The sequence below is a fragment of the Tenrec ecaudatus genome, chromosome 8 (assembly GCF_050624435.1).
Source record: "Tenrec ecaudatus isolate mTenEca1 chromosome 8, mTenEca1.hap1, whole genome shotgun sequence".
In the NCBI taxonomy this organism is placed as follows: domain Eukaryota; kingdom Metazoa; phylum Chordata; class Mammalia; order Afrosoricida; family Tenrecidae; genus Tenrec; species Tenrec ecaudatus.
The window spans coordinates 144777485-144916110 of record NC_134537.1 but is presented as its reverse complement, the minus strand read 5'-3'; the positions used below and the strand labels follow the sequence as shown (position 1 = coordinate 144916110).

Sequence of the window (138626 nt, the reverse complement as noted above, 5' to 3'; positions counted from 1 at the left end):
CATCAGGGAGAACATCACGCAGGGCCATGTCATAAGAACCATTCTTTCTTAGATTGGGGCTAGAAGTAAGTGGGAACCCAAGATCCACTCATAGAGCTATGGTTATATCTATCTCTGGTTCACTTTAGAGCTATCATTGTCATTTTATGTTAGAGAACATTATCAATCATCTCCCTGGGGCCTAAGGTGATTCTCCTAATTGTGCCATTAATTTAGCCAATGATTTAACCTTTCTAGCACAGTTGAGAAGAAATTTTTTTATTAATAACAAGTTAGAGATGAAAAGGCTATCTAAAACTGAAATGATTTGTTGTAACATGTGTTTTCTGATTATTAAATGATCTATTATGACAATACTTTCATTTACTCACTTGTAATTTTTCAATTTACTAAAAGAAAAGTATGAGCTATTTAAAGCAAAATTGGTGAAAGTCAATTTTTCGTTGAGGGCCATCAACAGAATTTTACATTTATTGTTGAAGGAACTAAATTTACTGACTCATTTCCTTTGTGGCAGAAAAATGGACTATTCCTTCTGTAGACAATGGGCTCTGTAGTAAAGATCTTAGTACCTCTTATCCACTAAAAATGTATAATCCAGCTCATCTCATTCCACTAAAATGGCATATGACACTTTGGGGTTCGATTGCTGATATTATATTTATATATATTTTAAAACATTCCAAAACTCACCACTATTGAGCCAAGGCTGACTCAGAAACCTTATGGGCAGGGTCGAACTACCCGGTGGAATGGGAATTTGTGAGCCAGCGGAGGAAGAGTACTACAAAGGACCAGTGTTTAGGGGCCTCACTCTGGCTGTGATGGCAATGAATGCGATCTGGCTGTTTGACCTGAGTGATGCAGGGGCTCTACACGGTGCTAGTTATCCACGGCCGATTGAGTTGCTTAAATGGATTTTATGGCCAGCCTGGTTAGAATAACCACCATAGAGACCTTTAGGGTTTTACATTGATCCATAATCTCTCCAGCAAGCTCTGGTTCTCTCTGCAAGAGAGACTTCTTCATCTTCCAAAGAGCCTTGGCAGAGAGCCTTGAACCTGTGACCACGGAGCACCAGGAGACAGAGTTTGAACTTACTATGTTCTGAGCCCAAATGCCATAAAGTTGAGTGAGGGTAGCAGCAAGCTAGAAGGCAGTTTTTTGAGAATCAAGCCAAAGAGTTCAATTGCTGGAGAAGTTTATTCTCACTTCAAGTATGCCAGTTTCTGCCCCTGACTCAATCCATTATTTTATATTCACTTTCCCCCAAACGTTTGGAGCGCCCTTGTATATAGCCTCATATAAAGTTCCCTACCAGCCAGACTGCTACCATTTTGCTGTGAAGAAGAAATAGCCTGAAGTCAGCATTTACAATGACACACGGGCAGTGTTTTTCAAAAGGTGTAGTTACAATAGCTTCTGGTTCAGAAATGATATTGTGACTTTGGAGTAAGATGTATGTGACTGATTGCAATGGGCCTCATCATTCAGTTAAGGAGATAATGCATTCTATAGATGCAATTCAGCTTCCTCCCCAAGACATCCCAAAGTTGGCAAATGGGATCGTGAATGGAGGAACCATGGTTGCCGGAGAGAGAATGTGCATTAACCCAGCTATAGGGAACTACACCCCCCCCCCACACACACACACAGTCCAACCTCAGCTTGTCTTTCCTGCCTCAGTGTGCACAGGGAGTTCTAGGATTCGGTGGCTGGTCTCAAGAAAAGAGACGTGACCAATATCCTTGAACAATGACCTCTTTATGAAGCCTACACACTAACAAAGCAGCCCTGGTGAAGGACTCAGCTGCCAATCAAGATGTCTGTAGTTTTCTTGATATAGTATTCACTTATTCCATACATCCATGATTAAGCCGCTTTTAAAATGAGTTGTATAATCACAATCAGCACTAGCGCTCCCTTGCTTTGGTTATTGTCTCTATGCGTCCGTCTACTCCTTCTGTGCTTCACAAATGGGGAAACCCAACAGAAACTAGGAAAAACAAAAACAAAACAAAGGGGCAAGGACAGAATTATAATAATATAAATATAAAAATGCAAGCAGCGAGTAAGAAAGAAAAGACCCCCCATCGATATTGAAAATGCTAGGGAAGAAATTGTTTTGTCTTGGAACAAGCAAGAAATACTTGAGCCTAGACCAAATTCAGATTGTGTCCAGAGGGTGTTCTACTGACCAAGTATCCAGTTTGATCCAGTATCATCAAGTCAAAAATAATTTTCAGGAGAACATTTAAAAGGCTCTAACAGGACGCGGAGGAGACAAAGACAAAGCCACACCATCCTGACAAGGGAGATCATTAGCACAAGCCACAATGGCATCCCAGAGAGCCTGAGACTGAAATAAGGCACCGAGCACAAAGGACACTGTCACAACTTCATGATGGGCGGCAGACCCACACATCACAAGTTAGAGGCGAGACTACAGAAGTGGGAATGGGACCATGATTGGGAAACCTACATTATGTTAGATAAATGAGTTTATGAGATCGGTCCTGGGCTTTCAGACCAAGACAGTCAGGGCATGATTATGTGGCCCCCCAATCTGGGATCTACATCAAGGACACACCCAGGGAAGGCCCTAAGGAAGTCTTCCCCTCCCTGGACTGGCTGGAGTTGGGGAGGTGATCACTTTGAATTCACTCTCTCTGAGGGCAAGACTGTTCACATCCCTGGCCCATAATCAGAAGGAATTCAATGAAGGCTTAATCTGTACGGGGACTCTGCAAATGGATTTGGGGCTTCACTGGTCTGCTTGCCCTTCTGCAAATGGAATTTAAACTCTAATAGTCCCAAATAACACAGGTCTTCCAGAGACACAGGGGCCACTGGAAGGAGGGGAGAGCATGAATAACCCAGGGGCCGAGATAGGGACTTGCAACTTACCTGAGGTTCTGCTGCTGCAAGGAGGGGAGCCTTGGGTCAGAGAACTCCAACATCAGCAGCGTCTTAAACTCCTTGTAACCACAGGCACTGCCACTCTCACCACTGGTCCTGCAGGAGTCATCTGTCCTGCATTCCCTGTGTTTCCAGCTCTTATCTGTACCAGTGTACATGCTCTGGTCTAGTCAGATTTGTAAGATAGAATTGGGGTCATAGTAGTGGGGAGAGAAAGCATTAAAGAACTAGAGGAAAGTTGTATGCTTCATCGGTGCTACATTGCACCCTGACTGGCTCATCGCTTGTCAGTTTTTCATGTTATCCGTGTCCTTACAATCAATCCCCTTTTCTGCTTTGGTATAGAACTCTGGCTGGTATAAAATGATTTTCTTCAATGCTGAAAGTGTGTGTGTTTTCCCAGTACATCCAAAAGCCTCCCTGTGGTCAGAGAGGACCACATGGCCGGCTCCACTATGAGACATGATGTCCCTCACTGACCCATAGCCCTACAGGGGACAACACCAGAGACACAGTGTGGGATTTGTGCCTGATCCGATCCCATCACACCGAGGCAAAATACTAAGGGGTTGCAACAGAACAGCAAGGGAATGGAGCGGCGAAATCCCCAGGGAATGCTGAAGGTGGACTTTGGGGCCAGGGCATGGTGCCCCAACAAAACTGGACTGGAAAACACTCCTAAAGGCCAACAAACAGTCCTTGAACTAACTACAAGCTTTTCCGTCTTGTTGTGTTTTGTTTTGTTGTCATTGGTTTGTTGGTGTTGTTGTTTTGTTGTATATTGTTTCTTGGTTTTGCTCTGTCTTGTTTTTGTACATGTTATTATCTCTGCAGGTCTGTCTAAATAAGATAAGGTGGATGAACAATCTAGAGGAGAAAACAATGGGACCAACAGTTCCTGGGGGACATGGGGAGGTGGGGGGAAAGGGAGTGGTGTTAACAAACCCAGGGACAAGGGAACAACGAGTGATCCAAATCGGCGGTGTAGGAGGCCTGGCAGGGTGTGATCAAGGGTAATGTAACCAAGAGGAATTACTGAAAACCAAATGAAGACTGAGCATGATAGTGGGACTAGAGGAAAGTAAAAGGAAATAGAGGAAAGAGCTAGGAGGAAAAGGGCATTTATAAAGGTCTAAATAAAGGCATGTACATATGTAAATATATATATTTATTTATTTAGTATTAAGGTAGCAGAAGGACATTGGGCCTCCACTCAAGTACTCCCTCAATGCAAGAACACTTTCTTCTATTAAATTGGTTTTCTATGATGCTCACCTTCCCAACACAACCACTGAAGACAAAGCAGGTGGATACGTAAATGTGGTGAAGAAACTGATGGTGCCCAGCTGTCAAAAGATATAGCATGTGGGGTCTTAAAAGCTTGAAAGTAAACAAGCGGCCATCTGGCTCAGAAGCAACAAAGCCCACATGGAAGAAGCACACCAGCCTGTGTGATCACGAGGTGCCGAAGGGATCAGTTATCAAAGAACAAAAAATCATATAATTGTGTGCTCACCTCCCTCATACAATCGCTGAAGACAAATAGGTGCATAAGCAAATGTGGTGAAGAAAGCTGATGGTACCCGGCTATCAAAAGATATAGCATCTGGGGTCTTAAAGGCTTGAAGGTAAACAAGAGGCCATCTAGCTCACAAGCAACAAAGTGCACATAGAAGAAGCACACCAGGCTGTGTGATCATGTGGTGTCAAAGGGATCAGGTATCAGGCATCATGAGAACAAAAAATCTTACCATAGTGAATGAGTGGGGGAGTGCGGAGTGGAGACCCAAAGCCCATTTGTGGGTCACTGGAGGCCCCCTTACAGAAAGGTCTAGGGGAGGAGATGAGTCAGACAGGGTGCGATGTAGCAATGATGAAATATACAACTTACCTCTAGTTCCTAAACGCTTCCTCCTCCCCCACTATCATGATCCCAATTCTCCCTTACAAATGTGGCTAGACCAGAGGATGTACACTGGTACAGATAGGAAATGGAAACACAGGGAGGATGATTCCTTCAGGACCAGTGGTGTGAGTGACGATACCGGGAGGGTGGAAGGAGGATGGGTTGGAAAGGGGGAACAGATTACAAAGATGTACATATGACCTCCTTCCTGGGGGATGGACAACAGAAAAGTGGGTGAAGGGAGATGTCGGACAGGGCAAGATATGACAAAATAATAATTTATAACTTATCAAGTGTTCATGAGGGAAGGGAGAGCAGGGAGGGAGGGGAAAATGAGCTGATGGCAGGGGCTTAGGGGCAATGAATGTACACATGTGCTTTACACAATTGGTGTATGTATGCATAGTGAAAAGAGCTGTATGAGCCCCTAATAAAATGATTTTTTTAAAAAGAAAGAAAGCAAGCCTCCCTGTGGTCATGGCGTCATGGTTAAGTAGCTGGGGCTCCAGACTGTCTCACCATAGCCATTGAGTTTTTCACGTTTTGATACTTGCTTTCCTGAAATTTAGTGTAGTAGTTGCCTTTGCTATTCCCTTTCTTGGTGGCTACAAACCCTCCCCCGGTACTATCTCTCCAGTGTTTCTAGGATGTCCACAGTTACAACAAGCTCTTGGTTGGTGTGGTACTTACCTAAGCTGTTGTCAATTTGAGACTTAGAAGTGAAGGGGTGGAGTTTTACCAGTCAGTCATGACACAGTTTGATGATCTCATTTGGAGGTGCTAAGGAGATCAATAGCTCACTGGATCAATAGCTCACTCTCTGGGAGAAATTGCAGCTAACAAGACACATGGAACTATGCCAGTGCCCTGAGCTGGAGGAGCCACATAGAGACCCCTGCCAGCATTGATATGCTTCCACTGCCACTGGATCCACAAGATTTCCCACCCACTGGTCTGTGACCATCCTGCATCTGGCATCATTGCATGTGATTCGTGAGTCTGAAGAGGATTTTATAGATTGGTATCAGACATATGGGCTAATAGCGGACTTATGGACTTGATCTGGACTGGGCAGGATGCTCTCGCATGTGAAGCTCTTTCTTCTATACATATGTATGGGTGTCTGAATTTGTTTCTCTGGTCTACCCAGACTGACACAGTTGGTATTTTCCAAGATGGCATTCCTTTACCTCTTCTACCTTTTGAAGAAATGAAATTGTTAAGGAGACAAGAGAATTATGCATGGGGGTTTCAGGAGACCATCTAGTGCCCTTGTAGTCTCTGCTTCATCGGAGAGAGGAGCCAGAGGCAGTGTAAGTGGAGTGGAATGTTTAAAAGGCTGTCTGGCTCCAGCCGGCAGGCCTCACAAAGTCAGCAACGGCAGAAGTGGCCAGAGGCTTGGTGTGTGTCAGTCTAAACAGCTTCATAAGAACCAGGTGTTTCTGAGTCTGCTTGCAGCCCTCGTGGTGTAGTGGTTACACCTTGGACTGCTAACTGTAAGGTCATCAGTTCAAAACCACTAGCTGCTCTGGGGAAGAATGATGAGGCTCTTATGCCCGTAAAGAGTTACACTCTCGGAAACCCATAGGGGCAGTTCTACCCTGTGCTATAGAAGCACGAAGAGTTGGAATTGACTCCGTGACAGTGAGTCTGGATTTTGTGGGGAGTGCACATGTATGGTTAGAAACCTAAGTGCAGCAGGCTGGCATGTTCAGATGGACTAGTTAGCCACAGAGGGATGGCAGACAGAACCAGGCCATGGTGGTAAGTCTGAGGTAAGAACAAGGGAATTGGCAGCATGACGTAAGGATTTCCAGCTGAGATAGCCGGATGCACCCACCTTCTCTATGAAGCATCCCTACCCATGGGACTGGAACACCTGGGGTTGGGAGCCCTTAGGTGGTGCAAAAGGTGAACATACTTGGTTGCTCACTGAAACGTCGGAGGTTTGAGTCCATCCCAAGGTGCCTTGGAAGAAAGGCCTGGTGACCAGGTTCAGAAAAATCAGCCATTGAAAACCCTTTGGAGCATAGAGCCACCCTGACAGATGGCATCTCAACAGATGACTCTGTGCCACCTGGTTGGTTGGTTGGTTGGTTGGTTGGTTGATTTAGCTGATCAAGGTTACCCTCCCCCGGAGAGCTGCTGTTTCAGGGTCACTGCCCAACTTGGGATCCCTGGCCACTCCTGACCCAGGATCCAGTCTGGCCACCCTTCCGTTTCCATGCACGTTTTCTGTAAGTGTAGGCACAGGTAGTAGGCTTTCAATCCCTGGCACTGGTTCAATTCTGTCCATAAGGTTTTCTGTGGCTAATCCCCACTAAGTGCACTGCTGATTCCTTCTTTGTTCTCAGGCCGGGAGCTCCCCTGAGACCTTTTCCTTGTGGGTCACCCTGCTGGCATTTGAGATACCAGTGGCATAGCGTCCAGAATCACAGCAACCCACAAGCCACCACAGTGTGACAAACTGACAGACTCGTGGAAGGGCACTGGACCGGGCAGTGTTTCTTCCTGTTGCATGTAAGCTCGCTTTGAGTGGGAACCACCTGGGAGACATCTAACGGCAGTTGAGGGAAGAGCTTGAGGTACGCTAATTCAGCCCTGTCACCCCTGTCCGCCACACTCCTCAATGCCTGAGGCACCCGCTGTGAGAAGACTCCCCTCAGTGGCCATGTCTGTTGGAGGTGGGAATAGCTTCCCTCTGAACCACATATCCACCCCCACTGTCTGGAGCGGTAGTGCGAATGCTCCTCTCTTGTTTAGGCTCCTGTCCTACTGTCATTTCTGTTCCTCTTTCCTCCCAGCCCCCACCAGCTCTACAATAAAAGCTCATCACTGTCCTTCTGTGGCTGCCCCCCTGCCCCTTCACCACCCCGGCTCCATGGCCTGCTTTACCTTCTCCCACTAGAGTCCAGCAGTGCCCCTCTGTCTAACTCAGTCCTTCCTCTTTGGGTTTGGGGTAGGGCTCAGGTTCAGCTGCCCCTGAACAAGCTCTCTGGGGTGCGAGGGGAGCGGTACACATTGCCAGTTGAAGGGGAAGCCCATGTGTAAGCCCCTCTTAATTCTTGTGCCAGCTGCTTAGAAGCAGAACAGTGGCCATCCTCACCCGCTGCCTTGGTTATCAAGTCGCCAATGTGACTGACTGGCTGGCAGTCTGGTGAGGACAGCACTTGGAAGGAGGTGGACTTTGGTTAGTCTGCACGCCTGCTTCTACTAGAGTTTACTAGAGACTCTGAAAATGTCTCTTTACAAAACGAGTCTCCTTGTTTCAGTCTCGGTCTTGGATGGGGGTGTTGGGTCTGGTAAAACACTGCCGCTGACAAACACGTGCTGGGCACTAGCTATGTGCCAGGCTAGGTGGGTGCTGAGGCCCAGACGTTATTTGATGAGTGCGGTCTCCTTTCTCCTGCCCCTCCCCCCATGGACTGGCTACCCCTAAATATCACCATTTTCCCTCTCCTTTCCTCCGGCTGGCCTCGAACCTCCTCCAGCAGCCTCCCGCCACCCTCGACTTCCTGAGAGATGACATAAGACACATTCCAGATGAAACCCTCTGCTCAATTCCTCCAATCTCAAGACAGGATAAGGGAGGCAACAGGGACTCCTGTGAGGCAGACAGGCAGAGGCAGCACTGGGTAACTAGTTTTCTGTCCCCCGGCCCCTCCGAATCCAGAGGAACCTCCCACGTAGAGGGTACCTACCCAGGGCCTATTTCTTGCCATCCTTCATAAGGGAAATAGAAAGAGAATGCATAGGAATACAAGTGGGGGGTCACAATCCTCCTCTCTCTCTCTCTCTCTCTCTCCCTCTCTCTCTCTCTCTCTCTCTCTCTCTCTCTCTCTCTCTCTCTCTTTCTCTTTTCTGGGCAAGAGGAAGGGGAGGTTGGGGAGACTGCTCTGTGCATCCCTGAAAGTGACTGCAATTCTCTTCCTGCCACGGGCTGTGTTTCTGAGGGAGGACTTCATGAGCCAGGAGGGTGCATCTGCCCCACTGTCACCAAAGAGCCCCCACCACCTTGCCACCCCCAGCAGTCCGGTAGTGCCCATCCTCCTGGAGCTAGTCTGCGGCACTTCACACTGTCCACGCCCCCATTCAACGGCAGGGCTCCAGAATAACCAGACCCACTAAATTAAGACCAAACTCCTTATCTGGTCCTTGGGGCTTCCTGACTCAACTCGAGCCTGCCTTTCCTTTAGCGTTTCGCATCATGTCCCTTCCGGGGCCATCTGCTCCAAGTGCAAGACCCATGGACTTGTCGCCATCCATGCCCCTGGCTTCCCACCTCCTTTGTTTGCTCATCTCCTGTTTCTCTCCAGAACTTCCTCCCCCCTCACTATGTCCAGTTCCCTCCTGAAGTCTTCCCTGAACATTCTCCCCATTGAGATAGAACCGAACGCTCTGGTTTCTTCTAGAAGTCTGTCTTTATTTCTCTTCTGACACATCATTTGTCTTCCTTGACTTACCTTAGTCACTGAACTGTGAGCTTCCTGGAGGACAGGCACATCCTTGTTTCTCTCTCCCACCGTGGCTCAGAGCCTCGGGCTGTTAATAAACACATGTCCCATGCACGAGAGCCTGAGTGAGTCCTAACCCACCAGGTGTCAGGCATTTCGAAGTTCAAAGGGACTTTCTCTGCTACATACACTCCTTTGGGGACACCTCAACGTCCAGGCTTCTCCAATATTGTCACTTGAAAATTACTGAATATCCTTCGCCCTGGACTGTATGGGTGGGACTGACGTGGGATGCCAGCCCCAAGTCAGAAAAGTGAAGAGCTAGCTAGTTGAGAGAGTTGGAAGCTGAGCGTGAAAAAGGAGTCCTGCGTCTGAGCAAAGGGCAGGGTGAAGGAAGTAGGCCTGGCTATGGATTCATAACTTCAGAGCTGCCCGAGACAGAACAGAACAAAAAAAAATTCATCACCACCCATTTGAGGCTGACTCACAGGGACCCCACAGGACAGGGTAGAAATGCCCCTGTGGATTGTCCAGACAGTAACTCTTGGCAGGAGTAGAAAGCCCCGTCTTTCTCCCTCGGAGAAGCTGAGCAGTGGGTGTAAATGGTCCTTTGGGGAGAGGGACGCCAACAGAAGGGAGTAACGCGATCACACCTGGGAGCTGGGCCCTGGCCCAGACAGCTCAGGCTCGCTTCCTTGAAGAGTTTGCACTTTGACCCCGGGAAGTCCCAGGGTTCTCACTCCAGCAGCAGTCTTTTCTCTGATCTTGAAGATTCAGGCCTTGGGGTCCGGCACCTCACAGGTTCTTTCTGTTTTCCTCTCGAGTATCCAGGCTTATAGCAGCCCCCAGGCAGCCCAGATGGTCTGCACACTCAGCTGAGAAGACACACGGCCTGGGGAGCAGTTCTAGGCTGCCAGGAGCCGGGGTCTCTCCACAGCAACTCACCGCAGAAATGGTTTTGTGCCACGATTGGCCGCCTCGGGGCAAGCCCGTTCCTTCTGGCTGGGATGAGATGCAGGTGTCCTTCGCTGTGGCTCTGAGAGCCAAGTCTCCTTTCTGAGGTCATCTCTCTGACCAGCTGTTCACTCTCCATGATTTCTTTCCCAAGTTCGGCCTGGTGATGGAAGGAAGGGAGAGAAGGACACCACGCCCTTTGAGGATGGGTGGGCACGGGCCTGCTACGGAGAACAAGGATTGTACAGGCTGGGGATGGAGGTAATGGGGGTGGGGGGGGGCACAGGAACTGCCTGACAGCTGGGAGCAAGCACAGAGTGAAAAGGCTGGATTTATTTGATCTGGACTAGAATCCAGGCAAGAGGCATGACAAGGCCTGAGCTTTTAATCAGAAGCAAGTGAGTGTGGACCTGGGGTCCAGATGGGAACATGTCTCTTCTTCAGAATAGCTAGCCGTAAAGAAGGTAACCTGACCCTAGATTGTGATGATGTTGTCGTTGATCTCATATGTGCAGAGTCAAACTGCTTCAAGATTGTGGCCTAATGGAAGCAGATCACCAGGTGTGCAAGGCCGGGTTGACTAGAAACAAATCCAGTGACACTCATATATGTGTAAGAAAGAGCTTTATATCAAGAAGTCATTATATATCAAGAAAATAGCCCAGCCTAGTCCAACCAAACTCCATAAGTCTGCTACTAGCCCATAAGTTCCTCTTCAGACCCATCAGCCACATGCAATGATGCAGGAAGATCACAGGCTGGTGGGTGCAAAGTCATATGGATCCAGTGGTGGTGGTAACATCGTAGGGCTCTGGTAGCAATTGGGTCTGCCAGCAGCAAGTTGAAGCAGAAAGAGAATGGGGAGGTCCCCAGGGCCCTCCTTATGAGAAAGCCACGCCCCCAAGGAGGCACCATCAGGCTGTGACCTGATTGACAGGTTGAATACCACCGGACACATTTATATAGCTTCAAGTTGATATGAAATTGTGTAATGACCACAGGTCTGTCTCCCAAGGGGCCTCTGAGTAGGTTTGAGCTACCAACCTTTTGGCTAGTTGAATACTTAATCATTGGCATCACCCCGAGACTGGAGGGTCAACACAAGGAAAGTCAAACCAGGGAGGAAGATATGACTGGGAGAGTGCTTGTTGTTGTTAGGTGCTATCGAGTCAGTTCTACTTACAGTGACCCATTGTGTTAGTCTGGGTAGATTAGAGAAACAAATTCATAGACACTCGTATGTATATAAGAAATAGCTTTATATACAAGAGCAATTATACATCAAGAAAGCACCCCAGCCCAGTCCAGTCAAAGCCCATAAGTCCACTATTATCCCACATGTCCAGTACCAGTCTATAAATTCCTCTTCAGACTCATGCAGTACAGGCAACGACACCAAAACCAGGAAGATCACAGGCCAGTGGGTGAAAAATCTTGTGGATCCAGTGGCAGTAGAGATATCTCAGCACTGGCAGGGGTCTCCATGTGGTTCCTCCAGCTCAGGGCACTAGTGTAGTCCTATGTGTCTTGTCAGCCGCAATGTCTCCCAGGGAGTGAGCTCAGAGAGAGACAGAGAGTGACCTGCCTTTAAGGGGGAATACCAGAGTTCTCAGAATCCTCAGAAGGCCATGCCCACATGGAGACCTCATTGACTAGGCACCACCCCATCACTCTTCATCCTCTCAAACTGACAAAAGATTACATAACTCCCCAGCCATCCTCACTACTGTTTGAGCCCATCGGTGCAGCCATTTGTGCCAATCCATCATATCCAGAATCTTCCTCTTTTTTTTTTTTGTTTGTTGCCCTGCTTCTTTACCAAGCATGATGTCTTTCTCCAGGGACAACATGTCTAAAATGTGTGACATGAAGCCTCCCCATCTCTGGCCTCTAAGGAGCACTCTGGCTGCACTCTTCGAGGACAGCCGGGCTTGCTTTTATGGCCGTCCATGGTCCCTGCAATACACTTGCCACCCAGAAACACCACCACACGAGGGCATAAACTCTCCTTCGGTCCTTCGTTGTGCAGTGGCCAGCTCTCACAGGCACAGCTCACCCTTAAGATGACATCATTGCTTTTCAACACTTTAAAGAAGCCTGTGCAGCAGACTGACCCAATGCCGTGTGTCATTCGATCTCCTGACTGCTGCTTCCCTGAATACCATCTCCACTGAATCTACACCTCAAGCTTCACTCCAACGATGGCAAAAGCCAGTTTGAAGGAGATAAGGCCTGCTGAGGGGCAGCCTTTGCCATGCCACCCATTCCAAAAACTCAGGCCTTGACCTTCTGCCGGCAGGCAGCTCTGCCCCCACATTCACCCCCCTACCCTGGTTCACCCAGAGCCTGGCACTGGTGATGCTTGCTGTGTGGTGGAGATGCATTCTTCCTGCTCTTGGATAATACCCACCTGCCCTGATACTTGTTTTTATAGGTTGTCCTTTCCCGGTGGTTTCTGAGAAGTAGGTCAAGGTAGTTAACCTGCTTTCAAGGAGAGGTGCCAGCGACTCAAGTCAGCCGGCCCACAGTCCGGAATCCTGAGTCCTATTTCTGGCTTCCCAGCTCACCAGCTCCGTGACAGTCCTTAGCGGCTCATGTCTCCCAGGTTCTCCCTGAGTCCTTCTCTAAGCCGTGTGACTTCCTCTTTCGCTCGCTCTGCCCTGAAGCAATGTCCCCTGGAGCTGCGATCTTCTTCACTCGTTCCTCCGCAGGAAGCTCCTGAAAGCTGCTCGAGGCTGGTGCCTGCAGCACCCTCGCTGCTCTGAGCCCGTGGACGTGACTGGTCAGGAAATGAGAGCCTTTGGCTGGCGCTGCAGGAGGCTGGAGGCTGGAGAAGTCAGGTCCCTGAAATGGAAGGACAGGCCCTGGAAGTGGGACGTGGATACTAAAGCCCAGACACCACAGGAGGTTCTTGGGCTTTATGGGATGGAGGAGGGCGTCTCCTGTTTCTGAACTCCACTCTCTCCACACGGTACTTTCCTGGTGGTTGTTGTTGTTGGTGGTGGTGGTGGTGGTGACTCATGACCCTGCGTACAAATGTCCTGGAGCTGCTGTCCGAGTACCAAGCTGGTGCCTAAAAATAACAGAAATGTTACTCCCTTGCAGTTCTAGACGCTGCAAGTCTAAAGACAAGGTGTCTGCAGGGCATGCATCCTCTGAAGACTGCAGAAAAGAACTCTTTTGTTGCCTCTGAAGGTTGCCAGCCCTTCTTGTCTCTATGTGTCTACCTCTCTCTGTGTCTTCTCCTATTCTTACAAGGACACCTGTCACCGACTGTAAGGCTCGCCTTATTTCAACTATCTCTAGGACACTGGTCACTGGCTATAAGACTCGCCTTATTTTAACTATCTCTTGCAAAGTTCCTCTTCCCATATAGGTTACAGTCTGGGGTTCCAGGTGGCTGTGTATTGGGGGCAATACACTCAGAGACTCCGGGGTAGTCAGGCTCTGTGGTTCATGAGCTATTTAGAAACCTTGAACCTTACTGTGGGGCCTGAGGACATTCATTGAGTCTCAGTGGCAAAGGACATTGCTTTTGGTGACTGTGTTTCTCAGGGCACATTTAGCCAGGAAATAGTAACATTTTCTAAGGGACAAATCTCTCTTGGAAAGTACAATAAAAATGTTCCCCAGCGGTAAAGAGAGGTAGATTCTGTTTCCTGTACTCTGGACGAGTTCCCAGGAGAGCGCAGTCCCTGGACAAGGACATCAGCCTTGATAAAGACCAAGGCTCTCCAGGAGACTAATCATCAGTGGTCGCCACAATGGCTTCGAACAGAACCAGGATTGGGATGGGGAGGGGCCTCACAGCGCTTCATTCTGTGGAACAGGGCGCACTGTGAATTGGAATTGACTCCCCGGGCCCAGCAAAGACAGAGTTCCTCTGACCTGACCAAGCCAGTCCCTGGAGGTCAGCCATCGTCAAAGGAACCCACCACCGGGGCAAGGTTACTGGGCCAGGCATGGGGTGGTTTGGGAGCCTTTGGAGGTGCTTTGTGGTAAACAACAACACTCAAGGTGGGCCTTGAAAAGTTGGAGGGATTTCTCCGTGTGGGGTGGAAATTGGAGGACCTGGTTTGCTCTGGATGCTGCTAGTCCCCCCAGTCACTCCTTCCTAGTAGTGGAGGAAGTGAGCTGCAGTTGAGGAAGGAGAGCAAATGCAGATAAAGGGAGGGAAGGGGACACGGGGTTCTTGGACGACCCACCAGAAGAGCTACTCGATTTATGTGTCCATCTGGGCATCCTGCCAGCCGTCATGGTGTGCTGGTGGAGGCAGTGGGGAGGGCAATGTCTTGACCTGAAATCCTTGCTGTGCTATTTGCTAGTCAGAGAGTCTCTGACTTTCTCAGTCTCTGTTTCCCTGCCATAAAATGGGGACACTAATAGTCACCTGGCAAGTCTGCACAGATGGCCTCGCACGGAATCTACGGTGGGGCGTAGATTTCTGAACCCCTTTTCTTTCTGTAGGAGCCCTGTGGTGTAGTGGTTCCCTAGTGGGTGCGGCCCACAAGGTCAGCAGTTTGAATCCACCAGCTGCTCTGCGGGAGAAACACAGGGCTTTCTACTCCCATAAAGAGTTACTGTCTTGGAAACTCCCAGGGGTCTATCTACCCTGTCCTAGAGGGTCTCTATGAGTCGGCGCTGATGCTGTGGGAGTGAGTTTGGTTTGGGGATGTCTGCAGAGCAAGAACCTATCAGAACAGGATCCCAGAGCGATGTTCCTTCCTTTCATGTCACCCTCCATTGCTGGTGCTGCCTGGCTGCGACTGTCTCTCCTGACAACACGTCCAAAGTGCGGGAGACAAAGTCCTGCCGCTCTTGCCTCTAAGGGCCATTCTGGCTGTAATTCTTCCAAGACACATCTGTCTGTTCTTTTGGAAGCCCATGGTACTTTCAGGATTCTTTTGACAGCACAGTCATTCCAATGCAATGATTTTCCTTCGGTCTTCCAAACTCTGGATAACCTCGAGAAGAATGGGAATCCCTGAACACTACACTGGGCTCACTCGGGACTAGTACTTGGGTCAAGAGGCAGTGGTGCGAACAGAGCAAGGGCATGTGGCATGATTGAAAGTCAGGAAAGGATCCACATATAACCTCCTCCCTGGGGGATGTACAACAGAAAAGTGAGTGAATTTAGACATAAGATATGATAAAATAATAATAATTTATAAATTATGAAGGGTTCATGAGGGTGGGGGTGGGGAGGGAGGGGAAAATTGAGGAGCCAATACCAAGGGCTCAAGCAGAAAGCAAATGTTTTGAGAATGATGATGGCAACAAATGGACAAATGTGCTTGACACAACGGATGTATGTATGGATTGTGATAAGAGTTATATGAGCCCCAGTAAAATGATTTTTTTAAAAAGTCAAGAAACGTGTGCATCAGAGTGGTGTCCTCTCACTATATTTTTCCATCTGTATATTTTAAAATATAACTACGCACGATTGGGGGCATCTTTATGCTAAAACTATCCATTTTATCTGAAATTCATATTTAACTGGACAGCCTGCATTTTTACTGGCTAAATTCGGTGCTGTTGGGTAAGCGTTGGACCGCTAACCCCAAAGTTGGCAAGTTGAACCTACCAGCCACCCCTCAGGAGGGAGATGAGGCTGTCTATTCCTATAGAGATTTACAAAGCCTCGGAAAACCTGCTTATGAGCCAGTCTCAATGCTGCAGCAAGGGCGTTGCTTTTATGGGCTTTAAAGGGAACCCAGCCTTGTGCTGTGGGCAGCTAATGGCGAGATCAGCGACTCAAGCCCACCAGTCCCTCTGTGGGAGAAAGACGAGGCTGTCTGCTGCACTAAAGACCTCCAGTCTCAGAATCCGTCCACAGAAGATGGCTGTGGGGTTTGATCGCTCATACCGAGGCCTGTGGGTTGGGCACTCCCAGCTACTTCTCTCTCTTCCCACCTCTGCTCCAGCCAGACAAGGTTCCAAACTGAGTCCCCCAGACCCTCCCTCCCTCCTCTACCATCTCTGACCGCTGAAATGTTCGTCCTTCAGCCTGGAGTGATTTACATTTGCTCAGATGATTCAAACGATTCCATTATTTACATTATCTCTACACTTAGAAATCCTGCCATTCTTCAGTGTTCCTCCTGGGTGTTGTTTTTAATTCATGAAGTGGTTTCCTTTGATTATTAAAATGTATTAGAACTTTTCCATGTCTCCTCTGAAGCACCTTCCACGGGGCCTGGAACAAATGTGGGTCTGACTAATCAATATTTGATAAAAAGGATGAGTCAGCCGATCAGCCCTTGCATTCCTAACTGGACGGTGTGTGCCGGGATGAATTGACCAGATGCTCCCTTGTCCTCAGCACTGGTGGTGTCGTGGTGACACGTGAGCTGCTAATCGTCAGGCCAGCAGTTAGAAACCAGGAGGAGATGGTTTCAGCCACTCCTTGGGAGAAAGAGGGGGCTCTCTTCTCCTGCAAAGAGTTACAGTTTCATAAACTCGCAGGGCAGTTCTGCCCCGGTGCTGTAGGGTCACTCTGAGTCAGAAACGACTGTCTGGCAGGGAGTTTGATGTTGAGCTTTCCTTGTCGGCTCTGTCAGGATGTGTGCTCCAGTGTGACATTTCTTTCCTTGAGAACGACACTGTTTCTGACTGTGTCTTGTAGCCAGGGGATTACTATTTTGTATTGAACTGAAATGTGGGGTGGATCGATCTCTGGGAAACCAGGCCAGGCTAGATTTCCAGTTGTGCCCTGCTTCTTGCTTCAGGTTTGTCTCTCAGTGGACCTCAGGCTGCTCTGCCTGCTCCCTGGCCTGGAGGGCAGAGCTGGAGCTCATTGGGGAATCCCCTGAGGGTCAAGACTGAATGTGATGGCTGCCAGAAGGGCACCCCCCATGTGCCTCCTGATCTCCTCTGTGGTGCCAGGAGACAGGTCCAGAGGTAAAGGAACAAGAACAAAATCTGGAGAGGGAGGGAGAGAGGGAGGGAGGGCTGCCAGAGAGCAATAGAAAACTTGGATTTGAGAGCCTTGTTGCAGGAGTCAGGTGACCTGGTTTCTCTCCTGTATCTGTATCATCTGCCTTGGGTGAGGACGGAGGAGAGAAAAGAAAACTAAACTAAGTGTCCATTGTATACTCTCACGCAGGCTTTCACATTTTTGCTATTGTCATTAAAAGAAAATAAAACACTTTACTACACTAAGTTAAGCGTCAGAGGACACTTCAGGACTACAGGAATCGACCGTCTCTGCTATTATCACGGTTTTCAGATAGAGATCAGGAGGGACTAGTTGAAATGACTGTTTCCTTTATCCAAGAAACAGTTTGGATGAGTTTGGTAGGGGGTCATCATTTGCATTGATCGTAGGAGCCTCGATGACACAGTGGTTACACGTTGGGCTGCTAACTGCAAGGTCAGCAGTTTGAAACCACCAGCCACTCTGTGGGAGAAAGGGGAGGCTTTCTACTCCCATAAAGAGTGACAGTCTCAGAAGCCCACAGGGGCACTTCTCCCCTGTCCTACAGGGTCGCTGGGAGTCAACTTACTGGCAGGGGGTGTTTGCCATAGTAGCAAGGAGGTCTGGTGGATCTGTGGGTTAGGCGCTGGACTGCTGACTGTAAGGTCAGCCAGCATCCCACTCTACAGGAGAGAGATGAGGCTGTCTGCTCCCATAGAGATTTACCCTCTCTGAAACCCCATAAAGGGTTACTGTGAGTCACCATGAACCTGGTGGCAGTGGGCTGGGGTTCGGCACAGCAGAAAGAACCTCTGGGTTCCCCAGTCTTAAGAAAACGGTAGTCGTTTGTTGCCATTCAGGGGGCTCCTGATTTAGAACCAAGCATTGCTTGCTCCTGCGCCCTCATTCGGGTTTCATTAAATTCCCCAACAGTCCTGCAGAAAGCCCCAGACTGCAAATGAACCACCATCAGCCTCCGCGTTGTCTTCTGCCAAAGTCCTGTTGGTTCTGACTTCTGCAGGTAGAATCTTCTGAGACTACAAGCACACTGGCTATGTGATCAAGACAGGCACTATGGGATAGATCCTGAAAACCCGGGATGGGGTGTGTGTGTGTGTGGGATGTGTAGTCAAAAGCAGCAGAGGCTAGAGGTCCAGGGAAGCCCAGACGCTGGACGAGGCATGGACAGGAGTCTTGGCCCTTCTGTGCCTCTTCTCTCGGGTTCACTGGGTGCGGGGCGATGTTAGTCCAGTCGGCCCAGGGGATCCCGGCAGGAATGCTTGCTAAAGACACACGCGAGTCTAAATGTGGGAGCGGAGACACCCGCTGGCTTCCTGCAGCGCTTGCGGAATCGGCTGGGCCGGGGGAGGCGTTTCCTGCGTACCTGGTCCAGGAAGGACGCTCTTCCGTGGCCGTGGAAGCTCGGTTAGAGAATGGGGTTTAGCTAAGCCAGGCCGAAAGGGGAGGTGGAAGGTCATCCCTCCAGCCCTCTCCTTTTGCGCCGCCCAGGTTCAACCGACGCTCGGCCGACTTCTCTGGGAAGGGGGATAAACCTGCCGCTTTGGGGTACCGACAGCTTCCCGCGCCCTGGCCCTCAGGTTGGGGGAGATCTTAGCTGTCTGCTCTAGCACTCCGACAGGAGCTGCGAGTTGGGGTGCGTGGCCCTTCCAGGTCCACGCTGCTGCCCAGGCCCAGGGGTGCGATCGTCTGCGAAAGGGCGCGCCTCGGGCTTGGGGGTTCTCGGAGGATTCCCGGGAAGAGGCCGCCGGAGGAGGGGATTTGCCTGGGGCGGGCCGGGAGCGCGGGAGGCGCCGGCAGTGGCCGCGGCAGCAGGGTGGGCGGCGCGTATTAGCATAGCCGCCGCCCCTCGCCTCCCCGCCGGGCCCAGACTCCGCAGCCCGCAGGCCCGGCCTCCAGACTCAGCGCCGGGAGCCGCACGAGCTCGCCGCTGCCAGCTCGCAGCGCCCCGAGTCCGGCCCTCGCCCCGGCCGGCGCGGCCCCTCCCCGGCGGCCGCCAGCCCGCGCCTTGGCTGTGAATGAGAGGCGGGCGCCGCCGGGGGCCGGGTGCCAGCGACGCCGCGACGCCGGCCTCCCGGGAGGCGCCTGCGGAGCGGAGATGTACGGTAAGGAGGCTGCTGCCTCCCGGCTCCGGCCCGCGGCGGGCGCACTCGGCAAACTTGCAGGACGGGGACCATTGTCCCGCTGCGTGGCCCTGGCGCCGGGCGAGGGCGCGGACGCGGCGCCGGGCTGCGCTCGGGCTCCGGGGCTCCGTGCGCGCGCGGCGGTGCGGGCGAGACAAAGCTGCGGAGGGGAAGGGGAGCCGGCCCGGGGGTCCTGGGCGGCCCCGGGGGCCGGCGCCTCGGTGGGGGGGTGGGTGGGCGTTGGTCCGTCCGGGGGCCGAAGGTGGGGCGCGGCTGGCCGCCGGCTGAAGCGAGTGGCGCTTGGAGCCGAGCGGAGGGGAAGTGTTGGTGGAGGTGGTGGGCTGGCTGCATTTGCCGAATGAACAAAAGCGGGCTGTGTCCAGGGAGTTTTGTGCGTGGACGCCGGGGCGGGGAGGGGGGTGCTGCCTAGCTGCCAGGCGCCGAGGCGGTGGGGAGGCGGCGCGGTGGTGTAGGGTGCCGGGGAGGGGCCCCACTTCTGGTCGCCTGGTCTCGCCACCCCCGGGTGGACTTGGCCTCCACCCGCCCCTGCCACCCCGCGGGACCCCGCTTCCCTAACTTCCAGATTTGCCTGCCCAGGGTGGAGGGCCGGGGGCGCTGCCTGGAAGGTGCGCCACAGCTCTGGGAGGCAGCCTTCTGGCTGCCCTCTGTAAGCCCGCTTCGCCCCCTTCCACACATCTCCCTTCAATGGAGTGCAACAGATAGTCCGCCCTCCTGGTGCGCACTGCCTTGGCCTTGGCGTTTGTTACCAATATGGGCGGACCTATGTGGCCCGCATTGCACTGGAGACCAGTCTCTGCCTGGACCCCCTTACAGAGCTGCCCGCCAGGTACTCTGAACGGCTGGGGGCTGGAAATGGTCCCCAAGAAACGGAAAAAGATAAAATGAAATCTCAGAGTCTAAGTCCCCCGGAGTTCTTCTAGGGCCAGCAAAACAATTAGACACAGGCTCATCTCCCGCCTCCGCTGCCATGCAGGGGTTCCTGAGGGGTGAGGACATGGAGGAGGACGGGTTTCCATTCACCCCAGCACCAGGCTGCTCACCGGCTTTGCAGAGTCAGCACAACTTGAGTCAGTCACAAAGTTTGTTGGAGACCAGAAGACTCTTGGCACACAGCCATGGTGGGAAGGCCAGCTAGAGTCCACAGAGATCACTGTCTTTGAAAGAGGGACAGAGAGAGAGAGAGAGAGACCCAGCCTTTTGCTTCATCTCCTTTCCTCCCACTTGGTTATCTATCTGCATTTTTGATCCGGCTCTGGACACCGGCAGGCCCCCCCCTCACCCACCCCCCTCAGCAAATGTGGCTGCTCTTAGGTGAACCAAGTTGGGGTGAGGGGTGACCTCAGAGGCCTTGCTGCTGGCCAGTGGGGACTCTGGGGGAAGACAGCCAGGCAGTTGTGCTTTATCAGCAGCGAGGCGGTGGGGTTCCCAGGAGAGAGCAGCATTTTCCCACTCCCTGTCCCCTACCTCCCTTCTTTTCTGCAGCGTGAGCAGCAGAAACTGCAGCGCATTTGACACACGCATGTGACTGCAGGTACCTTGCAGTGAGTGGGGAAGGAGTTAGGCAAGGGCTCATCAGGATCGGCCAGGCTTGGAAATCCTGCTGCTGGGTCACTCATTGCATTGAGAGAGCGATGGATGGGGGCTGCTGAGAGCTGGGGGTCCCAGTGGGGCTCTGGTGTATGCAGCAACTTCAAGGAAGAGTCTCACTGCGCTGCAAGGTGGCCTGGGAAGCCAGGGCATGTGGGTGCTATTTTCAGACACATCACACATTTTCATTTCTCTCTGAGAATCATCTCTATCCCCAGCTGCAAACAGAGATGGTACTTAGCCCGGACTGATTCAGAGGAAGAGGATAATGAGGGGGTCTTCCGGGCAAAGGAAAGTCACCCCAGCGCCGGTGGGAGGTTAGCACAGATGCTGGGCGTCAGAGGTGTGAGAGGGAGTCCGTTCCCCAAGGGAAAGGCTGGTGGCTTGGAACTCACTTTCTCTTGTTCTCCTGACTTTTGTGACCAGAAAAAAGACCCATGTGACTACTGTCATCCTTCTCGCCTCGGAAATCAAGAGGGATGAATTCTTTTTAAGGGAGAAACAGGAAGTTGGGGAGGACTGTAGAGCAGGCACAGATGTGGCCCCTCCTCTTTCAGACGATTTGTCTAAGGCGTCACGGTTTAATGGAAAAGAGCAAAATGTAAACCGGGGTCTCCTGACTCAAAGCTGTCAAGCCGTTTCCCTCTCCTCCCCATGTCTTGGGTGAAGTACTTACTAGGAAGATGCTACATGCCAAGCCCTTCTCCAAGTGGCTCCAGCTCACGGTGACTCCCGTGTTATGGAGCAGAACTCAGCACCACAGGGTTTCTGGGCAGTACGATCTGTGGAAGCGGATCTTTCTTCAGAGGCACTGGGTGGCCTCAAACTACCAATAACCTTTTGGTTCGTAGCCAAGTGCAAACTGTTGGCACCACGCAGGGGCCTTAGGAAAATGCCACCTGAGCGTGTGTGTCCTGATGGACAGTGAGGCCATCCTGTGGAACGCAAAGTTGCCTGCGCGCTTTAGTTAATGCTGCCCCTTTACCACTGACGGAGCCCTGGTGGCGGAATGGCTACACACTGGGCTGCTGACAGTAAGGTCAGCAGTTCCAAACCCCCAGCCTCTCTACGGGAGAGGCTTGCTACTCCCATAAAGAATTAAAGTCTGGGAAGCCCACAGGGGCAGTTCTATCTGAAAAGACTTGATAGCATTGGGTTTGTTGGTTGCTTTGACCACCACTGATCTTACTGACCCCATCCATGATGAAGCCCCAAAGTCTAACTCCAGTTGTCACCTCCCGGTATCTTGGCAGTCCCGCCTTCCCATTGGGTTACCTCTTGTTCGATTTTCTTCATCCCTCTTCTTCTCCCCTGCTCACCCTCCCTCTGCCTCCAGAACAGACTCACTCCTCCGGTGTCTGCAGTCTCCGTCGTCTCTTCTTTCTGTCCATGGGACAACTAGGGTCTCTTGCCCTGGTGATGCTATTGCTTAAGCACTGGATTACTCACTGCAAGGTTAGCAGTTCAAACCCACCAGCGGCTCCTTGTGGGAGGAAGTTGAGGCTGTCTACACCTGTCAAGATTTATATCTTAGGGCTCCCTTGAGAGGGTTGACTGACATCAAGTCAATAGCAGGGTGTGTGTCTTTCCTAAAGGGCACAGCTCTGTGGGGGACAGAAAGAATCCAAGCCCTGGGGTCAGCCCATCTCAGTGCCAGTGCCTGTTGACAGCTCGGTGACCTTGGGCAAATCGGGTTGGCTCTCGGCATTCTATCTCTGTATAAAACGGTGAAGTGCCCATCTATCAGGCAGGCCTGCTGTGAACATCAGAGCGGACACAACAGTACCCAGCCTTCTCTTCCGACCTGCGAGAGGGAGCCTGCTCCCCACAGGAAGGACATCTTGTATTTTCTTGATGAGAAGAGCTGTCAAGAGACTGTCCCTTTCAGTCCACTTGGGCCTTGACCCTTCTCTGTCCCTCGCCGCCGGGTCTTGCAGATCTACTTGTCACCGTATTGGGCTGCCAAGTGCAAGGTCAGCAGTTGGAAATCAGCAACTGCTCCCCAGGAGAAAGACTAGCCTTCGACTCCCAGGAAGATTTACAGTCGTGGGCCAGTTCTACACTGCCCTATAGGGCTGTGATGAGCCAGAAGTGGCCGGATGGCAGTGAGTTTGGATTTTTGGGTTTTTCTTGGTTTTTAATAATTTCCCCTGGGTGCTACAGATGACAAATAGTTAATGTACTTGGCTGCTAACCAAAAGATTAGAGTCTCAAGTCCACCTGCAAGTGCCTCAGAAGAAAGGCCTGGTGTTCCACTTCCCCCAAATCAGGCCCTGAAAACCTGACTGAGCACAGTTTCGCTCCGATTGACGTGGGGTGGCCAGGGGTGAGAATCCGCTTCTCACGTGTTCCCAAACCCCAGTGACAGCTTCCTGGAAATGGCTCTCTCAAGGGACACCAGTGATTTTCCACAGTCTTGTTTGTACCTATGTGTGCAGATTGACAAGGGACATGGACATACAAAAGCCCTCTTCTGCTGAGGAGGAACCCTGGTAGCATGTGGGTAACAAGTTGGGCTGCCAACCATAAGGTCTGCAGTTCGAAGCTACCGGACACTTTTCGGGAGAAAGTCGGTGCTTTCTGCTCCTGTAAAGAGTCACGGTCTCAGAAACCCACAGGGGCAGTTCCCACCTGCCCTACAGGGTTGCTAGTGAGTTGGGGAGGGACTGACTCAATGCCAGTGAGTGTGCTTGGGGTTCTTCACTTGAGAGATTGTGGGCAAATTGGTGGCAGCAATGGATTTCCATTCAATTTTCATTTTGTGAACATGAGATAACCAGTATGTCCATATACTTCACCCCTGGGGTCGTGGGAGGACTGGCTGGGAGCATCCCACTTAGTGCAAGGCTGTGTTCCACTGTGGGCAGGCTGAGGGCAGCCGGGTGCTAGGATTTCCATGGGGCAGAATTTCCCGAGCCAGCCTGTGCCCCAGTCCCACCAAAACCAGCACAGCATGTTTCTCTGCATCTTGAAATGCTACCTCATCCTCCTCCTGTGTCTCTTTTCTTACTTTGTGACTGGGAATGCTGGCCATAAGAGAAATGGCAAGGCTGGGCAACTTCTTGAAAAGGTGCCTCACAGAGCACATCTCTTGGCAGGTGTGGCTGCGTGCGGGAAGCAAGCAGGCTCACCTTCCCAGACATCCCTCATAGATCCTGCTGCTCCTCATCCTCCTGGGTACTGGCTCCATGTAGTAGTTACATCATCTGTTGTCAATTTGAGACTGAAGAGTGAAGGGGTGGAGTTTAGCCTGTCAGTCGGGTTGCAACTTAGTTACCTCATCTGGAGGCGCTAAGGAGATAAATAGCTCACTGGAGACGGGACACTCGCTCACTCCCTGCAAGAAATTACTGAGGACAAGCTTGATGGAGCTATGCTGTGCAGGCAGAGCTGGAGTAGCCATGTGGAGACCCCTGCCAGTGATGAGATGCTTCCACCACCACTGGATCCACAAGACTTTCTACCCACCGGCCTGTGATCTTCCTGCATTTGGTGTCATTGCATAGCTGAATGAGTATGAAGAGGACTTTATAGATGGGGATCGGACATATGGGCTAATATCGGACTGATGGACTTGATCTGGACTGGGTTGGGATGTTTTCTCAATATTCAATTGCTCTAGATATCAGAGCTCTTTATTATACACATTTGAGTGTCTATGAATTTGTTTCTCTAGTCTACCCAGATTAACACAGTCCAGGTCCAGCAAACAGACAACCTGTACCACCTAGCACTCACCACACACAGGGTAAGAGCCCCACTTGCCCATGCGTGCAGGTGCATCCATGCACACAGGTGTTTCTGGACAAAAGGCACCTATGTGCATATACACATGCACACACATCCTGGGGCTTCCAAAGCCTCATATTTTCTAGGGCTGTATTGTCTGCCCCCTCTGTCCACCACCCAACCCACCTCCCGCTCTCCTCTTAGGAGGGGAGCGTGGCCTATTTTCTCTCTTTCGCTGTTCATAGTTCAGTGAAGCGAAACGGTCTTCTCCTTGTACATAAACAAAAACAAAAAGTTCATGTCACTTTCTAGGAAATCTGGGAACAGAGAGAGAGGAAAACTTATCAACCATGAACTCACCAACGAAAACCAATCTTTTCTCGACTATAAATTTCCACGGTGGCTTTGTGATGCCCTTCTTTTGACCTTTCCTTTCCCTCTCGTCCCATCTGGCTATGTTGTCAGGTGTGGTGGTAACGCCTCCCCAGCCTGAGACCGAATCTGTCCTCATGCGCAGGTCAGCATGGACCTGAGCCTTTCCAAATATCTCGCTCCTGTCTTTTAAAAGATGCTAGCCACAGCCACTCAGAGGTTGCTTTAGACCAGGTTCTTTAGGGAAGCAAAGCCAGTGTATATCAACCTTGAAAATGGCTCACCCCACTGTAGAAACGGGCACGTTCTAAGTCAAAGGTTAAGCTGGAGGCTTCTCCTAGCTTGAGGAGCTACTGGGGCTGATAAACTTAAGATAGGCCGGGAGTCAATAGGTTTGTGTTTGAAGAGTGGATGACTCCAAGACCTGCAGGGAGGACTGCAGCTCACTGGTGACTCTCGGAGAGGCAGGCAATACTGTGAGCCACGGACTCAAATCCAAAGGGCTGGAGGTTGGAGGATGAGTCAGATGCTAGGGCCAGAGCCAGCAAAAAGCAAGCAAGCTTTTCCATAGGAAAAGCTTATATAGGAAGCAGGTGTACCTGCAAAGAAACTTCCTTTGAATTGAATGGGTCCGGGTGGAGACGTGAGTAGGAGTACGGCAGTCCCACCCTAATCTTACAATTGGTTGGCTGGTCATAGCAGATCCAATTAGAGAGGCAATTAGGTTGTGTTACGCCACTCATGGGGGACAAATCGGTCTTCACTGCCAAACCATTGAGAATCCTGGTCCAGCCAAGTGGACCCAAAACCTTAACTATTGCAGTGGTTTATTAGGATAAGCAAACTGTGCCCGACTTTCCCCTCCCCTTTCTTCTCTTCCTTTCTTTAACTCTCTCCTCTGGGTGTTGTCTGAGTTGCCTTTGAGAGTGAGCACTGTATCTGAGAAAACTGCCAGGTGGCCTGTCCTGTGCTTTGTGCCTGGTGTGTGGTTGAGAACTAGATACAAACTAGCAAGTGCTTGGGGACTGCAGGCTATGTAGGGTACAACATGGCCAGGGAGGTGGGGGGGACACATGAAAGTGCTTTGCATCAAGAGAATTGTAATTGTAGTGAGTCAATGAGCCATAAAACATGCAGAAAATGAAATGATACCATGCGAAGCTCCGTAAAATTACAGTTTGCAACATGGAATGCGACTGCTCATCAAATGAGCAGTAAGCCATGTCTTGAAATGGGAGAGACCAGGGGAGGGCGGGGGTCCCCAGCGAGCAGACTTTGTGCTGCGATCTGAGGGCCAGGTGGAGAGTCAGCCGGAAGGCCAGGTGGAAGGAGGGAGGGAGGACGAGAGGGGGGCTTCGGGGACAGTGAAGGCATCACTCACTGCTATTGAGCTGATGCCGACTCATAGCGACCCTATAGGACAGGGCAGAACTGCCCCTGTGAGTTTACAAGACTGGAACTCTTTGTGGGAGTAGAAAGCCCTGACTTTGGCCTTGCAGACCAGATCACAGCCCCGAGCCTAACTACTATGCCACCAGGCCTCTTTGACTCAACAAATGGAGGGGGAGGAGGAGGAGCAACTGGCCCAGGGAGAGGTAGGGCGCTGATGGGGTTGGGGGAGAGTTAAGGTATTTTGTGATGGAGAAGGAGATCGTCTGGAGAAGGAGTTCTCATGGGTCCTTGGGAGCAGTAGGAGCCACTGTAGGCTTTGAACCATCCAAAGACGGATTTGCTCAATTGATGTTTCGGAAATGCAGCTGGGTGCACTTTGCAGGGTGGGGGAGGAGTAGTGAAACGTGGAGAATCAGAGGGAGACCATCATCATCGTGCAGTAACCTCAGGCTGCCACGGAGGCAGAGAGCTCCAGGATGTGCGGTGGAAGTGTGTGTTCACAGCAGGGAGGGAGGGGTCGGGTGAGTGGAAAGGTTTGGGGTTCTCTTGTCCAACACTTCCATATGGTGCCATGGGATAAGTATCGAACTGCAAGGTCAGCTGTTCCAACCCACCGGCTACTCCACGGGAGAAAGATGAGGCAGTCTGTTCTCATAAAGCGTTTCAGCATCGGAACACCTAGGTGGGAGTGCTATGATGTGGCATCAGCTTAATGTCTTGGAAGGAGTACAGCCAGAAGGCTTCTTAGCAGCGAGGCTGGGGAGACTTTATCTCCTATGCTGTGAACATCGTCATTCAGGGCCCAGTTCTGGAGAAAGACTTCGTGGGTGCTGGGTAAAGGGGAGGGTCTGAGGTAGATCGGCACAGTGGTTGTGACTGCAAGTTCAAACAAAGCGAGGACTGGGAGGGTAGTGCTGGACAGGGCCATGAGGCATTCTCTTGTCCATCGGGCCACCGTGAGTCACAACAGACTGGACAGCACTTGAGGACCAACACAACAGCTGCATGCCGTGGGAGGGAGCCCATAGTTAAGTGCACGGCTACAAGGCAAAAGGTTAGAGGCATAACCCCACCCAGAATCGCCTTGGAAGATGAGCCTGGACAATGCCCTTGACCTTCCACTCCGACACACGTGTTGCACTTGACTGGGTGGCTGTTGTGCTTCTGTTTTTTATTCCCTGTCGGGCGCCAGGCCAAGCTCTTTTCCACGTTCGAGCTGCTTTCACCTTCATAGAAGATGACTTGTCCTTAGGTGCCATTGAGTCGCTTCCGACTCCTCGTGACTGTTCACGGCAGCCCAGGCCCCTGCCCCATCCCAAGCCCTCCTCAACTGTTCTCGTGGCCCATGGTTGTGCCAATCTGTCTCGTTGGTGGCCTTCTTTCTCACAAGCACGATAGTTTCTCCAGGGACCGGTCTCTCTTCACAACATGTGCAAATACGTGAGATGAAGTCTCCGCCTTCTTACCTCCCAGGAGCAGGTGTGTTGGTTCTGTTTGGCAGACCACGGTACTTTCAGTACTCACCAGCGCCATACTGCAAACGCACCGATTTTTCGGTGGTCTTCCTTATTCAGTGTCCGTCTCTCACACATGTATGAGGCGACTGAAAACACTCTGGTTTGGGTCAGGTGCACCTCAGTCCTCAAAGTAACCTCCTTGCTTTCCAACACGTTAAAGAGGTCTTGTGCAGCCAATTTACCCAACATGTGCATTGTTGGATCTCTTGACTCTATGACTTAGAGAGTATTACTATTCCCGCAATAGAAATGAGAAAACAGGGGCATAGAGGGATTTAGGAACTTGCCCTTAGGCTGTACTTGGATTTGAACCCAGATGGTGGAGCTGCGGGGGTGAGGCGGGGTGGGGGTGGCTATGTCCTCCCACTGACCTCGGTGTGCTCCGAATTGGCCCCCACCGCCCCCCATAGGAGCGTGCAGAGGACGTGCACGTAGGAGCGTGCAGAGGACGTGGCTCACTTTGGGTGCCAGCCAGCCAAGTAAGATTGAGAGTTCTCACTTCAGGTTGAGCCTTGGCTTGTTGGCAACTTTCTCACCTCCCTTACCATGATTTTGCTATGAGAGAGAGAGAGAGATATCTAGAAAGTGTCTTCCAAAAAAAGAAAACAAACTCACAGCCATCAAGTTGGTTCTGATTCATAATGACCATGAAGGACAGAACAGAACTGCCCCCATGGGTTTCTGAGCCTCTACATCCTTATGAGAAGTAGAAAGCCCATCTTTCCCTCGTAGAATGGCTGGTGGTTCCAACCAGCTGATCTTGTGGCTCATGGACTATGGGTAACCCACTATGCCACCAGGTAAATCAAGTGAGAGAGAAGCCAGGAAAGCCAGAAGGCTAGACCTGGTGCTGGCATGAAACATGGGAGGCAGCGGACATGCACATCAGAGAGAGACACACAGACTGGGGCACACACGCGTCTGCGCTGCCAACCCAGAACCCAACTCACTGTCAGAGTCGGTTCTTAAGACGTGTTGCCTGGCCAGGCTTGGCCTGGAGGGGTGGGTGTTAGGGTGTTGATGGTGGCGAGGCACCTCCTCTACTAGGGACCTCTGCTTCTCGGAGTGTTGGGCTGTGAATAGAAACTCCCCACCTATTTTCAGGTCCAGCCCGTCCAGGCTCTGCCATGGCTGCCACCTTGGAGGTAGAGTTCAGATTGGGTATGTGGTGCAGGTCCTGATCCTGACCAGATGGCTCGTGTTACGCAACAATGCCGGGGGTGGGGGGAGCTCGGGGCCAGCCTAGAATCAGGGGAGGGAGGCAGTGCTTCAAGTCCCAGATGGCCACTTTCTCGCCATAGGCCACTGGATGGGTAAGTTCATCTCGTGCCATGCTCATCCTCTCCCCCTGTAAACTGGGGGGTTGTTACCTCGCGTCAGGGGTTCAGATGAGATGGTGTCTGTGTACGTGTGCTGACCCTGCAGCACACCACAAGCCCAGCCCTCCGAGGGATAGGCACGTCCTTCCAGCAGGTGACCAGCTCTGTGTATGAGGGTGGGCATGTCACACGTGTAATGGAAAGTCCTTGGGCAGAAGACCTGGGCATAAGAATTCAAAACAGGGGGCCAATCCAATGTTGGTGACCAGGGTGCCTTTCTCCGTGTACTTGCCCCTCAGATGATGCCCTGACTGGAGACCGGGGGGCCTTGAGCACAGCTTTGTACCTGGTGCCTGGTTTGAGTATAGCTTGTGTCTCCAGAGGACCTCGCAGCCTAGTGGGTGTGGCAGTCCAGGTGGACTAGAGAAACAAATCCATAATCACGCCTATGTGTATGAGCAGGAGCTTTATGCACAAGAGAAATTGAATATTGAGAAAACATTCCAGCCCAGTCCAGATCAAGTCCATCAGTTCAATATTAGCCCATATGTTTGATACCAATCTAGGAAGTCCTCTTCAGACTCATGCAACCCATGCAAAGGTGCTGAATGCAGGAATATCACAGACCAGTGGGTGGAAGGTCTTGTTGCTCCAGTGGTGATGTAGGCATCTCAGCACTGACATGGGTCTCCAGGTGGCTTTTCCAGCTTCATATCTCTAACATAGCTCAATGCGTCTTGTCATAGGAACGTCTTGCAGGGAGTGAGCGAGTGTCCCACCTCCAAGCGAGCTATTTATCTCCTTAGTGCCTCCAAATGAGGTCATCAAGCTGCGATCTGATTGACAGGCTAAACTCCACCCCTTCGCTCTTAAGTCTTAAATTGAGAGTAGATTATGTAACTTGCACAGTGGCCCATGACCATGATCCTGCTCATCCTGCCCCTGAAAGACACACAGGTCCCATGGTCTGCAAAGAGGACAGAGGGTGGCATCTTCATCTCATTCCTTACGCTGTTTAAATCGCTGTCCATCACTAACCCTTAGCAATGCCGAGCCCGCGCCGTTCAGTTCACTCCCTCACTTAGCTCCGACCAGTCCTCTGGAGGTGTCTGTGGCAGAGTCACAGTTCGAGACCTTTTGCCCAAGGTCGGACACCTGGCACAGGTGTGCTCACCACAGTGCCTCCTAGGAAGCACTCGCCGCGTGCTGTGAGGGTAATTCCAAGTGCCTGATGCTACACGGCAGATTTCAACAGCAGACGAACGAGTGAAGGATCCTGAATCGAACATTTCAGTAGAATTCAGTTTGGTTGTGACGTGCCCTCTAGGGCTTAGATTATGGGAGAGCCTCATCCGGTGCTGTGGTGCAGTGATCCCCTGGGTCCGGTTCTTCTCGACATCGTCTTTGTAACTCCCACCAGGTGACTGGATGGGCCCGTGGCGATTGGGAGCGCTGCCTCCTTTCCCCATGAGTCTGCATCAGAGAAGGAGGGAAGATGCTGATGGCGTTCTGTGATTCCGTGTGAGGGATGATTAACAGTGTTGATTGCAATGGCAAAAACCCTAACTTGGAAATTGGTCAGTTTTGTCATTCTGCTGGCTATAAGAAAAATCATCTCAGAAGCAGGGGAATGGGGCGGGTGCGGGGGGGGGGGAGATTTTATGACCATTAAGAAAGATGAAGCAGGAGTAGACTGTATCTTCTGAAGAGTCTTGTGCACTAAACCTCCTCATTCCGGGAGACAGGGGTCTGTGAGTCAGACATGGTGGAGAAGAGACGTCGGCATCAATAGCATGGATGGAGAAATCGGAGTGCCCTCAGGCCGGAGGGTCTCTTGCTCCATGGCTTGCCTCCAAGCATTTAATGAGGGGTGCCTAGGTTTGCTGATCCATAGAACTAAAAGAGTTTTCTAACACTTGCCCAGGCAGGGGCTGCTTGACATAGAGGCTGAGGGCTAGAGAGGGGCTTTCCTGAAGGCACAGCCAAGAAGAGGCCTGTGTGTCCGGAAGAGCTGTATCTTGAGCATTTCTGATCTTGAATGATAGCCTATTAACTCTCAAATAAATCCCTTAATTTGAGTGCTGTCTTTTGAGTTCTGTGTGGTCATTATCTAACCTACCTGAAAAGTAAAAAGTGCTATGGGAGGGACAATTACTGTAATAATTCAGAATGGGTGCATAAGCAAATGTGGTGAAGAAAGTTGTTGGTACCCAGCTATCAAAATATATAGGATGTGGGATCTTAAAGGTTTGAAGTTAAACAAGTGGCCATCTAGCAGAGAAGCAACAAGCCCACATGGAAAAAGCACACCAGAATGTGTAATAATTAGGTGTCAACAGGATCAGGTAACAGTCATCAAAAGACCCCAAACAAATAAACAAACAAAAAACATATTGTTGAGAATGAGGGGGGTTGGAACAGAGACCCAAAACCCATCTGTAGACAATGGGACATCCCCTCACAGAAGGGTCACAAGGAAGGAATGAGTCAACCAGGGTGCAGTATAGCACCAATGAAACACACAATATTCCTCTGGTTCCATGAGGCTTCCTCATCCCCCACTATCATGGCCCCAGTCCTGCCTTTCACTGCGGACTAGACTGGATCATGTGCACAGGTACGGATAAGAGACAAGAGCTCACATCACACTGAATCCAGGAACAGGAATGGGAATAGTGATACCAGGAGGATAGGGGGAAGTGGGGAGAGAAAGGGAGGAAGAGGGAACAGATCGCAATGATCGACACATCATCACTACCACGACCACTACCACCACCACCACCACCACCACCACCACCACCACCACCACCACCACCACCACCACCACCACCGAACCCTCCCCCTCCCCCAGGGGAATGAACAACAAATCATGGGGGAAGGGAGACAGCAGTTGGTGTAAGATATGAAAATAATAATTTATAATTTATCAAGGGGTCATGAGGGTGGGGAGGGAGGGAGGGAGGGGGGGAAAAAAGAGGAGCTGACCCCAAGGGCTCAATAGAAAGTACATGTTTAGAAAATAATGATGGCAACATATGTGCAAATATGCTTGATACAATTGATGTATGGAAATGTTATAAGAGCTGTAAGAGCCTCCAATAAAATGATGTTTTAGTGGAAAAAAAAACAAAACACAGTTGAAAGGTGGAAGTGGGTCTCACCTCCATTTAATAGGAATTGACCTTGGGCTGGCAAGTTTGACTCTCCCTCCCCATTAATAAGTCAGAGGAGGTCAGATGCTGCCCCATGCACCTCTTATCACGTGCCCTTTAGCCAGGCTGCGCCATCAGGCTGTAATCTGAGGATTGGGACTCCTGGGTTCCTAGATTCACTTCTCATTGCCCTATAGAAAACTCCCCAACCCACTGCCACTGAGCTGATCCTACGCATAGCAGCCCCGTGTAGGGTTACTGTCAATGGTTTGAACCATTATCAACCTTGCAGTTCATGACCCAGGAGCTCCACCAGGGCGCCTGAGAAGCACCTAGATGCATTCAAGCATCCAGAGACCAGAGGTCTTAGAATCTTATTTTGGCAGTGTTCCAGTGGGCCTCATAACTGTTCTGAAAGACTTCTCTCCACGTCCCCACTTGCTTTTTAGGCTGACAACACTGGAGAGAGCAGTTAGAGAGCACGTGAACAGTCATCGCCAAGCGACAATAGCGTGTACGAGGACCTTGTCTGAAGGTGGTGGGGGAAAGAGCTACTTGCACTAACAGGCTGCAGAGGTAGCACCTCTGTGCTTCCCGGTCTGTGCAGGGGGAGTGCTTGCAGAGCAGGAGCACGCAGGACGGAGGCTGGGAAAATCCTGAGCTCTGGAGCCTCCCACCCAGCCGTCTTCCTGCTCCGACTGCTTCTTATCCTTTCCTGTTCCTTGGGAACCTGCCGTGGTGCTGGCGGAGTGCCCTGTCTGGTGCATATTTCTTCACACCCCAGACCTGTGAGCATCCTGAGCACACAACCGCTTCTCGGTTGTCTTTGTTTCCCTAATGTCTAGCAGGGATACTTCGTAGGTAGTAGGAGTTCAGAGGCTTGCATTAAATGTGTCATTCAGATCTACCTACATCGATATGTGTGTCTTTCCATAGGTACAGACAGAAAGCAAATAAGAATACATACATGTCGTTGTTGCTGGGAGATCCTGTGCAGTCAACTCTGAGGCGTCCAGCTACACGATAGAGTTTTCTAGGTTGTGATTTTTTGGGAAGAACCCTGGTGGTGCGATGGGTTACACAATGGGCTGTTCACCTCGAGGCCAGCAGTTCAAACTCAACCACTCTGTGGGAGGCAAAGACGAGGCTGTCTGTTCCGGTACAGGTCTACAGCCTCAGAAACTCTACCCTGTGGAGTGACGATGAGTTAGACTCAACACAATGGGAATTGGTTTGGGTTAATAATCTTTTTTTTCTCCCCAAAACAGTTTCATTGGCGTTGAAGGCGCATATCACACAATTCCATCGTTCAATCATATCAAGAAGAGTTGTCCAATCATCACCACAATCAATGTTAGCACGTTTTCTTCCCCTCCCCGCCCCCCATGGTTAAATCTCTTTTAAAGTGAATTGTGTAATCACTCTCCCTTCCAGGGCTCCCTCCTCCCTTCCACACACATTGTTTGCTCTCCCAACTCCTTCAGCCTCCCCATGTCCCACCCCACCCCCACCTCCCCTATAAACCCTTCCACCAGTTCTTATCTCTATGCATCCACTCCTGCGCTTCACAAACTTGGAAACCCAATTGAAACAATAAGTGAATGAACAAAGGATGAATGAAAGAATAAATAAAGTGGTAAAGACAAAATAATGGTTAATAATTTTTATGGAAACAGATCAGTAGGTCTTTCCTCCCATAGAGCCACTGGTGGGTTTGAACTGCCAACCTACTCATTCGAAGCCAAGCACTGAACCAGGGCAGGGCATAATTCCAGGGTACCAATGAGGAGCTCTCTGAGGTCAGAGATAATTCTGCAGTGATGACAGCGGTATTTCATCTTCTTATGGGGCCGTTCACATTCACCGTGGTCCCGCACGAAGGCAGGAGCATACCAGAATGTCACCACTTGACTCTTGCCCTGGACTGGAGTGATATCCGCCAAGAGAGCCAGCCTCCTGACCCGCCCACTGCGACGAGGACGACGAAGGCCGCTAGGGAGGCGATCTCACGCATTTCCGCCTGGGTTTGCAGAGCCCGGAAGAAATGGCCGAGCGCTTCCTTCAAAACAGGAAGGGCCTTCTGTGATATAATTAGGGGTAAATCTTTATTTTGATTTCCACTCCCGTCCTTTGTGCATTCATCGGTCACGGCACAAGAGACATGGAAGGCCTTTTGGGGCAGCGTCTGGCTCACAGCCTGGTGCCGCCTTCCCTCTCAGAGCTGCAGGGCGCAGGGGCGCTGCTCTTGCTGCACGTCATGCACGGCTGCAGACAACGTAGAAGGAGAACACGTCAGGGTCTTCCCATCAGTCCCCTCAGATGCCTCTTGTTTGTGGATCTGGCCTAACAGTTGGTACCAGTGGTGGGTGGAGGTGATTCCGGCTCAGGGTGCTCCCACGTGTTTGTCACAGAGGAGAACTGCACCGTGGGGTTTGCTTCGCCCTGTTAGTGAGTCTGAGGTGGGCTACTGACCACAAGGACAGGATCTTGAGCCCCCCAGTCGCTCCAACGGAGAAAGATGAGGCTTTCTGGTCCTGTAACGATTTACCTTCTTGGAAACCCCCCAAGGGCAGTTTGCTCTGTCCTATACGGTTGCTGCTATTCGTCAGGATTGATGCAAGGACGGTGAGTTTGGTTTGGGGTTTGGGAATCTTGATGGAAGCAGATCAGCAGTCCTTTCTTCCACGGGGCTGCTGGACAAACCACCAGTCTTTCATTGGCGGCCCATGGCAAGCTGCTTGGGCCGCTCCCCAGAGAAGTTCTGTCAGTCACAACCCAAAGCTTCTCCCCAGCATTGTTAGAAAGTCCTCTTTCTTCCTCCGGTAGGCCAATAATTCTAATGTTGTTCCGCTTCATAGCATCAGACATAACTCTTAGGTTTTCTTCGGCTTCTCTGATGCTCTTATTAGATTTTTGTTCACGTTTATTAAAGTCTGCTTGGCTGTCCTCCACGAGAAAGTCCTCTTTCCACCCCCCACTCCCCAGACCATCGGAGGATAAAGGGCTGAGGCATGGTGATACTGGGCAGGGCCTGGGGCTTCCTTCTGCTTTTTCAAGTACCCCCTGGACTGCAGAGCAGGCCACCAGGGCAGATTCCGGCTCTGCTAGTGCGGCTATGGGCCAGAGGCCCCACCCTCTATGCCCTGGGCTCCCTGGTCTTTAAGGGTGTGCCTGTCCGTCCTTGCGGTCTGTGAAGGCTGAAGCCGTTGGTCTGTTCCTGTGGGTAAGGCAGCGGGCCCTGGGGGTTTACCCCCCACACACACACACAGGCATGTGCAAAATGTCCAGGTGGAAATCTCGGTGCTGCGATCTCTTTATGTGACCTATCTGTGCATCTGTGTCCTCATCACTCAGCCAGAGGTAATGCTGTCTTTGTTACTTCAGACATGCCCGTCCCGGGTCCTTCGAGTGAGCCGATGCACACTGGCAGATCGGCAGGGTAAGAGTCACGTGCCTGCTCAGTGCCGGGGCCTGCCTGCCTGGTGTCGCTATATTCATGTTCCACAACGACCCTGCAGGGGTGGGTGCGTTCCCCCTTTCCTGTCCTCTTTCAGGGGAGACGCTAACATGCGTTGTGCACGCTCGCCCGACTCTAGCGGCCGCTCTCAGGGGAGAGCCAGGTCTGTTCTATCCCGCCCCTCACTCTTCTATTGCACGCAGCCTTCATGACAGTGCCTTCTGCAGAGTAGCCCGTACCCTTCCCCGGTGGCCTCGGGCAGCCTGAGTGACGGCCGGGTGCTGCCGCTTGTTGGTGGGACCATCTATCAACGGGCTGGAAAGGGACATGGTCATACTCTGTGCACCCGGGACACTCCTCTAGCCCAGATGAAGAATGCCATCCACGCAGTATTTGTCAAAGCATGAGAAATTAGGTTAAATTACATTCATACACTTAATTAACTGACTCCCTATAAAAAGCATTACTGCATTTTGTGAAAGTGACCGGGCTGGGGGGTGCGGGGGTGGAGGCTCATTCCATCTGGAAGATGGATCAGGATGGTCCGAGCTCCCAGAAGGTGCGTTAGTCGCTCGGTGGGGGGTGGGGAGGGGGGTGTCCCAAGGCGGTGGCTGCTGTCCCCTGAGCAGTGAGACTCGGGTGCTGCGCGAGGTCCGTGAGACTGCCAGGTGACACAGGTCTGGGCCACTGAGGAAAGTGAACGGTGGGGTCAAACGTGGCCCTCAGGAGTCACTAGGCATCATGGGCTGATTTTTCTCTTCTCTGGTGCTAGTTCTTGCTTTGGTTTTGTCTTTTAATCTGTGGCAAAATACACAGGATGAAACCTCCACCCGTTCCACAGTTTCCCCATGCACAATCGAGCGTGCTGACAGCCTTCCTCACGCCCCACAACCTCTGCCTCTGACCTTTTCCAAACGCCACCCACACGGAGCAGCAACTCGGTGCTGCCTAAGCAAGAACCGCTCCCTCTCCCGTCGCCCAACCACCCATCCTTTTTAGTTCCCCATCTTATACGGGGGCATCCAGTATGTGCCCCTTTGTGGCAGACTCCTTCCACTCGCCATCACACTTTCTAGGTTTGCCCCGGCCCTGCCATGGCCCGGATCAGAACCTCAGTGCTCCTTATCCAAGGATGCATCCAACAGTTTGCAGTCTGTTCGTCTGTCCAGCCACATACAGGTTGTTTATTTTCCCTTTGCTTTATTTATTTTGCTGTTGAGCCCTGACACTGGAAAATGTGCCAATTCAACGGGTTCCCTGGGGGGCAATTCCATGACCCTGAATGACATGCTTTCAGTTGTGGCAGATGGATTGTTTTTAATTCTTCTGTTTCACACACCCCCAAGGCTAGATGCCCGCTCTGAGGTGAGTGGCAGGCAGCTTTCTTTATTAAAAACGAAGCTAAACAGCATCATGCCACGGCGGGGAGCCAGCTTACCACCACGTCATGGGAGGCAGACATGAAAAAGACCCCTGGAGCAGCGGTTCTCAACCTGGGGGTCTCGACCTTTTAGGGTTGGAATGACCCTTTCACAGGGATTGCTCGATTCATCACAGTAGCAAAATGACAGTGATGAAGTAGCAACGAAAATACTGTTATGGTTGGGGGTCACCACATATGAGGAACTGTCTGAAAAGGTGGCAGCATGAGGAAGGTGGAGAACCACTGTCCTGGGGCACTGCATTAGGTGGCATCGAATCTAAAGTAGACCTGCCCCATCGGGTTCCTGGGCTGTCATCTCCCCCCACCACACCCCCTCAGGCATCTTTCTTTAAACAAAATTGTAATTTGGGTAAAACCTTAGAGAGAAAATTGGTTTCCCATTCGAGAGTTCATACATGTTTCGTTTCGTGGCACTGATAACAATCCCCACCATGTAATTGCACCCTTCCCCCATGGGTACCATCGTTCATTCCACTTTTCCATGCCTCGCTGCCTTGTGAGTGGTGATTTCTCCCTGGGCAGGGGCTGCACCTCTGGTCTTGTATGGTTGACGGTGCACATTTGCTTCCCGTCCAATGTATTTCTTTCCAGGACGCTCCTTTCCGTTTTCGCCATGAAACAGGATTTTCCCACTCCCCCTGGACACCCCACCCACACCCCGTTTTGATTCTTTCCTCCTGCATCCCTGCCCCTTCCTGCCTTCCGAGCTAGGCCGGACTCTTCATGGAAGCAGCTCGACAGGCCCTCGTTCTGCAGAGCCTTGGTGTAGATGTCAGCCTTTCCGTTCGCAGCCGGATGCTTCCCTGTCGGTGCCACCGGGATCCCACTAGAACCCTAACTCACACCGGCTCTTTGGGAGGGGGGAGCGCAATCGGATGGCAGCGAATTTAATTTCCTTTTCTTTGAAGGAAGTTTGTATTTCTCACACTTTATCTAGTGAGCACGTAGCTGAATACGAAACCAACAGTTAAAAGATGTGCTGTCATCGTCCAAAGCGCTGGGAACAGTCATCTACAGCTCAGGTTAAGTTTTAGCAGTGATTTGGGGAGGAGAGGTACAAAAAAACATGTAATGATTACAGTAATCCGAAAGTGGCTGGGCAGGGGGCAGGGGAACTTTCTGAGGGGGCTGGAAACGCCCCCTGTCTTGTCTGGGTGTCAGCACTGGTGGAGACCCCGGGAACAGAGCACTGAGGATCGGCGGAGCTTGTTTGGTCATCGTATCGCCATAGAGCCGTCTGAGCACACAAGAAAAGGAAGCGACTTAGGCATACCGTCGGGGCTGTTTAGCAGTGCTGGCAGAGAGCATGCTCAAGCCGGTGAGAGTCCTGTGCCAGCCCGCACCAGGGAGCACCCCCATGAAAGCATCCATTGAAAGCGGGCTCAGAGGCATTTGCTACATGCAAGGGCCATGCTGAGCGGCGGCAAAGAAGAGACTGTCCCGGCAAGTCCAGTGCGCCGGTGGTGGCTGGGGGACAGACAGTGCGGGCAGGGCTGCGGGCAGAGGGCCCATAAAGCAAGGGCCATGTGGTGGAACGCTGGGATGGGGGCCTCCTTTTCAGGCCCTGACCTTGGCATCACTGGCTCTCACGGGCTGTTCCATGACAAACAAAGCCCAGTTTTGCCTCTGGCATGGTCTCGGCACCAGCACAGACGCGGTTAGTCAGAACTGGGCATGAGTAAAGGATTATTGCTTTTTCCATTTCCTCCATTCGGGGCTTCATGACCTCGCAGTCCACAGCGATGCTGTTCTCCGAAGAATGCCTAGCCTCTCGTGACCTGATTATTCTCCTGTTCCTTAATCATAGGCTGGTGTGAGCCATCCCTGCACAAAGACGTCTATCTCCCTGGGTGAAAAATGAACCCTGCTGTTTTCTTCCCCCGCTAATGACACAGTTAGGGTATTCATCTGGGGGTCTTCTTTGCAGGTGAGGGGAGAAGTGTCGAGACTCTGGAGTCTGACAGACCAGGCCTCGAAGCCCACCTACCCTGTGTTTATCAGTAGCATGACCTCAGAAAAATTGCCTCATTTCTCTCATCTGTAAAATCAGGACGACAGAGGCACCACGTCAAGGTCATGGTTGGGAGCACTAAATGAGATCATGCACTCAGAGCTCTTGACAGTCCCTGGCCCATGGTGAGGGCCGAATAAAGGTTAGCCGATGTGGACATCGGAGTGTCTCGCAGAGCCACAAACAGTTAATATCGACGGGAAGGCCGGCCGGTCGTCTGAGCCCAGCAGCGCCTTGGGGAAAGGCCTGGTGAGCTAGTATTATTATGACTTGTAAAATCAGCCACTGACAACCCTGTTGGTGCCGTTGGGTGAGTGTGTGTGTTTATGAGTGAGTGTGAGGGTGTGAGTATGAGTGAGTGTGTGTGTGAATGAGTGTGTGTGTTTATGAGTGAGTGTGAGGGTGTGAGTATGAGTGTGTGTGTGTGTGTGTGTGTGTGTGTGTGCTGATGTTGATATCCATAGGACAGGTCATAATAAGTATCTCACCAGAACTGCTCTTTTTTAGTGACGGCATAGCAGCCACAGAGGCTCCACCCTCATTGAGAGCTGTCCCCTTCCTGCTGGGTTTCTGCTTTGAGACACCAGCTCCTGTCAGCTGCCTTCCCTTTCCACCTGCTTTCTGCCTCTTACAATGTGCAGAATCTGCTCGCGGGACCTTCTTTGGGCAGCCGACCTCAGAGAAGCCCATCACGCTTTGTTACAAATGAGTCTTGGCTGTGCTTGGGTGCTTATTTTGCATTTTATTTTATTTTTTAAGTGGGGCTTAACCTCGTACGTGTTTTTGCAGTGGAGCGAAATTCTGGTGCTTGCCCCTGATTCTGTTCCGCATTGCAAAAGTGTTGATGCTGAGATTTCCTACTGGCACCTCCATCACTCTGGGCCCGGCTTTGCATCCTTGCAGCTCTGGGCTAGGCGCCCGTTTTATGTGCTGGCACCGTTGCTTGTACTGGGGCAGACTCTCTGATGACAGATTTGGACTCTTGAGTGATTGGTCGTGGATCCTCAGCCTGTAAGCATCGCAGCTTGCATCTGTTGGTTGGCTTGTGTATTAAAGCCCTGACACTCTTCCAGGCCCATTCACTTTGGCTCGGTAACAATGAAGCTTCCTCTTGGTTCGTTATTTGATCCTGCGAGTTCCTTGGGAAAATAAGATGTGAGTGAGTGACCCTGCTTTTTATAGGAAGCCTAGCGATCACAATAGGAATTCAGACATCCATCTGGTGGGGTGGGGTGTTCGTCTGGGTACTGTAGAGAAACAAATCCACAGAAACTCATACGTATAAGAGAGAGTTTTATATAAAGGGTAAGTGCACTTCAAGAAAACATCCCAACCCAGTGCTGCCCAAGCCCACAAGTCCAACATTAACCCATATGTCCAACACCAATCCACAAAGTCCTCCTCCGTCTCACAAAACACACACTATGATGCTGACTGCAGGAGGAAAGCCCAATCAGTGAATGTGTAAACATCTCAGCGCTGGCAGGGGTCTCCACAAGGCTGCTCCAGCACCCAGGACTGCATCAGGGTAGGTGCATGTGGCTTCTCCTCAGGAATGTCTTGCAGGAAGCGAGCCTTGCCAGCTAAAGCAGGGAACTGGCTAAGGCAGCTGCACCCTGGTCCGACCATCAGAAAGCAAGAGACCCGAGAACTAGAAAGGTTAGGCTCACCAAGCCATTTGTCCCTCTGCCCTTCAATTAATCCCACATGTGTTTATCGGCCAGGTTGGCACAATAAACTTTAACTGCCTCAGATGGGGAAATCATATGTGCGTTGTAAACCCCAAGTCCTGATTTCCAGTTCTTTGCTCCAAACCTAAACCTGAATCATATCACCAATGAAATTTCGAACTCTTTCCCTCTTTCATGTGATGGATTGTACTTGCAGTACTTCAAGCTCTTTGAAGGCAGGCATTGCTTATTGGAATGCTTCTGATCCCCCATCATTCATATGCAGGAGGGTGGGGGTGAGGGTACTTCTTCATACTTTGTAATGGAATTCAGAGAAGAAGACCTGTCATGGAGCTCCGAACACCTCCCAGGGAGCTGTGGGCACAACACTGCCCTTATTTATTTGTTAAACAAATTATGGGTGTCTTATTTCATGATGGGTCTTTAACCAGCAGTCAAGGAAGCCAAGATCACGCCTCTTCTTCCTGAATCGTCATTCCCTGCTTAACCCAACTCTGTTTGCAAGCCCACTGCCCACCCTTTACTGGAAACCTCGCCAGCAGGGCACCGGTCTGGAAGCCTGGCTCCTCAGCCTGTGTGTTCTCAGTTTTCACTGTGGTTGTGCCCTCCCTTACTCCCCGCCCCTCCCCCCACTGTTACCACTTTCCCTTGTTAAAGCCCCGTCTTGCCCCCATAGCCTAGTGCCCCCTGAGTCCCTGGCTCCCTCTGTGTTCCTGGCCCCCTCTGTGTTCCTGGCCTCTGCTCCATGGGTGCCATCTGGCTTCCTGCCGTGCAAAAGCTGGAGACTCTGTGTGCCGCCTTCTGCTAGTCACTGGCTCTTTGTGTCTCCCTGGAAACATTCCCCTACTTGCCCTTTAGCCTTTAACTGTTGGAGCTACTTAGTGCCCCTGTCGTGTAAAGGGAGGTGGGGGTGGGCGGAAGGTAGTCCACATTTAGGCCTTCTTATCTAGGGCCCTCTATTCTGATCCCAAATGTCATCAGTTGGCTAAGAGGCAGGGGGGTTGTCAATCCAGACTTATGTCCTCCTGACTTTTTTTCAGCCTACATGTGACATGGCATATCACCCCAGCCTAGAGGTGGAGAATGCCCCCTCCTCAAGATCACACACTAATTCAGCGTGACACCCAAGTTTGTCACACCTCCAGCCACAGATACGTCCGTTCCAGGGCCTTGTCTCCGGCCTCTTACAGGGAGGTCACATTCTTAGTCCAAGGGGACAGGGAGGTCACATTCTTAATCCAAGGGGATCTGGACCTCCTCCATTCATTTAGCCACGGGAAAGGTACATAGTAACAGTACAATGCAGGGTGACAACGATTGCTACTTAGTAGCGATGACAGATCTCCCCTCTCACCCTGGCATTTGAGGGCTTGCCACTATCTGGACCCCTTGGACACCCTTCTCACTGCAATTAATAAACCACTCTGGGCTGACTTGCCCGTTGACTTCTCTCAGTGTATCCCCCTTTACTCGGCTCCTCCACACTTAGCTCTTGCTGACCCCACTGCCTGGAATGCCTGTCTATTCTTTGCCAACACATGATTGATAGCCTACCTCTATCCGAACCGAAATGACTTGTCTACCCTCCGAAGCCCCAGCACACTGTCACCTGAGTGCCTCTTGCTGTGCAGGCTGTGTCTATATGCTTCCCTGCCAAGAGGAAGCCTGGCGTCTGGGCCAGGGACCTGTGTGTTCCATGTCTTTCCATCTACCACCACGGCCAGTGCACCCGCTGCATCGGTGTGGCCCGTGGGCGTGGATAAGTAAATGCAGTACCGTTGGTGCCTCGGCTCTGCTCCTGTGGCAGCAACATTGCAGCAGGGACAGAGCTGAGCAAGTACAGACAATGCCTGCGTGTGGTTTTGTAAGTTTTTAAATTTTGGATTCGAAATCTTGGAACAGAAAATGATCCCCCCATCAGATGGTATGAGAAAATTAAGAGACATTCTACCTTAAAGGAGTCGTGCATTTCAGAGGGAGACCAAAGCGTTACATCAGAGGTTCTCAACCTGTGGGTTGAGACCCCTTTGGGGGGTCAAACGACCTTTTCACGGGGTCGCCGACTTATGACAGTAACAAAATGACAGCGATGAAGTAGGAAAGCAAATAGTGTTATGGTTGGGGGGGTCACCAAAACATGAGGAACTGTGTGAAAGGGTCTCGGCATGAGGAAGGTCAAGGACCACTCCCCTACATGCTGTCGAAGAGCGGGGGAAGCCTTCTGCCCGGCTTATCCAGATGGTGGCGACGGCACGCACAATGTGCCAGGGAATTTTAAGTTTTATTTAAATTTAAGCAACCTCAAGTCACTAATATATATATTATGTGTGTGTGTGTGTGTGTGTGTGTGTGTGTGTATAATCACTGCCATCAAGTGTGCTGACTTGAGCGGTAGAACTGCTGCTGTGGGTTTCCGAGACTGTAACTCTTTACGGGAGTAGAAAGCCCTGTCTTTCTCCTGGGGAGCGGCTGATGGTTTCAAACTGCTGACCCTGCAGTTAGCAGTCCAATGCATAACCGCTAAGCCACCAGGGCTCCTAGTGCTGACCATATGGACCCCTGCAGCCAAAGTCCCCCGATCACATTCCTCCCTGCTGGAGGTGACCACGGCGGACCATGTGCCCTCTGTATTGGCACGTAGTTTACCCACAGTTACAGAAAGGCCAAATCGATTGGCCTTCCTGTGCTGCCCACAAAGGGTGTCATGCCCATATGCTCCACACGCTGCTTTCTAATTAACACGGCGAAGGAGGCCTGGTGGCACAAGGGTTAAGCACTCAGCTGCCAAGCAGAAGGCCCATCCATGGGGAAAAAGAACCGCACGAGTTCCTAAGTCTGCCAAGGCGACAGCCTACAAAGCCTCCTGTGTCACCGGAGGTCGCCATCAGTGGAGATCCACTTGATGGCGCCGGCAGCCACGCCCTGAGAGCTCTCTGGGGGGTGCGGGAGCTCCGCATCTCAGGTCCAGCAGCTGCAGGCTGTCCATTGCACGGATGCTCCTGCTTTATGTAGCCTGGCCCTTAAGATGAACATGTAGATCATTGTCCTCTTTTCAGAACCACCGAATCCATCTTTCACCTGCTTCCCTGTCAGGTGGCCAGCTACAGGTCACGAGAAGGGGACTTTCTGAACTGAAACGAAATTTATTCACACTCCACCTGCAGGGCCTCCTGTTCCTGGTCCCCCCAGCCTCCCATGCTGGGGGCTTGCGAGGCGGGGTCAGGATGGCAGGCCCAGCTAGTCTGTGTCCTGGATGCTGCCTGGGAGCTGGGAGCTTTTATCAGAAGCTCAGCAGGCTCTCTGCTCTCATCTCTGTTTTCACTCCACATGGTGAGAGGGCAGAAGCCTAGATTTTATCAAGCAGCCTCTGAAGCTGCTGATAGCAATTGGAAGGTGACAGACACAGGCTGCTTCAGCTGCTAGCAGAGCCGTGTCAAACAAAGGCAGAATGAAAACCCTGGAAGCCTGGTGCTCACTTGTAGCTACATTTCTCTGACTATTCTCGTTATGTCTATCTCAGGGCACAAGAATAGCAACAAAGTAACTGAGTTTGCTAGCCTGCGCAATGGATAAAACCAGACCCTTTGTTTTTGTTTTTAATTCTTTTAACTTTTTCTTGTGAACTGAAACTTATTACTTAACTAAAGTTATTACTTCAACTGTTTGCTGGGTGGAGGTGTACCGTGCAGATTGATTTCCCACTCAGCCATGCATAAATGTTTTTTTTTTCATGTCCTGGCCCATTAGTCCCACAATCCCGTTTCCTCCCTGTGTTTCTGGTTTCCATTTCTCCTTTCCTGGCCTGCCGAACTCCCTTGGATCAATGCTGCCCTTTGCATCTTAGCTTGTGGATTCTTCTAACTTGGAGGTACGTTCAGTTCCAGGCCTGAAGAGTGAGGCCCACAGTCTTGGGGGTCCCACTGGTCTCTGTCTGACCAGTAAGCCTGGCCTCTTCTATGATTCTGAGTTCTGTTCCTTGTTTTCTTCCCTTTCTATCCAGGACCTTCTAATGTTTTCCCTTTCAGAGTAGTTGGTAGTGATAACACTAGTGATGGTGGGCACCATCTAGTTCTGGCCTCTGAGTAATGGAGGCTGGCGCGGGAGGGAATGGTCCACTAGAATTGTTTGCATGTCTCTTATGATTTTTGCCCCTCTTATTTCCTCTAAATGGGCAGAGGCCAATTTGTGCATGTTAAAGGGCCACACATAAGGTTCTGGGACTCCGGTCACCAAAGCAGGATGCAGAACATCGTCTTTGTGGACTGTGATGACAGTTGATTCTGGTGTCTCCCGAGTCCCAGGGCCATGACGCATTCCCTCGTGCCTAAGAATGTTTCATAACTTTGACTCCCATGCGCTCCAAGACATCCATGGATACATCTGCAGCAAAGATAAATACCCGTGTACAGAGATCTTCTGTCAATCCTATATATATTTGTCAGGTTTCTCAGGTGGGAAATACCTCGGTTCTTGGCTTCGCATGAGAAGGAATTCACACCGAAGGCTGGTTTGCGATCCAAATGAGTTTTTATAAAGGACAGAAGAAGTTTCAGGTTTTACAGCCACTGAATACAGGCAACCTCGTGGGACTGCGCACCCACACGTGGTGGCCCGAGGCCACAGATACCACGGAACAGGCGAGCAGAAGGGCGAAGAAGAAGGGGGGGGTGGTCTTTGTCCAGGTATTTGAGGCCTCTGGCTGAAAGGCATGGTCAAAGGTATTGGTTGGCCCCATTGGCTGAACTAAGCCCACCTGGGCCTGGTTTTGGATGCACAGGTGTGCCACCCACCTGGCTCGGGGGTTTAACTTTGGAGCATGCCCAGAGAGTCTTTATGGCTGGCTAAGGGCTCTTCTAATTTTCCTCCAGCCTCCTATAGGGGGCCTTCAGGCATGGAGAGGGACAACCCCCTGTCCCTGTTCTGCTTCCTAACATCTTCATGGGTGCACCTGTTTAGTCTGCGTGTCAACCTGACCCTGCTCATAGAGCCCCATTGCTGCAGGCGTATGTCTGTCTACAGGGCTCACCTCTGTGGTCTAAGTCATGCACCTCTCCCACCGTCTTGCCCTGCCTCCGCCACTTTTGTGCTGGCCTCTCTCTTCCTGTATATTGGCTTCCCCTTCCCCCAAGTCAACCCCCAAGTTGCATCAGAATCACCATCTAAGCCAGCGGTTCTCAATCTGTGGGTCGTGACCCCTGTAGGGGTCAAAGGACCTTTTCACAGGGGTTGTCTAAGTCTAAGACCATTGGAGAACACCTATTTCTGATGGCTGGACGTCACCACAGCATGAGGAACCGTGTTAAAGGTCACGGCATTGCGAAGGTTCAGAACCACTGGGCTAAGCCGAGGCAGGGGAGGCCCAGGCCTCAGGAGGGAAAAGAAGGCCACGCAAGTCAGAGACGAAGCACCTGGTAGAGAAAACGCTCTCCGTCTCAGGTGGTCACAGCGTCTCGTAGCCAAAGAGTTATGTTTTTCTTGACCCTAAACACACTGACATCACAAGTGTGAACGGGTGAGTGCTGGCTGGCCTGGGATCAGATAAAAGATGGAGGGGACAGTGGGTTGTTGCCAGCTCTGGCCCATGGACGCCTTACGGATGAAAGGACAGAACATTTCCCGGCCCATCTTCACAAGCGCTGGTATTATCTCCAGTTGTCGAGTCAATAGCCACTCACGATGAGCCTGTGGGTGTCAGAGCACTGTGTTCCACGGGCTATTCAAGGGCTGATTTTTTAAAAAGGATTTACCAGGTGTTTCTTTCCAGGCACCTCCAGGGTGGACTTGAACCTCCAACCTTTCGGTTAATAGCTGAGCAGGGAAACGGTTGGGCCGCTCAGGGATGCTGAAAGACAGATCTGGAAAACCAAGTCGAATCCCCCTGCTAGTGAAACCATCCCAGCTCTTCCCTCCCCACCCCACCCTGCCTGGGCGAAGGTGAAGTGCCTCTGAGGTTAATGGAAGCTGTCTGCCACCTCTTTTCCCTCCCGCAGATTGACTGGTGGATTCGAACCACTAACCTGTGGGTTTGCAGCTGAACGTGTCACCTTTGTGCCACCAGAGCTCCTTCGACAGCAGGGAACAATCTTTCAATGGGAACTATTGCTCCAGGAACCAAGAGTGGGAGATGCTGGGCTGGGCTGAGCCCTCACTCGCCTGACCAAGAACTGAGGAAAGGAGGGAGTAGCAACTGATAAGGGCGCAGAGGCTCTGAGGGGGTGAGCCCTGCCAATCAGGCGCCCTGAGAAGCTGTTAAAGCAGATTTGAATATTCATTTCAAAATAATTGCCACTATTTCTAGAAGGTCTGTGGAAAACAAAGGAGGAAATCCACCGTGCCTGACGCCGCCACCAACAAATCCAAGCTCTTTTCTCCACGGCTCCGGTTCTAATTTGATTGGGATTTTCCTTGTTTCGGCCCTATTATGGTTACAGCGCCCTATGTGTTTTTCCCATTAAGCTCTAGGGACTCTCCCATGCGGGCACCTAGTCGCTCAGATGGCTTACTCAAGGCCATTGTAGACAGCTGGCACCGCTTTGTTCAGGGTTCCTTATTTACAGAGTGTGGGGAGGGCAGTGGGGCTTGTGCCTATGATTAGCCGAAAGCTGGACAACGGGTTTCTATTTCTTTCTCCCCGCTGTTGTCTCCTCGGCGTTTCTAAGCAGCTGTGCAAAGCACTGGCCACTTCCAGGCTCGGCTTCCAACCTCCCACATCCCTGTGGGCATATCGTCTGGGAATGGTCCCTCCATGCTAGCGGCTGCCCGTCCCTCGGGAAGGTTCCAGGAGCATGGTACGGTATGACGGCCACAACATGGCCGAGGTGGGAATCCCCACTAGTCCCAGGTGCGGGCCGTCTTCACCCCTTGCCCTGCCACCAGGCGGGGGTGGGTGGCCGAGTCGGGTTGGACCTGTGAGCTTGTCCCTTCTGTTCTCTTTGTCACGGCTCTGGCGCTGGCCCATAGGTCCTTGTGCCTCAGTTCCTGCTCTTCTGCTCTCCCTCTCCAGACCCAAATTCAACCAACTTGGGGGGGGGGCGGGGGCGGGGAGGAAGCCCTGTTGCAGGAAGCAAGGTAGCTTACTTGCGCTTACTGACTAATTGGCAGTCAACAGCTTCGCTTGCCGTTCACCCTATGTGAAACTGCTCACTACAGTGGATAGGCACAAGTCAGCCCAGGCTTGCTGGTGACACTGACCCTGCCAGAGGTCCGACATTTGAAAAGAGCCTTTGATTCTGTGGGAATGTACGAGGGGTTCGGGGAGAGATGGGTGCCAGCCAGACCTAGGAGCAGAATCCTTTCTGTTGTCTTAGGGAAGCAAAAGCAGTTTTATATTCATGTCTTTCTAACGGGAGACATCTCCTGACTGGTAGCTTCGCGGGTTGATGACCCCATATTGACAGGAGCACCCAGGGGCTACAAAAGAGGAAGGATCCATCAGCAGGCTAGATGGCAGGGCCACTGAGGCTCCTGCGATCAGCGAGCACCACGGGAGGCTGATGGTTCAAGTCCAAAGAATCAGAGGTCAGTGAGTCAGATGCAGGATCTTTACCCTGCAGAAAAGCAAACAAGCCTTCCCATAGCGTCCACTTACATAGGAAGTAGCCCGTATCCCCAAGGAAACGTCCTTTCAATGGTACCAGGGATGTGACTTGAGTAAGGAGATTGTGTTAGGGTTCTCGGGTGGGAAATACCTCGGTTCTTGGCTTCGCATGAGAAAGAAATTCACACCACAGGCCTGGTTTGTGATCCAAGTGGGTTTTATAAATGACAGAAGATGTTTCGGGTTTTACAGCTAACTGAACACAAGCACCCCCATGGAACTGCACACCCACATGTGGAAGGGAGGGGGAGAGAGAGAGACAGAGACAGACAGCAGCACAGCCGAGCAGAAAGCGGAGGAGCAGCTGAAGGGAAGGGGCCGTGGTCTCCAGGTTCCGGCCTTTAGGACTTTCTGCTGGGAGGTGTGGCCCACAGTACTGGTTGACCCCATTGGCTGAATTAAGCCCACCTGGCTCCAAGGCCTGACTTGTTGCATGCCCTTTAGCTGCATCGGCTTCCAACCTTCTGTAGGGGACCCCTCCGCATGGAGAGGAACAAACCCCTAGCCCGCTACCTAACTGTGGTATCTACACTAATCTTAACAGCAGATCCCATTATGGAGTCGATATATGTTGTGTTAAGTCACGTCATGGGGGGATTCCTAGGCCTTCACTGCCAAACCACTGAGAATCTTGGTCCAGCCAAGTTGATCTTTTACAAAATCTGACTGTCACAGATGTGGGAGAAGGAAAAATGTGAAAGTGCTCAGTACAGGTGAGTAAGTACAGATAGACCTCCTCTTTCTCCCACAGAGCGACTGGTGAACCAATGTCCTTATGGTTAGCAGCCCAATGCTTAACTCACTGCACCCCCCAGGGCTCCTTTGTATCCCCAGCCCACTGCCATGGTGACAATTCTCACCTACAGAGACTCTGGACAACATCAGTTCCCAAGCTTCTCCGACTTCCCAAACTCCCTGCTATTGAGTTGCTGCTGACTCATAGCAACCCTACAGGACAGGGTAGAACTGCCCCCTGCCAGTTTCTGAGACCCTTACACGAGTGGAAGGCCCCATGGAACTGCCCAGTGGGGTTTCCAAGGTGGTAATCTTTATGAAGTTGATGCCATATTGTTCTCCCGAGGCCCCGAGGGTGGGTTTGAACCACTGGCCTGTCCCCTTAGCAGCGGAACCCTTTAATGTGTGCCACCAGTGGGGACCAGTAGGTCCCTCTCAACATGCCAAACTTGACACTGTGATAATCCATAGAGCCAGGTGTGGATTTCACCAACTGTCAATACTTTTCTAAGATTCTCCATCCTAGAAGCTGCCTTTTTCTAGCTGAGGGTATTCTCCTGCTCCGGGCCGGTCTGCCACATTCACGCTGACAGATGGCCTCCTTCCTCGGTTCCTGGCTCTCTGCAAATTAACTGGCCTCTCAGCTCAGGGTTTTCATCGGAAAAAAATGAGAATGCCAACCTCCTGGGATTTTGTTGTTGTTACTTAACTGTAAAGTGCTTACATTAGTGTTTAATAGTCAGTCGGGGCATGTCAGTGTTTTCTCTCCACCCTCTCCCCTTTCTTTCACAAAACAATGGAGCCCTCTTTTAAGTAAGGTTCAAAATTAGTCTCCTCTGACATTCCCCTAGCCCATCCCCATTGCCTCGGTAACCCTGCCCTCTGTGCCGGTGTGACATTTAATTAGTGTGATCCCGATGATGTGTGCCGTGCTTCTGGTGGGAATATATCGTCTTTTCTATTTTTAGCTATCAAAATTACAAGGTCTCGCAGAAGCCCTGGTGATGGGATGGTTAAGGGCTCAGCTGCTGATCGAAAGGTCAGCAGTTTGAAGCCACCTGCAGCTTCCAGGGGGGAAAGGCCTGGCTTTCTGCTCCCAGAAAGATTGTTGTTGGCAGGGCCTTCTAGTTGGTTCTGACTCATACGGACCCTAGGTCCAGAAGAACGAAGCACTGCCCGGTCTTACGTCACCCTCGCGGCTGCAGTCATTGGGCTCATGCATCTTGTTGGGGCTCTTCCTCTGTTCCATGACCCTCTACCTCCCTGAGCAGCATGCCTCCTCCAGGCACCGGCCCTCAGGAAAACCTGGCCAAAGCATGTGGACCAAGTCTTCTCAGCCTCGCCTCTCAGGGACACTCTGGCTATCCAAACCAGCGTCACTGCCGTTGAGTCTATGCCAACTCACAGCGAACCTATAAGGACAGGGTGGAACTGCCCCTGTGGGTTTCTGAGACTGTAAATCTTCAGGGAAGCAGAAGGCCTTGTCTTTCTGCCATGATGCAGCTGGCATCCCGACCCAGTCCAGCCTAAGCCCATAAGTCCGACATTAGCCCATATGTCCAACACCGGACATTAGCCCATATGTTCGACACCAATCTACAAAGTCCTCCTCAAACTCACAAAACACACACAATGACACGGAATGCAGGAGGAAAGCCAAATCAGTGAGCGTGTAAGCATCTCAGTGCTGGCAGGGGTCTCCACGCGGCTTCTCCAGCACCCAGGGCTGCATCAGGAACCCTGTGGCTTCTCCTCAGGGATGTTTCCCAGAAAGTGAGCCTTGCCAGCTGAGGCAGAGAACGAAATAAGGCAGCCGCACCCTGATCCGACCATCAGAGAGCGAGAGACAAGAATGGCGAGGTTCACTAAACCATTTGTCTCAACTGCCCTTCAATTAATCCCACATGTGTTCATCGGCCAGGTTGGCACAATAACCCTCTTACACAGCCCAACATGTAACCACTAGGCTACCAGGGCCGCTGTCATTCTGGCCAGTCTTCTAAAATAATTTTGTTTGTTCTGACAGTCTGAAGCACATGCCAGATGTCTTGCCAACACCTTCATGCAAAGTCATCCATTCATCTTCAACCTTCCACGTTCCTTGTCCGCTTTTCATGTGTATCTGAAGCACTGTGACTTGGGCCAGGTCCTTGGTCCTAAAATGACACCTTTGTTTTTGAACATATATTTGTTTGTTTTCTTTAACGCTTTAAAGAGACCTTTTGCAACAAATTTTCTCAATCCAATCCGTCTTTTGATTTCTTGACTGCTGTTCCTGTGAAAGTCCATCACGGACCCAAGTCAAACGGAGTCCTTGACAACATCCATCTTCTCTCTGTGTGTTACGATGTTGCTTATTGGTCTAGTATTGAGGATTTTTTTATTTCTTACATTGAGACGAGGAGCCCTGATGGTGTAGTGGTTATGCATTGGGCTGTTAACTGTGAGGTGAGCAGTTCGAGACCACCGACCTCTCCGAGGGAGAAGGTCATAGAAACATACAGGGGCAGGTCTACCCCGCCCTACAGGGTCGCTGTGAGTTGGCCTTGACTCCATGGCAGTAAGTTTAGCTATTTTTTTTTTTTTTTGGTTATACTGAGTTGTGAACTGTGCTGAAGGTGGTGGTCTTTGGTGTTCAAGTGCGGCCAGCCCTCTTGGCTTTCAGTAGGGTGTGTCATCTGCACATCACAGGTTGTTCGTGAAACTTCCTCCAATCCTGATGCCTTGTTCTACTTCATATATCCAGCTTCTCATATTATTGGCTCAACAATCTACATCAGTCCACCTATTGGTTAAGGGTTAAAGGTTAGGATTGCATATCAGCTGTACATAAAGGGTGAGTATATCAACCTCACAGGCTTGTTGTAAAGGTTAAATGAAATCATCGGTTAACACGTAGGAGAGTGCCTGGCCTGGATCAGATGTTTTAAAATGTAAGCTGTGGTTAGTGGCCATGGTGATAGCACTTAGGCTGGGTTTCCACAGGGAGGTTGGCCCTTGGGCCTTCAAGCAATCATGGTACGTGTGTGTATGTTTTAAGTTTTTCTCCGCCCCCCCACCCCGAGTTCATCTGTGTTTCCCACTCACCTATGTGACCAGCCATTGGCGCTGATTATATCCATCATATTATACTGCCAACACCACTCGCCATTTCCAAATGATTCCACCACCATGAGCAGAATCTCATTGTCCCCTAAGCAATGACTCTCTGCTTCCCCCGCCTTTCCCTCCTGGTAACCACTAATTGGATTTAGATTTCTTAACAGCTTGTGCTTCATGCTCCAAGAATAAAATAAACATGAAAGGCTTTAAGGGCCATTTCTCTTTTTGTTTCCCCTTGTGATTTTAACTGGGGGGAGAAGATGGATCTGCCTGCATTATCTGGGACCTTGTGGTCCCAGTGGTGGGTGGATGCAGTCATTGATGAAGGAACACCGCATTACAGATTTAAAGAGACGCACTCAGATGAAAATCGACACTTTCAAGTCATCTTTCGTTCATCTCTCCCCCTTCCAAATTATGTTAGTTATTTTCTTTGGCACTGCCCCTCAAAAACAGATCGGCATTCGGCTCATCAAGTACTTTTCCTGAAGTGGTTTGGTTCACCCTAACACTGCATGAAACCCTGGTGTCGTAGTGGTTATAAATCGGGCTGCAGTCCGAAAGGTCAGCAGTTTGAAACCGCTGGTGGCTCCTGGGGAGAAAGACGGGGTCCAGTGAACAGTTACAGTCTTGGAACGCACAGGGGCAGTTCTACCCTATCTTATAGGGTCCCCATGAGTTAGTATCAACTGGACGGCAGTGAGGGAGTTAACATGGTGTAAAGCTTTAGGAAATTATATATTGAAACTATGCATAAAATAGCAAGAACCTAAGATAGACTAGTATTTTTTAAGTCATTTTATTGAGGGCTCATACAACTCTTATCACAATCCATACATCCATCCATTTGTAAAGCATATTTGTACATTCGTTGCCCTGATCATTCAAAAAACATTTGCTCTCCACTTAAGCCCTTGGCATCAGTTCCTATTTACTTCCTCCCTCCCCACTCCTCCTTCCCTCATAAACCCTTAATAAGTTATAAATTATTATTATTTTGTCATGTCTTACACTGTCCAATGTCTCCCTTCACCCACTTTTCTGTTGTCTGTCCCCCAGGGAGGGGGGTATATGTAGATTCTTATCATCGATTTCCCTTTTCCACCCCACCCTCCCTACACCTTCCCCATATTGCCTCTCTTACCACTGGTCTTGAAGGGATCATCTGTCCTGGATTCCCTGTGTTTCCAGTTCCTATCTGTACCAGTGTACATCCTGTGGCCTAGCCAGATTTGTAAGGGAGAATTGGGATCATGATAGTGGGGGTGAGGAAGCATTAAAGAACTAGAGGAAAGTTGTATGTTTCATCATTGCTACACTGCACCCTGACTGGCTTGTCTCCTTCCCATGACCTTTCCGTAAGGGGATGGATAGACTAGATTTTATAGGTTATTGAGGCCATTCTTTTAAAAAAACTATTAAAAGGTAATTATATTGAGGGCTCTAAAAACTTTTTAAACAACTCTTATAACAATCCATACATCAATTGTATCATATGTTGCCATCATCATTTTCTAAACACTTACTTTCTATTTGAGCCCTTGATATCAACTCCCTCCTCCCACCCTTGTGATCCCTTGATAAATTATAAATAATTATTTTCATATCTTACACCAAACACTATCTCCCTTCCCCCATGGGTTCTACTGTTCGTCCCCCTGGAGGGTGTGTATGTGTGGTTTTGTGTCCATCATTGCAATCGGTTCCCCCTCCTCCCCTCCTCTCCCCACCTTCCCCTACCCTTCTGGCATTGCTACTCCCATTCCTGTTCCCTGATTCTGTGTATGGTGAGCTCTTATCTCCTCTCTGTACCTGTGTACATGCTCCGGCCAGCCGGCAGTGACAGGCAGGACTGGGGTCATGAGAGCCTGGAGGAGCCAGAGGAGGATTGTGTGTCTCGTCGGAGGTGCTGTACTGATTCCGTGTATCCTGAGCTTGGCGCTGTGCTGCGCCCTGGTTGACTCCTCCCTTTCTGGGCACCCCTGAGGCCATTCTTTTTCTGACTAATAGCTTCATCCCACCCTGCCTTCTTTCTCCCAAGTGGAGAGAGAAATTTTAATACCATCTATCATAAGAACACTGATGATTAAGTTAGCTAACAGTCATTGTGCCAGTCTGACCTGAGCACGTGAAGCCTATCCTGTTCTTGGTGGTCCTAAGTGTGGGGAAAGGTTCTGTTGATGTATTTTGAAGGAAGGCTTCACTTGAAGTGTGCCCCCCAAAGCTTAGGGAACCCTACATGGAGAGAAGCGTAGAAATGCTGGCATTAGATCAATGGAACACATTTCTCTTACTCTGAATCCCCAGCTCCAATCAGATTATCCAAGGCTGGTCAGACAGCATGGGAGGGGCTCTCAGAGGTCAGGGTGGGGAAGCTGTGGTTTGTCTGTGAATTCAGACAAGGTCTTGCCCAAAGCATCTCCCTATGGAGAACCTGGCAGCTGTTTACTTCCACTTCAAGCAAGAGCTGTCTGGAAACACAGAATCAGGCCCCTTCCCCAGACTCATTTTCTTTTTTTTTTCTTTATTATTATTATTATAATCATTTTATTGGGGGTTGTACAACTCTTATCACAATCCATCCATTGTGTCAAGCACATTTGTTCATTTGTTGCCATCATCATTCTCAAAACATTTGCTTTCTGCTTGAGCCCTTGGTATCAGCTCCTTATTTTCCCTCTCCCCCCTCCCTCATGAACCTTGGTAATTTATAAATTATTATTATTTTGTGATATCTTACACTGTCTGATTTCTCCCTTCACCCACGTTTCTGTTGTCCATCCCGCAGGGAGCAGGTTATATGTAGATCCTGGTCATTGGTTCTCCCTCTCCACCCCCCCTCCCTCCCCCAGACTCATTTTCATCAGCACCCCTGTTAGTCTCTTCCGATCCGCGTCTGGCCACGCCACACGAGACAGGTCTCGCCCCAGCTTCTGCCAACACTCTTCTCGGCTGCTCTCAGAGCCCTGAGCCTCAAGGTGCAGTTTGATTTCCTTATCGCCAATCAAACAAAGCTCGTGCTCCCTGTCAGACTCCTGGCCTTAATTAAACCAGACGACAGAGGGTAAATTGCTGCATCACTCTGAATAATGAAAAATTGGAAACCCCAGGAGACAATGATTAAAGAGATCAAGGTCTGGCCAAAAGCTAGAATGGTAAGAAGCCATTAAAAAGGGATTGTAAAGGCTATAGATGACGGTGAAGGTGCATAATCCCTATGCAGAGCCCCCCACCTGAATTAAGCCTCCTTTGAGCTCCCTCAGCCCGGGGACCAGGGATGTGCAAGTCTTGCTGGCAGACCGAGCACACTGGAAAGTGGATCACTGCAGATGCACTTAGGTCAGCATTTAATGTCTTACTGTTTCTTTTCCCTTTTGACCCATTTTAACTTGTTCTGGTTTTTAATATTTTCTGCTTTCTTCTGAATCGAGGTTTTCCTGTGTTTTATTTTGGTGGTGCTGTTGCTTTTTATGATGTCCTTTACCGGAACTTCAGGATCTGTAAGTCTATAGAGACAGTCACTAGATTAATCGCTTCTTAGGGTTCTGTCGAGGGAACTTGGGGGTGGGGAGTAGACAGCTAATAATCATGCCTATAAGGATGAAGAAAATGTTTTAAAGCTTATTCTAGTGAGGATTACACAGCTCGTTGGAACAGATTTAAGCCACTGAATTATATGGTCTTTGAATTCTGTGTCCATAAAACTGAGAATCCTAAAACCTTCTAGACAGCAGGTAAGTGCTCACCGCAGAATAGCATGATGCTGGATGTGTTGGTGAAGGTTCTATGTGAGCTCGGCTGGGCCATGGTGTTCAGTGGCGTGATAGGTCCTAACGCTGCCATCGCCCTCGTGATGTGATCAGTTGTCACGGCAGTTTCCTCAGGGTTGTGGCCTACATCCAATATAGATGAGGGGGCTTCAAAACGTTTTTGAAAAATCTATTAAAAGAGAAATTTTCTGCAAACTTCTTGAAGCCCCTTGTAGATAGACTTTGCAGCAAAGCATGGTCCCTTGCTCCTGACCCTGCATCTAGAACCTGCTGCTCTTGTGCTTCATCAGCCTCTTCAGCCTTTGAGCCAGCAGCCTACCATCTTACTACCAGTCTTAGGACTTAACCAACCTCTGTCATCTGGCGTCAGACCTGCTGATCCTGGATTCACCAGCCCCTGGAGTGATGATGTAAGTTAGAAGAAACCTCCAGCCTAACATCTCACTCACGGACTTGGGATTTGCCAGCCTCTAAAGCTGCATGTGCCGTTTCTTTGAGATAATTTACCTCAATCTATCTATCTTAATCTAACCAAAAAATAACAAGCTCACTGCCACAGAGTCGGTGACAATTCCTAGCCACCCTATAGGACAGGGTAGAACTGCCCCTGTGGACTTCCAAGACTGTAATTTTTGACGGGAATAGAAAGCTTCATCGTGCTCCCAAGGAGTGGCTGGTGGTTTCAAACTACTGAACCTGCTGTCAGCAGCCCAATCTGTAACCACTCTGCCACTATATATATATATATATATATATATATATATATATATATATATATATATGGTTTTCCTTTCTTTCTCTGGAGAACATGTAGGACCCCAATTTTATGCCTGTATTTTTAAAGCTGTTTTTATTGGTCTGTATTCATGAGCAAAGAAACAGACACTAAAATCAAAGATCTTGCGATTCTAATAGGACTGAGTAGTGTGATTCTGTGTAATAGCTGTGTTCATTTTTATTTTGGAGGTTTTACAAGCTGTATACATGTGAGCATATGTGCTGTTTGAGGGACCTTTTTAAGGGTTTTTAAAGGGTCCCATCTGAAGGGCGCTGGGTGCTTTCTTTGGTACACTCCCCCATACGTGCCATTTTTCCTCATCATGAATGACCCCGTGCAGATCTCGCCTCTTCCAGGAAAGCCATCCTGATGGATTCAGCTTGGCAATTTCTTCCCGTTAATGGATTCCCTCGTCTCCGCGTAAGGCACCCTGGTGGTGTAGTGGTTACACGTCGGGCTGCTTAGCTGCAAGGTCAGCAGTTTAAAAATCACCAACCATCTCTCAGGAGAAACAGGAGGCCTTCCACTCCTGGAAAGAGCGCAGTCACTGAAACCCACAGGCGCAGTTCCACCCTGTCCTGTAGGGTCGCGCATGGCAGGGAGTTTGTTTGAAGCTCACGGTGGTACATCATCACCTTTAAATGTAGGTGGGTGTCAGTTGCCAACGAAGGAGTAAGTTCCTTGACGGCAGAGCCCGTTTATGTGAACCCCCCTCCTCTGCTTCAACCCACCACCCAGCAAGTGCTCCACTCACGGCTCAGGTTCAATCACCCTTGGGTGCACCTCTCTCTGAACTCTGTACAGTTTCCTGCCATTCATTTGACTGGGTTTGTGGTGCCGCTTGCCCTGGATTTGGTTGTATTGTAAATTGTTTAAAGACAATCCCATTTGCTTCCGTGAAAGGAATGGCCCGAGTCCAGCCCTCCCTCTCCAAGGGGATTGCAAGGCTAAGAAAATAAAGACTATTTTAAACAAACAAGAAAGGCGGGTTTTGTCCTTGGTGAATGGGGATAATGGTGTTGATGTTTGCTCACGGGAAATTGATGGCTAAGAAGGGGAGGGGACCAAAGGCAGGTGAAGTAAAGTAGCCCTGGGTGTTTGCAGTCTCTGCGGGCCTCGCAGTCACTGGGCTAACTCACCTGCACAGCAGCGGTAGGAGAGGAATCAGAGACTGCTGCAGAGATTGGTCCAGGCTGCTGGGACAGTGTGTGCGGTGATGGCTGGGTGGGACACCATGGCATTTTCAACAAAGCTCCTGGGGGTGCTCAGTGGGTGGTGGCATCTGCCAGCCCTGCCCCCTGCATGCTCATCTCACCACCCCCAGACCGGTGGCTCTTACTGGCCGTCCTGCTCTGTTACCAACCCCGCTTCTACACCAGAGCACCCCAACCCACAGTAGATGGAACCTCAGGCGACTCCTGGAGCATCAGTGGCAACACGCCCAGTATCAGGGGCCTCCCTCGCTGCAGATGACGGTCCACAGATCCTGGAGTGAGCGGCCACTCTCAATGCATGCCTTGGAGAAAGACTTAAGAAAGCAATGCTTTGCCGTGAAAGCACACGGAGAATGACCCAGGAGCAAAGAGACTGGCATGCTGGTGTTTACAAGAGCAGGGTGTTGGGTGTGGAGGCAGGGCTCCAGCCTGGTGGCTGTGGGGTGGACTTGAAAATTCAGCGAAGAGACTTTTGAGTTTTTGCCAAGTGATGGAGACTGAGGGGAAACTGAATGACAGAGTGGAAGCAGATGCACGCTGTGTCACCTTGGGCACGACACATCCCCTCTCCGATCCTGCTCTTTCTGTAAAATGATCAAACGGCGTAGACCTCCTGGTGTGCTACATATGAGCAGGATGTGAAATATTTGGCAAGTGCCGGGCGCAGTGCTTAGCCCTGCGTGGGTGAGAACCACGGGTAGGCGTTGGCTACTAGTAATCAGTTCCAGGAAGCCAGGCCATGATGAAGGAGAGGAGAGAGCTCACTGCATTGAGCCTCACCGGGCCTGACTCGGGATACAGGGGTAACTGGTTGCCGGGGGGTTGACTCCAGCTCATGGGACATCATGTGTGTCAGAGAACTGTGTTCTATTGGATGGTTGTTGGTGGGTTTCCCAGAAGTAAGTGCCCGGTGAGTACCTCTGGGTGGACTTGAACCAGCAAACTGAAGGTTTGCGACCAAGGACCTTAATCATTTCTACCACTCCGAGACCCCGATGCTAGGTTAGTAATGAAGGTGCTGGGGAACGGGTCGTCTCAATAATCCAGTGCTGCTGTAACAGAAATATCACAAGTGGTGACTTTCACAAACAGAAATCTATTCTCTCACAGTTCTGGAGGCTAGGAGTCTGAATCCAGGGGCTAGCTCTAGAGGCGCGGTGGGTTGCGACCCCTTTGGGGGTCGAACGACCCTTTCACAGGGGTCACCCGATTCTTCACAGTAGCAAAATGACAGTGATGAAATAGCAATGAAAATAGTGCTATGGTTGGGGGTCACCACCCCATGCAGCACTGTCTGAAAGGGTGGTGGCATTAGCAAGGTTGAGAACCAGGTGTTCTCTCTGTGTTGTCACATAGTTTAGGAAAGGAAGATCTGGGGCGTTTCAGCACTTGTGGGGCTGGCATTCCTTGATGATCCCCTTGTGCATTGGGATCAGTCTCCCCTGGGGTCTAGGAGGTTCCCAGCTCCAGGCCCCTGAGTCTAAAGAAATGCTCCAGTCCAGTTTTTCTTTCTTAATGGTAACAGGTCTCTCATTTTAGTTAGCTTGTTTAATCTTTTCTTTTTTTAATCTCAAAACTCAAGACACAACCTAATCCTGTAGATTGTATCCTGCCTCGTTAACATAACAATGTCTGATCCTGCTTCATTCACCTTGCAGAGATGAGGATTTACGACATAGAGGATTATCACATCAGATCACAGACGAGAGGCTCATACGGAGAATAATGGCCAGTCAAGTTGGCACATATTTAGGGAGGACACAATTCAATCCATGACATGTTAAAAAGCATGCTTAGTTTTTGAGACGTGTTATTTTAAATCATCCATCATTCTGAGTAATGGGTAGCTCTGATCAAGGGGTTCCATGAATCGAGTAAATAGAACTGGGGGAGCAAACAAAGGAAAATGAGGCCCTGGGATGCAGGGGTCATGGGGATCAAGATACTGACCACAGAGCAGCTGGGGTTGCAGCCGCTGGATGCAGGTCTGCTATCAGATCGTGCTGGCCTGGAAGCTCTGCTGAAACCTCTTTAACATCGTAGCCACATGCCACTCAACTGACACTGGAGTGCTGGCTGCATCTGAGGTCCATTGATTGGAACTGAAGCAGGGTCCCGTTCCCCCCAATGGATGGCAAGAACTCTCCCACTGCCTCACTAATAAAGGCCTTCCAGACCCCGCTCCAGGCTCCAGGGTGCAGCAGAGATAAGAGACACAGACCTCAAGAATCTCATCTGTAAGTGGGGGTGAACAAATATTAAAGGTGTCAGCTGGTAAAAGTGCTGCGAAAAGGACTACATCGGGGATAGACAATGACAGAGTAACAGTGGCCAGGGAAGAGAGCCTTGGAGCACCATGGTTAAGCACTTGGGGGCTCACTCACAGGTCAGTGGTTTGAATGCACCCACTGTTCTGAGGGAGAGAGAGGTGGCAAGAGTAAGAGCAGCTCTATCTACGGTGTCGATATTGGCCATGAACATCAAAGATACATGAAAACAGTGAGGGTTGTGTTTTCTGTACGCTGCACAGTAATCCATCTTGAAGGCTGCAACCCTTGACCTTCCTCAGCCAGTGCTTCAAGTCCTCACTTTCAGCGGGCAAGGTTGCGTCACCTGCGCATGACAGGTTCTTAATAAGACTTCCTCCCATCTGGATGCTGACTTCGGATCCTGATGTATGGAGCTGTAAGGCCGGAAGCTATGTCACCAGTATTTCTAATATCAACAGGGGTCACCCAAAGTGAACCCACTTCAAACTAAGGTCAGACCATGAAGGAGAAATAGGCCGTGCATTTCTGAGGAGGTAACAATGGAAAAGCCTGATGTGTAGTGGTGGAATATTGTCAGATATATGAGCTCCTCAGGTCAGAAGACACTGAAAACATGACTCAGGAAGAGCTGCTCTCTCCAAGAAGAGTTGAGAAAAATTATATCGATGGAATAAAGCTTTGGGACCTGTATCTTCTGACAGGGCACCACTCAAAATTAGGAGTAACAGCTGTACACATCTATTAATAATTGGAACCTGGAATGTACAAAGTATGAATCTGGGAACATTGGAAGTTGTCAAAAATGAAATGGAACACACTGTGAGCTGAGGTAGACTTTTGTTGACCTTGTTGAATCAGGCATTCATGTGATTTGCAATGCTGAGGATGAACAATGGGGATGAGGAAGGGCAGCACACTCATCATCAAACTGGATTGAAAGATCTATCTTGAAGTGCCATTCTGTCTGTGACAGAATAATACCTACACACACCCAAGGAGACGCAGTGCATACAGCGATGACTGAGATTTACACACCCCACCACTGAAGCTAATGATGAAGAAAGTCAAGAACCCAACCAACTCCTTCAGTCTGAAATCGATCAAACACACACTCAAGAGGCATCGCTAAACATTGCCGATTGGAATGGGAAAGTTTGGAGCGAAGAGGAAGGAACGTTATTTGGAAAATATGACTTTCGGTGATAGAACGGAAGCTGGAGAGCACATAGACAAGATCAGTGGCTTCTTCATCACGAGGACCTTCTTTCAAAACCACAAACCCGCACGCATCTCCAAATCAAACCGACCTCAGGTGTGGGACGCGACGAGGGAGACGCTCAGTGTCAGCTGCCAAAGCAAGGTCAGGGGCCGACCGGGGACAGACCGCCGATTTCTCATATGTACGTTCAGGTTGACACTGAGGCAAATGAAAACAAGCCCACGATCTCCAAAGTGCAACCGTGCGGATATCCTACTAGAATCTCCAGACCATCTCAAGCACGGGTGTGATGGAATGAACTTGAGGGATGAGACCCGGAGAGCTGGGGGAGGGCGTCGAGAAACGCACACACAAAGAAAGAGACGACCAAAGCAGATGTCAGAAGAGACTCTGGAACTTGCTCTCCGTCACGGAGTAGCAAAGCCGATGGAAGAAATGAAGACGTCAAAGAGCCTGACAGGAAATGTCAAAGGGCAGCTCAAGAAGACGAAGTAAACCATTGCGATAAAATGTTCCAAGTTCCTGGAGTTAGTAAGCCCAAAATGGAGAATATACTCAGCGTGCCTCACATGGAAAGAATTTAAGAAAAAAATTCAAGCTTTGAATTTCAATATTAAAAGATTATATAGGCAAACGTGAAAAGGAATACACAGAGTCCCTGTACCAAAAGAAACGAGTCGACTAGTGGCCCAGCAGATTGCTCAAATTATAGAACAATTATCATTAATATCGCCAGGTGGTGCCTTTAAACAAACAAAAAAACCTGTCAACTTCGATACTCTTCCACCACCACCCCAAAATAAAGCTGTTTATTTTATTTCTCTGGCTTCGTTTCCTCAAAACGAGGTTTGCAAAGAGCTCTTTGTTTTCAGCATTGTCAGAGTCCAGCGTGGCAGAACAATGCGCAGAACAATTTGTGTTCTGCTTTCTTATGTAAACATCCTGCCCTTCAAGCATGGCCCTGGATTCTGCTGTTAGAAGTGATTGCCTTTGGTTCTGAGTCTTTTTAAAACTGTGTATACCCTCTGGAAGATTTTATCAGCTGCTCTCTTTTTGTGAGTCAAACATCCCAGTGCAGGGGACACTACTGAAGGCGTGTTTGGAGGTCAGGGTGAGGAGTTTGAAGGTTCCAAATGCCTGAGCCTCTGGGACAAGACCACGGTGGCTCTGCCTTTTACAACGAGATCCATCTTCGCGTGAAGCTTCAGGGGCCACGCCCAAGAGGGTGGCCCTCTGAGGTTCAGCTTTGGGCTCTCAAAGCTTTGGGCTTTCAAAGCTTCAGCTTTGGGCTCCTAAAACTGATCATCCCCACCCCGCCTTCACCTACCTCTAGGGCAGTAGTTCTCAACCTTCCTAAGGCCTCGACCCTTGAATACAGTTCCTCATGTGGTGGTGACCCCCCAACCATAAAATTATTTTCGTGGCTACTTCCTAACTGTAATCTGTGACCCCTGTGTAAGGGTCATTCGACCCCAAAGGGGCTGCCACCCACAGGTGGAGGAGCACTGCTCTAGGTCTCCAGTTTTGTCTAGGGTACTGCTCTTCTTCCATCCTTTTTGCTGTGGTTCCCAAGTGTCCCCAGTGATGCTGCCCTACCCCCAGCCACTCAACTTTCTGATGGGTTCGTGGTAAATAGATACGTAACGACGCATTTGCCATCCCGACGTTCTCCACATGGATAATTCAGGGACAATTGTGCTTGTGTTGAACAACCATCGCTGTTACCTGTTTCTAATCCTACACCCCACCCCCTGCGCCCCACCTGCTTAAAGATGTGCAGTGGCTCCAATCAAGTCGCTCAGAATACCTGCAGCCTCACTCTGGTCCAGGTATCCCCCCCACTGCCTTAAATCAAATCCTGACCAATCCCGTCTTTCCCATGGTCCCAGAATGACAATCGCTGTCATCCGTGGCTCAGGGGGCGCCCACACGTCTCTGTCTAAGGAAGTTAGACTTGAACTCCACCCAGGATGCTCACGGCTGCCCTAATCTGCCCCAGCTCGACCTTCTGTGTCTCTCCTTCAAGGGGCTGGAGAGGGAAGTAAGAGGCACCTCCCGAAATGACAGGATGCACAGTTCTATTTAACCCTCACCCCCACCCTGTGGGAAGGAGTGATTATCATCTTCAATTTTCAAATGAAGGACCTTGCATGGCAGGGCTGGTGAAGAATAATGAACACATCACGGATGGCCAGAAGGAGGATAATGAGCAATTCTGAATAATTCCGAATGACTAATTCTTGATGTACTTTGGACATTTATCTGGAGGGATTTGTCACTGGAGAAGGACATTAAATTTCAAAAAATCAAACTCATTGGCATTGAGTAGATGCCAACGCATGGCTACCCTGTGGGACAGGGTAGATCTGTCCCTGTGCGTTGGCGACCCTGTGTCTCTTTACAGGAGTAGAAAGCCTCATCATTCTCCCTCTGAGCGGCTATGGTTTCGAACTGCTGACCTTGTGGTTAGCAGCCCAGTGAGTAACCACCAGGCCTCCAGGTCTCCAGACTTGAACCCACTACTTTTAAATTGTCTGGAGCAATAGCACCCAAGGTGTTCCTTAGAATGACATTGGCATTACAGTAGTAAAAATGGGGAGATGTTGGTCTAAATAAATGTCAGTTTCTCTACCTTAGGAAGAGGGGATTTGATAGACCTGGTTTCATGTAGTTATTTGCCTCCAAAAACCTTTTTCTAGAGAATAACTAATAATGTCATCATTTGGGGAGGACAGTGTGACTCTATTCCCCACAATCTCCATTCTCTTACTTCTGGACACCTTCCACCCATTGCCCCTGTAGCCACGGTTGTAACCTGCGCGCGCACGCGCGCATACACACACACACAGGCATAGCCTGCGCGCACACACACACACACACACACACAGGCATAGCCTGCGCACACACTGGCACACATGTTTGTGCAAGCCCTCTGTATTCTCTCCCCCTCTCGTCTTGCTTCATCTCTCAGCAGCATTCAGTTCTGGTCTGTGTGTTACCTCTGTGTTGCGTCACATAGGGACTGGGGTGCTCAGAGTTGATGCTGAGGCAGGCAGGTTGGGAGATTCTGGATTTGGGAAGGTGGCCTGCAGGGATGGAGGCCTAGGCCAGTCCTTGTTCTTTGCCAGCGCGTCCCGTTGCCCGAGGAAATGGCCCACGCTGCAGACACGCGGGGCCCAGGAGGTGGGAGTGACCATCTGAAGGCATGCTCAGCGCTTGCAGCTTCTTAGATCTCTGGGCTTCCGTCAGCCTTGGTCAGCGTTGCTGAGCAAGTGGGCCCTGGGGACAGTCCCACTAATCTTTCAAGGGAATGTCCGGCTTACATTTCTGGAAAGACATTTCTGGAATGGCTCCACTGAGGGAATGCAGAGGTGGGAAAGACGACTACAAGCCAGCCTTTCCTGAGACTCTGCCTGGCCCCGCCCTGTGCCGTGGTGTGTGTGTGTGTGTGTGTGTGTGTGAGATAATGTTCTCTGCCCGTGAGAGCTGAGGACACCCATGACGAGAGGATGCCCAGGTCACAGTTGGGAAGCAGCAGGGCAACTGGAAGCTCTCACCGCTGGCCACTCTGCCCCCAGCCCTGGCCTCTGGGGATCAGAGAAGGGGGGGCAGTCAGGCTAGACTACAACTAAATGGCCAGGAGTAAGTCAGGATGGCCCCTGCCCCAAGCTGCCATCAAGTCCATCCTGAGTCATGGGAACCCCATGTACGTCCTGGGGAACTGTGCTCCAGGGTGCTGTCACAGATTGGTCTCCAGGCCTTTCCTCCACAGCCCAGACTTTTGGGTTAGCAGTCCAGTGCATCCAGGTGGTAGCCCTGGATTTGTATCCCTCATCAAGCCTGGCTGGAGCTGCGGGTCACGGAGCTACCCCAATTGCGGGTGGGGTGGGCGTGGGGGTGCCAGTATTGCCTCATGTCCAAACCTTCCATTCCTTAACACCCAGACCACCTCCTAGAGCCCACAATCTGCCCCTCTTAGCTCCCATCACCCCACCCCCAATCAAGAGCCCAGAGAACTGCTTTTCTCCACCCTGTGGAAAGATCTTTGTGCACGACTGAAGTCAGTACCACTGAAGCAAGTCATTGTTTTCTGAATGACCCGTGAGCTCAATCTTCCCCTGGCAGGCACATTTGCATTTTAAGTAGAGCGCTTGGACAAACAAAATTCATCTTTAATTGGTAGAATAAGGGGGCAATTGTTTTAGGGGAAGTGGGGTAGACTTTCCCAGGCTCTAGCCTGCCCACCAGGCCCTCCCTTACTGCCCTGCTCCCCGCCCCTCCACTCATCTGGGTGGAGCTGGGATGCCCAAGGGGCAGTGTGCGCTGCGGGGGAGGGAGAAGATGAGCTGGATGGCCCCTAAGGTTCCCCCAACTTCCAAATGCTGCCGTTCTCAAATACCACAATCACACTGCATTACTGATGCATTTTCAAATGTTAATAATTAATGGTAATGTTAATTTATCATATTTCGCATGACATTCTATAATGGAAATGGCCCCCGGAGAAAGGATGGTAGAGGGCGATTGAGGAGCAAACCGGAGGGGAAACTGGGAACAATGAAAGGTGGGCTAGGAGAGCAGGGCCCGTAGTCCCAGGAGCCTTGGGCCTCCAGAGAGTTGTAGTTCGCTCTCAGAAGAGGGCATGTAAGTATGTGGATGAGATTCTGTATGTGCATGAGTGTGCAAAGAGCAAAACAAATTCAGGGCCATAGAGTTGATTCCAACTGGCAGCCATCCTATATGACAGGATAGAATGGCCTCTGTGGGCTTCGGAGGCTGTAAATCTTGATGGGAGCAGAAAGCCTCAGCTTTCTTCCTTGGAGCAGCTGTTAGTTGGAGTTTATTTGGTGCAAAACAGTTTTTGGAAATCTATAAATAGTTTTAAAAAAAATACACGTTTTCCATGACGTTTCTGACGATTTCGTGTGTGTGTGTGTGTGTGTGAACACATACAACAGTAGTAATGTGGCACACCTTTAGGTAAACTCTCACTTGTGGAAGACTTACTCCTCAATGTTCCTCTATGTCAGGGCACCCCAAAAACATGCCAGTTTGCTACCTGCCGTGTGCATCTACCGCCACGCCTGATCCCCAAGTAAAAGCCATGAAATGGGAAGGGGAAATGTCTTGGAAGTTGACAGCAGGGAAGCAGTGGGAGAGGGCTCTTCCAGGGAAGACTACGCCCCTGGCACCCTAGGGGAGGGACCACCCTCAATTTGTTCCAAGTGCATGCTGGGCTGCTGCCCCGGCTCTGGCCCCGGGTCTCCCCGGGTGGAGCGAGCAGATTTGCTCACAGCGTTTTCCCGTTCCCGTTCCAGGCGTGTGTAGCTGCTGCGGTGCACTACGCCCCAGGTACAAGAGGCTGGTTGACAACATATTCCCCGAAGACCCAGAGGTAGGTAACACGCGACTTCTGCCCGATGCCGCTGGCACCACAGTCACCACCACCCAGGCTGGGCGCCTCTGGCCTGACACACTGTCACCTTGGCCACAGTCCCATCCAGGGTGAGGGGCTCTTGGGGCTGGGACGATGAGACCGTTTGGATCGCCCTGAAGTCAGACTGCAGAGGGCAGCTGGAAATGTGCCGTGGCAGGCCTTGAGCCAGCACAGAACAATCAGGGCCTCTTTCTCATTTATATCTCTCTGGGCGATAGTTTCTTCAAGTTGCTGACTCTTGATGGCAATATTTCCCTGCTGTTTAGTGTGAGCACTCTCCTGTCTCGGAGATGAGCTCAAGCTCCATGACTTTGTCTGGCTGCCCTGTGGTGGCTGCCAGCTGTCGGGTGTGTGCTTACAGAACATCTGTTTTCGCGGCTGCCAAGCTAGTCCCTCCACCAGCCAGGGCGCCACTCAACCGCCAGGCTGCATTGATTGATTAATTGATTCATCATATATTAAAATGAAAATATATTTTTCCTTCCCACCCCACTTTTCCTTCCTCCGTTTCTTGGCCTCCACATAGCCTTCAGAGTCTGTTTAATTTGGTGTGAAATTGTTTTTCTTATGTGTTTTTCTTTTCTTTTATGGTGTCATGCGGTATTTGTCTTTATGAGATCGAGCAAATGTGTCCATACCATGAGGTCTTCGACAGTTTTGTTATGTTTCTTTAGAGATGCAGAACATTCCATTGTATTATGTACATTCCAGAATTAATTTAGCTATTCCTCCACACATGGGCATCTTAGTTGTTTGCACCTTTTTGGTAATAACCATGGGTGTGACTATATGGGTTTGTGTTTTATTCTTTGGGATGTACCAAGCTGAGAGATTACTGGATCATAAAGACTTTCTGTTTAAGGGTACTCCATACTCTTTTTCCATAGTGGCTGTACAATTCTGCATCCCCACTAGCAGTGTCTGAATGGTCCCGTTTCTCCACATCCTCACCAGCATTTGCTGTTTTCTGTTTTTGGAAGTGTTTTTAATTTTGCTCTCAGCATTCGTGTGAGTTGATTCCATTTGGATTTCCCTTATAGCTAATGCTTGAGAGCATTTCTTCATATGTTTGTTGGCTGCCTGGCTGTCATCTTTGGGGAATTGCCTATTTATGTCTTCTGTCCATTTGTTAATTGGATTATTTGTGCTTTCCATATTAAAGTGTTGCTGTGTTCTACAGAATTTTGAGATTAGTCCTTTATCTGATATATCATTGCCAAAATGTTTTTTTCCCAAATTGTGGGTTCTGTATTTTCTGTTTGATGAAGATTTTTTTGATGTACATAAGTGTTTTCTTAAGAAGACTATGTTGTCTTCTGTGGTGTGAGTGTTTTTCATTGTATTTGGTAGTGAGTTTATGCTTTATACGAGGGCCTTTGTAGGGCTTGTGTTTAAGTCGTTAATCCATCTTGAGTTTGTTTTTTCATATGGTGTGAGGTATGGGTCCTGTTGCATTCTTTTACAGATAGAGATTCAGTTTTCCCAGCACCATCTGTTGAAAAGACTATCGTTTAATGTGTATTAGTCCTTTATATTTAGAAATCGGTTGTCTGTAGGTGGTTGGCATTAATTCTAGATTCTCTGTTCTGATCCATTGATCTATATTTCTATTATTGTACCAGTGCTAATCTGTTTTGATTATTGTGGCTACTTAATAAGTTTCTTTATTGGGGAGTGGGAGGCTTCCACTTTGTTTTTGTTTTTCATTAGTATTTTGCTTAACCTGAGTTTCTTTTCTTTCTGTATGTGTTAGTCCGGTTGACTTGAGAAACAAATCCAGAGACACGCATATGTATATAAGAAAGAGCTTTATATAAGAGAGCAATTGTATATTGGGAAAACATTCCAGCCTGGTACAGATCAAGTCCCTAAGTCCAATATTAGCCCATATGTCTGATACTAGCCTATAAATTCCCCTTTAGACTCACACAGCACATGCAATGATGTCAAAAGCAGGAAGATCACAGGCCAGTGGATAGAAAATCTTGCGAATCAGTGGCAGTGGGAGCATCTCAACACTGGTGTGGGTGTCCACGTGTCTCCTCCAGCTCTCTGAGTGTCTCAATAGCAGGAAAGGGAAGGCAGAGCGACGCATCTGGCCTACAGTGAGCTATTTATCTCCACTGCGCCTCCACATGAAGTCATCAAGCTGTGACCTGATTGACAGGCTGGACTTCACCCCCTCACTCAAGTTGACAGGAGATTATATAACTGCCACACCATATAAAGTTGACTGTTAGTTTTTCCATTTCTTTGAAGAATTGTGTTAGAATTTGGGTCACGATTGTATTTACATATTGTTTTTGGTAATGTTGATGTTTTCACTATATTAAATCTTCTTATCCATGAACATGGGATATTCTTCCATTTATGTAATCTTCTTTTGTTTTTTATAGTATTTTAAACTTTTCTTTATATAAGTCTTCTGTTTCTCTTTTAAGTCTTGTTCCTACATATTTCATCATTTGGGTGGTTATTATAAATTGTAGTTCTTAAATTTTCCTTTCCAGAGTTCTCTTCCTGAATATACCAGAATCCTATTGACTTATCTATGTTGACCTTATAGCCTACCATGTTGCCAAATTTTTTCATTAGTTCTGGCAATTTTTAAATAAGATCTTTGGGGTTTTCTAAGAGCCCTGGTGGCATAGTGGTTATGTGTTGGCCACTAACAGCAATGTTAGCAGCTTGAGACCATCAGTTAATCTGCAGGAGAAGACAGGGCTTCCTATTCCTGTAAAGAGCCACAGTCTTGGAAACCCACAGGGACAGATCTACTCCAACCTGCTGGGTTGCTATGAGCCCGTGTTGGCTCCATGGTGTGGTGGTGCAGACACTTTTGTATTTTTACAATCATATCATTGCACACAGAGAGAATTTTACGTCTTCTCTGCCATTTGGATTTGCCATTTTGATTTGTTTTTCATGTATACTATCTCTGTTAAAGACTCCCAGTTCTATATTAAATAAGAGTGTTGATAACAAGCAATCCTGTTTGGTTCCCATCCAGAAGAGGGATGGTGCCCGTTTCTCTTCATCCAGTGAAATGCTGACTGTTTGTTTTGCATACATGGCTTTTGTTATGTTGAGGAATTTTCCTTCTATTCTTAATTTTTTTAAAGTATTTTTCATAAAAAAATGCATGTTAGATTTTGTCTAATGCCTTTTCTGCCCCAGTCGGTACAATCATACGATTCTTTTGTTTTATTCATATAGTGTATTATGTTGGTTGTTTCTCTTATATTGAACTATTGTTAGATACCTGGCATAAATCCCACTTGATCATGATGTATTATTATTTTCAATGTTTTGTTGAATTCTATTAGAGTTTTGGTGTTTTGCATCTGTGTTCGGGAGGGACATAGAGCTGTCACTTTCTGTTTTGGTGATGTGTTTGTCTGGTGTGCATGTCAGGGTAATACTTGCTTCATAAAGTGAGTTTGTGAGTGTGTTACCCTTCCCTTATTCTGGAATATTTTGTGGAGAATTAGTGTTAACTCTTCTCTAAATAATAGGAGCATTGGTGGCATAGTGCTTACGTGTAGGGCTGCAATTGGAAAGTTCGGCAGTTTGAAACCACTAGCTGCTTCTCAGGAGAAAGATGGGGCTTTCTACTCCTGTAAACAGTTACCATCTCAGAAACTTACCAGGCAGTTCTACCCCATCCTGTAGGGTTATTATGAGTCACCTTCGACTTGATGGCAATGAATTTATTTTGTTTTGTTTTCACTTTCTAAATTCTTGGTAGAATTTCCCAGTAAAACCATCTCATCTTGGACTTTTTCATTGTTGGAAATTTTTTAATGATTTGATATATTTCTTCATGGTTTATAGGTCTGTTAAGGTTTTTTTTACATCGAATGGTGTTGATTTAGGTAGGTAGTGTGTTTCTAGAAATTAATCTATTCTAAGTTTTCAAATTTCTTGGAGTATAAACTTTCATAATTATCTTTATTTTGGTTGATTTTGTTATGATGTTGTTCATTTCTTATTCATAATATTTGTTTCTTCTTCTTTTCCTTTGTTAAATTTGCCAGTGATTTATTAATTTTTTAATCCTTTAAAAAAATTTTGTTTAGTTGATCTTTTGTTTTTCTGTTTTCTAATTTATTTATTTATGCTCTAATGTTTAGTATTTCTTTTCCTCTGGTGGCTAAAGGTTTGCTTTCTGCTCTTATTCTGATTTTGGTAGGTGCTGAGTAAAGGTATTCATTTTTGTTCTTAATTGTTGGGGGTGCACTTATTGCTATAAATTGCCCTCTGTGAACTGTTTTTGCTGTGTCACAAAGGTTTTGGTGTGTAGTATTTTTGTTCTCATCCATTTCAAGGAATTTGTAAATTACATGTTTTTTATTTCTTCAACAGTTTCCATGTAGTTTTTTGGTTTGATCTTTCTGTTACTGGTTTCTAATTTCATAGCATTGTGATCTGAAAAGATAGTTTGTAGTAGTTCTGTGTTTTCAAATCTGTTGATGCTTGCTTTATGGCCTGACATATGATCTATTCTGGAGTACACTCTGTCTGTCCTGGAGAAGAATGTATACGATGTTGTTGTCAGGTGAAGTGTTCTGTATATATCTAAGAGATCAAGTTGATTGATTATTCGTGTTATTTAGTTCTGTATCTTTTAAAAATTTCTTTTCCAATTGATCTTTCTTTTCTTGCAAATGGTGTATTGAAGCCTCCTACGATTATTATAGCTTGTCTGGTTGTTTCTTCAACTCTCCAAGTTAGGCTAGTGAATTTTAAGGATCTTTTATTGGGTGCATAGATGTTAATTATGATTATATCTCCTGAGTCAATCATGGCTCTCATCATTATATAATGGTCTTCTTTGTATTCTCATGGTAGCCTTTACTTTCATATCTATCCTATCAGAAATCAATGTTGCTACTCCAGCTTTTTAAAAAAACTACCATTAACTTGATATATTTTTTCCATCCTTAGATTAATAGTCTGTTTTTTCTTATAAGCAACACATTGATGAGTCATGATTTCTTATTCATTCTATTAGTTCTGTCTCTTAATCGATGTTAGACGTTTGACTATGATGTGTTGTGGTGATTTTGTTTGGGTATAAATTCTATTCGGGGTTCCTTAGGCTTCTTGAATTGTTATTTTCTGTTCTGTCATGTTAGGAAATTTTTCTTCCAGAACTTCTTGGATTATTTTCTGTCTTTATATTTTCTTCTTTCTGTTCTGCTGTTTATCAAATGTAAGTTCTTCTTTTTGTTGGTGTCGCATAGAACATTTAGGTTTTCATCAGCTATTTTTTAAAAATTGTTAATTCTTGTAGTTTGGACTCAAGATACTGATCTTCAAGCTCACTAATTCGTGTTGCTCTTTTCCTCTTTTGTTCCTTCAGAGGGCTATCCCGTGCTAATAGCGTAGAGTTTGTTTTCTGGATTTCTATTTGAAGTTGTTGAATTACTTCTGATTTTACGTTTGTTTTGTCAAATTGTTCTTGAAGTGTTTTCCTCATCATCTGTCTTCTCTGTTGTTTGTTTTCCGTAGCTCTTTAGAATGCTCCTCGTCAATTTCTAACAGCTTGACGTCAATCTTCTGAACTCCCTCGTGGGAGATCTAATGCCCGTTTTCATGGGAAAGTCCTCTGGATTAGTGCAGAGGCCCCTCTGTGTGGCCCCTTTCCCTTGTTTAACTCATGTGTGCTGAAATTGTCCATCCTTTCCAAGATGTGATACTGTCTGTATATTTGCCTCTGCTTGTTGGTCAGATGGTTTTAGAATGAATAATATTCTCTGTGTACTGGGTGTACCTGTATACAGTCGTGGGTTCAAGAGTGGCTGGCAATAGCCTATTTTGAGCAGGGATTGATGCTCCATAAAATTGATTAGTACGTCTTGTCAATGTTCTAGTCTTGAGTTCAGTCTTTGTGCTTGCCAGGGCGTGTAGATTAATGATCGAAGCGGCTGCCAGAGAGGGTGTGAAAAACAATATCCAAGAAACCCTGTCCATCTTATAAACTTGTCTTTGCTAGAGTTGAATAACAAAACAGGCCCAGGGACAATTTAAATGATTCCTATCTGACAGGAATCCAGTATGGGGCTGTGTCTCTTTCAACCCCAGGGCGGTGGGACCTAATGAATTTTCCTTTGTATGAGTTCAATCACATCTGCATCCCCCTCATCTCCCCAGTCTGGGCTCACTGTCCATCCCCCTAGGTGTGATGGGAGAGGTGCCACTGTCCTCTGTGGGATTAGATTAAGTCTTGGTGCCAGGGTTGGTGTAGGGAAAAGGGAGTCAGTTCACCTTTTCCCTTCTCCCTCTGCTGCGGTCTGGAGTACTGTGGGGAGGTGGCTACTGGGTGACATCATGCCAGGGCAGCCAAGAATCAGTGGCTTTTCAGGACTTCTTGCACCTGATTCCTTCCTCTGAATTGTCGGGGTATATTTGATGGTTTGGTTTTTTGTTTGGTTTTGCAGGAAGGGGTGTTACAGAGTTTCTGGCTACTCAACCACGTTTTTGTTTGTTTGTTTTTCAATCTTCCAGGCTACATTTCTAGTCTGAGAAATATCAGGAGCTGCTGTTCTGGATTTCACACTGTGAATCGGGGATTTTTTTTGGTGGGGGATAGGTAGTTAGAGGACCATTTGCAGAAACCTCTGGAGAATTCCCTAATTACTACAGAGCTGTGTTGTCCTTCCTGTTCATGTCCTCATGTTGGATACCCAACTAATTTTATTTCTGAGTCACTTTCGTGATTTTCTGGGACTTATACTAGACAAGTTGTGGGTTGATATCAAGAACATCCTAAATGAAGAAGGTAATGTTGGTCATTAAAAAGACCCTTCCCCTCAGAAGAATGTATTTCAAAGGACGGCATTGAATCTGCAGCTCCAGGAGAGGGACATATCTGGTTGGAGAACATGGGTGCAGTTAAAGAGGGAGGAGGAGAGAGTGGGGCACATCCTGGTCCACCAGGCCATGAGGTCGATGTTCCCAATTAGAGCAGCCAGTCCACAGAGAGGACCACATGGCCGGCCCCACTATGAGACTGACCCATAGCCCTACAGGGGACAACACAGGAGACACAGCGTGGGAATTGCACCCGATCTGATCCCGCCACACCGATGCAAACACTAAGGGGTGCAACAGAACAGCAAGGGAATGGAGTGGCAAGGTTTCCCAGGGAATGCTGAAGGTAGACTTTAGGGCGAGGACATGGTGTCCCAACAGACTGGACTGGAAAACACTCCCAAAGGCCAAAACAATCCTTGAACTAACTACAAGCTTTTCTGTGTGTTTTGTTTTTTGTCATTGTTTTGTTGTATATTATTGCTTGGTTTTGCTCTGTCTTGTTTTCATGCATGTTATTATCTCCGCAGGTCTGTCTAAATAAGATAGGCTGGATGAACAATCTGGAGGAGAAAACAATGGACCAACAGTTCTGGGGGGACATAGGAGAGGAGGAAGTGGGGGAAAGGGAGTGGCGATAAAAAACCCAGGGACAAGGGAACAACAAGTGATCCAAATTGGTGGTGAGGAGGGTGTGGGAATCCTGGTAGGGCGTGATCAAGGGTAATGTAACCAAGAGGAATTACTGAAACCCTGGCGGGGACTGAGCATGATAGTGGAACAGGAGGAAAGACAAAGGAAATAGAGGAAAGAGCTGGGAGGCAAAGGACATTTATATAGGTCTAGATAAAAACATATATGTATGCAGATATATTTATATATGAGGATGGGGAAATAGATCTATGTGCATATATTTATAGGTTTAGTATTAAGGTACTAGATGGACATTGGACCTCCACTCAAGCACTCCCTCAATGCAAGAATACTTTCTTCTATTAAATTGGCATTCTGTGGTGCTTACCTTCCCGACACAACTGCTAAAGACAAAGTGGGTGAATAAGCAAATGTGGTGAAGAAAGCTGCTGGTGCCCGGCTATTAAAAGATATAGCATCTAGGGTCTTAAAGGCTTGAAGGTAAACAAGCAGCCATCTAGCTCAGAAGCAACAAAGCCCACATGGAAGAAACACACCAGCCTGTGTGATCACCAGGTGCCAAAGGGATCAGGCATCAGAGAACAAAAAATCATATCATTGTGTGCACACCTCCATGATATGATCGCTGAAGATGAATGGGTGCATAAGCAAATGTGGCGAAGAAAGCTGATAGTGCCCGGCTATCAAAAGATATTGCTTTTGTGCTCTTAAAGGCTTGAAGGTAAACAAACGGCCATCTAGCTCAGAAGCAACAAAGCCCACATGGAAAAAGCACACCAGCCTGTGCAATCATGAGGTGTTGAAGGGATCAGGTATCAGGCATCATCAGAACAAAAAAAATCTTACCATAGTGGATGAGGTGGGTAGTGCAGGGTGAAGAACCAAAGCCCATTTGTGGGTCACTGGAGATCCCCTTACAGAAGGGTTTTTGGGAAGGAGATGAGCCAGTCAGGGTGCGATGTATCAACAATGAAAAATACAACTTTCCTCTAGTTCCTAAATGCTTCCTCCCCACCCACTATCATGATCCCAATTTTCCCTTACAAATATGGATAGACCAGAGGATGTACACTGGTACAGATAGGAACTGGAAACACAGGGAATCCAGGGCGGATGATCCCTTCAGGACCAGTGGTGTGAGTGGCGATACTGGGAAGGTAGAGGGAGGGTTGGGTGGAAAGGGGGAACCAATTACAAGGATCTACATGTGACCTCCTCTCTGGGGGACAGACAACAGAAAAGTGGGTGAAGGGAGACATCGGACAGGGCAAGATATGACAAAATAATAATTTATAAATAATCAAGGATTCACGAGGGAGAGGGAGCAAGGAGAGAGGGGGAAAATGGGGACCTGATTCCAGGGGCTTAAGTGGAGAGAAAATATTTTGAGAATGATAGGGCAATGAATGTACAAATATGCTTTACACAATTAATGTATGTATGTTGTGATAAGAGTTGTATGAGCCCCTAATAAAACAATTTTTTTGAAAAGACAAGAAAATGAGAAAAGACCTACATGGATATCAGGAGAGACTCTGAAATTTGCTTTTGAACGTAGTACATGAAAAATTGATGAGGCGAAAGTGTCTGGATCATCTGGGATCTCCTTGGGAATGGGATTGCACTTCTAGTCCAAATTTTTGTGAGAATTGTCTATACAATTTTTTTCTTCGTGTCTTGTGGTAATGTCTTACTGCTTTCCGAATGATCATTTGGGTTCATGTATTCAAGGAATGGAGACCCCTAATTTAGTTTAGGGGAAAAAACTTAGCTACTCCTTTCACTGTAACATTTTTTACAACTTCTTTTTCCTCTTCCTCATTTTTTTTCTTGTTAAGCGCATCTTTCCTTTCCCAAATCCACTAAGTCCCGATCTGTCTATTCCTCTTCTTCCTGATCTATTAATTGTACTACATCGGTGATACCACACTCTAAACTCCGCCTTCTTCCCAAACGAGCCATTTTCCCACCAATCTCTTTTGTTTCATTATCCTGATTAAATGCTTGGAGCATGTTCACACAACTGAGCAATTTTTTTCCATATCCCCTGAAGGCATTGTCTAGTAACTTCCTCCCAGGAAGATGTAATGTTTCACATGCACTGAATAGCTGAGAATGATAACATCAGCAAATCATATTCTGCAAATATGATTTGGTGCATGTTGTTAATGATAAGATATATAAAGAAAAAAACCAAAAATGGATGGTTATAAGTGTGGTGTATTGTAACTTAAATACCCTACAGATCAGGAATGACCTATAAATATGTTTATAGCACTCACTCACTCCTCTTATTTACAGTTAGTACACTGTAGGCTAGACTCTGCTAGAACATATAGGAGCTGTGTGTTCATCTTCATGTGTTCCTAATAGGTATTCTGTACATTATGATTTAATTGGATTGTGATTTCCATCAAGACGTCAACACTTCTAACCACAGACTGGCTACAACGATGGTGAACTCTTTGTGTTTTACAGGATGGCCTGGTGAAGACCAACATGGAGAAGTTGACCTTCTATGCCCTCTCAGCTCCAGAGAAGCTAGATCGCATTGGCGCCTACCTCTCTGAGAGGCTCATCCGTGATGTAGGTCGCCACCGATATGGGTGAGTAGTATGGAAAGGTGGGAAAGATTTTTCAATCCATGTAGGTCCTTCAAAAAAGAGAGTAGGCTATATTACTGACCACACTGAGAAAACGGGAGGTGGATTCCTTCTACTTTTCCAAATGTGAGACTATTGCCAAGATTTGAGAAGAGGGTATTGTATCTGTTTACCTCTCAGATACCTGAGGACCCAGAAGTCCACAGGTACAGCCTAAGTGTTAAAAATGAGTGTAGCCGAATTTACCTCAATTCCGCCCTACCTTATTCAATGGAGTGTCTTCAAAAGTAAGGAGGCCTCCACTACCTCCTAGTGAGAAGGCAAGGTAACAGGCAATTTGTCCATTAAAAAGCAAAACACTTAAGTGAAATATTTATCAACCTTCTGGGAGGGAAGGACTTTCTATATTTAGGAGAGAGAAGAAATCTTAAGAAAATGTCTAATCAATAGATGAAGCTGTTTAAAAATTTAAATATGTTGATGTCCATAAAAGAAACCATTTGTAAAAACTTAAAATACAAAGGACAGTACAAAGTGTTTGTTTTCAAATAAGAGAAAGGATCCAAACTCACCTATTAGTGACTCATAACAAATAATGAGGGCAGAATAGGGGAACTGAGATGGTCAAAGGGTTGAGAGGACCATGAAGAAGCAATTTTCAAAAGAGGAGATCCAGCGGGTTACAAATGCGAGGTATTAGTCAACAAACCTACTGAAAAACAAAACAAATGTACCAAATATGTCAATTGATGACTAGGATACTGTCTTCACATATCAACTAAATAGAAGAGTAAATACCTTTCAAGACGAAGTCAAGGATGACCAAATGAAAGCCAGGTTCATGCTTTTCTAGAAGTGGAAACTGGTTAAAAAAAAAAACCGTTCTAAGAAGTCATTTTAGGGATCGGTCAAGAACCTCAAAAACATTTGGACCCAGTAAATCTATTTTTATTAAACTATTGCAAGGGATCAAGATGACCCAGAAATAATAGCTTTATACACAACGATGTAACTTATGTTTTTTATAATAATGAAAACTAGAAATAACTATCTAGCAAGAGGAGGATAACTCTGTAAATGTTGGTGAATAACACTAGTTATCTGTCAGCTGGTCAGTAGAAAACAGAGCTTAACACGTTGCTCCCAATAGAGTGTGGGACACGCCTTGTTGTTCGGTGCCTGCCAGTCAGTTCCTGTTCATCTCTACCTTACGGCCAACCTTATGAATAAAACACGGAAAATGCCTTACATGAGGGAAAAATGGAATCATGCATAATTATGCCCTATGTTTGAAATCTAGTTAAAAAATAAATGATGGCAGCAACCTATTTCAATGCCTAGAAAATATGAGTAAAACTATATCAGAAGACTAGGGACTCCTTGTGTGACAGAGTGACTATAGAGTTTTGTCTGTTTCCTACCTACCTACGTGTGTGTGTGTGTGTTCAAAGTATTTTCTATTGAGCCTGTGTTACTTTCATGGTGAGGAAAGTGAGAGGTGGTGTTGGCTGACCAACCATCACCCCACGATTCAGAGGCTGAATGTAGAGAACTCTGCGGTATTCAGGTGGCGTTGTGGGTGGGACAGGGGGCCGGGCCGATTGAGGGTGTTTGCTACGGTTAGGTACCTTGGAATCAGCTCTGCCTCAGGGCAGCTTTAGTGAAGGGCGGCCTGGTCCTGTGCCATCTTGATCATGGTTGGGAGGGTGCGCCTGTTGCTGTGGCGATTGTGTCTGTCCCCTCACTGAGAAGGTCTCTCCTTTTTCCTGACCCTCTGGCCTCGGGCCTTGTCTAGCAGTTGCTCTTTCTTGACCATGTGTGAGAAGGTTCCCCCCTCCTTTGGCTGTCATCCAGCACATAAAGGGTGATGATTCTTGGGTCCCATTGGTTCCTTTCTTCACCACATCCTGTCCCTCCACCCTCTGCTCTCTTCTGCTCCTGCTTTCTCCTGGTTCATCCTCTCGTTCCCCAGGTTACGGAAAGATATTGACTCCCTGCTTCCCACCTTTGCTTGTCTGGTCCTTCCAGATTAACCCTGTTAGAGCGGACCCTCCCCAAACATAGACCTGAGCCTACACTTTCCTGATCCCTTGAGAGTAAAATCGAAGCCCTTTTGCTTACTGTCCTGGGTCTTCCACAACCTGCCCTCACTCACCACTCTCCTCGCCAGGTCTGGCATGTCCACCACCTCGCCACACCTACAACTAGACCCTCTCCAGACAGACTGGCTGATGATCACCCCAACACCCAGGCCCCCTCTCAAGTCTGCTGCTGTGCTCTCGCTCCCCACCTCGCCCATCTCCGCCCATCAGTCTCCCCCCGCCACCCCAGCCTTCTCCTCCTGCTTGGGATGGCTGGGTCAGATCTTGAATTATAAGGAGAAGCCTTGCATTCTGCTGACAGAATGTGAAGGCACAGACGGTCTGAGACCCACCAGCAAAAACTAATTGAACCACCACTATTTCTGCACCAAACCCACCACTGTCAAGTCCACGCTGACTCATAGAACCTTGTGGGATAGAGTAGAACTGCTCCCGGGGTTCCCCATAGCCCATGGATCGTTACAAAAGCAGACTGTCTCATCTTTCTCCCATGAAACGCCTCCAGGCTTTCAACTTTCGGCTGCAGCTCAGTGCTTAATGCACGGTGCCACCAAGGCTCCTATTGTAAAAGCAGGACCCCAAACAATCCGTTGCTCAATTGATGTTAGAATCACGTTGCCTGCTCATTAAAGAGGGCATGACTGCACTGTGCCTGCTGATTACATAAAGGGCCTGGACCTATTATAAAATAGACTCAAGCAAGTAAAAATAACGCTCTCCTGGATTGAACCTAAAACTAATATCTTGGCTACAGCATTAAACATTTAATATTAATTTGCCTGCCCTCTCGGCAACGGTGGCTGTCTCGGTAAAGCTGTCCTGCAGCCAGCAGAGGCGCTCGGAATCATTCCCCTGGATGCAGAGCTGCGACTCCACATTGGCGTCATTCTGTTAAAAATAGACTTTGCAGCATTGGAGTTTTGAAGGCCTTGAAGACCTCACCGAGGGTTTTCATCAGAATCCTTTGGAGAAAGGAGCGTCTGTTCGATCTAATCTGATCTCCTGGCCTCTCTCCACACCCTTCCCATCTGTCCCCACGTAACTTCCACACCGTTGATGGTGGTTTGGGAAGAGCAACATGTTGGCGTACCGAGACTGTGTCTCTTCTCATGTAAGTGTCAGTATTTGTGGTTTGACCACATGGACATGACCTTGGATGTTGGACCCAGAGACAGAGCCACCTTCTCCCACCTTCTCTGTCTCCCCTCTCCTCACCCCATGCCCGTTGTGTGTGGACTCTGTTATCAGATGGGGTTGACATCAGGGAGGAAAAATCACGTGTGGGCAGAGAGAGGACGAGAGGTGAATTTTGAGGTGGTGGTGTGCAGAACAGCAAAAAGCCAGGATTCCTTAATATTGTCTCCTTCCTGTTGGTGCCTTGCCCTTCAGTGGCTAGAGGGTGAGGTGAGGGAGGTCCTGGCCGTGCCAAGTGAGACCTAGGGTCAGATGCAATGATTGCTGAGAGCTAACAGCATGTTGAATGAGTGCTAGGCAGTCTCAGGATCTCCGCACCTAGCTTCGGGGCCCAGCTTCTCTGAGCCCTGGAGGATGGAGAAACTCCTGTGTAAGAGAATTGGGCTGCTCCCCTCGTGAGCCTCGTCCCAGGAGCTGACCTGGTGGAGGTTCCTAAGAAATTCAAATTTCCCAGAAGGACCTGGTTGGAGGACAGGGTTAAACCTGGCCTTAGTTGCAGCCCATTCCAGATGCCTTAGATTCTGCCCTCCCCATCTGCTGGGAAGCCTTCCCAGGACACCTCAGATCCTTGGATGTCCACCACAACCGGGGTTTTGCTCTTGTCTTTCGCCCAAGGGCTCCTGCAGTGGGCAGTCCTCCCAGCAACATCCTTCCTGCTGCAAGCACCCACAAGTTCAAGTTCTCAGACCTCAAGGCAGGTCTCTGTTAACCTTAATCCTGTTGAGCGCACATCACTCTGCGAATCCCATGCTGTCGTCCTTGGGAGAATGTGAGCCTAAAGGCTCAGGCTGAATTCCTAGAAGGATAACTGTGAATGAGGACAGATGCAGAGAACATGGACCAGGGGGCTCGAAGGTCCGCCTACCACTCCCACCAAGTTCAGTGCTGTAGGAGAGGTCTGTCTCCTTTGTGGGGAGACTTCCAGTGGTGGAGCCAGAGATGGGCCACGGAGGGTGGTGGTTCACAGAATGAGGCCTTAAATGCCTTTATTAGCGCTTCCACTTTCTACCAAATGTGCCCTCCTAGCCAATAGCCAAGCTCTTTCACAGAAAACAATGGGAATTTTTTTTTTTCACTTTTTTTGCAGAAGAAGGAAATCTGAGTTCTTGGGTCTCCTTCCAAAATCTAAGCTCTCGTGTGGCCTTCTAACATCTTCTGTTGTTGTAACCCACCTGCCTCTTCTTTTCTCTAATTAGCCTCTATGAAATAATGGGGACATGCCTGTGAAGGTGGGGATACTTCATTCCAAGAAGCAGGAGTCGATTCCACCCACCCTTATTTCCCCCCAGCCCTGCTCAGCTGCCAGATGTGTCTGGGTTTCCCTGCAGGGAGGCCTGTCCCATTGGACCCTGGGCTCCAGCCCAGGCTGCTCCCCAGCCCTGCGGGATTCCATCTGTGCTTCACTGGCTCCCACTGGTGGACCCCAAGCATACTGGGCTGTGGTTGAGAAGGGTGGGCCCCTGGAGCAGGGAGGAAGGGTGGGCTGGGGCTGTGGGTTAGCAAAGTTTAAGGACCCAGGCTGCCCTTGTCTTTAAAGCACACCCTGTGGGTAAGCACGTGCCGTGTTCTGTTGGCGAGTGTGGCTCCCTCAGTCACAGGAGCAGGAAGAAGCTTTTCCCAGAACAGGGGCTGTTTCTCTTGGGGTCGCATGGTGCAGAAGCAGCTCAAAGCTGCCTAAGAAATCATAGCTGATGTTTTTATGAACAAAAAAAATTTAATTAGCGGACATGGCGACAGCTAGACCTTCCTACAGTTTGGGTTTGCAACGCTGGCTCGTGTCCGGGCCAGTTTGGACCCATCGTGCCTGAAATCGGGCAGCCGCTACAGGAAGCCCCAGGGAACTTCAAAAGTTCCTGGTGGATCCGAATGAAAACATCGGGTCATTTTCCCGTCAGCGGCCCCTTCGTGTCCCACGCAGCTCTTCCTGGTGGCCCCGGGACCGTCTCTAGGAGGAAGTGTCCTAGAGTGACGCTGCTTGTACGAGTGCTGGCCACATGTCACCCAGGATTGCTTTGGTTTCCGGGGGACGTGGACTAATGGAGAGGGCGGCGGGCTGGCGTGTGGCCCACCCTGGCCACGGCGCTGCTGTCCGCAGGTACGTGTGCATCGCCATGGAGGCACTGGACCAGCTGCTCATGGCCTGCCACTGCCAGAGCATCAACCTCTTCGTGGAGAGCTTCCTCAAGATGGTGGCCAAGCTGCTCGAGTCCGAGAAGCCCAACCTCCAGATCCTGGGCACCAACTCGGTGAGAAGCAGCCCCTGGGGCTGGGAGGGGGCCGGGGAGTCGGGCGGGGGCGGGGGGGTCCAAGAGGGCTGAGGGTGGAGGGGGTGGCGCCCGGAGGGTCGTGGCCAACTTACTCTGATTCCTGATACTTGGATACAACATACTATCTCAGTAACACGCCCCCCACCCCAAACCCGTGTGAACATAGGGGCATTGATCTTTTTTAATGAAATTGGAACACATCCCACCTGCCATCAGGTAGACCAGCAGTTCTCAACCTGTGGGTCGTGACCCCTTTGGGGATCACCTGATTCATAACAGCAGCAAAAAGACAGTGATGCAGTAGGAACGAAACTAATTGCATGGTTGGGGGGCTCACCACCACATGAGGAACTGTCTGACGGTCGCGGCAGGAGGGAGGTGGAGAACCACTGGACTGTTGGAAAGCACATGGCTCAGCAGCGTGTAGTCTGTTCAGCTCAGGTCGTAGAGCTCTCGGCACTAACGGGCGCATTTCTCTTTAGACTGATGATTTCCAAACTTCTCAATAGTAGCTTTCCCCCTGAACTCACCTTCACCAGGACGCTGAGACGTAGAATAATAGAAGTGGCATTCCACCCATGGAGGCAGGCAGGGATGCTCTTGGCTCAGCACCTGTGGCGAAAAGAGGAAGTGCCCCGCCCCCTCCGAGCTGGTAGAACAAACTGGTGCCCACAGGTAGAGGCACCAGGTCAGCGGGAAGGGCGCAGGGAAGCAGGCCTTCTCATTTAGTTCTGCCCCACCCAGCTGTGGCGCCTTCGGGTGGGTCCCCTCTCTCTTGCAGGCTTCAGCCACCACCTTGATCCCATGAGTGGGTTTGGACTTGACCTCTGTGCGTCCTCTCAGCTAAGCTCTGTGGTGCTGGTCTCAGAGTCAATGGCCATCATCTTGAGTGGGTAGGGTCCCATGAAGGCCAAGGGCAGCTAGCACCTCATGTGTCCATCCACCCTCGCGGATCCTGGCTGCTCAGTTGGATTCTGTGCTCTCTGAGTCTGGTCCTTCCCCTTCAGGGCCCACTCTCAGCTCCTTAACGATGGTGCATGCCACTGCCTTTTTCCAGGTCTCAGGTGAAGCCTTTGTCAGACGACAGATACTGCAGACGAAAATGGCAAGCTTTGCCCCTTAGCATTGCCCACCTGCAGGGGTCCCGGGTGTTTACTTCCTAGGTCAGAGCTGCTTTTCCTACACTATAGGAGTTGATGTAACCAGAAAACAAGTCTTCATATTTTACTTTCAACAACCAAGATGAACAACTCAATCCACCCCCACCGCTTCTCTCTCTGAGCCAGCTGCCTTCGACAAATTACATATACAGTAGCTGAGGGTAAAGGGATGTGTCAGGTTGCCCTAGCAACAGATGCAGATACTGTCTCGGCTGTCCTGTTTAAGAGAACTACCGTCTGGAAGAAAACATCTGAATGGAGAAGAGCCCAGTCACCAGGCATCGTGAGGACGTCTCCCCCTCCGGGACACAGAAGCAGGTGCCTGCCGGCTCTAGCTTTCTTCACGGGCATCCCTTGCCTAGGGCAGGCGTTGTTAGCTGCACCCTTGAAAATTCAAGGCTCTGCAAATCTCTGTCACAGTGAACCACCGCAGCAGTAAGAGTTGACTGATAATTACTGCGCTACAGACGGTGAACATTATATAAGAACAGATGATGATGAGTAAGTGGAGTCAAATGTTAGCAATAAGTTCAGAGTCTAACCTCGAGGCAGCCTGTCGCTCACCTAGATGCCCTTGCCAGCTCTCTGAGGCTAGGACCGTCACATGGCTTCTGGACGAGAGGGCTTGTCCTGCTCCTTCTCATTGGAGAACTTCCAGCGTGCTGGGGAGATCTTTCTTGATGGAATCAGAGGGAATCTAGACCTGGAGTTTCTATGGGGAGTCGGGGCTCTGCAGGGACCAAAGGGGGACAGGGAGAGGAGGAAAAGAGGGGTGCAGGACCCTTGATGCCTGCTCACCAGCAACCTGCTCCATTTTGACCAGGTACACGGAAGCTTGCAACATTGTATTTGGATAGAGGGTTTTGCTGCCAGGAAATTAAATGTAAGGGAGGCTGACGGCTCATTGTTTATTCACTGGTGAACACCCAAACTCCAAACTCCCTGCCATCAAGTCCACGCTGCTTCATAGCAACCCCTGTGGGTTTCTGGGATTGTGACTGTTGATGGGAGTAGAGAGCCCAGTCTTTCTCCCTCAGAGCTGCTCTTTGGTGGTTTTGAACTGTCGGCCATGCGGATCGCCACAGCCCAACTCCTAACCACTACCCTACAAGAGCTCCATGAATTGACAAATAGAAACAAAGTGGCACACGCACACACCCTTCCAGTGGAATTATTTTTCAGCCATAAATAGGAATGAGTACTGAGACCTGCTGCAATATGGATGAATCTTGAAAACATTATGCTAGGTGAAAAGGTATCAGGCACAACATAGCATCCATTATATAATTCCAGATAGACATTACAACCAGAACTGCCAGATTCATAGAGACAGAAAGTAAATTAGGGATTGCTTCAGAATAATAGGTAATAAGATATAAAACCAAATCCAACCCACTGCCATCGAGGCGATTCCAACTCATGGTTCCCAAGACTGAACTTTTTAGAAGCAGTTCGTTTTAGTCCCTCTTAGTGGCTGCTGTATTTGAACCACAGACCTAGTGGTTAGCAGCCCAGGGCAACCGAGGACGCCACCAGAGGGATAACCAGAGAGCACAGAGAGGTGACGATCGGACAGATCTTTGTCCTACAAACCACTGAACTGCACACTGCCACGGAGAATAGGGAGAGGGTGGGAAAATGGAAAGGAGAGGAAGAAAACCATTGACTACATCCCCATCCTCATTTTTCTGGCTTTTTCTGCCTGGCAATGGAGGTCCCGGGAAGTCAAATAATGTGTCTGTGGCCCCACAGCTGGAGCGCCAGCTTTGCTGCTGTGGTGACATGCTGTCAGGTTGGTTCTGACTCAGCAACCTGTGGACAACCACGGGACACCGCTGGCCCTGCCCCGGCCTCACCACGGTTGTGCTCGAGCCCATTGCTGCAGCCAGTCTGGCAGTCCTCCCTTTTCCTGTTGACACTCTCCTCTATGGAGCATGGCGTCCTTCTCCAGGAACTGGCCCCTCCTGCTAACACGCCCAAAGCATGTGAGACAAAGTCTTGTTGTCCTGGCTTCAGAGGAGCATTTTCTGGCTGTACCTCCTCCAAGATGGATTTATTTGTTCTTCTGGCAGTTCCCGGTCCTTTCACTATTCTTTACCAACATCATAATTCAAATGCATAATTCTCCTTATATCGTTCTTATTCACTTTCCCCTACGAATGAGCCATGAGGAATAGCAGGCATTGGGTGAGGCACACCTTCATCCTCAAAGCCCATTGTGCAATCCACGACAACACCACGACAAGGCACCTGAATTCTTGCTGGGTTCATTTCCTACCCTTCAGCAAGCGGATATTTTACCAGTAAGTCTAAAGTCATTGATACTTCATCCTTGCTACTTCAATTAGCATAATGTCATCAATGTAAAGGACTAATGTGATGTCTTGTGGAAGGGAAAGGGAATTGAGGTTCCTGGTGACTAACTTATAACACAGTGGGGGAGAGTTGCTATCCTTGAGGTATGATGGTGTAGGTATATTGTTGGCCTTGCCACAGAAGGCAAACTGCTTTTGGTAATCCTTTGAAACTGGAATTGAGAAAAAGGCATTGACCAGATCCATAGCTGCATGCCAGATATAAAGAAACATATTAAGTTTCCCAGGAAATGAAACCACATTTGGAATTGCAGTTGCAATGAGAGTCACCTCCTGGTTAAGTTGACAAAATTCCACTGTCATTCTCCAAGACCCTATGTTATTTGCACTGGCTAAATAGACAAGTTAAGTGAACATGTGGTACAAATTTCCACACTGCATTCTCATGCCCTTGATGGTGCCACTACCTTCTTCATTCCCTCCAGGAATGCAATATTGCTTTCAGTTTACTATTCTCCTAGGAAGAAGCAGTTCTAATGATTTCCATTTAGTTTTTCCTACCATAATAGCTCTTATTCCTCATGTCAGGGATCGAGTATAGGGGTTCTGCCAATTACAAGTTTGTCTATTCCAATTATGCATCCTGGAACTGGGAGATTCCCTACAGGATAGGCTTGGGGACTCACTGTGAGATTGACCGTCATAGGTGCCCACTCTGATGAGTGGGCCATAGCTCCCTCTGGATGTCCTGGAATTATGGTCAACTCAGAGTCAGTGTCTCGTAATCTCTGAAAAGTCAGATTATTTCTTTTTTCCAAATGAATAGTCACTCTTGTAAAACTCCATAGATCCCTTTGGAGAAGGCTGGGAGAAATAGGACAATATATATTTTGGGTGGTATAGTGGGGTTCTTCTTCAAGGGAATTTGGCCTCCCTTTCACGCAAGGGGTTATGAATCTATGAACTGGCTCACACATCTTGGAATTGATGGAAGGGCTATGACTCTGTGTTTGGCTGGATTGACTAGAGAAACAAAACCGGTGACACACATGTATGTATAAGAAAGAATTTCACAGCAAGAAAGAGTCTTATAGCAAGAAGGCACCCCATCCCAGTCCAACTCAAGTCTATGAGCCCAATACTAGCCAGAGCCTTCTTCAGACTCCTGTAGCTCCCGGCCGATGATGCAGAAAGGCACAGTAAGGAGCAGGGAGATCATAGGCCAGTAGGTGCAGAGTCATAAATCCAAGGTCGGTGGAAACAAGGCAGGGCACCAACAGCTCTCCATGTCAGCAGTGGGTATGGCTTCCCCTGGATGTAGAGTCCCAGTGAGGAGGAAGTGACGGACTAGAGGAAGGAGAAGGAGCACTCCCCAGGGTGTGTTATCAAAAGGCCACACCCCAAGGAGGCATCAGTGAGGCTGTGACCTGATTGACAGTTTGGACCCCGCACCTATATTTTCACACAGGTGCAAGTTGACATAAAAGCTAACTGCTCCACTCTATTCAGGCAATTCAAGTTAGACTGCCATTCACGCCACCTAGAAGTCTTCAACTTCTATAGATCAAGTAAGCATTTAGTGGGTTTCTCATCTGTTTCACTTCTAGGGACACCCTGCTTAAGTAGCCAACACCATAAATCCATACAAGTCAGCCTATTCTGATGACTCCTTTGACCCTGCTGCGCCTCACAGTAACCATGCGCACCTTGTCTTTGTCGATTAAGTGCTGCTACTTGACCTCTACCACCACAGGGCTCACACCCATTGTAGTTAGGTGTCAATTCGATTGGGGCGGTCCCCACTGTCAAATCTGGCTTACATAAAGTCCCAGTCGCTGCAGTCTTCAAGGACTCTGGAACTAACATCATGAATGTGTGCCTAATCGTCATGGTAAAAACAAACAAACAAACAAACAAAAACGGTGTGTCCCCGGGGCACTCCAGCTACGTGTCTAGAGATCCTAGCCTGATAAATCTACCCTGACATGCCAATCTCCTCAAGCCTGTGGGTTCCTTCTACAGTATGTTAAGGCAGGCCTGGTACTTGACCTTGATATATTGAAACCACCACATAGCCCATGTTTCAATTAACCAACTAAGTAAACTATTAGCTCCTTTTCTAACTTCTCAAGCTGGAACATTGAATGAAGAACCTGTGCTTACTGGACCCACATCAATAAATTCAGACTGATCCAACTTTGCTATTTGTACCCATATCCCGGGCCCTTAATAGCCGTTTCTACCTACAGTCTAAAGGATCCTGTTTGTACACATTAGGGGGGAAATTAAACAGTTATTTTGCAGTGTAGTGCACCTCTTCTTGTATCACTATTTGCACTTCCCCTTGGGCTTGATAGAACTGAAGTCTAGTTATAGGTTATAGGTCCTGAAGTCATAGTGCGTGATGGGAGCGTTTCCTAGGAACATTCCATTTTTAAGGCCTCTTTCTCAGGAGATGCCCAGGTACCATATCATCTAGCACAGCTGAATTAATCTCGTCAAAGGTATAATGCTTTTATTGATAATGTATAAACCGACAAAAATAGTGCAGTCTCTCCAGAGGGTGTGTGTGTGATACTGTTGGAAGTAACAATTCCATGGAATTTAGGGTTCTAGTGTCCCTATCTTCCTCATTATCTGTCCATATGCTCCCTAACCCAAGTTTCAGGATCCCATTTATCCCCAATCAATGTTCTCGCTTTAGCTTCGGACACCATTGGATGTTGGGAATTCAGTTGGCGTTGTAACTCAGCCACTGTTACAATACATATCTGAGTTTGGTTTCCAGAAATATCAGCTCTGTTACTACATACAATGAGGCTCTCCACCCCCAGGGCACAAGTGGAAACTTTGCGATCTTTCCTGTGGGACTTGAGCCCTGGCTCAAAAGCCCTGAGCTCATTTCTCTCCTTTTCTACTTTGTCTGTTGTAAGTAGGACCGACCAACCATCTTCCCTACATAGCTCATCCTGACAAAACTGCAGAAAAACATCAAACAGCACCTCCCTTGTTTTTTTCTTCACCTCTTCTATGTTGTCAAATCACTGTCCTTTCATGTGCCTCTGCATTCGCAGAAACAAAAACTTGTCTCATGGAGTGAGGTCAGGTGAGTAAGGTGTGTGGGGCAAGAGAGGCATGCTGATTTTTTGCCAAAAACTGGTGCATTGTCGTGATGGCAAAATCAGTCTCCTGTCTGCCATGAATCAGGCCTTTTTTGTTGCACACTGTTATGCAATCTTTTCAGAATCTCTAAATAGAAAGCTTGATTAACAGTCTGACCTGGTGGAACAAACTCCAAATGCACTATGTGTTGACATTTTCATCTGTTTGGGAAGTTGATGGACATCTAGAACGAGGTTTGTCATCAATCAACATTTCACCTTTTATTAAATGAGAAAACCACTCATACGCTTGAATTTTCCCCATAGAGTTGTCCTTGTAAGCTGTGTTCAACATCACAACAGTTTCTGTGCCATTTTCCCCAAGCAGGGAATAAAATTTCACAGCCGCACGCTGTTCTCTTAAATTAGCCATCACAAAAAGGGCGAGATTCGAAGGAAACTGCTTTTACAAAAAATTCACTGTGAGCAGCGGTGACTCTCCTGGGTGCACTGACTCAGAGTGAGTTGCTCAATGCTCACCCGGTAGGAAAAAGGCATACTATGACAGCTCTGCTCTGCCCAGTGCAATTCCTTTTTTTTTTTTAATACCTTCTTGTAAGTATATACACAGAGCGGAAACTTACATCAGGGCAATGCCTCACACAGCTGTAGGAATGAATAAGTTCCAAGTCCATGGGAGCAGATGTAGCCAGAGGGACTCAGAAATTCAAGATTGCTAGGTCAGATGGCAGGCTTCTGACCGCAGAGGTGAATGGATCCAAAGGCAGCCAGCAGGATGGCAAGTTTCTGATGATGCTCAGGATCAGTAGACGATGCAGCAGCCTGCTGGCTTAAGTAAAAAAAAAAAGTGGGGGCCAGATGACAAGTCAGATATAGGATCCAGACCCAGCAAAAAGCAAACAACGCTTTTCTACAACATCCACTTATACTGGAAGTAGGCCACACTCCCAAGGAAATGTACTTTTAATTAATTAGTTGTTCATAGAAAATCAGAGCTCATCATGAAAGAATTCAGACTAAAACTCACTGCCACCGAGTCAATTCTGACTCACAGCAGCCCTATAGGACACAGTGGATGCCCCTGTAAATCTATATGGGAGCAGAAAACTCCATCTTTCCCCTGAAGAGCCACTGATGGATTTGATCTACTGACCTTGTCATTAGTAGCCCCGTGCATAACTCAGTACTGTACCAGGGTTCCTTCGTGGGAGAATTACTATGTGTTAATTGCCAAACCACTGAGAATCCTGACCCAGCCACGTTGACACAAAACCGAAATATCACAGTTGCTCTTCATTCACGCTTGGCTCCCATGACCCTGTCTTCATCCCTGGCTCTTCTCGCCCATCTCTTTCTCCTCCGTTTCTGTGGTTGGCTGAATAAGGACCCCACACCCTAGTCGCTGGGACCTGTGAAAGCCACCTTGTGTGACAAAGAGACTTGGCAGCCATGGGTCTCTCGGGGATATTGGATAAGAGAGGTTATTCTGGATGATCTGGGATGCCCAGATATCATCCCAAATGTTCTTACAGAGGCGAAGTGATCCTGCAAGTCAGGAACCGAAAGCGATATTTGAATCTGCTGCACTGCTAGTTTTGAAGCGAGAGGAAGGGCCTGCGAGTCCCAGGGGACAAGCCGGCTCTGGAAGCGAAAGGGCATGGAAATGGATTCTCCCTGGAGGCCCCAAAAGAGTACATAGCCCTGCAGGTTAGATGGATGACCTACAGAATTGTGCCATAATAAATTTGCATTGTTGAAGTTATGGAGTTTGTGGTAATTGATTGCCACAGAAACAGGAAACTAATGAAGGATCCTTCAATGAGTCTCGTCTTCCACGTGCCCCAGAAATGCCTGTGGTCTCCGAGGCTCAGTGCTCTATCCTCTTCTCATTCTGTCTAATCCCGCTGGACAAGTCCATCAATTCCTGTGGTTTTCACTGTCATGTATCAACTGGAAGTGCTCCCATCTCAAACACTGCTTCAGAATCAGCGCTGCTGGGAACGAATGGGTGCCCTGAAGTCAGCTTGAATCAGAACGGCAAGGCCAGTGAAGCCGTCCAGGCCTTGGGGTCTGCTCCAGCAAGAGACAGGGATCAGTGCAGTGGCCAGGCCTCACGTTGGCCTGTCTTCCCAAGTGCAGGCTCGGACTTTAAAGAGATGGCCTTCCCAAGAACAGCAAGGACAAGGCTGACCTAGGAGTTATTAAAACCATAGCCCATTTTGAAAAGAATTTTTTTTAATCTTGAAGGGTAGGAAGTGTCATATAGAAGACAGAAATGTGTGATCCCAGGCCAGAGAATGACTTAGGACTTGGCTGGGAGGCAGGGGATTTGCTGAGCATGATCAGGCTCCACTGGGACTGTTTCCCTGATTTCCCAGGGGTCCCTGCAAAACAGGCCAGCTGGGGAGAAAATGGCAGAGTGTGTTACAATCAAAACCACGTGGCTTCCGAGGTCGGCTGCCCAGCGAGGACCTGTCAGTGACGCCAAGACACAGTTGCCATCCCTCCCTGCTGGAAAACCCAGGGACAGAGACTGCCGCCAGAGCCATGAGGATGGCATTCTCTTGGACCAAGGGCAGCCTGGCCTGAGGCCCCATATTTTGAACGGTAGCTCTGCCGTTGATGGCAGTTGTTTGGCCAGAATGCCCAGCCATAGAAGAGGGAAGGGCTGACTTCTGTGTGGAGGGATTTGGTTCGCAGGAAACTGAAGCCAAGCAGCTCCATTCTGTTTTCCAGTCCGAGGGAGAGCTGCTTGTGCAATGTCAATATCCGGAGGGTGCTTTCTCTTTATTGACCCAGGCTACCCTGGTTTTCACACCGCGGTGGGTCCTTCCTGCCTGTACCGGAGGTGGGTGAACAGCTCCAGCAAGCTTGGCCCCCTTTCGTGTGTATAAAGAGCCACAGCTGTGATCTTGAATGATCTCGAAAGGGTGGCCCTCCCAGGGTCCAAGCCCTTGAGAGGGCCACACGCTCAGAATCTGCCATGTGTTGCCAGGGAGACCTTCTGCATCCTCGCTAAATCTTAAACAACAACAACAATCCCGACTTTGTTCTTTCAGAATCTTGAGCAACTTTTAGTTGGATCAAAGCCATCGGTAAGGTGTGGCTTAGCAAGGGAAGAATACAGGACGTGCCTGCTGTATCGTGAGTTTTAAAATCGGTGACCAGTCCCACAAAGTGGGCCCGGTGGAAAGCCATGGAGTGTACCCAGCGGGGGAAAGAAATGAGGAGCAGGCCGCTTCTGGCTCGGGTGGGCAGGGCTGGCAGATTTCTTCCATAGCAAACCTATGAGGCAGGCGTCCTATGACCCATTTACAGATGGGGCCACTGAGGCCCAGGGAGCTGAAGTCACTGTCCTAAGTCATGCTACTAGTACGTGAGAATTGGGATTCAAGCGTGCCGCCCGGGCCCAGAGCCCTTCTCGTGAGCATTGCCCTCTATGCCTCTTATTAAAAGGATGAGGCTTGGCTTGCTATAAACTTTGAGCGTCCTTATCCCATCTCAGCCGGGTGCAGCGCCATAGTGGGTGCAGACTCATGACTACTTGGCCCTCTGAGCCACAATCAATAGTTTCCCCTTTGACCTAATCATTGATCTTGGACCCTCAGGAGCAGCTTGGATGGGAGCTGTCTCCATGAGATACCCCCCCCACCCCCCGAGGCCAACACCCTCTAACCAGGTTGTCTAACTGGACTGGTGTGTGTGTGTGTGTGTGTGTGTGTGTGTGTGTGTGTGTTCATACCGCCAGACTCAGGTAAGGGAAGCACCTCTTGTCAAGCTGTCAGACCAAGAGTTCCTAAAGAAGCTCAGAGGTCGGGGTGCCAAAGGGGTGCTGTTGTCTCTCTGGGAGGCTTGGGACTGGCATTGAGTGTGGTCTATCAGCAGAGCCTGTAGTAGACAGAGAGAAAGAATGGTTCAGAGCCTGAGGCAGACGGTTCTGGGCCCCTGAGTGGAGGACAGCATCTTCCAGAGGTAGAGCCAGGCAGTCATCCATCCAGCCTACGAAAGAGGTGGACCATCTCTCTGGCTGTGACTCATCTCCATCACCAATGATAAGCTTCTCCACATTTCCCCAGGACACCCTCACTTTATTTCCTCCCAGGCAGCCTGTCTCAGAATACATCCACAATTACTGGGTCAGTTTATCCTGGACAAAGTATAGGAGCTCTGTGGGTCCCCCGTCTCAGAATCTCTGGGTGGGAGTTGGGGTAGAATGTGATAACGCAGACACCTGACCCTCCCATCAGAACCATCAGAAACTATCGTTCAGGTGGCTCAGAAAGCTGGCTTTTGAACAAACGTCTCGGGTCCTTCTGATACTTGTTATAATAGTTCATGGCTCAAGTATCAGAATTCCCCATTTTTTTTCTTTTTTAAAAAAATATTTTATTAGGGGCTCATACAACTCTTATCACAATCCATGCATATACATCAATTGTATAAAGCACATCTGTACATTCTTTGCCCTAATCATTTTCTTTAAAAAAATTTTTTTACATTTTATCAGGGGCTCATACAACTCTTATCACAATCCACATATATACATACATCAATTGTATAAAGCACATCCATGCATTCTTTGCCCTAATCACTCTCAAAGCAGAATTCCCCATTTTAAGCCCCAGCTCCACCTAGCATGAGCTCACTGTCATCCTCACTGCCATCGAGTTGATGTCAATCCTATAGGACACGGAGTGGAATTGCCCCTGTGAGTTTCCAAGACTGGAGACTCTAACTCTTTACAGGAGTAGAAAGCCCCGACTTTCTCCGGAGGAATGGCTGATGGTTTTGAACTGCTGACCTTGCAGTTAGCAGCCCAATGTGTAACCACTGCACTATGAGGGCTGCTGGCTGATTTTAAATAATCAGCTCACTCCCTTAGAGCCGTGGTTTCCTCGTCTCCATATGTCCTGCAACATATGTCCTGCTAAAGTCATTGGTTTGCTGAGAATTAAATCAGATAAGCAATAAAGTGGTAGAATGAAAATTTGCCTCCCAAAGGATTAAAACAACAGCAGTCACTATCAAGTCGTTTCCGCCTCGTGTAACAGAGTAGACTGTGGGTCATCCCACTTTCAATGGCTGGATCTTTCAGAATCAGGTCACTCGGTCTTCCTTTCAAGGAAGTTCTGGGTGGATTTAAACTGCTGACCTTTCAGTTAGTAGTTGTGCACTTAACCCTGTGTGCTTCCAAGATTCCCTAAAGATATCCATGTCCTAATCCCTGAAACCTGTGAATGGTACCGAAAGTGGAAGCTTTCCTTTTGCAGATGAGATTAAGTTAAAGATCTTGAGACGCAGAGATTCTCCTGTATTTTCTGGGCAATCAACAATCTTGGAAGCAGCAGCCAAGAAATCAAATGACATGTCAGACTGGACAGATTTGCTGCACAAGACCTAGGCAGTGCCAGAGAGCAAAGATAGTACTTTGAGGAGTAGGGTGCATGCCATAATACGAGTTCTCTAGTGAAACAAACCTCATGGCACTTACATCTGTGTATACAAAAACAAAACAAACTCCCTGCCAGCAAATCGTTCCCAACTCATACTGACCTTTTAGGACAGGGTAGAGCTGCCCTATCCGAGATAGTAACTTTGTACGGGAGTAGAAAGCCTCATCTTTCTCCTGCAGTAGTTATATGTCGAGGGAAATTTATATCAAGAAATGGTTCACACAGCTGTAGAAGCAGGCAAGTCTGCAACCAGGCTAATTCCAAGCCTGTAAGTCCAAGGTTAAGCTCGAGGCTTCTCTTGATTCACATAGCTTCTGGGGGCTGGAGAACCCAAGATTAGCAGGAAAACAACAATCCTGTGGCTGCAGAGGCCAGTGAAGTCAAGGTCAGCGGGCCAGGCTCGTGGCTGGAGTGATGAAAGAATCCTAGGTCAGGAGAGCAGATGGCAGGCCACGGATGACTCTCAGGATCAGTGGGCAATGTGGCAGGCCAGGAGCCTGAGCCCAAAGAACTGGAGGTTAATGAGCCGCCTACAGGATGCAGACCCAGCTAAAGCAAACGAGTTTTCCCACAGCATCCACTGATTTTAAGAAGCAAGCCACACATCCCAGGAAACATCCCCTCAGTTGACTGGGTCAGGGCCGCAATCTGAGTGAGAGTATTGAGTGCCTCCCACCCATGAGCTGCGCATGGTAGATCCTGTTATGGAGGTGAGTACATTGTGTTGAATCACATCATGGGGGGTTACTAGGTCTTAGTTGCCAAACCACTGAGAACCTTGGCCCAGCAAAGTTGATATAAAAGTTAATTATCACCTGAACCATGACGTTTCCAACCACTTTGTGCACATGTGAGAAGCAGGCAATGAATAAGGAAGCTCACAAAAGGATGAATGCATCTGAATGACGGCGTTGGCAAAGAATCAGGAAAGTGCCACGGACTTCCAGAAGAAAAAGTAAATCTGTCTTGAACAAAGTGCAACCAAAATGCTCCTTAGAAGGAAGCATGGAGACACTGGGTCTCATGTACCTTGGATGTTGTGTGAGTCTGGGGACATTAGAGAAACAAATCCACAGAAACTCATACGTATCAGACAGAGTTTTATATAAAGGGTAAGTGCGCATCAAGAAAACATCCCAACCCAGTGCTGCCCAAGCCCACAAGTCCAACATTAGCCCATATGTCCTACACCCATCCACAAAGTCCTCCTCCATCTCACAAAACACACACTATGATGCGGACTGCAGGAGGAAAGCTGAGTCAGTCAACGTGTAAGCATCTCAGCGCTGGGGTCTCCACATGGCTGCTCCAGCACCCAGGACTGCACCAGAGTAGGTCCATGTGGATTCTCCTCAGGGATGTTTTGCAGGAAGTGAGCTTTGCAAGCTGAAGCAGGAAACTGGCTAAGGCAGCTGCACCCTGGTCCGACCATCAGAGAGCAAGAGACCCGAGAACTCAAAAGGCAAGGCTCACCGAGCCATTTATCCCTCTGCCCTTCAATTAATCCCACATGAGTGTATCGGCCAGGTTGACACAATAAACTTTAACTATATCAGAGGTGTTGTCAGGAGAGGCCAGTCCCTGGAGAAGGACGTCATGCTGGGTAGACCAGTGAAAAGGAGGGAGCACCTTGGCGAGAGAGATTGACACCGTGGCTGCAACAATGGGCTCAAGCATAGCAACCATGGCCAGCGGGCACGGGCCAGGAAATGCGTTGTTCCATTGTCCACGGGGTCGCTGTTTGTTGGCGCTGAGTTGACAGCACCTGGACTGGGGGAGATGTGACACACAGAGCGGCTGGTCATGTGGACAGCGGGTGGGGTGATAGGCCCCATGAAACTCGTGCAGATGGCTCAGCAGGAAGTGCTGTGTTGTCACTGTGACAGGGAGTGGACCCCAACTCATGGTGACTTTGTGATAGGGTAGCACTGTCCCATCAGGGTTCCTAGGCTGTCACCTGTACAGCAGTCTGGTCTGGTCTCCCTAGGAGCAGCTGGTGGGTCCGAACCACCAACCTTGCAGTTCACAGCTAACAACTTTTACACTAGGGTTACTAGTACGTGCTACAGAAATATTTACCATTATTGATACTTAAAATATAGGCATTAATGACTTGTTTCATATGTCGCTGCCATCTACAATAGGGTGAGGTCCCAGCCTGTCTGGCATAGCTGCTCCTGACACAAACCTTCTGGCCTGGAGACCGGATGAGGTGTTTCCTCCCTGACCCACAGGATTGCTGAATCTGAAGCTACTCGCTGGCAGTGGGTTTGGCTTCCGATTTGTTGTTGTTGTTTCCTTTGAATCCAGGATGCCTTGAATTCACACAGTTCCCATTATTCCACGTGCTCAGAGAACGTTTCTTAATTGTCTCTCCTTGGCCCACCTTTCTCGGGGGCAATGTCTACATTTTTAAAGAAAACAAATCTCAGCCATTTCTTCCTGGTCTTAAGGCCACGGTTCCTGGGTTTCCCTTCCTACCCTCACCCTCCTGCCCCTCAGGGCTGGGCCCTGCCTCCTCTCCCCACCCCAGTTGTATCAGGGTCATCTCCTGTCCTGAATGACACCTCCAGGGAGCTTGGCATACCATCTTCCAATCTTCTGGTCCCCCCACACACACACTTCTACCCCCAGGACCTGCTCATTGCAGGGGTGGGGGGGTGCCTGGGTTGCCTGCCATGGTCTGTGCTGCCCTCCAGGCTCTGCCTCCAGGCTTGGCTGGCAAAGCCAAGAACTGTATCTGAGCCTTGGGTCCAGAGTCTGAACTCCCCCTCCCCCACAAATACCATATGCTGTTTGCTGACTGGTCTTTTTTTGGGGGGGGGCAGGCACTCCTGCTCCCTGCCCTTTGACATCGGCTGTAGTATGCCCAGGCTGCAGATGTGGAAACAGAGGCTGGGCACTTAGACAACTTGTCACGGTCACGCAGACCGGGCGAGGCCATGGGTGTCTGACGGTGGCCCGGCGGAGGGGGCAGAACAACAAGGACTAAGCTACGAGAGCCTTAACGCCCAAGCCCAAGTTGAAAAGAAACCTCCAGGCTGCGAGGAAGATGACAGAAGTAAAGAGATCCGGGAAGAAAAGGGGGAGACTCTCCTGGGATGTGAGCACCGGGCATGGTCCTTGGGAAGTGCAGCTGGAGCCCCCTAGGAGAAGCCCATCCCTGGACCTGTCAGGGAACTTTCATGTTTGTTTGCTTGGTTTAAATGTTTAATTGGGGGCTCATACAGCTCTTATCACAATGCATCCACTGTGTCAAGCACTGTACTTTTGTTGCCATCATCATTTTCAAAACATTTTCTTTCTACTTGAGCCCTTGGCATCAGCTCTTCATCTCATGTTTTAACGATCCATTTCCACCAGGGCAGTAACCTCACAGCCAGGAGGCAGCTGAGATGTTTGTTACAGGCTTGCACAGCCTGGAGAGCGGCCGGACAGGCAGGTCTGGGGAGAACCTCTGCCCTGGCTGCAGTCCAGGCTGCTTTTCTTTCTTTCTTTCTTTCTTTCTTTCTTTCTTTCTTTCTTTCTTTCTTTCTTTCTTTCTTTCTTTCTTTCTTTCTTTCTTTCTCTCTCTCTTTCTTCTTCTTCTTCTTCTTCTTCTTCTTCTTCTTCTTCTTCTTCTTCTTCTTCTTCTTCTTCTTCTTCTTCTCCTCCTCCTCCTCCTCCTCCTCCTCCTCCTCCTCCTCCTCTCTCTCTCTCTCTCTCTCTCTCTCTCTCTCTCTCTCTCTCTCTCTCTCTCTCTCTCTCTCTCTCTCTCGTCCTTGCTCATTGCAGTGGAAGCATACAAAACAAAACATGGACCATCTCGGCGATCTGCATGTGTACAGCTCAGTGGCGTGGTTGCTTTCTTTGTGGGGTGCTGTCCCTGGAGGCTGTCCTATTCCAAACCGTCCCGCCGCCATTAACTGACACCAGCAAACCCCAGACTCCTCCTCCCGCCCTCGCCTCAAACCCTGGTCACCTCACCAAAAATCAACAGCCACCAACTCACTGCCCTCCAAGTGACTCCAACTCTCAGCAAGCAGAAAGGACAGGGTCGAACTGCTCCTGTGGGCTTCCATGACTGTCACTCTTCATGGGAGTGGAAAGCCCCGTCTTTCTCCTGCAGGGGGACTGGTGGTTTCAACTGCTGACCTTGTGGTTAGCAGCCCAACTCTTAACCATGATGCCAACTGGGTTCTGGTCGTGACCATCTTTGGCTTCGAAGTATTTGCTTATTTCCTATAAGTGAGACCATGCCGACTTGATGTCTTGAGACTGACTTATTTCTCTCAACCTAACACTTTCGGGCCTCATCACAGCTTCCGTCCTCTCCATACTCAAACAACAAACACCGCCATCCAGTTAGTCCAACTTAGAGCGACACTGGAGTAAGATGGAGTATCACACCCCTTTGGGTTTCTAAGCCTGTAAATCCTTCGGGGGAGCGGACAGCCTCATCTTTCTCCTGCTGAGTGGCTGGTGGAGTCGAACTGCCAACCCTGTGGCTAACAGTCCCAATGGTAACCCACTATACCAGCAGAGCTCCCTTTGGCTGAGGAATGGGCCATGGCCCATGGTGTGCATTCGCTCATCTGCTGATGGGCTTTCAGGCTGTGTCACACTCCGGCTCTTGTGAAAGTGGTGCAGTGAACCGAGGGTGTGCGTTCCTGCCCCACCCCTTCTGGGAGTCTACTGCAGATTGGGATTGCTGGACAGTCGCGTAGTGCTGTGGTCGGGTCATCGAGGAGCTGCCGGACTGTCTCCACAGTAGCCGGCTTGCGCTCCCACCTGCTGTGGGTGAGGGCGCCAGTGTCTCCACCACACCCTGGCTTTCCCGTCTGATCACGCCATCCTAATTGGGGGCGGGGGCTGGGGGTGGGACTTAGTCTCTCATTATAGCTCCACAGTGCTTTGAGGAACGTTGAAAGGAAGAGGGGGCTTGATGTCACGGTTCCACAAACACTGAGAAAGCATTCGGAGATGCGAGCCAGTCAGGAAGGGAGGCCAGGTGTACGGCTGGGCCTCAGACGAGCTCATCCCAGACTCTGGGGACGCTTGTTAAAAGAAAGGTCCCTGGTTATTCCCCGAGACCTACCGACACAGCACCTCTGGGGCCGGTACCAGAATCCCCATGTGGATGAGACCCCGCTGATTCCTTTACCCCATCTCCTTCCTAAGACAAACGCTGCTTCCCCAGCTTCTCTCGCTCTTTTCTAACAACACTGCCTTCCCACAAGAACTCTCCCGGGATCTTCTGAGGTTTACTAGGGGGGAGGGGGGAGGTTCGAACCACCGACCTTTTAGTCGGCAGTTGAGTGCTGAAGCAGTGTGACTCCCGGATTCCTGTGCCCAACATATGCGAAATCTTCAGCACTCGTTACTCAAACTCACTGCCATCGAGTACTTTCTGACTCAGAGCGAACCTACAGAGCCAGGTGGAACTGCCGCTGTGGGTTCTCAAGGCTGTAAACCTTGACGGAAACAGAAAGCCTCGTCTCTCTTCCTCAGAGAAGCTCTTGGATTTGAACTGCTGACCCTGAGGTTAGCAGCCCAAGTGAAACCCACTCGGTTGCCAGGGTTCCTCACACTTGCACTGCTGTTAGTCCACGGTTGCCCAACTCAGCAAACAAAAAGTCTGGCCACTCATTCTTCGGACATGCCCACGTCCATCTGAGTCGACATAGTCAAGAAGTGTTCAGGATAGTATCTTTGTTTGACCTTTTCTCCCCCTTTATGTCTTTCTTTCTTAAGTTGTTTTTATTGGGGACTCTTACAGCTCTTATAACATTCCTTGTCCATCATTGGGTGCTAGGTGCCACTGAGCTGGTTCCGACCCACAACAACCCTATGCCCAGCAGAATGAAACACTGCCCCCACAGTGGTTCCTCTGCCTGAGCTGTGTCAGTCCATCTCACCGAGGGTCTTCCTCTCTTTCGCTGCCCCTCTGCTTTACCAGGATGATCTCTCCTGATCCCATGCCCAAAGTCCGTGAGATGGAATCTTAGCCTGGAGAAGAAGAGGCTGCTTATTTCCCCGATGGAAACCCCAAAATGTTAGACGTGAGGTGTCTTCCGCTAGGTCACCCCACCAGTTGAAGATAGACAGCAGGTAGGAAGGACCCCTGGTGGCTGTGTGTCCCTTGAGGAGCCCAGGCCAGCCTTCTGTCATGGGCCGGACAGCCCGGGAACATCCTGCTGGAGAGCAAGCCTATCAATGCACCTAAACGCAGCCACAGCCTGGGCATTGGTGCTAATACCAGGATTTCTACACACACACACACAGAGAAAGAGAGAGAGAGAGAGACACCAAGGCCCCATGGATCAGTGACTGTCTCTTCGGCACAACCACATCAATAGGCAAGCAATGCATTGTGGGTTCCTGGCGAACATGACTATTTGTGGGCCTGCATATTAGACGGACCATCTCCTGGTGTGTTTTGTCTGCCGGGACTCGTACCAAGTGGGCAGGAAAGAAAGGGAACATCTATTTGTTTTTGCAAGGGCACAGCGAGACGATCCTGAGGGATGCTTGTGGGAGCTGCCAATTGTTCATCCAGAAAAAGTGAGCGACGACTTTTGAGTAGTTGAGTAGGAAGTCCACTGCCAGTGAGTACTGGCCTTGACTAGGTCACTTTAGGGACCGCAGTCTGTCCTTTCTGAACCAACAAATGGTCGTAATAGTGACAATGCAGGCAGGATCGTTTCATTGTATTTCCAGAGTGCTCCTTAGAGACAAGGGTGGACGGAGTTCATCTGACAGACTTTGGCATGTTACCAGGAGACACCAGTCCCTGGAGAAGAGCATCATGCTTGGTAAACTCATGGGGCAGCAGGGGGGCAGGGAGGGGGAGAAAGAGACAGGTCCTGGGCGAGATGGAGTGACGCAGCGGCTACAGCAATGGGCTCAGCCTGGGGAACCGTTGTGAGGGCAGCGCAGGACTGGGCGGTGTTTCGTTCTGTTGTGTCTAGGGTCGCTGTGGGTCGGAACCAACGCGATGGCACCTCATAAACGGATTTTGTTATAGGTCTCATCTTTTTAGGCTTGTTTGAGGCACTCGATTTATTTTGTTAAGCAAAATCCAAAAGTGTCCTTATAATGTTTAGTGTTTGAACTGCCTTTAGGGCCCGATTCTGGCTTTTCTGCGGGACCCCGCTGAAACGCTCTGTTTAGGGTAGATAAAGCTACAGACAGTAACTGGACTAATAATTCCCTCGGGCCATGGCAGGGGAGGGTGGAGAGAAATGAGGCACGGACAACAAGGCGAGAAGATGTTCCGAGATGGGTTGTGGTGACGATGACTCAACTCTGCGCATGAGCGAACGATCACATTGTCTGATGTGTTAAGTATATGCCAATAAAACTATTCTTTAAAAGAGAAAGAAACCAATGGTTTAGACTTGCAAATGTGCAGCATGGAACTGGAATTTAGCAGGTGAGGAGTGAGCACGAGTTACTACACAAAAATGCCAAACCTTACAAGTCGACTCAAATGTTTCACGTCTCAAATGTGCTCTTGCTTCAGAGTTCATTTCCCTCAGTTTCCTATCACCCTCCGCCCTCACTCAGCCGGGTTTGGTGCTGCTCTCTGCGAATGAGGGGGAGCACAGCTTGGGGGAGCACAGGTGGAGCGCTAACTGCGCCGTCAGCCGGAGGCGGGTAAAGAAACCGGAAACACTGCTATCAAGTCCCTTCCAACCCCTGGCGACCCTCGAAGGCAGGGGTTCCCCACCTTCCTCATGCCGCGACCCTGGCCTACAGTCCCTCATGTGTCAGGGACCCCCAACTATAAAACTATTTTCATTGCTACTTCATCACTGTCAATTTTGCTACTGTTATGAATTGTCATGTAAATATCTGATATGCAGGATGCATTATCATTGTTACAGATTGAACATAAACAAAGCATAGAGCTTAATCACACAACACTATGCAGTTATATATTGTGAAATATTTATGTCTTTTCCAATGGCCTTAGGTGACCCCTGTGAAAGGGTCATTTGACCCCCAAAGGGGTCACGACCCACAGGCTGAGAACCACTGCTCTAAGGCCAGAGGAAAACTGCCCCAGGGAGTTCCTGAGACTGTAACTCTTTACGAGAGCAGGAAGCCTCATCTGTTGCCCAAGGAGTGAGCGGCTGCTAGTTTCCAACTGCTGACCTGGTTGCAGTTAGCAGCCCAATGCATACCCACCACACCACGGGGGTAGGAGGCCGTCCTAATGCAGCCTCACCTCATTTGACCTATCGCTGCAAAATCCCTGTTTCCCAACAAAGTCACGTTCTGAGGCCCTAGGCAGATGTGCATTTTGGGGGCCACCCTCTAATCTGTTACAGTCACATCCAGTCTGGTGGTGTAGACAGGCACGGTGGGGGCTCAGGCTGCTTCTGTCCCACACCAGGTGTGATCTGGGAGGTGCCCGGGGCTGGTTCCGTCCCGTGGGGTCCTGGTGACTTCACGGTGATGGGGGCAGCAAGGTCACCGAGCCGTGGAGGCAAGAAGAGAGGGCACCTTTCTCTTTGTCGCCCTGCCAGTTTGTGAAGTTTGCCAACATCGAGGAGGATACCCCGTCCTATCACCGGAGCTATGACTTCTTCGTGTCCCGCTTCAGTGAAATGTGCCACTCCAGCCACGACGACTTGGAAATCAAGACTAAGTGAGTAGGGCGCTTGGGAGGTGGGTCACGAGGGAGGCCTGCTCAGCTTCTGACAGAAGCCCCCAGGCAGGGGTGTGATCGCCTCCGCAGTGACTTCTGCTCAGGGGGTTGCCAGGAAGAAGCCCCTCTGAGGGGTGGGAGCAGGATGGGGGCTGAGCCCCTAGATGTTCTTGGGCAGATGGGAGAGCCTGCTGGATCAGCCAGCCGGCTTAAGATCATGCCCTTAGGAGCCCAGTTTGAGAGCCAGTGGCAGAACACATGCACACACACCTGGACACTCTTCTCATTCAAAAACCACATGTTACTCACCCCAGAAACACACCTTCCTCAACAGGTGCACCCGGGGGAGTAACAAGGCAAAGTCCTCCTGTCGGCAAATCCCCCTGCCTCGCTGACCTTGTTTCCCGTCCCCCACGTTTTGCTTGGCCTGTCCCTGAGCCTGGAGTCCCTCTTCCTGGGGGTCTCCCCTCTTTCCTTCTGTTCAGGTGCCCCCTTGCCAAAAATCTTCACCCTGAACATCCCCACCCACTTGTCCCCCTTCTCCCTCACCCAGAGCATTCACCCCCTTGGCGGGGCTCATCCTCATTGTCTGCCTCTCCCCCCTAGAAGGGCGGGTATCTTTGGCTGGTTGACAGACGGTCCCTAGTGCTAAAATGGTGCCTGGAGACTGCAGGCACTCATTAAAGACTTGCTGGGCAATTGAATAAATGAATGCTTCCAGATAGATCTCCCGAGTTACAACGTCCACTTTCACATACACATGCGCAACCGATTGAAGATCGCCAGCTCACAGGAATACACTCATTGACGAAGAAATCAACTCCTTGAAATAAAACCACAAAGACACGTACCTGCAAACGTGCCTCTGTACATCGGCAGAGCAAGGCACGCCAAGCCCGTCTACTGATCAATCAGCGAATAGGTGCCAGGTAGCCAGCCCTGGAAATGAATCTGCCTACCACGAGCGAGTTATCCATCAGGGGAGGCCAGGTGGAACCAGAGGGCAAAGGACAAGGAGGGTAGAGGTAGGGGTGATGCTGTTTTGCCATCCCAAGCTACCAGAGAGGTTAGGGAAGGCAGGCACTGCCCGGATTGAGCTGTCGGACATCAGTAGCCAATGATGGACAACTTCCCCTTGGGTTGGTCAAGCACTGGGATGAGAGCTCCTGCCTACATTGCATTAGCTCCTCAGAGGGTCAGCCTATGTGGGGCCGCAGGTCAGGGAGCGCTGCAGGCCTCCTTACCCCAAGCTTGTCCTCCACAGCTGATGAGCTGGGTTGGAGGAACGGGAAGTGAGCAGTGTCCAGGTGTTTTTTCCATCCCAATGCTGGCCAGTGCCCACTGCTCCCAAGGCATCCCGACTGTTCCCTCCCTCAAACCAGTCACGGGCCTTCTGGGGCTGGCTTCCCCATCCTCTGAGCAGCCCAGCGGGAGCCAGGGGAAGAAGGGGCCCCTGATCCTCTTTCCAGCACTGGGTCCTGAGTGACCACCTCACTCCAGGATGGCTCAGCAGAGACCGAAGGGGCCAGAGCATGCGGGGCACTTCCAGAAGCAGCTGTTGCAGAAAGTGCAAGAAGGTGATCAGGTGTGGCTGTAACAGGTGCTGCCACTCACACAGTGCCAGGCTATTAGGAGAGGAAGGGCAGCAACACTTCTCATGCTAATACACACACACGTCACACTCATGCTTCCACTCACAGGCTCACACCTGCTCGCTCACACACCCGCACATTCATGCTCTCACTCACGTACACACTCACATCACACACGTGCTTACACTTGAAAGATCACATATTCACATGTGCTCATGTTCACACTTGCACATTTGTACTCACATTTGCACACACTCCACACACTATCCTGTTTGCACACTCATACACACACTCCACATTCATACTTACTCGAATTTATACACTCATTCTCCTACACATGCTCACACACTCCACACATTCACTCCCACTCGCATTTGCACACTCATTCTATCATACACACACTCCACATTTGTACTTACTCACTTTTGCACACTCATTCTATCATACACACACTCCACATTTGTACTTACATTTACACACTCATGCACCTGCTACACACACCCCCACACATTCATACTCTCCTGTTTGCACACTCATTCTCTCATATACATGTACACACTCAAGACATTCATACCCTCACATTTGCACACTGATTTTCTCATATACATGCACATTCATAATCTCGTGTTTGAACACTCATTCATACACGTGCGCACACACTCCACACATTCATACTCTCACATTTTCACACTCACTCTCTCATATACATACTCCAGTTTTCACAGTCATTCTCATACACATGCACACACTCCACACATTCATGCTCTCACTCACTCACTTGCACACTTGCAAGCTCACACCCATTTACACATGCTCACCATCACACACTTGCACATTTGTACTCTCACATTGGCACGTCCATCCCTCTCACCCATATACACACTCATACTCACACTGGGAGTTGGTCAGTCACAGGGGGAGGAGGCAGCACAAAAGCAGCCCTGGCTGGCGCTACCTCGGACCTCGTCAGGAGCTTACTGAGCAGCGAGAGTCAGGCTGCTGAGGGTGACGGACCCTGAGTGCATCAGTGCCGGGCTATACCTCTCAACCCCACAGCTTCCTGTCTCCCTCCCAGAGAGGAGAGGGCTCTCCTGCAGCAACCTCCCTCCTCCCTCCTTTCTCTCATGCCCTCCCTGCATGCCTCACACCCCACCTGGGGAGCCCCGCCACAGCCTGCTGCTGCTCAGCCTTTGCCCCAGTGCATCCTGGCTGCATCCCAGGCATGTTAGTGCTTGTTGCTCTCCATTGGCTTCCATGCGCGGCACCTGCCTGATCCCCGGCTCCATGGGCATCCACTGCTTCAGTGGCACATCGGTCCATCGTCTCACTGGCCCCTGCAGACATGGTGTTCTTGGCTGGCTCCCTAAGTCAGTGAACCACAGTCTGTCTGCACTTCGAAGCAGCATTCTGGTTGCATTTCTCCGGACAGTCCACCCTACTGCCAGTCCTCTGTGAGCGCCACAGTTGGAAAGCGTCAGTTCTTGTGTTGTCGTCCTTTCCCACTGTCCAGCTTTCTCCTGCACAGGCGGGGACTGAAAGCACCAGGGTCTGAGGAGACCAGAGTGAGCCTCTTAAAGCCAAAGGTGATCCCAGTTTGAAGGGTGTCGAGGCCACGGCCTTGGGGATTCCACTAGTCTCTATCAGACCAGCATGTCTGGTCTACTTTATGATTTTTTAGAATTTTGTTCTATATATTGTTTTCTCCCACTCCGTCCGGGGTCTTTCACTGTGATCCCGATCCAGAGCAGGCTGTCGTGGGAGCCGGGCACCATCATGCTCTTCTGGTCTCCCAGGAGGGGAGCCTCTAGTCCACGTGGTCCACCAGCCCCCGGGGCTCACTTCCTTCAGTCCTGCATTGTCTGCACTCTGCTCTGCGCAGGGTGGTGAGAAACCAGTAGCTGGACCTCAGACAGGCGGCCACTCACAAGCTTCTAAGGCCCCATCACGACTCACCAAAGTCGAATGCAGAGCTCTGCCTTCGAGGACTCTGCTGGGCCAAAGGCAGAAGCATCGTGCCACCTCTCCCTCCTGCGGAGCAGCTGCTGGGTTTGACTCCCCCACCTGTTAGTGAGCAGCCTGGCTCTTAGCCGCTGCCCTGCCAGCCTACATGTGGTGACCACAGGGGTACGCTTTCTCGGCTCTCCCTTTTAGAATCAGGAAATAAATGGAACAACTTAAACAGGAGAAAGAGAGAGGGAGAGGTCAGTGGCAAGGACTGCCTCATGCAGAGCCACGCTGACCCTGGGCCAGCTCATGGGTGGGGGCTAGGAGAGTGCAGCAGTGGGCCCGCTGAGCTGTTTGCCCGTCTCCCCTCCTGTTCCTGCCAGAAGCCTTGGTGCCTGGGGAGCCTAACTGCTCTCTGCTTCTCCCCCACCCTAGATTAGTGTCTTGACCCCAGAGGCAGCTCTAATTGGAACAAAGCGAGGTCAGTGTTAAAGAGGGCAGCCTGGGGCAACCAACACCCTAGGGCAGGATGAAGTCAAGGTGGTTCCAGCCAGGGCAGAGTCCCTAGCAAGCAAATTAAACATGGGCTTACATGTGCTGATTTACTAATCCGCAGCGAAAAGTCTCACCTGTTTTCCACCACACCAAAATCAAACTCACTACCATCCAATCCATGCCAACTCAGAGTAGCCCAAGAGGGCAGGATAGAACTGCCCCTGTGAGTTTCCAAGACGGTAATTTGATGGTTTCAAACTCCCGACCTTGTGGTTAGCTGGCAGCCCAACTTATAACTAATACGCCACCAGGGCTCAAATCAGCCCGTGCTTACCTGCTTGCTGGGAATTCCGTCCCGATCAGGAAAGGGCACATTTGGAAAGAGGTCCTGGGGTAGGGAGAGAGACCGTGGCCAACAGCCAGATGTAGAAGCAGAATCTTCGGTGTGGCGACAAAGTGGGCTTTTTGTCATGCCGGTTAGTAAGTGAGCACAAGGAGCCCGCGTTTCCCTTGCTTCCTGAGCACCAGGACCAGAGCAGCCTGGGAGTTTCTTGCCCAGCCAGCCAGCAGGACATGCCGTGCAAAAGCAGGTGTCGCCTTTCTGCTCTGAGCCCGATGGGTGGGTGCATCCCAGCCCCCAGACCCCCAGCTGGGCTCCTCTTCTTGCCTCCGAAGCTGGGGTTCTCAGGTTTGGGGGTTCTCCTTACAGAATCCGAATGTCAGGCATCAAAGGCCTGCAAGGGGTGGTGAGGAAGACGGTGAATGATGAGCTGCAGGCCAACATCTGGGACCCACAGCACATGGACAAGATCGTCCCCTCGCTGCTTTTCAATCTGCAGCACGTGGAGGAGGCAGAGAGGTGAGCAGATGGGGGGTGGGGAGTGGGGCAGGCTGGGGGGATTGGACACATCCGGGCCTTCCCAGGCTGCTCTGTTAAACCCAGCTGCAGGGCAAGTGGGCCCATAGCAGGCTCTGTGGGCACCTTGTGTGTGGCCCTCTGCCAGGATCTAACAGGGATGGTGTGGGGCCCCAGGGGACACAGACGTGCTGGTTGGACCCAAAGAACCCAGAGTCCAGTTACTTGTGTCTCTCTGGAAGCGGCAGGCCAGTGAGGTTTAGAATGCCTTCCGGGGCTCCTAGGACTAGGCCTTTCCCTCTCCGCCCTTGCTTGCTGCGTATGGCTTTGCAGGCCCTGGATGTGCGAGGGTTTGGGCCAGCCAACAGCAGCAGCCCCTCAAAGGGGAATTGCAGACATTGGGTTTTAATTTGGGGACACTCGGCATGGGCTTCACTTCCGCCCCATCCCTTGCTCTTCCTCTTTGTGCAGCGGGACAGAGGTGAGGCTGATGCTGCTGACCCAGCGGACCTCACTTTGTTGAGCCTGGGCTGCAGGAGGCTGGCACGGGAAAGTAAATGCGCCCTCTGGTGGCCAGTCCTGGAGTAACAGCTCAGCGCTGTGCTCCCACTGTGGGTCCGGAGTCTCCTGTATGTGTCTAGGTCTGGGATTTGGAACCTTGGGACTTGATCACCCTGGTCAAGCCATTGCTGTGGCTTCCTACTCTCCCGGTTCTTCCTCGCTCCTACTTTCCTTTGCTTCCTCCTGCTATTGTTAACCTCTTTCTCCCTGCCTTCCTGAGCCCAAGGTGCCTTGGGGGCTCTGCTCTGTGCCTCCCAAGGCCCGCAGTGCTCAGTAACGCTCCCACAGAGGCATGACAGACCTATGCCTGGGGATGGGTGGAAAGGGGGCTTTTGCCCCTGCCCTGCAGTCTCCCACTCGCTCTGAGTCTTCCCCCTTTCTGTTTCTGAGGGAACCCTGCCTGCCTGGTTCCCTCCCACGGGCAGCCTTCCCCGTCATCACAGACTTGGACTACGCAGAGATGCCCAGGCACACACACACCCAACCTCTCCTGCTTTGTCTCCACAGCCGGTCCCCCTCGCCCCTCCAAGCCCCGGAGAAGGAAAGGGAGAACCCCGCAGAGCTGGCCGAGCGCTGCCTCCGGGAGCTGCTGGGCCGGGCCGCCTTCGGCAACATCAAAAACGCCATCAAGCCCGTTCTCATGTGAGTGGTCCTCGTGGAATGTCCTCAGCGACCCAGAGGCAGCAGTGATGGCACCACTCTGATGGTGTGGCCTGGGAGCATGGGAGGGCCTGAGTCAGTGACATCAGTCAGCTGGCCTGGCCCAGTGGCTCCCCCTCCCAGGGAAGCCACCCGAGTGGCCAGAGAAAGGCGTCGGTAGGCAGGCACCTGAGGTTGAAGGAGGTGGCCAGCATATTCCTCGTGTCCACAGCAGCACAGATCGAGCAATGTCTTGACCTCCCTCCAGCCAGGAGGCTGGAACTGCCCTGGGGATCCTCAGGACCCCCCTTCTCTCACCTGCACCCACAGTCTGTCCGAGTTCACCCAGCAGACATCTCCTCTCTGACGTCACTCGCTGTTCTCTCCCCCCAGCCACCTGGACAACCATTCTCTCTGGGAGCCCAAGGTGTTTGCCGTCCGCTGCTTCAAAATCATCATGTACTCCATTCAGGTAGGTGGCCCCCCTGGGCCAGGGTTCCTCCTCGCGGCCCATGTGCTGCTTCCCTGTGTGCCGTGGACTGCTTCCACTTTGTTTCCGCTCAGCCAGCGACCCATGTTTCTTTGACAAAATACAATCAAGAAGAAGCCCCAGAAAAATGCCCTGAGAACCCCTGAAGACTTCAAAGCCACAGACTCCCTCCATGTGTAGCTGCAGAGGGGGGTAGCCCCCACCCCACCCCCGTGACTGTAACGTGACTTATTTCCTCTCTGTCTGCACCAACCTTGGTGAAAACGGATCTCAAACCCATCTCCCACGGCCCCAGGCCACACACCCCTGTGCAACTGTCCCTCCCACTTGTGGGACTTTTGTGAGGCAGGGCAGAGTTTGCACAGGGCTGCGGGTTCCACCGGCTGATTCTGCGGGGAAGTAGATCAACAGGCCTTTCTCTGAAGGTGGACTCGAACGTCCAACCTTCCCGGTAGCAGCCCGGCATGTGAGCCGCATGCACAGGGCTGCTTTTTGAGCAGCGTTGGGTTAAACCATGTGACGCGGACTAGAAGGACTTGAGGCGAGTGGGGAATGACCAGGAGGAGGAGGTGTTAAAACAGTGGTTCGTTGGCTGGAAGCAGAAAAACAACTCGACTGCATTGATTCTGTGCAGACTCATCGTGACCCTATACGACAGGGGAGACAGCCCCTGGGGTGTCTTGACTGTAACGCTTCATGGGAGTAGAAAGCCCTTTCTGTGCACTTCCCTCTCCCTTGAAGCAGCCGGTGGTTTCAAACCGCGGACCTTATGGGCTGCATTACAGGGTAACCACTAGCCACCACTTGGGGAAACATGGAAACGGGACTTCGCCAAGATGTGGTCGCTGCCTGTGCTGGGCCCAGTGGGCCAGGGTTCCAGGGGAAGGAAGAGGGGTGTCTGGGTACCCCCTGGCAGACCAGGGGTCATCGTTTTAGTTGGCCTTGGTGTTTGGGAGCCTGGAGAGGGGTGGCCGGCGCGGAGGCGGTTTGGGGACACGGCATCTTCCTCCCCGCAGCCGCAGCACTCGCACCTGGTCATCCAGCAGCTCCTGAGCCACCTGGATGCCAATAGCCGCAGTGCGGCCACCGTGCGGGCAGGCATCGTGGAGGTCCTGTCCGAAGCGGCCATCATCGTCGCCTCGGGCTCGGTCGGTAAGTGGGGGCCCTACCTCCCTGAAGGCATGGGAGCTGCGAGCCGCCTGGGGAGACTCAGGCACCAGCGGGGGACAGCGCGTTTGGCAGTGCGGGAGGGGGGGGAGAATTGGGGGGAGGGGAAGGGGTGGAGGGGGAGAGAAGAAGCCCAGGGGCATGGATTGGCCGGGAGGGGCAAGGGGTACAGCCGCTGTGTCTTATGTGCGCCCCCCCACACCAGGGCCCACGGTGCTGGAGATGTTCAACACGCTGCTGAGGCAGCTGCGGCTCAGCATCGACTACGCGCTGACCGGGAGCTATGACGGGGCTGCCAGCCTGGGCACCAGGCTGATCAAGGAGCACGAGGAGGGCATGTTCCAGGAGGCCGTGATCAAGACCATCGGTGGGCAGGCCCCCCGGGGCTCCCTGCACCTGCCTGCGTGCCTGGGTGCTGGTGACGGAGCGGGGAGGGGGCAAGGGAAGGAGGAGCGCAATAGGGAGAGGTGTGTGCGGGAGGGGAGACCCAGCGAGCCCCCACAGTGCACTGCGTGGCTCCCCACTCTGAGAAGGGGCGGGGCAGCAGTAAGGATCCCCCCCCCTCCAAGACGGGAGCTGCCCGAGGCTACACAGTGTAGCAGCCCAAATGGGAACTGGTTCCTGGGCCCTGCTCTCTCTTTTTTTAAAAATCATGTTATTGGGGCCTCTCACAGCTCTTAGACAATCCATACATCGATTGTATCAAGCACTTGGTGCATATATCAACATCCGCCCTTTCAAAACATTTTCTTTCTACTTGAGCCCTTGGCATCAGCTCTTCTCTTTTTGACCTTCTCACCTTCCCCCCAGCCTCCTGACCCCTTGATAAATTATAAATTACTATTTTCATACCTTACCCTGACTGCTGTCTCCTTATACCACATTGGATCCAGCTCTTTCGATCCCCCGCCCCACCGTGGTAAGCAGAGACCATCACTTTGGCCTCAGGAGGGCAGGGCCCAGAGGCTGGGAGAGGGTCCCCCAGGGTGCCACACACCCCTTGAGTCAGAGTCTCAGCCGGCTGGCCTGGGCAGAAAAGTGGGCCCGAGAGGCCTCTGCCGGCCTCCCCCATGGCAGCTGTCCCTGCCTTCCTCCACAGGTTCCTTTGCCAGCACGCTGCCCACGTACCAGCGCTCCGAGGTGATCCTCTTCATCATGAGCAAGGTCCCGCTGCCCTCCCTGCATCACCCCATGGAGATGGGCCGGACCGGGTGGGTCTCCACACCTCCCCCCAGCGGCTCCCCTCCCTTGTCCACTTGGACTCTGCCCTCGAGTCTCCCTTTCTACCCCCAATTCCCTCACTGTCCTCTAGTCAGACCCTTGTCCCCCGGAGCAATTCCTCAGGCTGCCCTCCCAAATCCTGGGAGCCCTGGTGGCATGGCAGATGATGCTTTGGGGTCACCGCAAGGTCAGCAGTTCTCAACCACCAGCTGCTTCCTGGTATCAAGATGAGGTTGTCTGCTCCCATAAACAGTTAACAGCCTCAGAATCCATGGGGGTGGGAGGGGCATTTCTAGCCTGTCCTATGGGGTTTCTGTGCGTCAAGAGTGAGCCCCCGGGACTTTGGAGTTTGGCCCCACCCCACCTTGGGGAGCCAGCCCTTCCCTGGTCTGCATCCTGGGTCTGGGAGTCAGTGTCAGTAACAGTGACTAAACAAGGAGGAGCAGCGAGCAGGCAGCCGTGGGGTCTCCACCAGCATTGCCACTCTTGTGAATGTGACTCTGGTCCTCAGGGAGAACAGGAACCGGCTGACCCAGATTATGCTGCTGAAGTCCCTCCTACAGGTGAGCCTCTCCTGGTCCCGCACCTGCTTTGCAACCTCGGGAGGCAGCTCCTGCCAGGGGGGCCGAGGGAGGGCTACCAGGTGCGGTTGTCCAGGCTGCACACTGCACAAATGGAGGGGTGAAATCATCCCGTGCCCCACTTGCCATCTGTGTGCCCTGGCGCAGCTCAGGACAAAGGTGTGCTCTTACGACCAGCCAGGCTGGACAGACACTCTTGGGTCACCCAGAGCAGAGGGAACTGCTGCTTCTCATTTTCACACACGTTCCTCATAGATCACTGACGGTCTCATCACTCAGGCACGATCTGTGGCTTGTGGTAGAATCTATTATTTTGGGGTGGGGGAAATGCTGCCCTTTTTCCTTCTAAGATCCTCCCAGGTCAGCCTTCCCTGTTCCTCCTCTGGCATCTGTGCCAGGCTCTGGCTCCTAGCAACCAACTTCCCTTCCTTTGGTGCTTTCTAGGCCTCCACTTGACCACCCTCCCGCAGTCCCCAGGACACGCAGATGCTGTCCCGTCCCGGGACCAGCAGGTTAAATTGCATGGAGAGCCCTGCTCTCAGTAGGGCCCCCTGGTGGCTCTGGTGCGAAGCCCTGCCTTGAATTCTGACCTCCCACGGCTAGATGCTTCTCCTAAATGTTCCATCTCTCCTCGCTTAGCACAGACACAACCCCAAGGAGAACTTTCTAGAAATGCTGTTCACTACATGCTGCTTCTTGGTTCCTGGTGGTTGTACATCCAGACTTCAAACTTCTCAGTCTGGGTTGGGAGCTAGCTCCCCGTGCCCTTCCCCTTCCCTTCCCGGATTCCACGCTCACCCCTCTGCCAGCTTTGCTCCAGCCCCGGCCATCTGCACAAGCGCCCATTCGCACTCCTTCCCCAGTCTGCCTCCTTCGATGTTTACAAAAAACTCACTCGGTTTTTACAGTCTCTTCACCACCTGCATCTGCTTGCCCCTGTGCTCTGCATGGGCACGGCCCTGCTGTTCCTGGGTGGAGTGGGCCCTCACTAGCACCATGTGAAGGAGACTGTTTGGGGGTGTCCATCGATGGTGCCCCAGGCTTTGCCTGATCCTCAGGGACCTCTGAGCCATCCACAACGTGGTACCCGTGCTTGTGTTTGGCTGCTTTTTAGTGAATTGCCAGTCATGCAGGATGTGCGAGGAGGCTTCAGAAAGTTCATGAGAAAGTGGACTTAAGAGAGAACTGGATTTGGTCCATGAGTTTTCTGAAGCGTACCCCCCCCCCCTCAGTGTGTTGATGCCAGCTGGCTCAAAAGACTTAACCAAATGCTCTGAGTGGCCCTTGGTGCTTGCTGTGTGTGGAGCCGAGTCTTCAGACCCACCCGGCCATTCACATGGTCTCAGCTTCTTTGTGGCCCATAGTACTTGTGGGACTTGTTTGGAGTGACAGCAGGGGAGCTTGGCTATAGGGGGAGCATTCAGCTTTGGGAGAGAGGCACATGGAAGTGTGGAGGAGGAAGGGGACACCTGCCTAGCCAGCCAGGCCCGCCGAATCCACACGGGTGTCCCATAGAGCGACAGATGTGGCAGCCAGCTGGCCCTCGCGCCCTGCCCATGCCTACACTGCATGAAGCATTAAGTTCTGGAGCATTTTCTGCATGTCAGGTTCGGGAGGCCTCTGACTTCTGTGGCCCTACAGAGCTCAGGCCTCGCCTTTTCTGAGTTGTGGTGAAATTCTTGAGCAGAATCTGTGCCCACCTTTTCCACCAGTCCCACCCCGTCTCACTCTTTCTGCCTCCTGTGAGGTGCAGCCTCCGTCAAGACTTGTTTCCAGATGTTTGCGTCATCTTGGACAGGACCGTGGGGCCCTTTTAAAAATACCTCTTCCTCCCCGCTCCTCCTGGTCCCTGACACCCAGTGCTCTCTGTGCACCCAGCTGCTCTGGGTCTCTGCTGAGTTTTAACCACTGTGCCCAACCCTCATCCTCCCATGTGTCACCTGAGCCGAGATAAGCAACCTGTCTGTGTGGCGGGGGAGTGCTCACGAGAGCATCCTCGGGCATCCAAGGCCTGTGTGGAGCCGGAAGGGGGCTGAGTTAAGAGCTCTCTTAAGAGAATGGGTGATGGAGCCCCATCTTCTGCTGGCAGCTCCCCACAGCCTCCCTGAACCGCTCCCCTCCCCCCGCCACGCCCGCGCCCCTCCCCCCACGCCCGGGTTCTCCTGCAGGTCTCCACAGGTTTCCAGTGCAGCAACATGATGTCAGCCCTACCCAGCAACTTCCTGGACCGCCTTCTCTCCACTGCCCTCATGGAGGACGCCGACATCCGTCTCTTTGTGCTAGAGATTCTCATCAGTTTCATAGATCGTCATGGCAACCGCCACAAGTTCTCCAGCATCAGGTGAGCTGGGGCTCCCTCCTGCTGATGGCAGATGAAGAGCAAGGCTCCTCACAGGGCCTGTCTGCCTGGCCGGCAGCCCGACGACCAGGTGGGAGGACAGGTCAAGTATTCATGGAAACCCACCAGAGAGTTGAGCACTGAGCTTGACTCTGAGGGCTTGGGTTGGCAAGGAGGGGGAGACTTTGGAACTAGGAGGGGGCTGGTTGTCTTGGCCAGGGTTCTCTAGAGAAACAGCCAGATAGACATAGTTATTAAGATGCTTCAAACATTCATGGAAACATTCGATTTACCAAAAAAGGGTAATAGATTCCCCACCCCATGAACCTTTTGAAGCCCTCTCATGTATATATGAGTGAGAACCAGGGTGCACCCCCACCACCACAACCCCAGTCATGCCTCTCACTTCAGACTAGACCGGAGCATGTCCACAGCCTTGGATAAGAGATAAGATTTCATGACACATGCAACCCAGGAACAAGAATGGGAAGAGCAATACCAAATGGGAAGGGAGAAGGCTGGGGGAGGAAGGGGAAACCAATCACAATGATCAACACACAACCACACACCCCCCCTCCAGCAGAAAGAACAACAGAAACCATGGGGGAAGGAAGACAGTGATTGGTGTGAGACATGAAAAAAATAATAGTTTATCATCTATCAAGGGGTCAAGAGGGGGGCTAGGGAGGAGGGGAAAAAAGAGGAGCTGATACCAAGGGCTCAATAGAAAGTAAATGTCTAGAAAAGAATGATGGCAACATATGTACAAATGTGCTTGATACAATTGATGTATGGATTGTTAAAAACATTGCAAGAGCCCCCAATAAAATGATTTTTCTTAAAAGAAGTACATGTCAAACAAATAAAGAAAGAATGAGAGAGGTCAGCCCAAAGGAATTGACTCACACTCATGTGGGAGCCGGGTATGTCCAAAGTCAGAACGCCAGGCGATGGGAAGGATGCCACGCAAGGTTCTCCCCAAAAAGACCTGTTTCCAATCTGGAGAAGTTCACGCCCTAAGGAGACACTCTGTTCAGCTGATTGACAGATGACGTTTCACTGGGTTTCATGATGGGAGGCAGCAGCATGCCCATCGACGTCGGATAGCTTTATGGAAGAGCCTGTTTGGTTGAACAACTGGGAGCCAGACCTTAGGTTAACTGACGCATGACATGAACCTTGGGAGTGGGGCCTGGAGATTGGGAGGACAAGGAGCAGGTGCTCAAGGGAGTGTTCAGGTGGAAAGGGGAGGATAGTTGGGAGCTAAAGGAATTTGGAAGAATAAGACGAGGAGGAAGAGTAAGATCATCAGGATCAAGATTTAAGAGAGAGGGACTGGAATGTGAGGAGTTGGGAGGAAAGGAAGATCGGGCACAAGAACGGAGCAAAGCCAAGAGGGGGCTTTGGTACAAACTGATGGTATTGAGTGGGAACCCAGTGACACTGGGTGACCGCAGGCCCGACAAGGGCTAAGGTGGCCCCTCCTCTCCCAGCACCCTCAGTGACATCTCTGTCTTGAAGCTGAAGGTCGACAAATGCTCCCGGCAGGACACGGTCTTTATGAAGAAGGTGAGTGAATGTGGCTTTGGACGTGGGAACCCCGAGGGGGCCCAGCTCTGCGGACCCTGGCCTGCTGACCACAGAGCCTGCCTCCCCACTTTTGCATGTGCTCAGTTGGGGCGACCCATGGTCCCCTCAGAAGGCTGAGGTTCAGGATGGAGGCTGGTGAGAAAGAGCCAGGTGTGAGCCAGTCTCTGGCCGTAGATGGCGCTCTTCTCCTAAAGCCGGGTTTGGGAAGCAGCGTCATTGTGGGTGCTGGTTTCCTTCTGGGTTTCCCTCCCCCAAACATATGCCCAGCATGTGTTCCACAGGAGCCCGCCTGGAAAGGCACCCACCCACTACCCCGAGGGCGGAAGCGGTTAGTCCCCTCCATTTGGCTGGCTTTGATACCTCCTGTTCCCACCCACCCCCGCCCCTCTCCCAGCACTCCCAGCAGCTCTGCCGGCACATCTACCTGAGCTGTAAGGAGGAGACCAACATGCAGCAGCACTACAAGGCCCTGTACAGCCTGCTGGCCCTCATCAGCATCGAGCTGGCCAACGAGGAGGTGGTGGTGGACCTCATCCGCCTAGTGCTGGCTATTCAGGTGGGTCCTGGGAGCATGGCGGTGGGGAGGCTTGTTTGGGCCAAGCACACAGGCATGTGCAGCCCAGTGGGTGGTAGCAGGTTGTCCTGGAGTCCGGGTGTCACACCTTCTTGGCTGGCCATTTCTCCACGATGGGCACTCAAACCATGGTAGGGTTTGGGGAGCCACCAAGGAGAGTTTCACTCACAGCCTCGGCCCGTCCTCAAACTCAAGGAGACCCAGGGGGTGAGGCACCATCGAATTTGGCTCCAACCCATATGACCCCAGGCAGCACAGAAGGAAACGCCGCCCGGTCCTGTGCCGTCTTCACAATGGTTCCTGTGCCCAAGCCCACGGTCGCTGCCCCAGTGTCCATCCATCTCCACCAGGGCCCTCCTCTCTGTCGCTGCCCCTCCACTTGACCAAACATGATGTCCTTCTCCAGGGCCTGGTCTCTCCAGACGATGTGCCCAAAGTCTATAAGAAGAAGTCTTGCCCTCCTTTCCTCTATTAGAGGGGCACTTAGGCCTTCCTTCCTTCCAATATCGATCGGTTAGTCCTTTCAAAGATCCATGGGGCTTTTGAGACTCTTCTCCAGCACCACCTGTCTTCAAAGGCACCGCCTGTCTGTCGGCATGTCGTCCTGAGGCGGCTTGGGGGATGCTGTGACGCTGGAAGCTGTGTCACTGGTATTTCACACACCATCAGGGTCCCCCAAAGTGAACAAATGCCAGCGGAGCCTCCAGACTAAGAGCAGACGTCGAAGAAGAGCCTGGCTCCCTTCCCTAGAGGAGGTGGACGCGGATGGCCTTCTGCACAGCTTTGAAGCATTTTCAAATACTGAAACCCGAGCCGGGGAATGGGACTGTTTACAAACATACCACAGGCATCTCCCAGGACCCAAGGAGGACCTAGGGATTCCTAGGGATCACTGCCCACAAGTCCTGGGTGACCCCAGAGCAGCTGTGTGTGTCTAAAGGCTCTCGAAGGCCCCCCCCCCGTGATACAGTGGCGAAGCACCTGCCTGCTACCAGCAAGCACAGCAGGTCAGACCCCCAAGATCCCCCTCAGGGGGAATGGTGAAGCTGCTGCTCTTTACAGTGCCCCCAGCCCTGTGGAGGGGTTCTGCTTTGTCCTGACAGGTCAGTGGGAATTGGAATCGACTCGGTGGCAATCGTGTGAACAATTCTCTGGTTCGCAGACCTGGCTTGGCTTCAGAATTGCCTCGAGTCTTAATTAAAAAGCCACCCTGCCAGTGACTTCAGAGCCATTGAGTTAGGGTCTCCATCCAAGAGACCACACTAGGGATGGATCCTAAGGTCGCCCCATGGCACTCGAGAGGCCGTGGACGTCCTGAGTCTGCCGAGGGGAAGCACACCCTGAGGTGCAAGAATCGGGGTGAGTCCTGAAGACCTCAATAACCAGTGTCCCCAGAGCCCGGAGGCAGATGGGGCCCCAGACTCCCAACTTGCAGTAAGCCTGGCAACTCCAGGACAAGAGGCTTTGAGCCCCTGTTCAGTGGTGCCCGGTCCTGCCAATCCCCTCTCGAGTGCTAGAACTCTCGATTCTTTCCAGTCGCGATTCTCTGGCCACTTCCGCGCCGCTCTCCACCGAGCAGAGGAACCCAGTTTAGCAAGCCTACCCTCTGGGGCACTTAAGGAGGGGCAGCATCCTAGTGGGGGGGACCAGTGCAAAGGGCTGAGCGTACAAGTCCCAGGTCCCAGGACTGAAGAGATGGACGCCGATGTCACTCTAAAGAAGAGCAACAACATTCGCCAGCAAGTCCGTTCCGTCACAGCGGCAACCCATCTAAGAAACTGTGTGCTCCGAGGGCTTTTCCAGGCGGCTTTCTCAGACGTACATGGCCTCTGCTGGCGACATCTCTGAAAAGCAGACGTCGGCCCACTCGTGTTTTGCTCCGCAGCCAGTGGAGAAAATTGACCTTCAGCGACTCCATCGCCCTGGGGCTCCTTGAGAGCCTTTGAGAGCCTCTCCGCTCACGGGCTGTCCTAGGGGACCGTTCACTTCCGCTCGGGGGAGGGAGGGTGGCTTCTGCCTCCTGGGACATGCTGCGGAGGCGTGGACTAGGAAGAGGCTGTGGGGCGGGGAGGGGACCCGTAGGGTCTGCGAGTTGAAATGCAGCTGCTGGCGGGGGGGGGGCCCCTCTGTGTTTGTCGCCACAGGATGCGGCCCAGGTCAACGAGGACAACTTGCCGGTGTACAACCGCTGTGCCCTGTACGCGCTGGGCGCGGCCTACCTCAACCTCATCAGCCAGCTCACCACGGTGCCCGCCTTCTGCCAGCACATCCACGAGGTGGGTGCCGGCTGCTCCTGCTCGCCCTGCCCTCAGCGCCCCAGAGCCCACGGGCCCTCAGCTCCCGGCTTCTCCAGGGCCAGCTTTCCCTTAGTGGCACGAGGCCTGTGCTTCCTGTCTGTCCCCCACGAAAGGATTCAAGGAGGCAGTCCCCGGCGTGAGAAGGGACTAGAGGCGGGACTGGCTGCTCCGCTTCTAAGTGGGACCCTGCCCTAGAATTCATTCACTGGGATGGGGCATCACAGGGGGGTCAGGCACGGGGTGTCTCCTACACCTGATCCTAACCTGCTGCTTGCCCCCTCCACTCCCCCTCTTCCCTCTCCCTCGTAAAGCGCAGACACGCACGCACACACGCTCTTAGATCACGTGGAACAAATATGCCCCTAAGACGGGGCTTACTGTAAAAGTTTTCAAGCACGTCTAAAGTAGCGTGAGCAGGAGGTCCCGTGTCTATGCGTCTGTCTTACACATTTAATAGCGACCAAGACCCCTCACCTTGGCTTCCGCGGTCACCCCTTCTCCCTCTCTGTTCAAAGCTAGTCCAGCTGCCACGCCACTTCCCCTGCTCCGTGCCTCGGGGTGCGCATCGGAAACCACACGGGCATCTTCCGACACACGCACCATGCTAGTGACGTCCCTACCGGCAGGCCCAAGAGACCCTTGGTGTTATCTAGTACCCAAGGTCCCCAGGCGTCTCAGGAAGGTCCTTTAAGTAGTCTCAAAGGTCTGCAGGTGAAATGATGTGTGGATGAGGGTTCACGTTCAAAGACACTGCTGAAACAAAGAGCTTTAGTCTTTGCTGACCTGGGCAGACTGCTGGGGCTGGGAGTGGGGCAGGGTAAGAGGAGGGGCTGGCTGCATCTGCGGGCCAGAGAGCACCCCAAGGGAGCCTCTGCCAGGCAGAGACTGCAGGAGAGCCACGTCCTGCGTCCACCTTGGGTCCAATAGAGGGGTTTCCTTGGACTCACCCCGGCTTGCACTTGCAGGCCTACTGTCCTGGCACTCCGCGGTATCTTACGAGTGTCGGCCCCCTACTTGAAAGATACAAAGGATATTATGGAAACTCAAGCCCTCCCTGGCCCCTGGGTGGGTGGACAGCGCACCGAGATAGAGTCCCCTATGTGGTTGGGGAAGCTGAACGACAGACACAATGCTATCTAAGTACTCTCGTAGGAATCAAAGCCCCTGTACTTGGATGGCCTGTCTTTGCAGGACCCCCGGGCATTCCCGGGCTGCTCTGGGCTCCTGGAGACCTGAATTCCTCCCTCCAGACACCCCACTACAGTGCCTCCTCCAGGCAGGCTGAGTAGCCACTGGGTGGAGGTGGGTCCTGTGTTGAGCGCCCTTCCCGGCCTGATCCAGCTCCTCTGTGTGGTTTCCCCCACCCCCGCTCCTGCCCCGCCAGGTGATTGAGACTCGGAAGAAGGAGGCCCCGTACATGCTACCTGAGGATGTGTTTGTGGAGAGTCCCAGGTAAGGATGCCCGAGGCAGCTTGGTTAGGAGGTGGGAGAGGTCCCCCAGGCCCCATGAGGATGAGGCTCAGGCCTGTGATGTCAAGGGAGCCACCCAGGAAGTAGACGCCAAAAGGGGAGGAATCACTGGGAAATGAGAGTCAGAAGGATGTGCCACTTGGAGGGCGCCGTCCTCGCTTCCGCTGGCGCTGCACGTGCAGGAAATGACTGTCCCCGTGAGTGTGTCCGGCTGTGCGTGTGCTCGACCACAGCACGTGAACAGAATGAAATGCTGACCTCCCCCACCCGTTCCACCACAACCCACGCTCCTAGAAGGTGGTGCTGTGCCCTGTGGCGTGTGGAATGGGCTTCAGGGGGGCTTCGACCAAACCCATGGGACAGACATCCGGAGGAGCCATGTCTTAAGTCAAGCGGCCTCCTGATACCACTGCCCATGGGCTGAGACTTCCGCACGGACAGAGGTTCAGAGAAACAGGATGCCCAGCCACTCAAAACCTTCCTGCCATCGAGCCGATCCCAACTCATAACAGCCCTGCAGCCCCTGTGGGTTCGTGAGACTGAGACTTCAGGAAGCAGACGGCATCTTCTTTCTCGCTCTGCACACGGACCTTGTGCAAGGCTCCATCAGTTGTGGCCCGGCCACACGAAATCACTGAAGGCCCGTGTGGAAAAATGCTTCCGGGGAAAGAATGTTCTCTCTATGAACAACATCAGATGACTGAAACACGTCTCAGGAGTGGCTGTGCATGAGAATGCGTCTGTCTGGAAGCGGGCCTGGGAGTCATTGCGTGTAATGAGCTTTTGGAATGAAGGAAGTCGCTGGGAACCGGCTGAGCTGCCCAGAGCCCTGACTTGCCTCTTCCCGCCTTCGTCTTCCAGGTTGTCTCCGAACCTGGATGGAGTGGTGACCGACTTCCTCTTCCGCCAGAGCAAGATCAGTGAAGTCCTAGGGGGCAGTGGGTACAATGCGGACAGGCTCTGCATGCCCTATATCCCTCAGCTGACAGGTAGGATCTGTGTGGGGACGCCCAACGCTGGCCTGGATTTCTTGGCCAGGTAAAGGCCTGTGGGCCCTTGGGTGGTCTTCTGTGGCACCTCGGGTGCGACACAGGAGCTGAATGACATGGGAGCCGAAATCCGTGGTGAGATCCCTTTGACTTCCCAAGTCTCCTTGGAGGTAGACAGTCCCTAAGATTGATGGGTGGGAGAGGCCCCATTGTGGTGGGAAGAGCACCCGTGGGCTACAGAATCAGAGACCCGGTTTGAACTCTTTGGACAATGGCTGCACGTGGCACCCCCTGTGAGTGAGGGGAGAACGGTGCACCACGGGGTTCCAAGGATGGATATTTCAGAACTTGATTGCCAGCCCTGGCTTTTGAACCGCCTCTGGGTGGACTTGAACTTCCAACCTTTCCGATAGTCGTATTAACCATTTATACCAGCGAGGGACTCCTCCTGCCCCTCGCTGCCTGGATAATCGTAGACACGCCCCTTGACAACTCTTGCGTTTCACCTCCTTTGACTGTGGAAGAGGGATGGCAGTACCACCTGCCCGGAGGGGTTAGGGAGGGTACACGAAATAGTGAAGGCAAAAGTGTCTAGGAGCAAATGAGGCTGCCCACAAGTTGAGATGTGCTGCCCAGTCATAAGCAGCTGCTTTGTGCTCATCCACAGCTTCCAAACCATCACCCTACAGATTAAAACCGACCACTCTAGATAAACCAAGATGACCAGAGCAAAACAGAAACTTCTGTGAGCTCCAGGTGTTTCCCATGGATATGGACCCCTGTATGCCGTGGACTGAACAGAGGCGGGGACTCGAGGCTCTTGATGCTGACTGCCCAGGGTCTGGGAACGCCAGTTCTGGGCTTCTTCTTTTCCAGATGAAGATCGGTTATCCAAGAGGAAGAGCATTGGAGAAACCATTTCCCTGCAGGTGGAGGTGGAATCCAGGAACAGCCCAGAGAAAGAGGAGGTGAGTCTCCTCCCTGCCCCACCTCCTGCGCAAGTAGGCACTAGTTTCTCAGGCCTCCTTCACCCCAGGAAGCGTTGAAGGTCAACTAGACAGGACAACTTGTCCCTTACTCATGACATCATATAGATTACAGAGATCTCCATCTGGAAATAATTGTGTGTGCGCACGTGTGTGTGTGCACATGTGGGCGCGTACACTCATGAGTACAAATGCCCCCCGAACACACACACACACACACACACACACAGAGAATATCCTAAGCATCACTTTGGAGAAAGTGGCTGGCAGCCACTCCCTGTTCAGCAACTGGAAGCAGACACGGTCCGTGTGAGAACCCAAGGCTTCCCAGGAGACTTGCGGGTGAGATGAGCTCCCCTGATGTTCCTTTCCAGATGAATCAATAGAGGGTTTTTGTTTTGTGCCTTCAAGAGCTCCCTTCCCCCTGTCTCTTGGGAGCTGTGAAAATCTCACTTCTGTTCAAATTAGCATGTGGCCTCTCCCCTGCCGTGATCCCATTTCTTCTGTCTCAGGAAAGAAAGCAGATGTACCCCTGAGGGAGGGTGAGGAAGGGCTCACAGAGGTAACACTGCACATCTGCCAACTTCCCACCAGCTCTGTACCCCCCAACCCCCCAGTGAGAAAGAACCGGGGGGGAGAAGAGGGGAGGAGGGAGAGTGAGATCATGAGGGAGTCCAAGCAGTACAGTACTTCACACTTTTTTTCTATGAGGGTGGTGACTGCCCCCATTAACAGAGTGGCCCACCCTTATCCCCCCCTAGTGGTGACTCTCCCTCCCCAAGAGTTAGGAGAACCCCAGGAAGTCTTGCACCACAAATATAGAGTCCTGAGGGAGGGTCGGGGAGGGAGGGGAACAAAAAGGAGGAGCTGATACCAAGGGCTCAAATTGAAAGCAAATGCTTTGAGAATGATGATGGCAACAAGTGTACAAATGTGCTTGACACAATGGATGGATGTGATTGTGATAAGAGTTGTACGAACCCCCAATAAAATGATTAAGATAGATAGATAGCCAGATAGATAGATAGATAGATAGATAGATAGATAGATAGATAGATAGATAGATAGATAGATAGATTCATTCCACTGTCAAAGGTTGGCCTAGCCCGCCTCTCAGCCATGCATCCACATACTCTATCTGGTCTCCTCACAGCCTCCCCTAGAGCATGCCTATTTCCATGGCCACATCACTGCTGCTACAGCATCTCCTCTTTGGACAGCCCTTTCGCTCTGCATTGAGGCTGAGCGTTTGCCTCTTCTTCCTATTCTACTCCCTGCACCTTTCTTTTTCCCATCTGCTGCCATTACACAACTTCCAGGGACCTAATCTGTGGCAATCTGACCTGAGCAGGGGCTCTGACGGTGGATGTATGTATGCAGGGAGGGAGGGAGGGAGGGATGGAGGGACGCCGGGAGGGAGGGATGCACAGGATGTAATTATAACTCAGCACAGTTTTCTCCTGTGCACAATCCCAATATTCATGGCACTTCTACGCCACCCTAGAGTCCCACACCTAACACAGTGACCCATGATATGTGTGGAATGATTTCATCCCACACCCCCAGCTTCATCCTTCCCTTCTCAAAACATCTTGGGAACACCGTCAAATGTGCCCAGCTCCTTGAATTTTCACGAAGGGCACATGCCATGCCATCATGTCCAGGCCAGGGAACAGAATCGTTGGCATCGCCCAGGAAACCCCTCTGCAGCGGGAGCTGCTATCCTGACCCCTGGCACTCCCTGAGCTCTCTATAAATGTATTATTTCCTCCCTACGTTTCAGTAAGAACAGTGAGCCAAGCCTGGTTTGCCTCCCAGAGCTCACCGGCTCAAGGAGAACTGCTGAGATTAAGTCCACATTCCTTCACTCTTTTTAGCATCTGACCGAAATCCAGGCATTCAGGGAATCGCTTTCTTTGGAATTTATCGTTTCCCCATCCTTTTATAGATGCTTGGCTGCTAACCTCAAATCAGGGATACAAAGCTCCCAGCTACTCCACTGCAGAAAGCTGAGTCTGTCTCCCCCTGTAAAATCTCAGAAGCTCTCAGGAGCAGTTCTAGTCTATCCTGTAGGGCAGGCTCTTGATGAGTCAGAATCGACTCAACAGTCGTGAATCTGGTTTGTGGATTTTTCTGGGGTTTTGTGTCTAGACTCTGCAGAAGCCTGAGCTCCTAATAGCCCAGGTCCTCAAACCAAACCTTATTTTCTTCTCATGTGGCTTGATGAGACAAGCTTGGGAGAGGGGGGCATGAAGTGGGTTTATGTAGGTGAGACGTACCAATCTTATGAACCTCCACCCTTACCTTTGGTTTTCCTTAAATTAATGGTTCTGTCCCTGCTTGGAGAACTTCGAGAGTCCCTGGAAGGGATGAGAGTGTTGTCCTGGAGGACTTTCTGACGGTGTCCCCTCTGAGGACATCCTCCTGAGTAGTAATGGACTGCCAGATGAAGCCAAGCCTGCTCCTTCCCCTCCTGTGTCTCTCTGAGCATGTCTGTCTCCTCTCTCTCAGCGAGTGCCTGCCGAGGAAATCACCTATGAGACTCTCAAGAAGGCTATTGGTAAGTCGGGGCCTGGAGGGGAGGGGGCTGCATCCTGTGGTGTGCTTGTGGGTGGGGGTAGCCTGAGCTGCTGACATCCCAAGTGGGATGTGTGATTCAGCATGGACTTGGAGGATAGGCATGGTGGCCTCATCTAAAATCATCACACCGATCAAAGCAGCTATGAGAAGTCCATGCTGTCCGAGTGGAGCCAATGAGTTTGTCCCGTGTGTCCTTCACAGGCAGCCATTTCTCCACCAGGACAGCTGCCTTTAAAAACATTCAAAGGATGGTGTCCATCTGTCAGAAAGAATGTGTCTGGGGTTTTAAAGGCTTGTCTTAAAGCACGCGTCCATCTAAATGAGGCGTCAGCTAAATCCACATGGAAGGAGCACGCCAGCCCATGTGACCAAAGGATTGCAAATCCTAAAATCCAACATCAGAGGATGGAATTGTACATCTGACTTGCAGAAGGGTCTGGATGACAGTAAAATCCGTTTGCAGGGTCCCTACCAGAATTCGCCTCCATTGGTCTCCCTCGGGCCATCGACCAGGGATATGAATAGTCTAGCCCTCAAACAGAGTGAATGGGAAAGTGGATTATCGCAGATGTAGTTAGGTTAAAATTGAATATATTATCATTTGTTGTCCCTTTAGACTCATTTCTCATTTGGTCTAGTTTCTGTTCTCTTCTGCTTTCTCTTGGCTTGAGGCTTTTCTGTGTCTTATTTGGTTGTCATTGTTGTGGGGATTTGTATTATTTATACGAAATCCAGGGCAGACACTCCATAGAAACTATTACTAGATTTATATTTCCTTAGAGTTAGGGCAGGAGAGGTTGGTGGTATTGGAGGTAGCTAATAATAATGTGTACAAGATAAATAATATATTCTAAAATTGATTGTGGTGATGATTGCCCAAATCTCATTAATATATTTAAACCATTTAATTGTATGGTACATTATTTGCCAACAAGACTATGCAAATAAATAAATAAATCGAAGGAGAGTTGTACCCAGTCATATAGGTCAGAAGCAATTCTATAAAAATATTTTTATTATTTTGTGATGGAGGATGATTCAAAAGAATATGCTGACCTACAAGCCCAGGAGCACACCAGCCTCGGTGAGCCAAGGCTTCTAAATAATAAAATCCCAATGCAGAGGAGGGAACCATATCAGAGCTTCAACTCTGAGCACCTGATTTGCAGAAGACTATGGATGACAATGGAAACCCAATCCATTTGCAGGGTCCCCATGTGAATGAAGCCTCCAGGGAATCTTCTCTGTCCATAGTCCAGGGATATGAATAATCTTGCTATCAGACAGAGAGCGTTGTAAAGTTGATTATGACAGACGTAGTTAAAATGTTACACCTTGTCATTTGAGCTACCTTTTGACCCCATTTGAAGTTATTTCCATTTTTAATAGTTTTCTGCTTTCTTCTCAATGGAAGTTTTTCTATTTCTTATTTTGTCTTTGCTGATGCTTTTTGTGTGTGTTTGTTTTTTCTGTATATGAAATCCAGGATAACTAAATCTATAGAGACAGTAACTAGATGAATAATTACCTAGTGGCATGGTAGGAGAGGTTGGGGGGGGAATGGGGAGCTGACGACAGGAAGTACGAGAAAGAAGAAAATATTCTAAAATTGATAGTGGTGATGATTGCGCACCTCTTCCTAAGATGATCAGCTATTGAATTGCATGACACGTGTGTTATATGCCAGTTAAACTAGTTAAAAAGGAATAGTAAGAACATATATTAATATCAATGCCAATAGACTTTTAAATACCATCTAACTTTGTGTATCAGGATTCTTGGGCAAAGCTGTGGTCGGTAGGTTCCATCTAGTCAGCTCTGACTCAGGACCATCCTATTCACAACAGAAGGGAATGCTGCCTGGTCCTGCCCCAGCCTTACAACCTCCCATGTTTATAACCACATCGGCTCTTCTCATTGAGAGTCTTATTTGTTTGCCGATCTCTGACTGTCCCAAGCATAGTGTCCTTCTCCATGGATCAGCCCTCCCCCCCCGCCCCCGCCATTTATTTTTTAAGCAAAAGGGAAGAAATTTATTGGAGGCCATACGAGAAACCCTAGCGGGGTCCAGCATACCCTACTGTATAGGCATGCCCAGCAAAGGGTCACACCATTCACTGTACCCCCATGTCCCAGGGGGACTCCTCTTAAGCCAAGTCCCAAAGCCCCAGGACTGGCTGGGGGTGGGGATGGGATCAAGTCTCGCCAGCATTGCTTCTAAGAAGCACACTGGCTGTACTTCTTCCGGGAGAGCCTTCTTCATTCTTCTGGAATCCATGGTGTATTCGATTCTTCACTAGCATCGCAATTCAAGTGCACCAGTGCTTCTCCAGTTTCCCTTATTCACCACCCTGTTCCGCATGTGTCTGAGGCCATCGAAGATACTAGGGCTAGGGTCAAGTGCATCTTGCTCCTCAAAATGATGCTACTGGGTAATAATGTGTTCCCAATAAGATACTATATCTGATAGCTCACAAATTACCGTATAAGCTGAGTTTTTCAGCGCATTTTAAATACAGTTTTTGTGGTAAAATTAGGTGCCTCGGCTGATATTTGGTCAACTTATACTCGAGTTTATACAATATGCCTGTATAAGTCAAAACTTTTTTCACTTTAATTGTCATTGGTGGCTCTATTTCCCTGTCTTCTTAAAGTACAGTGAACATATTTGACGTGTTTTGGTAATAATTTATTTGGAATATCAAGTGAAATATGCCAAACACTTCATGATTTCAATTCATATTCTTGTAAGGGTTTATGTGTTGCCTTTGGTCATCTACGTGGCTCTTCCAGTGTGGATGTCCCCTTTTCAATGACCTTCCAAGCACTTCCATTTAAGAGTCTTGGTGGCAACGCCATTGCTTGAGGCTTTAAAAGCCCAGCTGAACGTCTCCTTAACTAGTGTTCTAATTGTTAGACAAGAAAGAGAGTCAAGTCCTTGCACACTGTCAAGAAAAGGCCCTTCCTGGACTGAAGAACGGGACCACAGCCCTCCTTCCTGTCACCCCTACGGTCAGCAGAGGGAAGGACCTCCTGGCTAACCTGCTCTCTCTACTGCAGTGGACAGCGTGGCAGTGGAGGAGCAGGAGCGGGAGCGGCGGCGGCAGGTGGTGGAGAAGTTCCAGAAAGCCCCCTTCGAGGAGATTGCTGCGCACTGTGGGGCCCGGGTAAGTGAGGCACAGCAGGAATGAGGCCTTAGGGACGAGGGTTAGGTCCAAGGCAGGAGAGAGGTTCTAGACCTTGATACTTGTGTCCCTGACCAGGGTCTTCCCCCAAACCTTGGCACGACATTGATCCCTCACAGACCAAAAGATTACAATCCTTAAAGTCTTATTAAACAGAACACCCATTCAGATTCATCAGGTCCACACAGGACAAGAGTGTGGCCGTGATCTTCAGGGACTCAGACCGCCGCGTCTTTCTCCTGAAGAAGAGTCAGTGGTTGTGAAAAGGCAGCCTTCTGGTTAGCACGGGCCGACCACTTAGCCCTCTGGCATCCTAATATCACCCTTGGCACAGCACCTCCTGTGAACCACAGCCTCGTACGTTGGCTAACATAGTGCATTCCCATGAGGCCTCTGTGAGGTGGGTGCCACTGTGTCCCCACTTGGTGCAGTGAAGGACAGGCCCGTGACAAAGGAAAAGCGGGCGGTGTTTGTCACAGGCCAGCCGCCCACCAGGGGCCCCGGCAAGGGGAGCTGTGGAAATGAGATCTGGAAGCACCACCGTCCAGGCAGTAGAAAGGCAGACTTGTGTCTGGACTTAAAGGGAGAAGCAGGCACGTGTCTTGCCCTCCTCGTTAGGCACCATGTCAAACTGCTTAACCAAGAAATAGAATTGTGAACGCTCTAAATCTGCCAGGGATGTGTCTTTTCCTTGTACCTTTTCTTCCCACGAGAATTTAAAGAACGAGTCTCTCTGCATGGAGTCAGTGCTGACCCGCAGCTACCCGACAGGGCAGGGCGGGACTGCCGCTGTGGGTGTTCGAGGCCGGGGCCCTTTATGGGAGTGGAAAGCCCATCTTCCTCCCACAGAGCGTCTGCAGCCTGACCCGTGCCCACTGTACCCTGGGGCTTATTGAGAAATAATGGGGTAGAATTCATTCGAACCACGTCGTCTGAATCTTTACATTTGCCGTAAATATAACTCATTGCCACTGAGGTGACCCTGACTAGGGGCGCCCCGAGTGTGTCGGCGTCCAGGCGTTCTCTGCAGGTGGCCCGTAGCTGATCTTCAGAAATGGGTCTTTCTTTCAAAGCACCTCTGGGTGGGCTTGGAACCACCAGCCTTTGGATCAGGAGCCAAGTGGACTCACCATTAGGACCATCCTCACACCACCGCCTGTATTTTTTTATGCCCATGCAGACACGCGTGTGTGTGTGTGCATGTATGTGTGTGTGTAGATAGACTTGCCTGTCAGCCCACCTCAGGAGGCCCGGTGCTGCTTGTTCCGTGAGCTGGGAGGTGAGGCCCACGCCCGGTACCGCTGTGGGTGTTCACAGACACCACTGGATCGAGAGGTTCCAGAGAGATCCTCTTCTCGAGCCCAAAGCTTCTTGAAACCGTGACTCGGCATGGTGTCGGGTCGAGTCTCGGAATATGAGGGGCGCGGACAATCCGCCAGCAGCCAGGTTCCTGTCGCACAGTGACCCAACACTCTCTCCCAATGCAGCCTGTGATGGCGCCCAGGTGTTTCCGACAGCGCTTGCCCGTGTGACAGATTTTGCAGGAGAGAAAAGCATGGTAGAAAAGGTTTAAGAAGCCCTGCTCCAGCCCACCACGTTTGGCAAAGCTGCCCCTTAGGAGTTAAACAGGGGGCTGGAACTAGCTCCCATCCGGCCTACTCCCGCTTTAAGCAGCTGCCTGCTGAAGGCCCCCCTAGTGTCCCTGCCCTCTGTGTGCCCAACGGGCCCTGGACGATGAGCCTTGCCTGGTCTGAATCACAGTCAGGTGCAACCCTTCGGAAGAACAGCAAATGCCTCGTAGCTGGGTCCTCTCCTTGGGCTGCCCTGCCCTGCCCGGGCAGTCCCACTCTGGTGGGCGGGCCTGGGGCCGGCCGGCCGGGGTTCTGGGACACCCTCCCACCTCAGTTCCTTCTGTTTGTGTCCAGGCATCGCTGCTGCAGAGCAAACTCAATCAGATCTTCGAGATCACCATCCGGTAAGTGGCAACCCTGACCTCTGAGCCCAGGCTTGGGGCTCCCCTTCCCAGGTCTTCCTCTCACACCTGTCATCAACCACCCCCCCCCACATAGACACATTAACACCTCCCTACCCCCCCCCAACTCTCATCTCAAGGCTGTGGGTCAGCCATCGGCCCTCCCCAGATAAAGAACGAGCGGTGAGAGAGGCGCTCAGAGAAACCTGAGAAGAGCCAGGGCTCCCAGTGTCCCCAGCTGCCGCTGTGCTCTCCAAAGTGACCGTGTCCCTGTAGGCCCACAGTGAGGCTGGACTCCAGGCTGTATAGCCTGGAGAACGCCGTGGGACTCCGGGAGCCTGCAGAGGGACCCAGTCTGCAGACCCTGGGGCACAGCAGCCCCTGTCAGCAGCTGTTTGGCTGCCCTGAGGGTGGGAGACCTGTCTTCCACCAGTCCCCTCCTCATACCTGTCTCCTCCGACAGGCCCCCTCCAAGCCCATCGGGGACCATCACCGCAGCCTACGGGCAGTCTCAGAACCACTCCATCCCGGTCTACGAGATGAAATTTCCGGATCTGTGCGTGTACTGAACTCCGAGAGACTGTGCTCCAGAGGGGTGGGGCCTGAGGGAGGGGTTTGCTCCACCCCCTCCCCCCTGCCCCACGACTGGCGATCTGACTGGGGCCTCAGAGACCACAGTGCCCACGATGGCAGCACCTTCCTAGCTGTGCCAGTGGCACCGTGGGGCCTTCTCGGGTTCCTTCTCTGCCCTCCTGGCTCTGCCTCGTCTTCCCTGAGGGAAAGCCAGCCACCTGCCTGTCATGAGTCTCCCCTGTGCCCTTTGTCTCCTCTTTTGTGTCAACTAGAGGCAGAGAATCCTTAGGGGGAGGGGCATCTGCACTGAGAGGTGGAGAGACCGAAGAAGCCCCAGAGTGCAGAGGGGGACAGGCTCCCCTGGGAGAGGGGCTAGAGGGGGCATTGTCTAAGGAAGCCATGGAGTACAGTCTGGAGGAATGGAGGGGCGCTCCTCTCAGAAGGAGGTGACCGTGTCAGGAGTGGGAGGAGGGTTGTCACGCCTGTCCCGAGCACACCCCTTCCCCAGGCCCCATGGGAGGGTCCAGCGACCCCTAGCCATTGATGTTTCTTTCGCTCTCCTGTTCACCCTGCTACTTTTTCTGCACACGTTCCTTCCTGTTGTTACAGAATCTCATGGAGTCCCCAAAGCAGGAGCGGTGGGGAGAGGCACCATGGTGGGGGGTTGGGGAGACGGATCGGCATGGAGGACAGAGAGGTGACGCTTCTCCCAGGCTGGCCCGGGAGCACCCACGTGGGCCTTGCAGGCCAAGGTGGGACAATCTTGTCCCTCTGTAGCGTCGTCTTTGACCCGAGGGCCCCTTCCATGGTTCCTTCCCTGCCCGATATGTCTCTGGGTTGTGATCTCTTCCTGAGCCCCCCTGGGTATTTCTAGAACTTGAGGGTGGGGAGGAAAAGATGAGGAACTACCCACCGCCCCCACCCCCACCCCAGCCATGCTAGAAGAGGCTTCCAGACTTGTCCGGGTGAGGGAGCAAGAGATGAGGGATGGGCGGATGGGGTGGGCAGGGCCACTCTGGGCTGAAGAACGTCAGAGATGCTGCCAGAGGAGAGACGGCACTTGAGGACGCGGCCATGTCTTCACTTGTCGTTGGCCGTGTCCGGGATGTCTCTGCCAGAGGCCCCAGCTTGTGGCCTGGGAGTGGCGCTGGGTCCCTGGGCATTCCATGGTCCCCTCGGGCGTCTGCCTGTCTTGGTGTGAGCAGCATGTGCAGAGGGGGAGCTGGAGCAAAGCCCAGCAGAGGCTAGCCCCCTCCTCCAGGTGCCCTTTCCCCTCCCTGAACCCTCTTTGGCAAAACCTCCCATTGCAGCCGGCCACTGCCCAGGCCGGTGCCCTGGGCCCCAGCAGACCTGGCTTCCCCCCTCCTCAAACTGTGCCCATGCCCTTGGGAACTGACAGGTGCCCCATCCCTGTGTGCTGAGGATGGCCGCAGAGCCACCTTCTGAAAAGAGGCAAGGTGGGGTGGCTCCCTGACCCAGAAGAATCTCCGTGTAGGGGACACGTTCAGCGGTGTGGGATGCAGTCCAAAGGGCCGAGTGTGCTGAGGAGGGGCAGTCCCGGGACATCCCTCTGAGCGGAGACCTAGTGAGAGTGTCATCAAACGCCACCTGTGAGGACAGATGTCTTTTCCAAAATAGAAAGAAGAAGAAAACAGCATATGCATTTCCCCATCATTCTCTGTGCACCAGATTCCCTGAGCAGCGGCCATCTCCGACCTTTGTCCCTGCCCCTTCTACTCTGAAGAGGAGGTCTCCCTGGTGCCGGTCTCAGGGCTGTAGCTCCCAGCTCTGAATGCGCCATCCTCTGCTGCCCCCGCCGCCATCTGGCTGGACTCCCGGGCTTCGGCCTACGCCCAGCTCGATGCCGCAAGCATGACCCTGGATTTCTCTTCGATGGCCTTTTCCTAAGACACCAAGCTCGATGTCGCTGAAAGCCAGCTTTTGTCCAACTTAATGTTGGGGAACAAACGTTTAAGAAACTCATCAGGATCCTGAGCGATGAGCATACCTGGCCATCTTGGCACCCCCTGCTGAACTTTCCTCCGAGTACCCACGTGACTAATGCCCACCCACGGCAACTCTACCCTGAGTGCTGCCCACGGGGTCCCTGGTTCGGGGACCGGGGAGCCATTTCCCTGGAGCCTGCATGAGAATCGGATACCTCTGTCCCCAGAGCCCCTCTCCTGAGACTAGAAGACAAAGGCTCAGGGGTCCCTATTCTGTGATGTCTCAACTTGCTGTTCCCCCTCATCAGCCCTCGCCTTTCCTTTGAGGCGTTTCCTCCAGGGTACTGGCAGTTTGGGGGGACCCTCTCCATTTCCATGTGACATTACATGCACTAGGATACCAGGATGCCTGCTGGCCTGGGTCCAACGTGGCTTCTTGCCAGGCAGGTCTCCGCATGAGAAAGTTCCAGGCAAGGTTTCCCTTGAGTGGACAGAGTGAGGCGGGGTTCAGTGGACTCTAGAGGCAGGGAAGGTGCCTGGCACCTGTCGTCCTAACCCTTTCCCGTCTGGCAGCGTGCTTTCTCAAGGCCAGCACCCCTTTTCTGGCGACCCTTCTTTGCAGTGAAAGTGACTCCCAAATAGTCGACAGGCCCCTCCAACCCACCGCTCTGAAACAGGACTCTCTCCATGTGGGCCAGGGCTGCCGTGGTGAGCACCTGGCAGCGAGGTCTCACCCAGCACCCTTCAGTTGCCGGAGGGAGAGGGCCGGCAGAAGCAGGCCAGCAGAAGGGCGTTTTGGTGGGATCCTGCAGGCACCTTCTGTTCTGGCCACGGGAACCCTGGGGGCCCGGGTGTGGGCCCACTGCCCTGTCATTTTAAAGCCACACTCAGTTGTTCCTTCTCACCAGAGAAGGTGTCCGCAGGTCTGAAGAAACTGAGCAGAGTTCCCCGATGCGCGCTGCCTGCTGGCTCCCCCAGCCCCAGCCCCAGACACAGAGCCTAATGGGTGAGCGGTGAAAAGCTGGGGCCCAGGACCCCGAAGGTGTTTGAAGAAGGGCCAGGGGTCCTTTTCCCTGGGTGTCCTGGGTCCCGTAGGACACATGTCAATGGAACCAAAAATCAGAACTGTCCTGGGGGCTCTAAAAGAGCTCACAAGCCCACCTCTGGCCTCCACCACCCGGTGCCCAGGACCTCCTGGCTTCCAGCTGCCATCTCACCACCGAGGTTTCATACCTGGCACAGAGCGTACACCTTGTGCTGGGAAAGTCCTGGAGACAGGAGGCTCTTTGCCCAGTTGTTGGTCACCACCAGACAGTGGCCAGAGGGTCTGTGGGAAAGAATGGGCCCTGAGCTGGTAGCGTGAGCCTTTCTCATGGGTTGACAGGTGACCTAGGGAGTGGCACACCCCGCCACTCAGACTTGGCAGCCGGGTCTTGCTGACACGGGGCATCTTCCCACATCTCCAGGAAAGGATTCAGGGCAGTTTGTTGACTCCTCACCCCACGAATGCCAGAGTCTTCGGATTAAAATTACCTTTTGTCCCAAACCGGGCTTGGGGAGAAGATGCCTGAGGGTGGTCAGGAGGACGCAGGGCGGCAGTTTGAACTCTGCCCTTCCTGGGTGAGAGCAGTGATCTGTGCTCTGAGCACCCATCTTCTCTTGTGTTGGAGACCCTGGGCCTTAGCCTGTCACTGTCCACCCCCCCCCCCCCCACCAAGCTTTTCCTCTATGACCATTGATTCTGGGCTGGTGGACCTGTGCAGTTTTAAACCCATGAAGTGCTGCAACTCATCCACTGTCCCGTGTCTAGGCCCGTTCAGGCACACACTGGCCACGGGGGTGTGTGCATGTATGTATGATAGTGTGTAGTCGCTGGCCTCTGTATATATTAGCTGATGTATTTGTATGTGAATACAGAGCTAGCGCCGTGGCAGTTTTCTGTATTTCAAACTCACGGAGTCGGATGAGTTTTATTTTAGAAACAGGAAAGGGGAAGTAGTGGGGTGGGGGGGGGGCGGTGTAGGAAGAAGAACCCTTAGCAAACACATCCTTCAGGATCATTAGTCGTGGTGTTCCCAGTGCACCTTGGTGATGCCCTTTTCAAATAAATGTTAATGTCGATGTCGCCTGGTTGTCGGTCGCATTTCTTTAAACAGTTTGGGGGGGATGCAAACAGGATCTGAAAATACCAAGTCTGCCACTGACATTTCACCACCCCCACCGGCCGTTGCTTTGAGGAAAGGTGGGCAATGGCACCCAGAAGTCCCAGCATGGGGCAGCCTCCCCCCTTCATCCGACCCACGCAGGGGGTGGGGCCCTCCTCCTCAGGCTCCAGCAGACTCTTAAGTCCCCTCATGCCGGGACTTCCCGGGGTGTGTTCTCTAGATTGCTTCTTTGATTGTGGACCCCCAGACGGATAAGACAGACAGGTAGAGAGCCACCGTCTGTCAGTTCTCACGGTGGCCTTTGTGCAGCAGAGCAAAATGTTGCTGGGTCCTTTCTCACGTTGCCGATGGATGGCATGTCAGAGACCATTGCTGCTGCCATTGAGTCAGTCCATCACATGGCCCCTCGCTGGTCCGAGCATGATGTCACCTCCCGCGAGGAACCCCTCTCGGTAGCATGTCCCAAACAAACAGGTCAGACAGGGTCCTGTTGGGATCCCGAAGGTCTTTCAGACGTGGATCACCAGGCCTTTCTTCCTAGTCCGTCTTAGACTAGAGCAGTGGTTCTCAGCCTTCCTAATGCTATGGCCCTTTCATACAGTTCCTCATATTGTGGTGACACCCAACCTCCACATTATTTTTGTTGCTACTTCATCACTGTCACTTTGCTGCAGTTTTGCATTGGGTGACCCCTGTGAAAGGGTCACTCGACCTCCAAGGGGGTTGTGACCCACATGTTTAGAACCGCTGCCCTAGAATCTCTGCAATCCGTGTCCACCTTGGTGCCATTTGTAAGACCACCGGCATGGCGTACAGCCTCACAGCACCTCGCAGCAGAGAGGTCTATTTGCAGTGGGTTTGTGTGAGTGTGTCTCTCTGTAGACACTTGTCTCCTGTGAATTGTGTGTGTGGTGTTAAGCCGGTGACCCCAGCATTATGAGAACACCATGGGGAGCTATAAAATGCCCCATGTGGAGCTTACCAATTCCCCTGAGCGGAAAGGACAGCCAGCCAAGCATGAAGTAACTTGCCCTCCCAGGGTGGACAGCAGGCTCACTAGTGCGGATGGGTTGATGCGGATACCTTAGAAATGTTCTGGTTCGGCTGATGAAGAGCATGCATTTCCCAGAAGAGGGAGACTGGGAGGAGGGGCTCCTGATGAGGGAAGGGTAACATTCTAACTCAGTGGTTCTCAACCTGTGAGTCGCGATCCCATAAGGGGTCAAACAACCCTTTCACAGGGCTGCCCAACTCATAACAGTAGCAAAATAACAGTTATGAAGTAGCAGTGAAAATAATTTCATGGTTGGAGGTCACCACAACATGAGGAACTGGATTAAAGGGTTGAGGCATTAGGAAGGCTGAGAATGCTATTCTAAATGAACCGGCAGCAGAGGGAGGGCATCCAGGCAAAAAGTGGAGGAGGATGGGCGAAGGGAGTGAGGAGTTGGGCAGAGTCCAGGGAAACATGGGAAGTCAGGTCAGGAAAGGGGAGTGAATCCCATGGATGAGGGTCCCACAGGCTATGCCCCATAGTTTGAACATGATGGAAAATTGGCAGGAGGCCGTGTTTGGCTCTTGAGTCAGGGCGTATTGTGAGGAAAGCGAAGTTTCAGATGCATTCATGATTATGAAGCATGTGTGAAGGATGGGTTGGGCAGGAGAGCGACTGGGAGGAGACATGAGAGAGTTCACAGGCTCCTGTGATAGTTGAAGCCTGAGCTGGGCAGCAGGTGAGGGAGGCTCAGGCCCAGCAGCGGGGAGGCGAGCTTGGAGACCATAAGACTTGGACTTGGGGGGGATGGAAGGGAGCATCAGTGGGTCTGCATCTGTGTTTGTTGCACTGGTTCTGCACAAGTATCTCCATGGGGGGGGATGGTGTCAGGGTGTGTGTGTGTTTGTGTGTCCCTGATATGCAGCCAAATTCAAACAGATACCAACCCTCTGCTCTTGCCCTTAGCTTTTCCATCACAAAGAGACGATCTTATCCACTTTCGCATTTAATCCTCACTATTGGCCCCCTGCAGGAAGGGGTGGGGGATGTGGCAGACTAGAGAACTCAATCTGGAAGAAGTTTAGGGCCCTAAATCCACGTGACAGGGCTGCGATCTGGGGAGCATCTCCTCAATTTCCCACCACACAGTTCAGAGAGTCTCCAGGTCATGGGCCACCCATGTCTGGTTGACTTTTAGAGCTAGACAGAAACCAGGGACACTGTGGCCCACGGTCCTACCTTTGGCCCATCTGTTGCTGAACAGACTTCCACCCAATGGATGAGGGTGAGAATGTGGCTATCCCAGGGGTGGTGGACTCCTCCCACATTCTACACTTTATTCGGGGAAAAAAGTCATCTTGTTGTCTACACCAAGGGAATCACAAATTGGCGGATTATTAGGACTTTTTATAGTTGTCAATAAAGCAGTCTCAGAGTTTCTCTGATACCGGCTCACCCAGCCCCTCTGGCACCTGAGACATGGGTGGGTGGAGTCCCTCTTCTCTCGAAGCAACCTGGCCCATGCTGGGCAGGGGTTGGACTGCTAGCAGCAAGATAAGCAGCTCAAAACTACCATCTGCTCCTAGAGAGAAAGACGAGGCTGTTCTATAGAGAGTTACAGTCTCAGGAACTCATGGGGGCAGTTCTACCCTGTCCCCCAGGGTCGCTATGAATCACCATCAACTCAGTGGCAGTGCGCTTGGCTTATTACTGTCATCCACCATCTAACTGCCAGTTTGTCCGACTGTGGTGGCTTGTGTGTTGCTGGAAGCAACGTCACTGATATTTCCAACACCAGCAAGGTCAGTCAAGTTGAACAAGCTTCAGCAGAGCTTCCAGACGAAGAACAGATGAAAAGGGAATGTGCTGTCCATTTCTGAAGGATTAGCCACTGGAAAATCTTATAATCACTATGGATACCATCATGACCATACACAGCAACAAAGTCTCGTCCTGGGGCCATCCACCTGGCCTGGACCTTCACTGAGCT

General features: G+C 50.8%; 1 protein-coding gene across 1 annotated transcript; it reads left to right on the top strand.

The window, feature by feature from the left end:
- Positions 1-19079: 19079 nt before the first annotated feature.
- EFR3B (EFR3 homolog B) lies at positions 19080-135593 on the top strand. Its single transcript, XM_075557022.1, has 23 exons — positions 19080-19278; positions 66992-67068; positions 77059-77186; positions 82575-82725; positions 103310-103431; positions 108172-108321; positions 109387-109521; positions 109912-109990; positions 111025-111160; positions 111381-111542; positions 112275-112386; positions 112908-112959; positions 115146-115318; positions 116809-116884; positions 117300-117461; positions 119624-119755; positions 121161-121228; positions 122108-122235; positions 123112-123203; positions 125733-125781; positions 128862-128968; positions 130912-130961; positions 131422-135593. Exons 1-23 carry the CDS (start codon positions 19272-19274, stop codon positions 131525-131527), a joined length of 2454 nt encoding a protein of 817 aa, XP_075413137.1. The 5' UTR covers positions 19080-19271; the 3' UTR covers positions 131528-135593.
- Positions 135594-138626: the final 3033 nt, after the last annotated feature.

Coding starts and splice junctions, on each gene's coding strand:
- EFR3B (XM_075557022.1), top strand. Junction 103,432..108,171: donor GACTTGGAAATCAAGACTAA/GTGAGTAGGGCG, acceptor TTCTCCTTACAG/AATCCGAATGTCAGGCATCA. Junction 130,962..131,421: donor ATCTTCGAGATCACCATCCG/GTAAGTGGCAAC, acceptor CTCCTCCGACAG/GCCCCCTCCAAGCCCATCGG.